The sequence below is a fragment of the Salmo salar genome, chromosome 21 (genome assembly GCF_965601325.2).
Source record: "Salmo salar chromosome 21, fSalSal1, whole genome shotgun sequence".
NCBI classification, from domain to species: Eukaryota; Metazoa; Chordata; class Actinopteri; order Salmoniformes; family Salmonidae; genus Salmo; species Salmo salar.
In genome coordinates, this window is record NC_138311.1 from 7,323,902 (window position 1) to 7,468,080 (window position 144,179).

A 144,179-nucleotide genomic window follows, 5' to 3' on the forward strand; every position below is an offset into this window, starting at 1 on the left:
CAGGACATATTGGGGGGTGCTAGTAAAACCTTACAGGCAGGCTGCAGCACAGCACATGGACCCAGACACATCATGGAGCACTCTAGAGTAGACAGACTATGAAGGTTTCCAGGCGGTTAGCATGGTCCCAGCAGGCAAAACAGATTGTAATGATCTCATGTCGTCATGGTCAGGTTTTATACTGATTGCAAATCTACGTTTTGTAAATGTCTTTTTAGCAAGCAGAAAATTACATCTTTATCGGCTTGGTAATTTGGTAACGTCCTCTCAACCAGAAAACCAGTTAACAACCAGAAAGTTACATCACGATATGTGCCTGACTTTGCCTGCTGGAGTAGGGAATTTCTTATTTTTCTTAGCTTATAGCTTGTAGAAATGTGCAGCAATGTTTAAACGAATGTGAAGAACAAATGTTAATTTAACAGTGCAGTGACAACTGGGAGAACGCCTGGGTTTTCTCATATTCAGAAACATGCTGCGGCCTCTACTTACAGCTACTCTATTAGGCTTTTTTTTTCTGTAGCCATTCTTCTCATTGGCTTAGATTTGAACATTTCGTACATTTTTGGGATGTTAGGGTGATATCATAGAATAACTTAAATTCTCATAATGCAAGTTCAGAATGAAATTAAAGCAGTTACATTATATCATGTATTTTGTATATGCACTTTTACCTTGCATGAATTATTGGCAGCCTGCATAAACTTCCCAGAATTAGAGGTTGGAATAAATTATAAAATAGTATTGGGAGTATTGCGGTCTTTTTTAAATTTGTCAAAATGGGGCCCTTGAGGTTCTGCACTGTCGTTTCAAGAAGTTGCAACAAAAACTTTACAAAGCATTATCAGGGACTTTTGCACCAGTATATGACTGTATTTTAATTAGGTCCATGGCATTGTGTGGTTGTTTTAGCAGACTTTCACTAGCAGCAGTATTGCATTTCCATCTGGTGCCAAACTATTTTATTAGTGCTCAACACTGTCTTGCACATTCCTGAAGAACATCTTGACACTAAGCAAGTGTAATCATCTTGTTTGTGGGGGCTCCAAACCAAGGTCTTGGCAGACCAACAAATCATCCATCCACATTCTGAGATGTTGTGCACAGTCAATGACCCTGGAATGATTTTCACAGCACGGGACCTGTTTATTCTCTCTTCTTCTCTCTCGCTATCCCTCTCACCCAGAACCAGCTGAACCGAGACCCAGAGGTAAACCTCTGTCCCAAGTTTCAAAGAGCCTTGTCATTCCATTTAGCATGGCTAAATGAGAGGGAATCGCCAGGGGTGCGTCACATTACCACCACATGCCAGTTACTTAAACTGCTTGCAAACTTGACTCAACTTTGACATCAAGAGCAAAAACAAAAGAGTACGGTGATAACTTAATGATGCTGTTTTTGTGTTGTTGTTTTTTTCCTTTTGAAACAAATATCCAGATCTCCAGGTTGCCAGGTTAACCAAAAGGGCCCTGCAGTGTTGGAGGAAGGGAAGGAGGGGAGAATCCTGCTCTAGGTTTGTGACATCACATCTAGATCAAACAGGGCTGTGCATCTGGTTCTTGTTTAAGACTTTTTTTCTCCCCTACCCCTCCTCAATCTTTTCATTTTTTCCCTCTTTGGAGAAAGTGGGAGGAGGAAAAGAGTGGCAGTGCTCCAGGAGGTTGGGTGTTTGTTCCATCTCAACCTTAGAGTCAGTGCCACAGTTCCTCTGCAGAGTGATCGGGAGGGTGTCAGTCTGTTTCTGAAGTGCTGAGTTTCAGTGTGTGCCGATAACCAAGACTCCTCTGCGGTCTATCAGCCCCATCTCCACCACGCTCATCCGCCTTCCTTCAGGGGAGCTGAACAAGCCAGCTGCACAGAGAGGAAATACCAGGAGGATAATGACCTAAAGGCCTTTGTCCTTTTGCAGATTTTTGTTTTTACCAAAGGCTGTGGAATACAGCTATTTCAGCTCAGGGTAAGTGATAAGTTTGAACTTGTGTTTGCCTGAAACTGGCCATGGTAGGTTGCCTCATTATAACATGTGAGCATGCAAGCACATCTTGCATAATAATAGGTTTTGTCTGACACGTTTTTATCTCTCATAAATATCAGACACCATGTGTTTGAAGGCAGAGTGATACCTACACTTAGAGTGGTTGAAGAGTGGAAGGTTTAGAGGTGAATGAGGAGTGCTTAAAGGGCAATTCCATCACTTTTCAACCTCATATTCATCACCTCCTGCACCAAACCAGTGTCTGCATATGTGGAAACAGCGCTTTTCTATGATCTATAGTTAAAAAGATAAGGTCATAACATTTTTTGAGACATCACAGGGTAGAATTAAAAGTAAAAACTGTGATTTTCAATCTTTACAGCCCAAGGGAGGGTATTTTCTTGTTCTCCACATCACCGCAAATCTCATTGGGTAGAACTTTTTAACTTTATATATTTTTTCTACAAAACTTTGAAATTCGCCATTTTCACATATGTTGACATTGGTGTTGTGCTAGATATAATGAAAATGAGGTTGAAAAGTGGTGGAGTTGCCCTTTAATGATAGGGCAAAATGTAGATTTCTGCCTAAATAGACATACCCAAAGAAATTATAATTATTGTTCATGAGCTGGCCATAAACAATAACTGCAATAACTGGTAATGTTGAATAGTTTTAGAAAAGTCTGGAATTCACCTTTCTGGTATTTAAAAATATATATTTAAATTAGGGGTGTAGTCACTTTTGAGTACACAAGCTCAAGTTTATAGTACAAATATTATGAAAATTAAAAAATCATTAGATTTTTTTTCTATTCATCAAAAGTGGAGCAATTGGTCTTGAAATGACTGAAATGCTTTCTAAATATAGTAACATTCCAATTATGTAATGTTTCACCTTTCTTATAGCTGTAAAATAAATATGATCATACTTAGTGACAGTACAATATTGGCACCATTTCATATAACTGACAGATATTTTTCTTCCAAACGCACACTGAGTGGCGCAGAGAAACATTTCAAATGTGTGCAGACTCGTTAGAACTTCAGCTTTAAGCTGAAGCTTTGTCCATCTGTGACCATGGGAAAGTTAACTTGAGTATTTTTTCATGTTGAGAGCTCTAGAACCAGATGTGAATATCCCAGGATTTGCTAGACTGACACCTTCCATATGCTGTCTCCCAAGCTGGGCTCCATCACTCACAGGAAGAGCAAAACAATTATTTGTCTGGATAGGCCAGAAAATATGGCACTCCCTATGCAAATGTGTGGTCTAAAACCTGACACTTCAAGTCTGCTCCGCTGAGAGAGTAGTAGTGGAGAGCAGCCAGATGGATCTTTCTGGCACTATAAGGCTCAGGACCCTACAATGTTCACAGATTGCTTTGTACACCAAAATGTCAGTCGGAACCAGTCCAGAACTGCTAAAACGCATAATCTCTTCAACTCGACATTGAGTGCTTGTTTGAAATTTGTTTTTTGTTGTTGTTCACTTTGGAAAAACCTTGAAATACCACCATCAAGATGAAGTCCAAGTGCAGATAATTTATCAGACCAGAGTTGTGAACATATAAGGGACTGCATTCCACAAAGTTGGGCAGTCACGCTCTCCTCCACGGACGTGTGGTGTATTTGAGAAGCGTTTGACCTAATTCCAATGTAGTGTTCATTTAAGGCTTTATTGGAGCCCTGTGTAAACAGGCATATCAAAATAGCAGCACTGAATTAAATGTGTTCTCCAAGAAGCTCATGTCAAAGTGTCCCAGAGTCACTTGTTCATTGTTTGCTTCTTTTAATATGCATATTATTTTTGCATTTGTCCATTTAGCGTAACATAAGTGTCCCCCAATAGCTGTTAGTATACATAAATATACTGTATTCCAGACGGATAGAACTGGCTTGACATAGAAACGTCAGGCTTACTGGAATAGATTGTGTCCCCACATTGGCGATTCAACACCACTGATCGGTGGCGGTTGAGTGTAGAGATGTTTTCAGCTCCAGCTCCAAACCACACCCTCTGTAACGAATGGGATAGTGGAAAGTGTGAAGAAAGAGCGTTTTCCACACTACCAGCCAGATGGACTGAGAAACCTGGGGGAGTTTGGTCCTTCCATATGAAATCTAGAGTCGGGGAAACCAGGTGTACATCATTAATCTTTACCCTCACATCCATGGCTGTCCAAGTGTAGACACTGGAATTTAGCTCTGCCTTCATCACTGTGTTTTATGACATGCAGAGGGATATGGTCAGAAAATACATTTTATTCTTTCCCCCAAGTGAATGCAGAATTGAGTTACATTGAAAATAGTCATAAATAGTTGTGTTATGCGCTACTGCACCAGGACTGTTTGATGTGACCATTTCTATGATTTAAAAAGCATGATATTGTTGAAAATGTATTTCAGCAGAGGCACAAAGAAAAAACGTAATGCTGTATTTCAAAAGTGGAGTCAGTGAAGTTAGTCATGAGTATGTTTTTGTAAGTGCTTAATCTTTTCCATTTCACTCCCGAAACTGTACTCCCTACACAGTTGTACTCCCACAGCCAGGCTTTTGGAGAAGCTCTTATCATTAAACACTGGCAGAGCAGCATAAGGAAAATATTTTTGAAGGAGTTGCTTTGTAAATCAACCTAGCTATACTTTATTGCTCCTCTGTGCTCTCCAACAAAGTCTTAGTTTTTTTCCACGCTGCAGCACAGACATTTGGGCGGGTTTGGAGCCATTTTTAAGGCACATATGAAAGAGTTTGTCCCCAAGGGTAATTTATTTTGGAGTGAACATTTTCTCCAAGTTTCATGACTTCATGATTCACTACAACTGATGCCATTACTCATCCGAATGGTTAATGTCTAGATCCATGTGTGGCAAATTAGTTGTTCCATCAACGTTTTGGAACTCTTTGAAACTATATTTAGTTATTTAACTATATTAGGATACACATCTGCTAGGTGTCAGACAGGCTAACAGGGACCATCTGTGTGAAACTCGCCTGCCTGCATGCCTGGCGCCTGTCCTCTTTTAACTTTAATTGATACATCATCTGCAGCACATACTGTATGTCATATCCTGCCAGATGGTTGGAGAGGCCTTTTGGCCAGTGTGCCCCTTCGATTGGCTCATTCACAGGGAACAGACTTCAGGTGTTCTTAGTGGGCACAGTTTAAGGGTAATGTTGAGAAATAGAATGCAGAGAAGACATTTAATATGGAAAATAGCAATGTCCATTCTAGACCCTCAATTTCTACCTGAAACTTTTCTTGTTTTTATTTTCTGTTGTGCCAGCAGAGTACACCTCAGAACTGTAGCCAAGAGGCCTGATTAAGCATGGGGCTCCCTCCTAGAGTTATAGGTTCTATACAGTAAGATCATGTTTGGATAGCTGCTGGTGTAGTGTTAATGTGTGAACCCCACATTACATTGACCTTGCAGCATGATTTGTGGGAGACAAGCAGCATGTGGGAGCTTGGCCATGTATTGCACAGATCATGGCCATTTAGTGTAATAGAGCCCAGTGGGCCGCTTAGCTCTAAAAATCTGAAACAATCATATTCTTTTGTGAAAAGCACCAAATCGTAGATGTATGAAGCCTGAAAAGATTTAGATATGGAGCCACCCCAGATTTGGCCCCAGAGGGGGTGTGGCCGCAATTTTTCAAAATGGCCGCCGACAGTAACTAGAGCTGTGTTCAAATACTCATACTAACTGCACTAACTGTACTATTTGTGATGTATATTGAGTATGTGGTATGCTTGTTGGTCATAGTATGGATATAGTTAGTATGCCAAAAGATCCCGGATGTCGTACTACATTCACCAAAATACGAAGTAAACAAGCAGTGGACACTATTGCTGTGCTTTTAGGGCCGATAATGCAATTCCTCAGAAAATGACTTCACACCATTTTCAGATTGAAGAATATGGTGGAAAATATGCAGCCGAAGTCCAATGAGAGAGTATAGAAATTCATTGCTTTAACTAATTATGACAAATGTAAAATAAATGTTGAGCAATATAATAAAGTAATGACTTCAAATAAGTTACGTTACATGTTGTGTTGGCTGACAATTGTTAGCTACGCTGGCTACATAGCATATCATTACAGCAGTTGCTAGTATGTACCGGTATTTTAGCTAGCTACCTAACGTTAGTTGGCTATTAATATATCAAACTTGCCAGTATAGTAACTACTGTATATGCTATCTAACTAACTACCCAACGTTTATTGACTTGATTATTCACGTCATTCTTAGCATAGCCAAGTGGTATATTCGTTGTGTGTTCTCAATGGACATTGTTGTTGTAAGATGTCTAGCTGGTAATTTGTTAGCTATGCTAACAAGCTAACAAGAAGTTGCATAGCAACATCATCTACTTCCGGTAAACAGGCGAAGCGCTAGTACACTCAAATGAAAGGATATTGTTTGTTTACATTATACTAAAATGATAGTATGTGGTGTATGCTCATTAAGTATTTGGTATACAGTATATTAGTATGGGTATTCGAACACAGCTACTATATTTTAGTATTCAGATGTATTGTTTAAGATAAAGGCTCCAAATTTGACCATTAGGTAGATTTATGGACCCTGAAAAGATTTAGATATGGAGCCCCCAGAGATTTGGCCCATGGGGGCCTTGGCAGTCATCTTATGAAATGGCCACAGACGGTGTTATAATTTGCAGTTCAGAAGGCATATTTTCAGATTAACACACCATATTTGGCACAGAGGAAGATATGTGGAGCCACCACAGATTGTCCCCTGAGGGCCTTATCAGCTATTTTACTAAAATACTGCAACCTGAGCAACTATTTTGCAATACCTTTAATCTACAAAAATTCATTCCTATAATTGTTTGATTTTTAAATGTAATATATTTCTGCCATATACAGTACTTCTTGCCATGAATCTCCTGAAAACCAAATGGTTTAACAATAACACACAGTATATTCAAATTAGTACAGAGTGAAATGAAACATTTCTGGGATGAGTGTAGCGGAGGGGAGTTTAAATGTTCTATTGATGAGGTAGCTCTGCCTGCGACTTAAACCACCCTCGGCCAAAGACGGAATATTTTTGGTATCTTATTGATAAGACGTTTGGTTATGGAGCAGGAGACTGGGGGGTTCACATCCTACCAGTTACATGCGTATGTAAACAAATGGCTACTAAAGCTACTTTGCAATGCCCATATAAGGAGCAAATTCGGACTAACTACAGCTGTAACTGGGAGAATATAGCAGCCATGAGGTTGGAATAGGTCACAATTGCTGTGGAAAATCCTCTCAAGCTGTTTCAGTTAGAACTCGGCCTAGCAGACAGAATGTTTTACTTTCAACCTGTTTCATGAACAAAGGTATGAGAACTTCTAATCCTGTAATTGGAACAAATTAAAGGCCATGTCACAGTTTAGTATAGAACCAACTCAGTGGCATTGTGGTGTGTCTGCCCTGAGATTGGAACGTGGGGAGTTCGAACCACAGCGGAATCATACCAAAGACTGTAAAAATGGGAAATGGTCCTTCTGAATTCCACAATAGTGTTACCGTTTTGAAAATGTCTGCCATTTTAGTCAACTAAATGGCCTTTAATTTTAGAAATTCCATGAATAGAGCCGACATTATTCCTTATTCAACATGTCAGAAAGGCATGTTTGTTCTACATAACATATGTCTATCTGAACGTTCCAAAATGTTGCATCCTGCTGAACGAGCCCCAGGTTGTTAGCTATAGCTAGCTAATGAGGTAACATGACTGAAAAAGGTGTAGCCTAACGGGCCGGTCCGCAAGTAGCCTAGTTTTAGTACGGCCCGCGATATGTTTTATGAATGTAAAATGCGACCGGTCAATGCACGATAAAAAAAAAAAAATGTAGTGCTGGTATTATGGGTAATAACTTTTTTTATGGTAATAGTTAGATTGAAGACATTTTCTCTGAGGAAAGATGGAGACTTGGCTAGTACGTTGGCTACAGAACCTGGCTACAAAATGCAATGGGGAAAGTGGAAGGGTTGAGCGAGATTACAAATTCAAAAAGGAGAGGAAAACATAGCTAGACTGTTGTTTTACTATTAAACTTGAAGCTACATTACTGTATGTAACTTTTTGGGTGACCAGACCCGATTCCCATAGAAATGTGAGTTATTGATCTTTCATTCATGTTGAAAGCAAGTCTACGAAGCAGTAGATCTGTGTGTGCGATTTTTATGCTTCCATTCAGAAGTTTCATTTTTGCGTCTTTAACTTTCGATTTTGTACACCAGCTTCAAACAGTTGAATAGACAATATTTTTGCTTGTGGTAAATATATTCCACAGCGGATTAGATGGTGCAATAACTGCTTGTTTTGTCACATAAACTGAAATTAGGCAAACTATTAGAATTTTATCAACAAGGAAATGTTGGAGCGATTTCTGCATAGAGCATCTTCAATGGTTTTCTATTTTGTAAAGCAGCTTGTGTTTCTTAAGCAGGCAAATGGTATCTTACTAGAAGGCTGGTGGTGACTGGATAGCTATGGGGAAGCAAGAGAGTTGCATGCACGATGTGTATAATCAGAGGCAGAGCCGAAACGGAGCCTGTCTGCCCACACTCATCGCTTGCTCCCCCATAGTTGACCAGCTGATGTAGGCTAGGCTGTGTGTGTCGGGTCCTTCCCTCTGCTGAACAGAACTGTACGGTGCATCTGTGCTGCTAATATTAATTGTGCTTATCACGGTAAAGCTCTCAATCTCCCCAAAGATTCTTGTCCAGTCCATTTAATGGTCAGATTTTAGTCACAGAGATAATTTAGTCTCAACTCTTTTTAATAAAATTCAAGGAAAAATAATTTTTGTTTATTTATAGTTTTTTGCTGGGTCTATTTAGCCAGTTATAGTCTAGTCAATTGCCACTGAAAAATAGGTGTGTTTGACTCATCCTGAAAAACATGAAAGATCACTTTTTGCTCTCCACAATACGGTGCACTTATCTCAAATTGAAAGCTAATTTGAGCAATCTGATTATGTCAATAAAGTGGTCATGAAGATAAAGTATGAGCCAAAAGTTGTAGCGCCCTAAACATCAGTTTTCACCTAAAAATGGGTTTCATGGCAGAATGAATCAGAGAGATGTTTGGAAACTGGTTTGTGAATAAAGGCAATAATTGTGTTTTTTTCTAGCCCACACTGTTTTATCTCTATATTTAGCTTGTTGTGTTTCTGGCTCATAATGACCTGTGCAATATGGAAATGAGTGTGCTCCATGTTTTTCTTTGTGCAGCCAGGCAGAGTGAAAGCCATAGTGATGACATGTTGGTCAGCTTAGCTGCCTCGGCAGAGACACTTCTCGGCAGAGACACTTCTCGGCACAGAAGTGGCTTTCGAGTGACCCTGAAAAGACTTCAGCACATGAATGGAGAGCACAGCCATCTAGCAGCTTATAAGCCTTTTTCTCAGTATTTTTATATGAAGTGGATAGGTAGTAGATAGGTAGTAGATGAGTAGGATAGACAGTTGGAAGGGTTTGGCCTTGTCTAGACTATGTAAACATTGTCTGCTTTGACTGGAGGCCTCAGAACACACTGTAGTTGAGTATGTATTGTAGTTGAATACTGTACTGATCACTAGTACCGGACAATAACAAATTAGACTTCTGTGAGATGGCATGTATAGCAAAAAGCATGAATCACAAAGCATTTTTTTCTGTTACCCATATTATAGTTCAGTAGAGTAAATTCCTAGATCCTGTTTAGATCGAAATGAAAAACAGCCTCCACCTCAAGGCCATCAGACTGTTAAATACTCACCACTAACCGGCCTCCGCCCAGTACCCTGCCATGAACTTTACTCACTGTTACTTACTGGCTACCACCCGGTACTCAACCTTGCACCTTAGAGGCTGCTGACTATGTACAGTGCATTCGGAAAGTATTGAGACCCCTTAACCCTTAATTCAAATTTTTGTTACGTTACAGCTTTATACTAAAATGTATTAAATAGTTGTTTCCCTCATCAACCTACACACAATACCCCATAATGACAAAGCAAAAACTAGTTTTTAGAAATGTATGCAAATGCATTAAAAATAAAAAACGGAAATATCACATTTACGTAAGTATTCAAAACCTTTACTCAGTACCTTGTTGAAGCACCTTTGGCAGTGATTACAGCCTGGAGTCTTTTGGGGTAATGTCCATGAGTGGTCCAGCCAGAGCCCTGACTTGAACCCGATCAAACATCTCTGGAGAGACCTGAAAATAGCTGTGCAGCGACACTCCCTATCCATCCTGACAGAGCTTGAGAGGATCTACAGAGAAGAATGGGAAAAACTCCCCAAATACAGGTGTGCCAAGCCTGTAGCTTCATACCCAAGAAGACTCGAGGCTGTAATCGCTGCCACAGGTGCTTCAATAAAGTACTGAGTAAAGGCTCTGAAAACTTATGTAAATGTGAAATTTCAGTTTTTATATTGTAATAAATTAGCAAAAATGTCTAAACCTGTTTTCACTTTTTTATTATGGGGTATTGTGTGTAGGCTGATTTAGAATAAAATTGTGGAAAGAGTCAAGGGGTTTGAATACTTTCAGAGTGCACTGTATGCTATTCCATAATACTATTATATGCTATTCTATATTACGTATTCTTGAGGTATATTACACCCCCTGCTATAATGTGGATAAAGAGTTACTTGTCTAACAGAATACAGAGGGTGTTCTTTAATGGAAGACTCTCAAATATAATCCAGTTAGAATCAGGAATTCCCCAGGGTAGCTGTTTAAGCCCCTTGCTTTTTTCAATTTTTACTAACGACATGCCACTGACTTTGAGTAAAGCCAAAGTGTCTATGTATGTGGATGACTCAACACTATACACGTCAGTTACTACAGTGACTGAAATGACTGCAACACTCAACAAAGAGCTGCAGTTAGTTTCAGAGTGGGTGGCAAGGAATAAGTTAGCACTAAATATTTCTAAAACTAAAAGCATTGTATTTGGAACAAAACACGCACTAAACCCTAAACCTCAAATACATCTTGTAATAAATAATGTGGAAATTGAGCAAGTTGAGATGACTAAGCTGTTTAGAGTAACCCTACATTGTAAACTGTCATGGTCAAAACATATTGATGCAGTAGTAGCTAAGATGGGGAGAAGTCTGTATATAATAAAGCAAAGACTTCATCAGTACTTTTATTTATGAGAGGTATTGACATGTTGAATGCTCAGACACCCATGCATACCCCACAAGACATGCCACAAGAGGTCTCTTCACAGTCCTCAAGTCCAGAAAAACTATGGGAGGCACACAGTACTACATAGAGCCATGACTACATGGAACTCTATTCCACATCAAGTAACTGACGCAAGCAGTAAAATTAGATTTAAAAAACAGATAAAAAAACACCTTATGGAACAGCGGGGACTGTGAAGCAACACAAACATTGCCACAGACACATGCATACACACACACACAAACACACACACACACACAAACGATAACATACGCACTATACATACACATGGATTTAGTACTGTAGATACAGTTGAAGTCGGAAGTTTACATACACTTATGTTGGAGTCATTAACCTCTTACATCTAGACGTTCCGCTAGCGGAACACCTGCTCCAATATCCAATGATAGGCGTGGCGCGAATTACAAATTCCTCAAAAATACAAAAACTTCAATTTTTCAAACATATGACTATTTCACAGCATTTTAAAGACAAGACTCTCCTTTATCTAACCACACTGTCCGATTTCAAAAAGGCTTTACAGCGAAAGCAAAACATTAGATTATGTCAGCAGAGTACCAAGCCAGAAATAATCAGACACCCATTTTTCAAGCTAGCATATAATGTCACAAAAACCCAGAAGACAGCTAAATGCAGCCCAAACCTTTGATGATCTTCATCAGATGACACACCTAGGACATTATGTTATACAATACATGCATGTTTTGTTCAATCAAGTTCATATTTATATCAAAAAACAGCTTTTTACATTAGCATGTGACGTTCAGAACTAGCATACCCCCAGCAAACTTCCGGGGAATTTGCTAACAATTTACTAAATTACTCATGATAAACGTTCACAAAAAGCATAACAATTATTTTAAGAATTATAGATACAGAACTCCTCTATGCACTCGATATGTCCGATTTTAAAATAGCTTTTTGGTGAAAGCACATTTTGCAATATTCTAAGTACATAGCCCAGCCATCACGGGCTAGCTATTTAGACACCCGGCAGGTTTAGCCTTCACCAAAATCAGATTTACTATTATAAAAGTTTGATTACCTTTTGTTGTCTTCGTCAGAATGCACTCCCAGGACTGCTACTTCAATAACAAATGTTGGTTTGGTCCAAAATAATCCATCGTTATATCCGAATAGCGGCGTTTTGTTCGTGCGTCCCAGACACTATCCGAAATGGTAAATCAGGGTCGCGCGCATGGCGCAATTCGTGACAAAAAATGTCTAAATATTCCATTACCGTACTTCGAAGCATGTCAACCGCTGTTTAAAATCAATTTTTATGTAATTTATCTCGTAAAAAAGCGATAATATTCCGACCGGGAATCTCCTTTTCGGCAAACAGAGGAAAAATCACAAAGACGGGGGCGGCCAGGGCACGCGCCTAAGCCCACAGTCCCTTGATCGGCCACTTGAGAAAGGCGATAATGTGTTTCAGCCTGGGGCTGGGATGACGACATTCAGGTTTTTCCAGGGCTCTGAGCGCCCATGGAAGACGTAGGAAGTGTCACGTTAGAGCAGAGATCCTTTGTAAAAGATAGAGATGGCAAAGAAGTTCAAGAAATGGTCAGACAGGCCACTTCCTGTAAAGGAATCTCTCAGGTTTTGACCTGCCATTTGAGTTCTGTTATACTCACAGACACCATTCAAACAGTTTTAGAAACTTTGGAGTGTTTTCTATCCAAAGCCAATAATTATATGCATATTCTAGTTACTGGGCAGGAGTAGTAACCAGATTAAATCGGGTACGTTTTTTATCCAGCCGTGAAAATACTGCCCCCTAGCCATAACAGGTTAAAACTCGTTTTTCAACCACTCTACAAATTTCTTGTTAACAAACTATAGTTTTGGCAAGTCAGATAGGACATGACACAAGACATTTTTCCAACAATTGTTCACAGACAGATTATTTCACTTATAATTCACTGTATCACAATTCCAGTGGGTCAGAAGTTTACATCCACTAAGTTTACTGTACCTTTAAACAGCTTGGAAAATTCCAGAAAATTATGTCATGGATTTAGAAGCTTCTGATAGGCTAATTGACATCATTTGTGTCAATTGGAGGTGTACCTGTGGATGTATTTCAAGGCCTACCTTCAAACTCAGTGCCTCTTGCTTGACATAATACCACTCAGGAAGGAGACGTGTTCTGTCTCCTAGAGATGAATGTACTTTTGCGAAAAGTGCAAATCAATCCCAGAACAACAGGAAAGGACCTTGTGAAGATGCTGGAGGAAACAGGTACAAAAGTATCTATATCCACAGTAAAACAAGTCCTATATCGACATAACCTGAAAGGCTGCACGCAAAAGCAAGGAAGAAGCCACTGCTCCAAAACCACCATAAAAAAGCCAGTCTACGGTTTGCAACTGCACAATGGGGACAAAGATTGTACTTTTTGGAGAAATTTCCTCTGGTCTGATGAAACAAAAATAGAACTTGTTTGGCCATAATGACCATCGTTATGTTTGGAGGAAAAGGGGGGAGGCTTGCAAGCCGAAGAACACCATCCCAACCGTGAAGCACGGGGATGGCAGCATCATGTTGTGGGGGTTCTTTGCTGCAGGAGGGACTGGTGCACTTCACAAAATAGATGGCATCATGAGGAAGTAAAATGATGTGGCTATATTGATTCAACATCTCAAGACATCAGTCAGGAAGTTAAAGCGTGGTCGCAAATGGGTCTTCCAAATGGACAGCATACTTCCAAAGTTGTGGCAAAATGGCTTAAGGACAACAAAGTCAAGGTATTGGAGTGGCCATCACAAAGCCCTGACCTCAATCCTATAGAAAATATGTGGGCAGAACTGAAGAAGTGTGTACGAGCAAGTAGGCCTACAAATCTAATTCAGTTACACCAGCTCTGTCAGGAAGAATGGGCCAAAATTCACCCAACCTATTGTGGGAAGCTTGTGGAATGCTACCCAAAACGTTTGACCCAATTGAAACAATTTAAAAGCAATTCTACCAAATACTAATTGAGTGTATCTAAACTTCTGACTCACTGGGAATGTGATGAAAGGAATTGTGAAAAACTGAGTTTAAATGTATTTGGCTAAGGTGTATGTAATTTTCTCACTTCAACTGTATATTAATTGAAATGCTAACCCTTTGCACATGAACGCTCACTCATTCGGGAATATTTGCAATCAATATATATTTACGCCCAGTGTGTCGTTGTGATCTCTGTTGGAATCGTCAGTGTGCGGAGAGTCCGATCATCAAAGCGCCTCTCTCTCTGCTTCCTTGAAGTCTTAGGTGGTTAGAATGAACACTTCAGACTACCATTCAGAAATGTTCTCATAGAATAGATGTTTCGGCGGTTGTCGGTCTTCGCATCCCAGATTGACATAATTTCTAGCTGCAGACTAGTAATTATTATCTATGATTTGTTCTTATTCGGTAGGGATCGATAGTCTCAGAGTTTAACCATTTCCAGCCGTGTAGCCAATGCTCCACGTGGTATGGTTAGGAATTTGACAACCATTACAACCTTAGCTTATACTGAAGTTTCCCCTTAGTGTCCATCGAGGTACACATGGTCTGAGGAGGATTTCCTCAGGAGGGGGTTGTATTCGTAATAGTAGAAAAGGGCTGTTCCATGACTCCAGATCATGTCTGTGCTCACGGGGGCGGGCCAATGACTTTAAAGGGATACAATTCTTTCACATTAAAGGTTTAACATCATATTATATCATTTCACAAATAGTTTAATCTTTATTCATTCATTTTAAACAAGAATTAGATGCAAACCCCATAATTGAGAAATGTACATATTCAGAGGTATAGTCATGTGTGTTTCCTGTCATCTCTGAGGTCACCAAATGAAACACACTTGTGATACCTGTCCCTTAAGTGTCCACAGACCATTCGCACCTTCTCACAAGTGGACATTTTCTATGAAATCCCTATTTTGTGGATTTAGGAGTTCACCATGTGAAATCCTTTGTTCTCTCTATGTGTCTCTTTCTGCACGGCCAGGGGGAGAGAGTCTCCTCCAGGAATTTACGACCTGAGATAACAGAACCTGGGTGTAGGAGAGAGCGAGAGAGAGGGAAGCCACTAGCTATACCCAAAAAGGGCCACGTCATGACACTACTTTGAAATATCTAAAATATAAAATATTTTTTATTTGTTTTACACTTTTTTGTTTACTAGATGATTCTATATGTGTTATTTCATAGTTTTGATGTCTTCACTATTATTCTACAAAAATAGTAAAAATAAAAACCCTTGAATGAGTAGGTGTGTCCAAACTTTTGACTGGTACTGTATATATACACATATATACACACACGTACTCCTGACTCCGACATTGGTCATCCTAATATTTCTTAATTCCATTTGTTTACTTTTTTAGATTCATATGTATTGTGCATTGTTAGATATTACTGCAATGTTGGAGCTAGGAACACAAGCTTTTCACTACACCCACAATAACATCTGCTAAATATGTGTATGCGACCACAAAATGTGATTTCATTTGAGGCCCTGACCAGATCACTAGCATTGACATTATCAACACTCAGTGTTAGACTAGACTGTCAACTGTGCAGTGGGGTCTGGGTAAACAGTAGGCAAAGTTGAGTGTAAACAAGTCGTCCAGATTCTGCCCTCAACACTCACAGTGTTGCATTTTTTTTATGAGAGGGTAGTGTTTATGCTTTCCTTATTGCTGGGTATTGTGGATGGCTTAGATTCAAAACTCTGCTGACCTAGGCTTTAGGTCTCTGTGAAAGGGAGTCTTTTAGCCTATTTTACAATTACAATTCATTTAAATGTAATTGTGGATCAGATTTTGTGGGATTGTATGGATACTGGGTCCAGAAATTAATACGGAATCTTTTTTCCATGAACAGTGAGAGCCAGAATGGAAACTGGGTTTTCCAGATTTACTTTGTGTTTCTTTAAAGTGCATTTCAGCCTTTAGCTCACCCTGATTTCAACCTTTTGAAAGAGACAGGTGCTAAATCCTGTGTTAAAAAAGGTGGCCACCCTGTAAGTCTGTCTTCGCATTACCTACTTTGAGTTTCAGGTACTTTATTTGCTCTCTTCAGAATTTCCTCCTCTTTAGCTTCATGCTTGTAGGTTTAAATTCTTACATGCCTCAGCAATGAAATGCTTAATTCAATCAAGACTGGAAACCCGAGAATTGCCATCAGCTGATATTGCACCATTTATATTAATGCCTCTGATTTAGTATGGCGTTCTATTTAGTCATTCAGGTTCTGCACACACATTATCTGATGGATGCGCTTTTGTTCCTGGTAGCATGCTATGGCTGTAACATATACACTAGGAAGCAGGTGCGTAAGGGGAGTTTAATACAGAAAATGGGCAGCTAAACAAAACAGGGGAAGAGTACTGAATGTGAACAAAACCCATAGTGCCTGAAAACGGAGGCTACTGATTTCTCAATAAAGGGAGAGTAATCAAGGTAAAGATGAAGTCCAGGTGTGCATAACAATGGGGAGCAGGTGTGCGTAATGATGGTTGCCAGGTGTGCGTTATGTGGGTTGCCAGGACCGGTGGTTAGTAGACCAGCAACGTTGAAAGCTGGAGAAAGGGAATGGGAGTAGGCATGACACTAGTAACTGGTGTCCCCACACATTGACTCTGTACCGGTACCCCCCCTGTATATAGTCTCGCTGTTGTTATTTTACTTCTACTCTTTAATTACTTGTTACTTTATTTCTTATTCTTATCTGTATTTTTTTAAACTGCATTGTTGATTAGGGGCTCGTAAGAAAGCATTTCACTGTAAGGTGAAATGCTTACAGCTTACCTGTTGTATTTGGCGAATGTGACTAATAAAATTAGATTCGATCACTGTCACCTGCTTTTACATGCAGATGTGCGCAGGTTGTCCAGGTGGAAATTGATCAACGGGGTTTATGTACTGAGGCGTGAAATCCAGGCATTTCTAACCCAAAAGAAATAAGATCTAGTTCTGCACCTGCATGCAAGATGATGAATGATTTCCGAAACTGGCATACTTCTCTGATATACTTGACCATTTCGACCATTTCAACCAACTCAACCTATCTATGCAGGGACATGCAAGTGACATTTTCCAAATAAACTATAAAATTGGCAATTTCAAGTATAAGTTGGGGAGTCTGGAGAGACCTAGTAGATAGAGGCATGTTCCCCCTATTCTCAACTCTGGCTGATGAGGGTGATGTGGACATGGATCACATGCGTAAATTGACTGGGTCACATCTGGGACAAACCTTTCCTCAAATTCGAGGATTACTTTCTATCACAATCTGACCCACACCTGAGGAAAGCAGTGCAGTACAGCAGTACAGTTGAAGTCGGATGTTTACATACACCTTAGCCAAATACATTTAAACTCAGTTTTTCACAATTCCTGACATTTAATCCTAGTAAAAATTCCCTGTCTAAAGTCAGTTTGGATCACCACTTTATTTTAAGAATGTGAAATGGCAGAATAATAGTAGAGAGAAGGATTTTTTTCAGGTTTATTTTTTTCATCACATTCCCAATGGGTCAGAAGTTTACATATACTCAATTAGTATTTGGTAGCATTGCCTTTAAATTGTTTAACTTAGGTCAAACATTTTGGGTAGCCTTCCACGAGCTTCTCACAATAAGTTGGGTGAATTTTGGCCCATTCCTTCCGACAGAGCTGGTGTAACTGAGTCAGGTTTGTAGGCCTCCTTGCTCGCACACACTTTTTCAGTTCCTTCCACAATACCTTGACTTTGTTGTCCTTAAACCATTTTGCCACAACTTTGGAAGTATGCTTGGGGTCATTGTCCATTTGGAAGACCCATTTGCGACCATGCTTTCACTCCCTGACTGATGTCTTGAGATGTTGCTTCAATATATCCACATAATTTTCCCTCGTCATGATGCCATCTATTTTGTGAAGTACACCTGCAGCAAAGCACCCCCAAAACATGATGCTGCCACCCCCGTGCTTCACAGTTGGGATGGTGTTCTTTGGCTTGCAAGCCTCCCCTTTTTCCTCCAAACATAACGATGGTCATTATGGACAAACAGTTCTATTTTTGTTTCATCAGACCAGAGGAAATTTCTCCAAAAAGTACAATCTTTGTACCCATGTGCAGTTGCAAACCGTAGTCTCCTTCTTGAGTGGTATGACGGATGCGTGGTCCCATGGTGTCTATACTTGTGTACTATTGTTTGTACTGATGAATGTGGTACCTTCAGGTGTTTGGAAATTGCTCCCAATGATGAACCAGACTTCTGGAGGTCTACAATTGTTTTCTGAGGTCTTGGCTGATTTCTTTTGATTTTTCTATGATGTCAAGCAGAGAGGCACTGAGTTTGAAGGTAGGTCTTGAAATACATCCACAGGTAAACCTCCAATTGACTGAAATTATGTAAATTAGCCTATCAGAAGCTTCTATTGCCATGACATCATTTTATGGAATTTTCCAAGCTGTTTAAAGGCACAGTCAACTTAGTGGATGTAAACTTCTGACCCACTGGAATTGTGATACAGTGAATTCATAAAAAATGATCTATCTGTAAACAATTGTTGGAAACATTTGTTGTGTCATGCACAATGTAATGTCCTATCTGATTTGCCGAAACTATAGTTTGTTGACAAGAAATTTGTAGAGTGGTTGACAAACGAGTTTTAATGACTCCAACCTAAGTGTATGTAAATCTTGTTCTTGCAACCTGGTTTCAGAGCAGTTTGAATTATTCTGTATGTTAATCTGAGACAACCATTTAGTATGATATGTTATGTTTAATGTGATATGTATTAATTTGTTGATGTTCATCACCCATTCCGTATGATCTGTTACGAATTACAATTCATATTATATGTTAAAAATTTGCAAAACTTACAATACATTACACAATTGCAAAATATTTGATATGTTACAAATTCTAGCTAGGTAGAGAACATCAGCTAGCTGGCTTACGTTAGATAGACTAGGGGTTAGGGTTAAGTTTAGGAGTTAGGTTAAAGGGTTAAGATTAGGGTTATCTAAAAGGGTTAGGGTTAGAGGAAAGGTTAGCTGAAATGGTTATGTTATGGGGAGAGTTAGCTAACATTCTAAGTTGTTGCAAAATAGCTAAAAAGTAGTTAAGGTTGCTAATGAACTAATATACTAAAGATGTCCGTGATGAGATTCAAATTCGCAACCTTTTGGTTGCTAGACGTTTGTTATAATCCAACCCCTGCACCTTGACCAACCACCCTACTTTTATTTTTGCCTTAAGTAACCATCTGTCTTATGTAACCATACCAAATGTAACATACTATATCATACTAATTTGAGTGATGCGGATTTATATTTACTATGTCACGTTTAATCTATGAGACCAGGCTGGTTCTTGAGGATTAACTATGACCATGGTCTGTGACCATGTTTTAATGAGACAAGCTTTCCACATTCTGTCTGTTCAGCATCGGAGATTACCCGCAACACCGCGAGATGGCAATGAAGTTGTTAATACCCTTTCAATCTACCTACTTACTCTATGTGAGACCAGCTTCTCCTCTCTTGCTTCAACAAAATCTAAATATTGCAGCAGACTGGCTGTTGAAAACACCTTGAGACTGTCCCTCTCCTCCTTCTGTCCGAGGTTTGACCTGATGGTGTCCAAGAGACAGGCACACCCATCTCATTGATTGTGTGAGTCAAACATGTGCTATTCCATTTTTTGAAATAATATATATATTGAAAGAATGAAAGATTATTTGTTCATAAAGATTCAGTTGTTGTTATATTTTTTTTTTAAACTGACAGACCATGAGTACAACAGATAGACAATTAAATACATAAAGTAGAAAGCAGGAGTAAATTTGTATTTTTTTAAGAAAACGTGATTGTCAGTTATTTTTTACCAAAGCGGTCCCCAGAGGATGAAGGTCATGCCTTGCTGGTCCCTGGCAAAAAAAAGTTTGAGAAAGGCTGAAGTAGAGTAAAGTAGGGTTCAATACAGTTCATTATACTGTACTATATTCTATTGTATTGTATTACAATACATTTTTCTTCACTGTAATGTACTGTACTGTGATGTACTCTATGGTCCCGAGAACTGTGATATGCCTTTCTCTGCGCTTACCACAAAAAGGAAAAGCAATTGCACAGCACTGGGTGTGAACTTGTGATGCTAAGAGCCATAGAGCGCTGCTTAGGCCACTGTGCTACAGTAGTTCACAATGCTCTAGTAACCTGCGAGAATATTGACAATACTGATGATACCTGATGGTAGTTTGGTTTTAAATAATTCGGTTTTAAGCCTTCCCCAAACCACAGACTTAAGCACTTGGAATTAATACCTAAGCGTAACCCTTTGTGTTGTTTCTTTTTTAACCCTCTAACCATGCAGAATTAATGGCGTCAAAAATAGACCATCCATAATACGTAAAATCTAATCTATGATTGGTTCAGATTTGATTAGGTCAGGACCAAATATCAACGTCCGTGGACATTGAAATCAAGCTGTTTCTGACCGCACAAAAAAAGAAAAGGGGGAAAAAATGACGGCTGGTCAGGACGGCGTCGGTCCATGCTTAGTGGGATCAGTAATGACTTGCTCAGACTTAGCCAGAAATCACATCTGATTGGGGCGAGAGTGTTTTACCTTCTAAAAGATCCGATTATTTCCTTAAAGAAAGGTGTGAATTCCCCAACTCCTGAATTTTGCCCCATTATTGCATAACTGCCCTATATACCAATACATTTCAATTGTTCTTAATATCCTCACACACACTTTTCTCACCGTAATCTGTGGATCATTCAGCTGCCGTCCGCTGTGAGTTGGCTGCAGTTGCTGCCAGAGCACTGTCTGAGGGCACTTAGGACTGTAAAAAGAACTCAACTAAGGGCATGACTGCGTTCACCTTCATCATTATGTTAACGTTGGATACCTTTCCAGTCATGGGCCATCTATGCCAGCCCGAAGCGATAGCATTTTTGGGGCCCTTCTGTTTGGTGACAACATTTATTTGTCTAGTCGAGAATTTCCTAATTACAAAACAGCTCAGTTGCCAGTTGAGATTGTAAATATGGGTTTATGGTTGGATTTTACAATGAAAGGGGCTGAGGTTGGGTGTCATGCAGAAAACAGCAAAGTCAGCATGGTGCTGCATATAGCTCTTTCTGTATGTAAATGTCTGCAGCATGAACGTGACATTATCGATAGAAATTCCAGAGTTTAGAATACCTCTTGAGTTTGCTAAGGTTCCCCGCCATACAGTATCTATGCAGGCCTTCTATTAAAAAGGAACTCTGTGGACAGTAATGGGTCGACAACACCAGCTCTGTGTGAATGGTGCTAAAATGAGACCCTTGGTGTGAATGGAAGTGCTCTGACAAGTTATCCACTGCTTGGGGGATGTGTGCGTGTGTGTGAATCTCAGGTTGGTCAGCAGCCTACAAGGCATATGATTACTGTGTTTGTAAACACATTCTCAGAGATCCAATAAATTCCTGAGCTCAGCCAATTTGGCATATGTCCTTCAGCCATGGCATTTCCATGATGGGCTACCAGAATGCAGACCTGAGTTCAAATACTATTTGAAATCATTTCAGATACTCTGTCTGTGCTTGATTGAACTTGTTTGGCTTAAGGGACCAATATAATAGTTTCAAAATGGTAAACACTGCCCATCTGGCACTGCAGGTAGGCTAGAGCAAATGCTCAAAGTATTTGAAATATGGCAAATAGTATTTAAACCCAGGTCTGCCAGAATGGTGGCTGGATGACTTATCACTGGCAAACACAAGGAGAAGCCAAGTGTGCATGAATCTTCTAAGCCCTGCGATACAGAGACATTAGCAGTCGCACCTTCTCTTCATAATGACCTAGCCTAGAGACGCATAAACTCAGAAAAAAAGGTGTTATCTAGAACCTTAAAGGGCTCTTCTGCTATCCCCATAGGAGAACCCTTTGAATACCCGTTTTGGTTCCAGGTAGAACCCTGTTGAGTTCCATGTAGAACCCTTTTCTCAGAGGGTTCGACATGGAACCCAAAAGTCCCCCAAAGTCAATGCGTTGTAGAGCCACCTTTTGCAGCAATTACAGCTGCAAGTATCTTGGGCTATGTCTCTATAAGCTTGGCACATCTAGCCACTGGGATTTTTGCCCAATCTTCAAGGCAAATCTGCTTCAGCTCCTTCAAGTTGGATGGGTTCCTCTAGTGTACAGCAATATTTAAGTCATACCACATATTCTCAATTGGATTGAGGTCTGGGCTTTGACCCCTTAAACCACTCAAGTGTTGCTTTAGCAGTATGCTTAGGGTCATTGTCCTGCTGGAAGGTGAACCTCTGTCCCAGTCTCAAATCTCTCGAAGACTGAAACAGGTTTCCCTCAAGAATTTCCCTGTATTTTGCGCCATCCACCATTTCTTCAATTCTGACCAGTTTCCCAGTCCCTGCCGATGAAAAACATCCCCACAGCATGATGCTGCCGCCACCATGCTTCACTGTGGGGATGGTGTTCTCGGGGTGATGGGAGGTGTTGGGTTTGCACCAGACATAGCATTTTCCTTGAAAACGCTCAATTTTAGTCTCATCTGACTGGAGTACCTTCTTCCATATGTTTGGGGAGTCTCCCACATGCCTTTTGGCGAACACCAAATGTGTTTGCTTATTTTTTTCTTTAAGCAATGGCTTTTTTCCTGGCCACTCTTCCATAAAGCCCAGCTCTGTGGAGTGTACGGCTTAAAGTTGTCCTATGGACAGATACTCCAATCTCCACTGTGGAGCTTTGCAGCTCCTTCAGGGTCATCTTTGGTCACTTTGTTGCCTCTCTAATTAATGCCCTCCTTGCCTGGTCCATGAGTTTTGATGGGTGGCCCTCTCTTGGCAGGTTTGTTGTGATGCCATATTCTTTAAATTTTTTAATAACGGATTTAATGGTGCTCCGTGGCATGTTCAAAGTTTTGGATACTTTTTTATAACCCAACTCTGATCTTTACTCTCCACAACTTTGTCCCTGACCTGTTTGGAGAGCTTCTTGGTCTTCATGGTGAGGCTTACTTAGTGGCGCTCCGTGCTTAGTGGTTGTTGCAGACTCTGGGGCCTTTCAGAACAGGTGTTTAAATGTGACACTTAGATTGCACACAGGTGGACTTTAACTAATTATGTGACTTCTGAAGGTAATTGGTTGCACCAGATCTTATTTAGGGGCTTCATAGCAAAGGGGGTGAATACATATGCACGCACCACTTTTCCGTTTTCCGTTTTGTCGAATTTCTTGAAACAATACATTTTTTTAATTTCACTTCACCAATTTGGACTATTTTGTGTATGTCCATTACATGAAATCCAAATAAAATTCTATTTAAATTACAGGTTGTAATGCAACAAAATAGGAACGCCAAGGGGATGAATAATTTTGCAAGGCACTGTAGCAAAGGATATGAACAAATGAACAAATGTGCACACGTCGCTACATGTAGCTCTCACTTTGATCTCAAAATAAGTGTATCTACTCACGACCAAATGTGCCGAATTGGTCAATTGATACATTTTCAAGTACATAACTATAGAGAACATACAAAAATGCTATGGTAATAAAAAATGTAAGTTTACACACTCCCAGGAATGTCATACATAATGGATAATTAGCTTCCCTACAGAAAAGACACTGACCTTCACATGTCTAGATGGCTGGGCGGGGTGGGTGTGTGGCCAGAGACAGCAGGGGTTCAAACTGTAGAACCCAGTTCCTACAGTTGAATATAAAATGGATTTTATCAAACAAAGTTGTTTGTTGTTTACAACGTCATTCTAGTCACTTTAGCAACAACCATCCCAGTTTAGGGACACCAATCCCGTTAACATCACAATAAGGGGGAAAGCTGACTAAATATAAAACACAAACCCCTAAGTGAAACTGGACTTTCCAGTCCAACAACTCTCCTATGAACACAACAGTAGATCATTACTAATGTGGACTGGCTTTTTGAACAGGTGGTTTCAATCATGCCATTCTAGGCTCTGCAAGTCAAAGTTCGAGCTCAATATCGCCCATGCTGCTACTTATTTGGACAGAGAGAAATTAGACGCCAATGACAGCACTCCGAGAGAGACATAAGCTAGTTGAAGAGTGGCTGTTGATTTGAATCCTGAAATGGAGGTATTTGCTGGCAAGTGCCTGTTGTTGATGTGGTTAAGGGAGAAAGCCATTGAAAACTCCAATGTTAGAGTCTTGGCAAGCCCTAACTGACATTGTGGTAGCAGTGGAACACATATTTCTGCACATAGCTCCATGTGATGGTGGTATGAGCAATTTTTTTTCTCCGATGGTGTGTTAAAGAGTAAAAATAACTCTAAACATGCTGTTGACATTAGGAATTTAACTTCAAACCATGTGATGACAGTGGGAAAGGGTGGAGAACGAAAACAAGGAGGAAAACAGATATTTGGAGCAACTCCAGAATTCTGGAAGATTGGATTTGCTGGTGAAATGGATTTCATCTGAAATACTACTTTACACTTAGTTTGCTTCAATTGCCCTGAGTTCTTCTTCCAAAAGTTAATATGGCAAGGACAGTGCAGACAAGCCTTAATTCTTTGGTCAAACTGATTTGGGATGGTATGTGCGTGTCAGAGTTTGTGTGTGAGTTAGTGGTCTATGCCAGACCTTAAGGTCACAACTTAATTTAGAGTATTCAAGGAGCTTTATAATGTCCATGTCAGAATTAAAATAACTCAGTCATTTGCCTTCATAAGTCCTTTCATTTTGAAATATATGCCCATTTCACAATGATGATGGATAATTATGTTGCATTGTATTTCATGAATCAATACTGATGTTATAAAGCTTTGATGATGGAAATGTTAAAGGGAAACTGACACATTTAGGACTACTTCACAAAATTGCAACATTCAAGTCTTTCATTGCTTTCCCTACTGTGATGTCATAGAAATTATTTTCTGAATTATACCTGCCATAGATACTGGTACCTGTTGTGATGCTGAAAAGAGCATAAACACTTTCTGTTCTATTTCATTTGCAGGTGTTCTTTTTGGTGCTAGGTAGAAGATGAGGAAACACCGGCTGTTACCGCTGTGCGCTCTTCTGGGTGTCCTGTTCGCAGGACTTCTGCCCAAACTTGATGCCCAGGGTCAGGAAGGTAAGCTTAACTCACTGTTTTTGTCTTCAATTCAACTTGCAGGCCCTTGTGGGAACCCTCTCTTAAGCCCTTTTCAAAAATTATGTTTTGTTAGCCATGCTCAGTATCGTTTTTTATTTCACACTTCAAATATCCATTAATCTTAGTAGCACCTGGAAGGCCTACTTATTTTTGTATTTTTGGGGGGGGGGGTACTTTTTACCGGATCATCCTTGTTGGTTTCAGCACAAATAATTAAATTATCAAAACATTTCAAGACATTTAACGAAAAGTAGGAATGACAATGCTAATATTGCTGTTAAGCTTGAGTTGTATTGATATTTATGGGTTGAGTTTCCGCCTTCCTTGAAACAATAAACGTTTGGGAACAAGTCAAAAGTGTCTAGTTCCCTGCAGGAACTCAAAGGTATTTTCATGGTATGAATGAGAAAAGGGGTCTACTCAGGAATCACTGTTGCCTTAGAGCGCAAGTCCAGTGTCATGTTGGAGCCCTGGCCTCACAGTTCCGCCTAGTTTAAGGTAGCATGTTGGCAGGTGAGCTGAACTAAGGTGTACTTCCTTAATATTTTAGCACAAGTTAATAGGCCTAGTTTCCAGCGGTAATGTTGTTCGGTACATTAACAGGGTCGTGGTTACAGCCATACCACTGGACTTGCCTCTGTCTCGGCACGGTGAGAGTCCTCAAAACCAGGTTTCTTCTTTTGAAGATTGCGCACAAGGCCTGGCTGCCGATATATACTTTCTTGTGGATTCATCCTGGAGTATGGGACAAGAGAACTTTGAGCACGTCCGACAGTTTCTGTACAGCGTGGTTAAAGCACTGCACGAGGGTGGCGGTGGCAGATTTCAGTTCGCCCTCATCCAGTACAGCGGCTCGCCCAAAACTGAGTTCCAATTGAACACATACCCATCTCCGCTGGGGGCCCTGGCCCATATTCGAGCCATGGCCTACCGGGGGGGTGGCACCCGGACGGGCCTGGGCCTGGACTTTCTCATCCGGGCCCACCTGAACGCAGCGGCTGGCAGCCGCGCTGGCATGGGTGTGGCCCAGGCAGTGGTGATCCTGACAGACGGGCGCTCCCAGGATGACGTGGCTGAGCCGGCGCAGGTGCTGCAGCTAGCAGGGGTGAGCATGTTTGCGGTGGGGGTGCAGGACGCCGTGGACTGGGAGCTCAGGGAGATGGCTAGTGTGCCACAGGATGTACACATATTCAGCGTAGAGTCTTTCCAGGCCTTGAGGGGTATTATCCAGGACTTAGTGGTGGGCTTGTGCGGCGCAGTCACTCAGGCCGGTGGCGCCCCGATGGCTGTCGAAGCCAAAGAAGTGCCTCGAGATGTGACAGGTAATAACAGGGGGCCTGTGTCACTACCATACTAATGCCCACATTATCATAAGAGAAGAATGTAACTACAAATGTGTGGCCATGTCTGGATCGAGTCCTGTATTAACACAATTAAGGGGTATTTAACACGATAACCCTCATTTATCATCCACTGTCCGGCACCCATTAACATCACTGTTTCTCATCATATTTTATTTGCCCATAACACTTTAAGATCACCACCCAGGTTTGCATGTGATTGACACTGAATGCTTCTCAGAAGAGGGCTTCTGATGGCTGCTATGCCTCTTCCAAGCCAGATTGACCAAATTTATGAAGCTTGCGCATGAACTGAGAACATGCCATCTCAGTCAATGGGAATATCCATTGCTTTTTTGATATGGTAAAGACATATCGCTCTTCGTTTGCCAGTTTAGTTTGCTACAACAACATTGACTATGTAACAGTTACAAGCAGGATATTCAAACAAGTCAACGTTCATGACAGACTGCTACAGGAGGATTATCATCTATTTACATGACACAGTAACAGGATATTAAATTATATAATCTCTTTTTTCTCTATAATCAAATGAAGACAGATATACAAAACACCTTCAGTCCATTACATTTGCCCTACAAAAATCACAAATGCTTTTGTCTGATTTTAAACAAATCTCCATGTATCAGCGCCTTATAGCTTAGATCTTTGAAAAAGCGAATGAATAGCGGTGACAAGCTGTTCCAATACGGCCTCCCGAAACACGGCGCAGCTTTTAACAATGGCTAACCACCCACCCACTGCTTGTCTGTCTTGTTTATGTTTGTTTGTGTTTAGGCTATGTTTTATAAGTAACTGTCAAATATGTGCTTACTATTCTACAACTGAAACAGTGATGAACCTGCCCTGGACTCATCCTTGACTTGCAGCAGAGCCTAGATCGAGAGATTTCAAAGATAACAGCTTAGCACAATGTATGAAACAAATGTTATAGAATAGTTATTTATTCTCTTGATTAACGGTAAGGGCTCTTAAGCATCAAGGATGGGCCACAGGGTCATGACTGGTACTCATTATCTCTGAGGTCTGTAACATGAGTCTGCATGGGGTGGCTGAACTCAATGGAGTTGGCAGGAGGTTATGTTTAAGTGCATTATCATAGAACCCAAACTGATATAAGACAGATAAAAGGAGAAATTGACATTTTACAATACATATTATACATTGTGTTATACATATGTAAAAAAAAAAACACTATGAGTATATTATGAGTACAGTGCTAAATTGGTAATGTTCTGTTGGGGTAGTTAATTTTCACACTGCTCTTCAATTTTTTTATAATCGTAAATAACACATTTAGCAGAAAAATACATTTGTGGGGTATTTTAGCAAGCTACAGGGTCATGCTCAGAATAAGTTGCATCCATCATCCTTTTAGCTCCAGATCTAATCACTCCTTGGTTCAGCCTACATGCAGTATAATGTGCTTTTGTGATGTTTTTTTAATGATTGATTGTGTTCATCATGAATGTCACATGCAATGATGTGCCAGCACGTTCTCTTTCTCCCCCTTTCTCTGTTTTAACGCTTTCACGTTGCATTTTGTTTCTGTTTTGTCTCTCTCTCTCTCTCTCTCTCCCTTTTAAGCACAAGAGTCAGCTGACCTTGTACTCTTAATTGACGGATCTGAGAACGTTGGAGCGGCCAACTTCCCCCGCGTGCGCGATTTGGCTATGAAAGTCATTGAGGGCCTCGATGTGGGCAGGGACACAATTCGGGTGGCTGTGGCTCTGTACAGCGCGGACCTAGAGATTCAGTTCTTTCTAAATAGCTATGACACCAAAGCCGCTGTCCTGGACGCTGTGAAGGCCCTTCAGTTCACAGGCGGCGATGAGGCTAACCTTGGAGCCGCCTTGGAGACAGTCCCTGGGAGCCTGTTGAATCCGGCATCAGGGGGCAGGGCAGAGGAGGGGGTGCCCCAAGCTCTGGTGGTGATCAGTGCCGGGCCGTCCAATGACGATTTCAGTGCGGGTGACAGGGCTCTTAAGGCAGCGAGCATTATCACGTTTGGCGTGGTGGTCGGCAGCGTGGCCACCGCCGAGCTGGAGACTATCGCCACAGACAAGAGCTTTGTTCTGTCGGCCCCCGATTTCAGGGCAGTGGCAAGCATGGGTGACCAGTTGCTACCATATGTTAACGCGGTGGCCCAGCGCACCATTGTCATTCAGAATGAATTTACAGAAGGTAGGTAACCTCAATGCAAGGTAGGATTGGGTGGGGGGGATCATGAAAAAAATTATTAAGTGTGTCTTCTAGCTGATTCCATACTTGAGGTAAGAATAATAAATCGCTGACACCTAATTTGAAGGGGGTATATGTGATACTTTTATAACACCTTAATTACACATTCGTCATTGTTCAAGAGACATTTTCAAAAGCTCTTTAGTTTGTTCAACTTACCGACGCAGTGCCCAACCCCCTGGCACCACACACACACAACAGACTGAGAGCAGCACAGGGTCAGCCTCAGAGCATTAGGCTGCCCGTTGATATTGCTTTGCTCAAGGCCACAAATGGCAACACAACAAATAGTAATTTAAAGGTGTAATATGTAGACATAGCTCTGCCATTTCCTCGTTGCTAAATTTCGCATGATTTCAGTTTGTGCCATAACAAGCAATATAGTATAGTGTATAAAGTGTAGGGAATCATTGTCATATCTTAACCGCTGTGAAATATATTTTCAGCTCTTTGAAGCTGGTGTATAAAACCGACAGTAAAAAGACAAAAAAAGTAAAAAATATTGCACATGGAACGGATCTATTGCTTATCAGACTTGCTTTCAATGAGAATGACAGATTAAATCACATTTCTATCTGAAATCTGTCAGGTCCTATATAAAGCTGAATAATGGATCTTTAAATATATCAAATATTTTTGTTGTGCTTGATTGAGCTATCCTGGCAGAATGGAACCAAGAGAATAGTCCCAAATGTGGCACACATAAATCTACAAACATCTGGCACACTTCCACAAGATATCCTATTAGCCATTGTATTTGAACCATCAACATTCTACTTACTGGTTTGAGGCTACCTGACACACCTTGGTTCTCATTATTGATTCATCTATTTTGATGGAAAAATATTTTTGTACTGTAATGGAAATTGACTTTTGTTTTAAAAACATATATTGCATAGATGTGTTATGAATGTTTTGGTTGTTATGAATACTGCAACACTAAAAAAGTTATCATGACTGGTTTCATAAAGGTGTATACCCTCTTCAAGTAAGGCGTTAATAAATCATTGCACTTAATCTAATTGTAAGACAGCGCGTGCTTGAAATTTGGGGGTTGAGTGTTGGATGTCAATCTAATAGTTCAATATAATATTAATATTGAATGAATAACATTGCACAAACATGTTGTGAGGACAATGCATTGTGAGGACAGTTATAACAATAGAAAGACAAGATAGCATCTTGACCTGATTTCTAACATTAACCAGCTTGTTGACGATAAATAACAGACCTAACAAGTGCACAAGCATTACAAAACGAACAAAACGAACTGAATAGTGAAAATAGTTTATTCAATTTGCTATATACACTTGTAGATCATCTGTAATTACACAGGCTGACATACAAAAAAGCAACATGATATAGTAGGTTTGGTATAGTTTTGTTCTCTTGCTGTCTTACTTATATGTAGATGTCTGTGTATACGGTTTTCTAGATTTACTATTAATCTTTTCCTGTGAAGCAGGAACGTCATTTTATTGCATCAGGTTTTCATTTCATTTTTTAAAGTAAATTACAGTTACCCCCTTCTCCTAAACAAGTAGCATAAAATGCATTTCATCTTCAACACCTCCAAATTGGCACCATTCTCTAATTCCCAGAATGCCACACAGCTGTATTTGTATAATTTGCAGCAATTCAGATGCCATTTCATACTTCTTTAGATGTTACAACTTTAAATATGAATAACTGTCCTAATAATAAGCCATTTGTTAGTGCCTTTATTAAACATGGAATGCTTTGTGAATGCATTCAGTCATGTTAAATATGGCATTAATTATTAATGAAGTACATTTGTAAGAGGCTAAGAACAGATGCAATTAATCCGATCATCAACAGAGTATCACAGCTTTAGTAGCTTTATTTAGCTAATAATAGCTAGTTTTTACATAGATTATTCTAACACGATACTGTATTTTCTCTTTCAGCCTTGGAAGTGGGAAAAAGGGATATCATTTTTCTCATTGACAGCACTATGGGTGCCACAATGATCAACTCTCTTCGTGAGTTTATCAAAAGGTTTGTTGACAGCATGCCGATCGGACCGGATCAAGTGCAAGTGGGTGTGGCCCAGTTCAGCAATACTGCCAGGCTTGAGATTGAGCTGAATGCATATGGATCCAAGGAAGACTTGAGTGCAGCCCTAGGCAGACTCAAGCCAAGACCAGGACAAGTGGTGAACATCGGGGCGGCCCTGGACTTTGTGAGGAGCAACATGCTGAGGCCTGACAAGGGGAGTCGTATTCAGCAGGGCGTGCCCCAGCTGGTTCTGTTGTTGACCAGTAAGAAGTCCAGCGACAGTGTGGAGCAGGCTGCTGAGGCACTGCAGCGCATGGGGGTTCTGACCCTGGCTGCCGGCACTAAGACTGCCGATGAGCAGGAGCTGAAGCAGATTGCCTTTGATGAGAGCTTGGTGTTCATGCTGAAGGACTTCCGCGCATTGATCCGCAACCCCAGGGTGATTGTCTCTCCCCTTTCCACTCTATCTGGGATTGTGGTGACTGAGGGACCCACAGAGCCAGGTAATGCTCCTATCCTATCGTTACTATGACTGATACTAGCTACTTAAATGTAATTTACCCCTAACATGTAAGGTGACATTTTCTTATCCCAAGACTCCATAAGGCATTTAAAAATCATTGACATCTAATATTTTACGACTTGAACATTAGAATAGATGTAATGATATTTTTTCTCTCCCCTGTTTTCCTCAGTGGTTGAAATTACAACAGTGCAGACCCAGCGAGTAGTCAGAGACATCGTCTTTATGGTGGATGGCTCTAGCTACATTGGGGGTGCCAACCTTCCGTACGTGCGGGATTTCATTGCCGGTGTGGTAAACCAGCTGGACGTGCGGCCCGACAGGGTGCGCATCGCTCTCATGCAATTCGCAGAGAACCCAAAGATTGAATTCTATCTGAACACGCACAACACAAAGCAAGATGTGCTGGCCAGCCTGGGTCAGCTCAGGCTAATGGGAGGGTCTGCTTTGAACACGGGAGCGGCAATGGATTATGCACTTACCAACATGTTCCGGGACTCGACTGGGTCACGTAAGAGGCAAGGTGTCCAACAGGTGCTTCTCCTGATCACTGGAGGCCCATCCCAGGATGAGGTTAAAAGGATAGCAGACAAAGTGGCCGTGGCGGGTGTACTGACCTTCACAGTCAGTGCTGGCCAGGCAGATGAGGCCTACTTGAAGACGGTCGCTTTTGTACCAAACTTGGCTTACCATGAAAGCAGATTTGCTGACCTGCCAAGTGTTGTTGAACAGATCATGACTCCTTTGACTACTGTGGTCGGAGATACAGACATCACAGAAACAGAAATAACCGAGGAACCTGGTGAGCTTTATGTTGTATTTTAGCTTTATTGCTACATGTTGGGTTAAACAGTGGATATGAAATATTAAAACAAACTGCATAATAATGCTATTGACTGAGAAAACTGAAGGTGGTGTTCCCTTTCCTCTTTTCTTGCAGCAGTCGTTGGAGGCGAGAGGGATGTTGCGTTCCTGATTGACGGCTCTGATAATGTCCGAGCAGATTTCCCCTACATCCGGGACTTTATCATCAAAGTCATTGAGCCTCTTGATATTGGACAAGATAGAGTCCGGATTTCAGTTGTCCAGCATAGTGAGAGGCCAGCTCCCAATTTCTACCTGAATACATATAAGGATAAGGCTGAAGTTTTAAGGGCCGTTAATGATCTAAGACTGTCTGGTGGACGGAGTCTGAACACCGGAATGGCTTTGAAATTCATGAAGGACACCATCCTGTCCCCAGTTCATGGTAGCCGTGCGGCTCAAAATGTACCCCAGTTTTTGATTGTTTTGACCGGAGGCAAGTCTAAGGATAGCGTGAAGGAGTCTGCTGGTGCTTTAAAGACCGATGGAGTGGTACCGTTTGGCGTTGGTGTCAAGGATGCAGACCCTAAGCAAATCGAGGCTATTTCTCACAACCCATCCTTTGCTTTCAACGTGAAGGAATTCAGCCAGCTCAATACGGTCCAACAAACGCTCAATAGCTATGTGAGCCTTCCCAAGGAAAAGCTGAAGGCTGTCCTGGAGGAAGGTAAGCAAAAGCTTTTCTCATGTTCTATGTTGTGTGACACGCCTGTCATTGTCTTTGCTCTTGATGATGCTCTTTGTGATGTGCTGATTGCTTCTTGTAAATGTGCCTTATTGTTGTGTCTCAGCCTCGGTTCATGCTGATGCTGTGAAAAGAGATATTGTATTCCTGCTGGATGGTTCTGATGGCACAAGGAGTGGATTCCCAGCATTGCGAGACTTTGTTCAAAGTGTAGTGGATAAACTCTCTGTGGAGGAAAACAGAGAAAGAGTTTCTCTGGTTCAGTACTCTGACAAACCAGAGGCCCATTTCTATCTGAACTCGCACAAAACAAAGGATGCCGTTATTCACGCCATAAGTAATATGAGGCACAAGGGTGGAAGGAGCCTAAACACTGGGGCAGCTCTCCAGTTTGTGAGACACTACATCTTTACTGCCTCCTCTGGCAGTAGACGACTGGAAGGTGTGCCCCAGGTCCTGATCCTTTTGACTAGCAAGAAATCCAGAGATGATGTTAAGGGCCCTGCTGTAGCTCTTAAAGATCTGGAAATTGTGTCAATAGGGGTCGGAGTTGGGGACGCCAATTTCCGTGAGTTGGAAATGATTTCCTTCCAACCTGGTTTCACATTCCAGGTCGCTGAGTTCTCTGAGTTGCCCTCAATCCATCCACAGCTTGTTGCTACGCTTAAAAGACTGTCAAAAGACACAGAAGAAGCTGTGGCTGCTGTGACTCATGGAATTCCTGATTTAGTAGGTAAGAACTTCAGCTTGGATATGAGTATGCTAAATACAAGAAACATACCATATTCTTTATCTCTGGAACAATGCTGAAATTGAAGCATAATAAATACATGGATGCCTAAGACTTTGGTAAACATAGTCTCAGTAGAGTATTTCCTACAATGTCGATACATTGTGAATTTTGGTAGAAACGTTCTGGTATTTAGTTGCATGGTTGAGAAAATCTTTGATTCAGAGCATTTATTGGCTTTTTATTCTCTTAAACCAAAATAATTTCCCCCTATTTCACTCTATTCACTCTCTTCCTCTCTTACCTCAACCATGTATGGATAAACTATGCCAAACTTCACATATTTTTGTTGAAAAAATGGTTGTTCTGCTTGTGATGATACTTTCTCAGAACGGTACTGCCAAAACCTGCCTACAGTGTTCCAGCTTCCCATTCACCCTTGCAGATATGCATGCAAATATGTATTAATACAGACAACAAACCACAACCATAATCTTGGATTAATTTATTCTGTTAGTGATATTTTTCCACTGTCTTGTGTACGTATTCAGCTTCAAACATTCTTAACAATGTTTGCTTGTTTTTTACATCTTACATTCCTTTTCTATAATATAATTGTTAGTCAATGTATCCCATTTTTATCTATCTTCACCACCTAGTGGATACAGTGAGCATCAAAAGGGATATAGTGTTTCTCCTTGATGGTTCAGACGACTCCAGAAATGGATTGCCTGCCATTAGAGAGTTTATACGAAGAATGGCCAATGAACTTGACATCGATGGGGACAATGTTCGAGTTGCTGTTGTGCAATACAGTGACGATGCTGCGGAATACTTCCACCTGAAAGCTCATAAAACAAAAAGGGCTGTCATCTACGCTGTTAGAAGCCTAAGGCATAAAGGAGGAAGACCCCGCAACACTGGGGCAGCTCTTCAGTATGTTAGGGACAATGTTTTCACTGCTTCGTCCGGGAGTCGACATCTGGAAGGGGTTCCTCAGATTTTGTTTTTGTTAATTGGTGGAGAGTCAAGTGATGACGTCACAGCTGCTGCATCTGATCTCAAACGCCTTGGGGTTCTTTCGTTTGCCATTGGGATGAAAAATGTCAGGCAAGAGGAGCTGCAGAGCATTGCCTACTCTTCCAGATTTATTTTCAACCTACCAGTCTTTGGTGAACTTTTGTCCATACAGCCAGAGATCCTTGCCTTTGTCCAGTCAAAAATGGGAATTGAGCCCCCCACTATTGTCGGTAAGAACCACCATGACTCTGAGTCAACAATTAAGTTGACTTTCCCAGATGTCATTCATTTTTCTTCTATCAAATATTGGTCTTGACTGGTTTGATTACTTATGTAACTGCACCATTCTTTGAAGAAAATCTCTGGATCAGTTTACATTCCCTCAAATTGCCTCTTTGAATGGTTACACTATATAATCCTACTTTTATGAACAAAACACCAGAGATGGTGCTGGGATGGTTACTGTTCTATTTGCATCAAATACATTTTTATTGGCATAAAAATGCCAAATCCTCTCTTTCTTGTTCCACATTCCAGAAATGTCATTCTATTCTTGATTGTTTAAAATCAGGAAACTATGCTTTTCTGGTCCTTTCAGCTTAAGCTCTTTTTTGAGCCAATGATACAGTATATCATTGTCTAGTTGTTTTAAGCTAGTTTAGATTCTCATCTGTTTTATGCATACAATCTTCCCCTTTCTTCATGGAAGGAGTGTTTGATTTCACATCTCAATTTCTTTTCTTAAAACTCAAGCTCTTTATCTACAAACTTTCTTAATTTTTTTAACATTTGAACTCACTTTATTTTCACTCACTATTTCTTTGCATGTTGCATAGAGCTATGTAATGACGTGATAGTCATCATAGTTAAAATATATTATGGAGAATATTTCAGACCATTTTGCAATGTATAAGTCTACTTTACAACATTCTATTGATATGCTGCCCTTGTGAATGCATTAATGCATATATGTAGTGGTTTTATTATTAAATAGGTCCTTCAATGTTTTCTTAGTTGAATTAGATGCTGCACAGAGAGACATAGTGTTCCTATTGGATGGGTCTGATGATACTAGGAGTGGATTTCCAGCCATGTGTGGATTTGTTCAAAGAGTGGTGAAGAACCTCAATGTTGGAGAGATCAAAGATCGAGTTTCTGTGGTTCAGTACAGCAGAAATCCAGAGGCCCATTTCTTGCTGAACACATATCCAGAAAAACAAAGTGTTCTAGGTTCTATTCGAAGCCTACAGCACAAAGGGGGTAGACCCCTCAACACCGGGGCTGCCCTCCAGTACGTAAAGGACAATGTCTTTACTGCCTCCTCAGGAAGCAGAAGCCAAGAAGGTGTCCCTCAGATACTGATACTGCTAACTGGTGGCAAATCTCAAGATGATGTTGGAGGTGCTGCTGCTGCTTTGAAACAGGACAGAATTGTACCATTCAGTATTGGTACGAGGAATTCAGACATTCTAGAGCTCCAAATGATAGCACATATTCCCTCCTATGCCCTTTCTGTCTCTCGGTTTGATGACCTTGAAAGCATTCAACAGCAGCTTTTGTCATTTGTAAAAAGGGTCCCTCGTCAGCCAAGAGTGTATCAACCAACTGTAGTAGGTAAGGAGTTATTTCCCTACCTCTCTTCATTAGCAATTGAATCTGTCACATTTCAGGTTACTACATTCTTGCTGAAAATTCAGCACATTCATGATACTGCTTTATGCATGCCTTTTGAAAAATGTTGGTATCATTTGCTAGTCACAAATATACATGATCTTTCTTGATCATTTTACCTGAGAATTTCATTTAATTCATGTGCATTTCTAGATAACACTGAATCCAAACAACGTGATGTTGTATTTTTACTGGATGGCTCTGATGAAACTCTAAATGGATTTGAGGCAATGCGTGACTTTGTTCAAAGAGTAGTGGAGAAACTCACTGTGCAGGAGACAAGAGATCGAGTCTCTGTGGTGCAGTATAGCAAAGAACCAGAGGCCCACTTCTATCTGAACACTTACACAACAAAACAAGACATTGTTGACGCTGTTAGACACCTGAGGCACAAAGGAGGGATCACCCTCAACACTGGGGCAGCTCTCCAGTATGTCAGGGATAACATCTTTACTGCCTCCTCCGGAAGTAGACGCCAAGAGGGCATCCCTCAGATTCTGGTTTTATTGAGTGGGGGAAGGTCCAATGATGATGTCAGAAATGCAGTGACAAACTTGAAAGCAATTGATGTGATGGCAATAGTGGTGGGAATGAGGAATGCTGATACACTTGAGCTTCAAACTATTTCAGGTCAACCCAGCTATGCTTTCTCAGCTCCAAATTACAATGATCTCCCAAACATTCAACAGCAAGTGTTCTCTGCTGTTCAGAGAGTTGCAATGACTACTCCTAACTTGCCAACAACACTAATAGGTAAGAATGCAATCATGGCAACAGTTATGCTGCAGTTGGTCATTTGAGTTAGCATAATATTGATGTATTTCATTTCACAAAACACAGAGGTGTTTGTTGAATTCCTTATATGTATATTTTAAAAGTTATTCTTTACCATTAACCCATTTTATGAATGGTTATAGATGCAACAACTGACGACAGGAGGGACATTGTATTTTTACTTGATGGTTCTGATGATTCCCGAAGAATATTCCCAGATATTCAAGACTTTATGCAGAGAGTAGTGGAGAAACTCAATGTAGATGGGAACAAAGATCATGTGTCTGTGGTTCAATACAGTGACACAGCAGAGGTTCATTTCAACTTGGGTATGCATTCAACAAAATATTATGTTCTTGATGCTGTTAGAGGTCTGAGGCACAAAGGAGGAAGTCCTCGAAATACTGGAGCAGCTCTCCAGTATGTGAGGGATAATGTCTTTACTGCCTCCAGTGGAAGTAGAAGCCTGCAAGGTGTTCCACAGATACTAATACTGCTGAGTGGTGGAAGATCTAGAGATGATATCAGAACCCCTGTCACAAAGCTCAAAGAAATGGGAGTCATTTCAATCGGTATTGGCACAGGAGATGCAGACACACTTGAACTGCAAACAATATCTCATGAACCCAATTATGCCCTGTCCATTACTGATTTTGAAGACCCCAGAATTCAGCAAGAATTGTTGTCATTGTTAACAGAAGCATCCCATCAACCAGAGCCAGCTGCTCCTACCATGCATTTTGGTAAGCTGTGGCCATTTGTATTTTGCTGTAGTGTCACGTGTTCTCTGCATTTAGATACATTATCTTATCTATGTTATTGCATGTCTTTTGAAGAAACCATATACTTGTTTCCAAGATATTTCACCTTTAGAGAATGAGATTATTAAGATTTCAGTTGGACAATGGTTTTATGCTAGCAATGACCTTGATATCACTGCAGTTGCTTTCTGTGCCATCTCGGAAAAAAGTGCCTTTCCTTTCCCTTTGCAACTTTTCTTTACCTTCATTTCAGAATCTGACAAAAAGGATGTTGTATTTCTTATTGATGGATCTGACAACTCTAAAACTGGTTTTGAGGGGATTCGTCGCTTTGCAGAGAAAGTAGTGGAGATTCTTAATGTGGAGGAAAATGGCGACCGGGTGGCCCTTGTTCAGTACAGTGGGAATGCCACACCCAATTTCTATCTGAATTCATACTCTTCTAAAAATGATGTGCTTAATTCAATAAGATCCATGAGGCACAAAGTTGGAAGACCTCTCAACACTGGCACAGCCCTGCAGTTTGTGAGAGACACTGTATTTACTGCTTCAGCTGGAGGAAGACGTGCTGAGGGTGTGCCTCAATACCTATTTGTCTTCAGTGGTGGGAGATCTAGTGATAATATAATGGGACCAGCACAGTCATTGAGAGGGGATGGAGTAAGAACATTTAGCATTGGAACAAGGAATGCTGATACGTTGGAGTTACAAATGATATCTTTTAAACCAGGAGACTCTTTTTCTGTTGCCAATTTTAATAACCTTGACAGCATACACTCTTCAGTGACAGCTGTAATAAATGGTGTTCAGGAAACACCTGAAATGTCAACTGTCATTGGTAAGATTATTAAGATAAAAGTTTATATCACTTCAAGCTTTTTAAAATCACAAATTCACAGTCATTCACTGAGAATCTATTCCAAATCTTCCTATTAGAGAGCAGCATTGTCATACAATTGAATACAAAATTATGTGATTGCAGTACAGATGTGCAGTATATAAGGACCTATTGGTTGTGCAATTATTATTTTTGCTCATTTCAGACAATTCCACTTTGTTGACATCAGATATCCAGAGGGTGGATGGGGTTGATGTTGTATTTCTACTTGATGGATCTGATGAGATGCAAAAAGGTGTCCAATCAATCTGTGATTTTCTTGGCCAATTTGTTGAACATCTTGACATCGGGCCAGACAAAGCACAAGTTGCTGTGATCCAGTACAGTAACAAACCTACCACTCATTTCCTATTGAACACTTACTCATCGAAGATTGATATCATGGCAGAAGTACGCAATATCAATCTTGAAGGAGGAAGGTCCCGCAACACTGGGGAAGCTCTTGATTATGTTAAAAACAATGTCTTTAATACCTCCTCAGGAAGTAGACGCCATGAGGGCATCCCTCAGATACTGATACTGCTAAGTGGGGGAAAATCACAAGATGATGTTCTGGTTCCATCTGAGAGTCTGAAGGCGGCTGGAATTGTGCTTTTGACTGTTGCGGTCAAATACGCAGATGCAGCGGAGATGCAGAGCATTGCATACAGTCCCAATCATGCATATTTGCTAAGAGAGTTTTCTGACCTTTCTCTTGTTAGACAACAGTTGCTCTCAGCAGTTGTCTCTCATAAAGACACAGTAAGACCGGGCTTAGGTGAGTGAAAAAGAGTACAATAATAAACAATTTAATTGAAAATATGTATAAAAGAGAAGTTATATTTTTCAATCATTTTCAAAATATGTAGCTTATACTGTAGCTTCAAATGTGTATAATGTACCATGCACAATTTGCTGATTTAGTTCAATTTTCATCCTAGTTCAAGGCACCAGTGTGAAAAGAGACATTGTTTTCCTCCTTGATGGATCTGATGATGTAAGGAGTAGATTCACAGATATACGAGAGTTTGTTGCGAAAGTGGTGGAAAAGTTTGATATGGACAAGGGAAAAGATCAAGTTGCTGTTCTGCAGTACAGCAACAGTGCAGCAGTGAACTTTAACCTGAATGCGTACAAGACAAGAGATGATGTGCTTACAGCAGTCAGAAATCTGAGGCCAAAGGGTGGGAGGCCTCAATATACTGGCACAGCCCTCCAGTTTGTGAAGGACAATGTCTTTACTAATAATGCTGCAAGTCGACGTCATGAGGGTGCTGAACAGATCCTAGTGCTACTGACTGGTGGCAGATCTAGAGATTCTCCTCGAGGTCCTTCCAGGGCCCTCAAGACTTTGGGGGTTGTAACATTTGCTATTGGATCAAGGATGACCGATTTGGTTGAAATGCAATCAATATCATCTCTTCCAAATTATTCTTATTCAGTCCCTGATTTTGCAAACCTTCAAAACATCCAGCAAAGTTTGGAGACAAATCTTGCCCAAGTAAGACCACAGGAGGTAACTAGAGTTGGTAAGAAAATATTAAACTTTTATACTGGAAATGTTGATTTCCGATTAGAATTATTAATAAAGAACAAAATAGTTTATTGACATAACAGGACATATGTTTTTACATATATTTATTTTTTTATTGTGTGTTGGACAGTGGAAAGTGATGGAAATAGGAGAGATATCGTGTTTCTTCTGGATGGATCAGATAACACCAGAAAAGGATTCCCAGCTATTCAGGAGTTCCTCCACAAAATCATTGAAAATCTCAATGTGGAACAAAAGAATGACAGAGTGGCTGTGGTACAGTTTAGTAACGGTGCAGTGGCAAACTTTTATTTGAATTCATTTCTGAGAAAGAAAGACATGTTGAATTCTGTGAGGGGACTCTCGCACAAAGGGGGAAGACCCCTTAATACTGGAGCAGCTCTTAAGTTTGTGAAAGAAAATGTATTCACAAGGTCCTCTGGGAGTAGACAATTGGACGGTGTGACACAAATGCTAATTCTCCTCAGTAGTGGACGGTCAAGAGACAATGTAGATAAACCAGCTTCTGCTCTCAAGGAGCTTGGTGTCTTGGTGTTTGGAATTGGAACAAGGAGCTCTGATAGCAGAGAATTACAGAAGATATCCTATGACCCCAGTTATGCTCTCTCCGTGTCTGAATTTACTGACCTCCCCAACATCCAACAGCAGCTTCTTTCTGCCATGAACACTGCCATTATACAGGACACAACCATGACACCAACACTAATACCAACAATACTTGGTAAGGAAAAGGTCTTGATCATTTCCATTTCCTCTTTTACATTAGCATGGAGTAGTTGACAGCTTTTACATTTTGGGTAGATGCCCATAAGGTCTTTCATGTTCTTTTCACTTTATAAATATGTTGCAGTTTTTGCTAGAGCTCTCCGATGCACATATAACCTTTTACTTTGAATAGCTGTTTCAGATTAGGGAAAGGAGTGGCTTGCATGTGACAGAAGCAACAGTGTCCTGTTATTTCCTTGTGTATACAACATTCAACATTACTCCGTTTTTTTATCCTCATATTCCCTAGTTAAGAGTCGGGCTCTCAAAAGGGATTTTGTGTTCTTACTGGATGGATCTGATGGCACTAGGAGAGTATTCCCAGCCATGCGTGACTTTGTTCAAAGAGTGGTGGAGACACTCAGTGTGGATGAGAACAAAGATCGCATTGCGGTGGTCCAGTACAGTAGAGATCCAGCAGCCCAATTCTATCTGAACACATACACAACAAAGGGAGAGATTCTCAACATTGTAAGAGGTCTGAGACACAAAGGCGGGAGACCTCTCAACACTGGAGCAGCTCTCCAGTACGTGAGGGACAATGTCTTTACTGCCTCCTCCGGAAGCAGACGCTTGGAAGGCGTTCCACAGCTAATGATTCTGTTGAGTGGTGGAAGGTCAGTTGACAATGTTGACACGCCAGCCTCTGCTCTGAAGGAGCTTGGGGTTTTGGTCTTTGGAATTGGAACAAGGAGCTCTGATAGTAGAGAATTGCAGAGGATATCACATGATCCCAGTTACGCTCTGTCTGTATCAGATTTTACTGACCTTCCGAGCATCCAGCAGCAACTTCTGTCCTCGGTGGAGGCAGTGGTTATTGATGTTACTCCAGAATCACCAACAGTTTTAGGTATGTGTTATCACTGTGAATTAAGAGTCAGGATGTGTTAGCAAAATGGCCGCTGAGTCTTAGAAACGACTATATAATTTGGCCAAAAACACCACATTTGATGAGTTTGATTGACATAATCTATTGATTTTCTCAGTTGATCATGACACCGCCAGAAAGGATGTGGTATTCCTTCTGGATGGTTCTGATGGCACAAGGAATGGATTCCCAGCAATGCGTGATTTTGTTCAGAGAGTAGTAGAGAAACTCAATGTGGGAGGAGACAAAGACCGCGTTTCTGTGGTCCAGTACGGTAGAGATCAAGAAGTTAATTTCTATCTGAACACATACACCACGAAGGGCGACATTCTTGACATCGTCAGAGGTCTGAGGCACAGAGGAGGTAGACCCCTCAACACTGGGGCAGCCCTCCAGTATGTAAGGGACAACGTCTTTACTGCCTCCTCAGGAAGCAGAAGCCAAGAGGGTGTCCCTCAGATGCTGATACTGCTGAGTGGCGGGAGGTCCAATGATAATGTTGAAATACCAGTTTCTGCCCTGAAAGAGAGTGGGGTCTTGATCTTTGGCATTGGAAACAGAAATTCTAGCAAAGAGGTTCAAAGGATTGCCTCTGACCCCAGTTATTCCCAGTCTGTTTCTGAATTCTCTGATCTCCCCAGCGTCCAGGATAAGTTTTTCTCCTCACTCATTACTGTACACGTTGGCGCCACACCCATTTCCCCAACAGTCATAGGTAAGACAGGATGCATTATCTAGGAAAACTAAAGCAACAAACACATATTTCAGATTTGATGAAGCAATGTTGACATACTGTTTTGTTGACATACTGTTTTGTTTCTGATACTCTTAGTGGACCTAAGCATTGCCAGAAAGGATGTAGTATTCTTGCTGGATGGTTCTGATGGCACTAGGAATGGCTTCCCAGAAATGCGGGACTTTGTTCAAAGAGTAGTGGAGAAACTCACTGTAGGGGAGAACAGAGATCGAGTCTCTGTGGTACAGTATAGCAGAGAACCAGAGGCCCACTTCTATCTGAACACTTACATGAGAAAAGAAGAGGTTGTTGACACCGTAAGAGGGCTGAAGCACAAAGGAGGGAGACCCCTCAATACTGGAGCAGCTCTCCAGTATGTCAGGGACTACGTCTTTACTGCCTCCTCTGGAAGTAGGCGCCTTGAAAGTGTTCCACAGATTCTGATACTGCTAAATGGTGGAAGGTCCTTTGACAATGTAGATAAACCAGCTTCTGCTCTCAAGGAGCTTGGTGTCTTGGTGTTTGGAATTGGAACAAGGAGCTCTGATAGCAGAGAATTACAGAAGATATCCTATGACCCCAGTTATGCTCTCTCCGTGTCTGAATTTACTGACCTCCCCAACATCCAACAGCAGCTTCTTTCTGCCATGAACACTGCCATTATACAGGACACAACCATGACACCAACACTAATACCAACAATACTAGGTAAGAAAAATATGCTTTTGATCTGTTCCATTTCCTCTTTTACATTAGGATAGAGTAGTTGATAGCTTAGAACACTTGTGTAGATACCCCTGAGGCCTTTCATGTGGTTTCATTTCATACCTCTGTACCAATGTTCCCTATGATATAACTCAAGCCAATGCACAAATTGTCACTTTCGTTGAATAGTTGTTTGTGATAAGTGAAAGGGATGACTTTCATGTGACAGAAGCAGCTTTGTCCTGTTTTCCCATAACCTATGCCACATGTAATATTACTCTTTACCTGAACCTTCAAATTCCCTAGTTGAGAGTCAGGCTCCCAGGAGGGATGTTGTGTTCTTGCTGGATGGATCTGATGGCACTAGGAGTGGATTCCCAGCCATGCGTGACTTTGTTCAAAGAGTGGTGGAGACACTCAGTGTGGATGAGAACAAAGATCGCGTTGCGGTGGTCCAGTACAGTAGAGATCCAGCCGCACAATTCTATCTGAACACATACACAACAAAGGGAGAGATTCTCAACACTGTAAGAGGTCTGAGACACAAAGGCGGGAGACCTCTCAACACTGGAGCAGCTCTCCAGTACGTGAGGGACAATGTCTTTACTGCCTCCTCCGGAAGCAGACGCTTGGAAGGCGTTCCACAGCTATTGATTCTGTTGAGTGGTGGAAGGTCGGTTGACAATGTTGACACGCCAGCCTCTGCTCTGAAGGAGCTTGGGGTTTTGGTCTTTGGAATTGGAACAAGGAGCTCTGATAGCAGAGAATTGCAGAGGATATCACATGATCCCAGTTACGCTCTGTCTGTCTCAGACTTTACTGACCTTCCGAGCATCCAGAAGCAACTTCTGTCCTCGGTGGAGGCAGTGGTTATTGATGTTACTCCAGAATCACCAACAGTTTTAGGTATGTGTTATCACTGTGAATTAAGAGTCAGGATGTGTTAACAAAATGTCCGCTGAGTCTTAGAAACGACTATATAATTGGCCAAAAACACCACAATTGATCAGTTTGAATTAACATAATCTATTGATTTTCTCAGTTGATCATGACACCGCCAGAAAGGATGTGGTATTCCTTCTGGATGGTTCTGATGGCACAAGGAATGGATTCCCAGCAATGCGTGATTTTGTTCAGAGAGTAGTAGAGAAACTCAATGTGGGAGGAGACAAAGACCGCGTTTCTGTGGTCCAGTACGGTAGAGATGAAGAAGTTAATTTCTATCTGAACACATACACCACGAAGGGCGACATTCTTGACATCGTCAGAGGTCTGAGGCACAGAGGAGGTAGACCCCTCAACACTGGGGCAGCCCTCCAGTATGTAAGGGACAACGTCTTTACTGCCTCCTCAGGAAGCAGAAGCCAAGAGGGTGTCCCTCAGATGCTGATACTGCTGAGTGGCGGGAGGTCCAATGATAATGTTGAAATACCAGTTTCTGCCCTGAAAGAGAGTGGGGTCTTGATCTTTGGCATTGGAAACAGAAATTCTAGCAAAGAGGTTCAAAGGATTGCCTCTGACCCCAGTTATTCCCAGTCTGTTTCTGAATTCTCTGATCTCCCCAGCGTCCAGGATAAGTTTTTCTCCTCACTCATTACTGTACACGTTGGCGCCACACCCATTTCCCCAACAGTCATAGGTAAGACAGGATGCATTATCTAGGAAAACTAAAGCAACAAACACATATTTCAGATTTGATGAAGCAATGTTGACATACTGTTTTGTTGACATACTGTTTTGTTTCTGATACTCTTAGTGGACCTAAGCATTGCCAGAAAGGATGTAGTATTCTTGCTGGATGGTTCTGATGGCACTAGGAATGGCTTCCCAGAAATGCGGGACTTTGTTCAAAGAGTAGTGGAGAAACTCACTGTAGGGGAGAACAGAGATCGAGTCTCTGTGGTACAGTATAGCAGAGAACCAGAGGCCCACTTCTATCTGAACACTTACATGAGAAAAGAAGAGGTTGTTGACACCGTAAGAGGGCTGAAGCACAAAGGAGGGAGACCCCTCAACACTGGAGCAGCTCTCCAGTATGTCAGGGACTACATCTTTACTGCCTCCTCTGGAAGTAGGCGCCTTGAAAGTGTTCCACAGATTCTGATACTGCTAAATGGTGGAAGGTCCTTTGACAATGTAGATAAACCAGCTTCTGCTCTCAAGGAGCTTGGTGTCTTGGTGTTTGGAATTGGAACAAGGAGCTCTGATAGCAGAGAATTACAGAAGATATCCTATGACCCCAGTTATGCTCTCTCCGTGTCTGAATTTACTGACCTCCCCAACATCCAACAGCAGCTTCTTTCTGCCATGAACACTGCCATTATACAGGACACAACCATGACACCAACACTAATACCAACAATACTAGGTAAGAAAAATATGCTTTTGATCTGTTCCATTTCCTCTTTTACATTAGGATAGAGTAGTTGATAGCTTAGAACACTTGTGTAGATACCCCTGAGGCCTTTCATGTGGTTTCATTTCATACCTCTGTACCAATGTTCCCTATGATATAACTCAAGCCAATGCACAAATTGTCACTTTCGTTGAATAGTTGTTTGTGATAAGTGAAAGGGATGACTTTCATGTGACAGAAGCAGCTTTGTCCTGTTTTCCCATAACCTATGCCACATGTAATATTACTCTTTACCTGAACCTTCAAATTCCCTAGTTGAGAGTCAGGCTCCCAGGAGGGATGTTGTGTTCTTGCTGGATGGATCTGATGGCACTAGGAGTGGATTCCCAGCCATGCGTGACTTTGTTGAAAGAGTGGTGGAGACACTCAGTGTGGATGAGAACAAAGATCGCGTTGCGGTGGTCCAGTACAGTAGAGATCCAGCCGCACAATTATATCTGAACACATACACAACAAAGGGAGAGATTCTCAACACTGTAAGAGGTCTGAGACACAAAGGCGGGAGACCTCTCAACACTGGAGCAGCTCTCCAGTACGTGAGGGACAATGTCTTTACTGCCTCCTCCGGAAGCAGACGCTTGGAAGGCGTTCCACAGCTATTGATTCTGTTGAGTGGTGGAAGGTCGGTTGACAATGTTGACACGCCAGCCTCTGCTCTGAAGGAGCTTGGGGTTTTGGTCTTTGGAATTGGAACAAGGAGCTCTGATAGCAGAGAATTGCAGAGGATATCACATGATCCCAGTTACGCTCTGTCTGTCTCAGACTTTACTGACCTTCCGAGCATCCAGCAGCAACTTCTGTCCTCGGTGGAGGCAGTGGTTATTGATGTTACTCCAGAATCACCAACAGTTTTAGGTATGTGTTATCACTGTGAATTAAGAGTCAGGATGTGTTAACAAAATGTCCGCTGAGTCTTAGAAACGACTATATAATTGGCCAAAAACACCAAAATTGATCAGTTTGAATTAACATAATCTATTGATTTTCTCAGTTGATCATGCCACCGCCAGAAAGGATGTGGTATTCCTTCTGGATGGTTCTGATGGCACAAGGAATGGATTCCCAGCAATGCGTGATTTTGTTCAGAGAGTAGTAGAGAAACTCAATGTGGGAGGAGACAAAGACCGCGTTTCTGTGGTCCAGTACGGTAGAGATCAAGAAGTTAATTTCTATCTGAACACATACACCACGAAGGGCGACATTCTTGACATCGTCAGAGGTCTGAGGCACAGAGGAGGTAGACCCCTCAACACTGGGGCAGCCCTCCAGTATGTAAGGGACAACGTCTTTACTGCCTCCTCAGGAAGCAGAAGCCAAGAGGGTGTCCCTCAGATGCTGATACTGCTGAGTGGTGGGAGGTCCAATGATAATGTTGAAATACCAGTTTCTGCCCTGAAAGAGAGTGGGGTCTTGATCTTTGGCATTGGAAACAGAAATTCTAGCAAAGAGGTTCAAAGGATTGCCTCTGACCCCAGTTATTCCCAGTCTGTTTCTGAATTCTCTGATCTCCCCAGCGTCCAGGATAAGTTTTTCTCCTCACTCATTACTGTACACGTTGGCGCCACACCCATTTCCCCAACAGTCATAGGTAAGACCGGATGCATTATCTAGGAAAACTAAAGCAACAAACACATATTTCAGATTTGATGAAGCAATGTTGACATACTGTTTTTTTGACATACTGTTTTGTTTCTGATACTCTTAGTGGACCTAAGCATTGCCAGAAAGGATGTAGTATTCTTGCTGGATGGTTCTGATGGCACTAGGAATGGCTTCCCAGAAATGCGGGACTTTGTTCAAAGAGTAGTGGAGAAACTCACTGTAGGGGAGAACAGAGATCGAGTCTCTGTGGTACAGTATAGCAGAGAACCAGAGGCCCACTTCTATCTGAACACTTACATGAGAAAAGAAGAGGTTGTTGACACCGTAAGAGGGCTGAAGCACAAAGGAGGGAGACCCCTCAACACTGGAGCAGCTCTCCAGTATGTCAGGGACTACATCTTTACTGCCTCCTCTGGAAGTAGGCGCCTTGAAAGTGTTCCACAGATTCTGATACTGCTAAATGGTGGAAGGTCCTTTGACAATGTAGATAAACCAGCTTCTGCTCTCAAGGAGCTTGGTGTCTTGGTGTTTGGAATTGGAACAAGGAGCTCTGATAGCAGAGAATTACAGAAGATATCCTATGACCCCAGTTATGCTCTCTCCGTGTCTGAATTTACTGACCTCCCCAACATCCAACAGCAGCTTCTTTCTGCCATGAACACTGCCATTATACAGGACACAACCATGACACCAACACTAATACCAACAATACTAGGTAAGAAAAATATGCTTTTGATCTGTTCCATTTCCTCTTTTACATTAGGATAGAGTAGTTGATAGCTTAGAACACTTGTGTAGATACCCCTGAGGCCTTTCATGTGGTTTCATTTCATACCTCTGTACCAATGTTCCCTATGATATAACTCAAGCCAATGCACAAATTGTCACTTTCGTTGAATAGTTGTTTGTGATAAGTGAAAGGGATGACTTTCATGTGACAGAAGCAGCTTTGTCCTGTTTTCCCATAACCTATGCCACATGTAATATTACTCTTTACCTGAACCTTCAAATTCCCTAGTTGAGAGTCAGGCTCCCAGGAGGGATGTTGTGTTCTTGCTGGATGGATCTGATGGCACTAGGAGTGGATTCCCAGCCATGCGTGACTTTGTTCAAAGAGTGGTGGAGACACTCAGTGTGGATGAGAACAAAGATCGCGTTGCGGTGGTCCAGTACAGTAGAGATCCAGCCGCACAATTATATCTGAACACATACACAACAAAGGGAGAGATTCTCAACACTGTAAGAGGTCTGAGACACAAAGGCGGGAGACCTCTCAACACTGGAGCAGCTCTCCAGTACGTGAGGGACAATGTCTTTACTGCCTCCTCCGGAAGCAGACGCTTGGAAGGCGTTCCACAGCTATTGATTCTGTTGAGTGGTGGAAGGTCGGTTGACAATGTTGACACGCCAGCCTCTGCTCTGAAGGAGCTTGGGGTTTTGGTCTTTGGAATTGGAACAAGGAGCTCTGATAGCAGAGAATTGCAGAGGATATCACATGATCCCAGTTACGCTCTGTCTGTCTCAGACTTTACTGACCTTCCGAGCATCCAGCAGCAACTTCTGTCCTCGGTGGAGGCAGTGGTTATTGATGTTACTCCAGAATCACCAACAGTTTTAGGTATGTGTTATCACTGTGAATTAAGAGTCAGGATGTGTTAACAAAATGTCCGCTGAGTCTTAGAAACGACTATATAATTGGCCAAAAACACCACAATTGATCAGTTTGAATTAACATAATCTATTGATTTTCTCAGTTGATCATGCCACCGCCAGAAAGGATGTGGTATTCCTTCTGGATGGTTCTGATGGCACAAGGAATGGATTCCCAGCAATGCGTGATTTTGTTCAGAGAGTAGTAGAGAAACTCAATGTGGGAGGAGACAAAGACCGCGTTTCTGTGGTCCAGTACGGTAGAGATCAAGAAGTTAATTTCTATCTGAACACATACACCACGAAGGGCGACATTCTTGACATCGTCAGAGGTCTGAGGCACAGAGGAGGTAGACCCCTCAACACTGGGGCAGCCCTCCAGTATGTAAGGGACAACGTCTTTACTGCCTCCTCAGGAAGCAGAAGCCAAGAGGGTGTCCCTCAGATGCTGATACTGCTGAGTGGTGGGAGGTCCAATGATAATGTTGAAATACCAGTTTCTGCCCTGAAAGAGAGTGGGGTCTTGATCTTTGGCATTGGAAACAGAAATTCTAGCAAAGAGGTTCAAAGGATTGCCTCTGACCCCAGTTATTCCCAGTCTGTTTCTGAATTCTCTGATCTCCCCAGCGTCCAGGATAAGTTTTTCTCCTCACTCATTACTGTACACGTTGGCGCCACACCCATTTCCCCAACAGTCATAGGTAAGACCGGATGCATTATCTAGGAAAACTAAAGCAACAAACACATATTTCAGATTTGATGAAGCAATGTTGACATACTGTTTTGTTGACATACTGTTTTGTTTCTGATACTCTTAGTGGACCTAAGCATTGCCAGAAAGGATGTAGTATTCTTGCTGGATGGTTCTGATGGCACTAGGAATGGCTTCCCAGAAATGCGGGACTTTGTTCAAAGAGTAGTGGAGAAACTCACTGTAGGGGAGAACAGAGATCGAGTCTCTGTGGTACAGTATAGCAGAGAACCAGAGGCCCACTTCTATCTGAACACTTACATGAGAAAAGAAGAGGTTGTTGACACCGTAAGAGGGCTGAAGCACAAAGGAGGGAGACCCCTCAACACTGGAGCAGCTCTCCAGTATGTCAGGGACTACATCTTTACTGCCTCCTCTGGAAGTAGGCGCCTTGAAAGTGTTCCACAGATTCTGATACTGCTAAATGGTGGAAGGTCCTTTGACAATGTAGATAAACCAGCTTCTGCTCTCAAGGAGCTTGGTGTCTTGGTGTTTGGAATTGGAACAAGGAGCTCTGATAGCAGAGAATTACAGAAGATATCCTATGACCCCAGTTATGCTCTCTCCGTGTCTGAATTTACTGACCTCCCCAACATCCAACAGCAGCTTCTTTCTGCCATGAACACTGCCATTATACAGGACACAACCATGACACCAACACTAATACCAACAATACTAGGTAAGAAAAATATGCTTTTGATCTGTTCCATTTCCTCTTTTACATTAGGATAGAGTAGTTGATAGCTTAGAACACTTGTGTAGATACCCCTGAGGCCTTTCATGTGGTTTCATTTCATACCTCTGTACCAATGTTCCCTATGATATAACTCAAGCCAATGCACAAATTGTCACTTTCGTTGAATAGTTGTTTGTGATAAGTGAAAGGGATGACTTTCATGTGACAGAAGCAGCTTTGTCCTGTTTTCCCATAACCTATGCCACATGTAATATGACTCTTTATCTGAACCTTCACATTCCCTAGTTGAGAGTCAGGCTCCCAGGAGGGATGTTGTGTTCTTGCTGGATGGATCTGATGGCACTAGGAGTGGATTCCCAGCCATGCGTGACTTTGTTCAAAGAGTGGTGGAGACACTCAGTGTGGATGAGAACAAAGATCGCGTTGCGGTGGTCCAGTACAGTAGAGATCCAGCCGCCCAATTCTATCTGAACACATACACAACAAAGGGAGAGATTCTCAACACTGTAAGAGGTCTGAGACACAAAGGCGGGAGACCTCTCAACACTGGAGCAGCTCTCCAGTACGTGAGGGACAATGTCTTTACTGCCTCCTCCGGAAGCAGACGCTTGGAAGGCGTTCCACAGCTACTGATTCTGTTGAGTGGTGGAAGGTCGGTTGACAATGTTGACACGCCAGCCTCTGCTCTGAAGGAGCTTGGGGTTTTGGTCTTTGGAATTGGAACAAGGAGCTCTGATAGCAGAGAATTGCAGAGGATATCACATGATCCCAGTTACGCTCTGTCTGTCTCAGACTTTACTGACCTTCCAAGCATCCAGCAGCAACTTCTGTCCTCGGTGGAGGCAGTGGTTATTGATGTTACTCCAGAATCACCAACAGTTTTAGGTATGTGTTATCACTGTGAATTAAGAGTCAGGATGTGTTAACAAAATGGCCGCTGAGTCTTAGAAACGACTATATAATTGGCCAAAAACACCACAATTGATCAGTTTGAATTAACATAATCTATTGATTTTCTCAGTTGATCATGACACCGCCAGAAAGGATGTGGTATTCCTTCTGGATGGTTCTGATGGCACAAGGAATGGATTCCCAGCAATGCGTGATTTTGTTCAGAGAGTAGTAGAGAAACTCAATGTGGGAGGAGACAAAGACCGCGTTTCTGTGGTCCAGTACGGTAGAGATCAAGAAGTTAATTTCTATCTGAACACATACACCACGAAGGGCGACATTCTTGACATCGTCAGAGGTCTGAGGCACAGAGGAGGTAGACCCCTCAACACTGGGGCAGCCCTCCATTATGTAAGGGACAACGTCTTTACTGCCTCCTCAGGAAGCAGAAGCCAAGAGGGTGTCCCTCAGATGCTGATACTGCTGAGTGGCGGGAGGTCCAATGATAATGTTGAAATACCAGTTTCTGCCCTGAAAGAGAGTGGGGTCTTGATCTTTGGCATTGGAAACAGAAATTCTAGCAAAGAGGTTCAAAGGATTGCCTCTGACCCCAGTTATTCCCAGTCTGTTTCTGAATTCTCTGATCTCCCCAGCGTCCAGGATAAGTTTTTCTCCTCACTCATTACTGTACACGTTGGCGCCACACCCATTTCCCCAACAGTCATAGGTAAGACCGGATGCATTATCTAGGAAAACTAAAGCAACAAACACATATTTCAGATTTGATGAAGCAATGTTGACATACTGTTTTGTTGACATACTGTTTTGTTTCTGATACTCTTAGTGGACCTAAGCATTGCCAGAAAGGATGTAGTATTCTTGCTGGATGGTTCTGATGGCACTAGGAATGGCTTCCCAGAAATGCGGGACTTTGTTCAAAGAGTAGTGGAGAAACTCACTGTAGGGGAGAACAGAGATCGAGTCTCTGTGGTACAGTATAGCAGAGAACCAGAGGCCCACTTCTATCTGAACACTTACATGAGAAAAGAAGAGGTTGTTGACACCGTAAGAGGGCTGAAGCACAAAGGAGGGAGACCCCTCAACACTGGAGCAGCTCTCCAGTATGTCAGGGACTACATCTTTAATGCCTCCTCTGGAAGTAGGCGCCTTGAAAGTGTTCCACAGATTCTGATACTGCTAAATGGTGGAAGGTCCTTTGACAATGTAGATAAACCAGCTTCTGCTCTCAAGGAGCTTGGTGTCTTGGTGTTTGGAATTGGAACAAGGAGCTCTGATAGCAGAGAATTACAGAAGATATCCTATGACCCCAGTTATGCTCTCTCCGTGTCTGAATTTACTGACCTCCCCAACATCCAACAGCAGCTTCTTTCTGCCATGAACACTGCCATTATACAGGACACAACCATGACACCAACACTAATACCAACAATACTAGGTAAGAAAAATATGCTTTTGATCTGTTCCATTTCCTCTTTTACATTAGGATAGAGTAGTTGATACCTTTGATCACTCTTGTAGGTTCCCCTGAGGCCTTTCATGTGGTTTCATTTCATACCTCTGTACCAATGTTCCCTATGATATAACTCAAGCCAATGCACAAATTGTCACTTTCGTTGAATAGTTGTTTGTGATAAGTGAAAGGGATGACTTTCATGTGACAGAAGCAGCTTTGTCCTGTTTTCCCATAACCTATGCCACATGTAATATGACTCTTTATCTGAACCTTCACATTCCCTAGTTGAGAGTCAGGCTCCCAGGAGGGATGTTGTGTTCTTGCTGGATGGATCTGATGGCACTAGGAGTGGATTCCCAGCCATGCGTGACTTTGTTCAAAGAGTGGTGGAGACACTCAGTGTGGATGAGAACAAAGATCGCGTTGCGGTGGTCCAGTACAGTAGAGATCCAGCCGCCCAATTCTATCTGAACACATACACAACAAAGGGAGAGATTCTCAACACTGTAAGAGGTCTGAGACACAAAGGCGGGAGACCTCTCAACACTGGAGCAGCTCTCCAGTACGTGAGGGACAATGTCTTTACTGCCTCCTCCGGAAGCAGACGCTTGGAAGGCGTTCCACAGCTACTGATTCTGTTGAGTGGTGGAAGGTCGGTTGACAATGTTGACACGCCAGCCTCTGCTCTGAAGGAGCTTGGGGTTTTGGTCTTTGGAATTGGAACAAGGAGCTCTGATAGCAGAGAATTGCAGAGGATATCACATGATCCCAGTTACGCTCTGTCTGTCTCAGACTTTACTGACCTTCCAAGCATCCAGCAGCAACTTCTGTCCTCGGTGGAGGCAGTGGTTATTGATGTTACTCCAGAATCACCAACAGTTTTAGGTATGTGTTATCACTGTGAATTAAGAGTCAGGATGTGTTAACAAAATGGCCGCTGAGTCTTAGAAACGACTATATAATTGGCCAAAAACACCACAATTGATCAGTTTGAATTAACATAATCTATTGATTTTCTCAGTTGATCATGACACCGCCAGAAAGGATGTGGTATTCCTTCTGGATGGTTCTGATGGCACAAGGAATGGATTCCCAGCAATGCGTGATTTTGTTCAGAGAGTAGTAGAGAAACTCAATGTGGGAGGAGACAAAGACCGCGTTTCTGTGGTCCAGTACGGTAGAGATCAAGAAGTTAATTTCTATCTGAACACATACACCACGAAGGGCGACATTCTTGACATCGTCAGAGGTCTGAGGCACAGAGGAGGTAGACCCCTCAACACTGGGGCAGCCCTCCATTATGTAAGGGACAACGTCTTTACTGCCTCCTCAGGAAGCAGAAGCCAAGAGGGTGTCCCTCAGATGCTGATACTGCTGAGTGGCGGGAGGTCCAATGATAATGTTGAAATACCAGTTTCTGCCCTGAAAGAGAGTGGGGTCTTGATCTTTGGCATTGGAAACAGAAATTCTAGCAAAGAGGTTCAAAGGATTGCCTCTGACCCCAGTTATTCCCAGTCTGTTTCTGAATTCTCTGATCTCCCCAGCGTCCAGGATAAGTTTTTCTCCTCACTCATTACTGTACACGTTGGCGCCACACCCATTTCCCCAACAGTCATAGGTAAGACCGGATGCATTATCTAGGAAAACTAAAGCAACAAACACATATTTCAGATTTGATGAAGCAATGTTGACATACTGTTTTGTTGACATACTGTTTTGTTTCTGATACTCTTAGTGGACCTAAGCATTGCCAGAAAGGATGTAGTATTCTTGCTGGATGGTTCTGATGGCACTAGGAATGGCTTCCCAGAAATGCGGGACTTTGTTCAAAGAGTAGTGGAGAAACTCACTGTAGGGGAGAACAGAGATCGAGTCTCTGTGGTACAGTATAGCAGAGAACCAGAGGCCCACTTCTATCTGAACACTTACATGAGAAAAGAAGAGGTTGTTGACACCGTAAGAGGGCTGAAGCACAAAGGAGGGAGACCCCTCAACACTGGAGCAGCTCTCCAGTATGTCAGGGACTACATCTTTAATGCCTCCTCTGGAAGTAGGCGCCTTGAAAGTGTTCCACAGATTCTGATACTGCTAAATGGTGGAAGGTCCTTTGACAATGTAGATAAACCAGCTTCTGCTCTCAAGGAGCTTGGTGTCTTGGTGTTTGGAATTGGAACAAGGAGCTCTGATAGCAGAGAATTACAGAAGATATCCTATGACCCCAGTTATGCTCTCTCCGTGTCTGAATTTACTGACCTCCCCAACATCCAACAGCAGCTTCTTTCTGCCATGAACACTGCCATTATACAGGACACAACCATGACACCAACACTAATACCAACAATACTAGGTAAGAAAAATATGCTTTTGATCTGTTCCATTTCCTCTTTTACATTAGGATAGAGTAGTTGATACCTTTGATCACTCTTGTAGGTTCCCCTGAGGCCTTTCATGTGGTTTCATTTCATACCTCTGTACCAATGTTCCCTATGATATAACTCAAGCCAATGCACAAATTGTCACTTTCGTTGAATAGTTGTTTGTGATAAGTGAAAGGGATGACTTTCATGTGACAGAAGCAGCTTTGTCCTGTTTTCCCATAACCTATGCCACATGTAATATGACTCTTTATCTGAACCTTCACATTCCCTAGTTGAGAGTCAGGCTCCCAGGAGGGATGTTGTGTTCTTGCTGGATGGATCTGATGGCACTAGGAGTGGATTCCCAGCCATGCGTGACTTTGTTCAAAGAGTGGTGGAGACACTCAGTGTGGATGAGAACAAAGATCGCGTTGCGGTGGTCCAGTACAGTAGAGATCCAGCCGCCCAATTCTATCTGAACACATACACAACAAAGGGAGAGATTCTCAACACTGTAAGAGGTCTGAGACACAAAGGCGGGAGACCTCTCAACACTGGAGCAGCTCTCCAGTACGTGAGGGACAATGTCTTTACTGCCTCCTCCGGAAGCAGACGCTTGGAAGGCGTTCCACAGCTACTGATTCTGTTGAGTGGTGGAAGGTCGGTTGACAATGTTGACACGCCAGCCTCTGCTCTGAAGGAGCTTGGGGTTTTGGTCTTTGGAATTGGAACAAGGAGCTCTGATAGCAGAGAATTGCAGAGGATATCACATGATCCCAGTTACGCTCTGTCTGTCTCAGACTTTACTGACCTTCCAAGCATCCAGCAGCAACTTCTGTCCTCGGTGGAGGCAGTGGTTATTGATGTTACTCCAGAATCACCAACAGTTTTAGGTATGTGTTATCACTGTGAATTAAGAGTCAGGATGTGTTAACAAAATGGCCGCTGAGTCTTAGAAACGACTATATAATTGGCCAAAAACACCACAATTGATGAGTTTGAATTAACATAATCTATTGATTTTCTCAGTTGATCATGACACCGCCAGAAAGGATGTGGTATTCCTTCTGGATGGTTCTGATGGCACAAGGAATGGATTCCCAGCAATGCGTGATTTTGTTCAGAGAGTAGTAGAGAAACTCAATGTGGGAGGAGACAAAGACCGCGTTTCTGTGGTCCAGTACGGTAGAGATCAAGAAGTTAATTTCTATCTGAACACATACACCACGAAGGGCGACATTCTTGACATCGTCAGAGGTCTGAGGCACAGAGGAGGTAGACCCCTCAACACTGGGGCAGCCCTCCAGTATGTAAGGGACAACGTCTTTACTGCCTCCTCAGGAAGCAGAAGCCAAGAGGGTGTCCCTCAGATGCTGATACTGCTGAGTGGCGGGAGGTCCAATGATAATGTTGAAATACCAGTTTCTGCCCTGAAAGAGAGTGGGGTCTTGATCTTTGGCATTGGAAACAGAAATTCTAGCAAAGAGGTTCAAAGGATTGCCTCTGACCCCAGTTATTCCCAGTCTGTTTCTGAATTCTCTGATCTCCCCAGCGTCCAGGATAAGTTTTTCTCCTCACTCATTACTGTACACGTTGGCGCCACACCCATTTCCCCAACAGTCATAGGTAAGACCGGATGCATTATCTAGGAAAACTAAAGCAACAAACACATATTTCAGATTTGATGAAGCAATGTTGACATACTGTTTTGTTGACATACTGTTTTGTTTCTGATACTCTTAGTGGACCTAAGCATTGCCAGAAAGGATGTAGTATTCTTGCTGGATGGTTCTGATGGCACTAGGAATGGCTTCCCAGAAATGCGGGACTTTGTTCAAAGAGTAGTGGAGAAACTCACTGTAGGGGAGAACAGAGATCGAGTCTCTGTGGTACAGTATAGCAGAGAACCAGAGGCCCACTTCTATCTGAACACTTACATGAGAAAAGAAGAGGTTGTTGACACCGTAAGAGGGCTGAAGCACAAAGGAGGGAGACCCCTCAACACTGGAGCAGCTCTCCAGTATGTCAGGGACTACGTCTTTAATGCCTCCTCTGGAAGTAGGCGCCTTGAAAGTGTTCCACAGATTCTGATACTGCTAAATGGTGGAAGGTCCTTTGACAATGTAGATAAACCAGCTTCTGCTCTCAAGGAGCTTGGTGTCTTGGTGTTTGGAATTGGAACAAGGAGCTCTGATAGCAGAGAATTACAGAAGATATCCTATGACCCCAGTTATGCTCTCTCCGTGTCTGAATTTACTGACCTCCCCAACATCCAACAGCAGCTTCTTTCTGCCATGAACACTGCCATTATACAGGACACAACCATGACACCAACACTAATACCAACAATACTAGGTAAGAAAAATATGCTTTTGATCTTTTCATTTCCTCTTTTACATTAGGATAGAGTAGTTGATACCTTTGATCACTCTTGTAGGTTCCCCTGAGGCCTTTCATGTGGTTTCATTTCATACCTCTGTACCAATGTTCCCTATGATATAACTCAAGCCAATGCACAAATTGTCACTTTCGTTGAATAGTTGTTTGTGATAAGTGAAAGGGATGACTTTCATGTGACAGAAGCAGCTTTGTCCTGTTTTCCCATAACCTATGCCACATGTAATATGACTCTTTATCTGAACCTTCACATTCCCTAGTTGAAAGTCAGGCTCCCAGGAGGGATGTTGTGTTCTTGCTGGATGGATCTGATGGCACTAGGAGTGGATTCCCAGCCATAAGTGACTTTGTTCAAAGAGTGGTGGAGACACTCAGTGTGGATGAGAACAAAGATCGCGTTGCGGTGGTCCAGTACAGTAGAGATCCAGCCGCCCAATTCTATCTGAACACATACACAACAAAGGGAGAGATTCTCAACACTGTAAGAGGTCTGAGACACAAAGGCGGGAGACCTCTCAACACTGGAGCAGCTCTCCAGTACGTGAGGGACAATGTCTTTACTGCCTCCTCCGGAAGCAGACGCTTGGAAGGCGTTCCACAGCTACTGATTCTGTTGAGTGGTGGAAGGTCGGTTGACAATGTTGACACGCCAGCCTCTGCTCTGAAGGAGCTTGGGGTTTTGGTCTTTGGAATTGGAACAAGGAGCTCTGATAGCAGAGAATTGCAGAGGATATCACATGATCCCAGTTACGCTCTGTCTGTCTCAGACTTTACTGACCTTCCAAGCATCCAGCAGCAACTTCTGTCCTCGGTGGAGGCAGTGGTTATTGATGTTACTCCAGAATCACCAACAGTTTTAGGTATGTGTTATCACTGTGAATTAAGAGTCAGGATGTGTTAACAAAATGGCCGCTGAGTCTTAGAAACGACTATATAATTGGCCAAAAACACCACAATTGATGAGTTTGAATTAACATAATCTATTGATTTTCTCAGTTGATCATGACACCGCCAGAAAGGATGTGGTATTCCTTCTGGATGGTTCTGATGGCACAAGGAATGGATTCCCAGCAATGCGTGATTTTGTTCAGAGAGTAGTAGAGAAACTCAATGTGGGAGGAGACAAAGACCGCGTTTCTGTGGTCCAGTACGGTAGAGATCAAGAAGTTAATTTCTATCTGAACACATACACCACGAAGGGCGACATTCTTGACATCGTCAGAGGTCTGAGGCACAGAGGAGGTAGACCCCTCAACACTGGGGCAGCCCTCCAGTATGTAAGGGACAACGTCTTTACTGCCTCCTCAGGAAGCAGAAGGCAAGAGGGTGTCCCTCAGATGCTGATACTGCTGAGTGGCGGGAGGTCCAATGATAATGTTGAAATACCAGTTTCTGCCCTGAAAGAGAGTGGGGTCTTGATCTTTGGCATTGGAAACAGAAATTCTAGCAAAGAGGTTCAAAGGATTGCCTCTGACCCCAGTTATTCCCAGTCTGTTTCTGAATTCTCTGATCTCCCCAGCGTCCAGGATAAGTTTTTCTCCTCACTCATTACTGTACACGTTGGCGCCACACCCATTTCCCCAACAGTCATAGGTAAGACCGGATGCATTATCTAGGAAAACTAAAGCAACAAACACATATTTCAGATTTGATGAAGCAATGTTGACATACTGTTTTGTTGACATACTGTTTTGTTTCTGATACTCTTAGTGGACCTAAGCATTGCCATAAAGGATGTAGTATTCTTGCTGGATGGTTCTGATGGCACTAGGAATGGCTTCCCAGAAATGCGGGACTTTGTTCAAAGAGTAGTGGAGAAACTCACTGTAGGGGAGAACAGAGATCGAGTCTCTGTGGTACAGTATAGCAGAGAACCAGAGGCCCACTTCTATCTGAACACTTACATGAGAAAAGAAGAGGTTGTTGACACCGTAAGAGGGCTGAAGCACAAAGGAGGGAGACCCCTCAACACTGGAGCAGCTCTCCAGTATGTCAGGGACTACGTCTTTACTGCCTCCTCTGGAAGTAGGCGCCTTGAAAGTGTTCCACAGATTCTGATACTGCTAAATGGTGGAAGGTCCTTTGACAATGTAGATAAACCAGCTTCTGCTCTCAAGGAGCTTGGTGTCTTGGTGTTTGGAATTGGAACAAGGAGCTCTGATAGCAGAGAATTACAGAAGATATCCTATGACCCCAGTTATGCTCTCTCCGTGTCTGAATTTACTGACCTCCCCAACATCCAACAGCAGCTTCTTTCTGCCATGAACACTGCCATTATACAGGACACAACCATGACACCAACACTAATACCAACAATACTAGGTAAGAAAAATATGCTTTTGATCTGTTCCATTTCCTCTTTTACATTAGGATAGAGTAGTTGATACCTTTGATCACTCTTGTAGGTTCCCCTGAGGCCTTTCATGTGGTTTCATTTCATACCTCTGTACCAATGTTCCCTATGATATAACTCAAGCCAATGCACAAATTGTCACTTTCGTTGAATAGTTGTTTGTGATAAGTGAAAGGGATGACTTTCATGTGACAGAAGCAGCTTTGTCCTGTTTTCCCATAACCTATGCCACATGTAATATGACTCTTTATCTGAACCTTCACATTCCCTAGTTGAGAGTCAGGCTCCCAGGAGGGATGTTGTGTTCTTGCTGGATGGATCTGATGGCACTAGGAGTGGATTCCCAGCCATGCGTGACTTTGTTCAAAGAGTGGTGGAGACACTCAGTGTGGATGAGAACAAAGATCGCGTTGCGGTGGTCCAGTACAGTAGAGATCCAGCCGCCCAATTCTATCTGAACACATACACAACAAAGGGAGAGATTCTCAACACTGTAAGAGGTCTGAGACACAAAGGCGGGAGACCTCTCAACACTGGAGCAGCTCTCCAGTACGTGAGGGACAATGTCTTTACTGCCTCCTCCGGAAGCAGACGCTTGGAAGGCGTTCCACAGCTACTGATTCTGTTGAGTGGTGGAAGGTCGGTTGACAATGTTGACACGCCAGCCTCTGCTCTGAAGGAGCTTGGGGTTTTGGTCTTTGGAATTGGAACAAGGAGCTCTGATAGCAGAGAATTGCAGAGGATATCACATGATCCCAGTTACGCTCTGTCTGTCTCAGACTTTACTGACCTTCCAAGCATCCAGCAGCAACTTCTGTCCTCGGTGGAGGCAGTGGTTATTGATGTTACTCCAGAATCACCAACAGTTTTAGGTATGTGTTATCACTGTGAATTAAGAGTCAGGATGTGTTAACAAAATGGCCGCTGAGTCTTAGAAACGACTATATAATTGGCCAAAAACACCACAATTGATCAGTTTGAATTAACATAATCTATTGATTTTCTCAGTTGATCATGACACCGCCAGAAAGGATGTGGTATTCCTTCTGGATGGTTCTGATGGCACAAGGAATGGATTCCCAGCAATGCGTGATTTTGTTCAGAGAGTAGTAGAGAAACTCAATGTGGGAGGAGACAAAGACCGCGTTTCTGTGGTCCAGTACGGTAGAGATCAAGAAGTTAATTTCTATCTGAACACATACACCACGAAGGGCGACATTCTTGACATCGTCAGAGGTCTGAGGCACAGAGGAGGTAGACCCCTCAACACTGGGGCAGCCCTCCAGTATGTAAGGGACAACGTCTTTACTGCCTCCTCAGGAAGCAGAAGCCAAGAGGGTGTCCCTCAGATGCTGATACTGCTGAGTGGCGGGAGGTCCAATGATAATGTTGAAATACCAGTTTCTGCCCTGAAAGAGAGTGGGGTCTTGATCTTTGGCATTGGAAACAGAAATTCTAGCAAAGAGGTTCAAAGGATTGCCTCTGACCCCAGTTATTCCCAGTCTGTTTCTGAATTCTCTGATCTCCCCAGCGTCCAGGATAAGTTTTTCTCCTCACTCATTACTGTACACGTTGGCGCCACACCCATTTCCCCAACAGTCATAGGTAAGACCGGATGCATTATCTAGGAAAACTAAAGCAACAAACACATATTTCAGATTTGATGAAGCAATGTTGACATACTGTTTTGTTGACATACTGTTTTGTTTCTGATACTCTTAGTGGACCTAAGCATTGCCAGAAAGGATGTAGTATTCTTGCTGGATGGTTCTGATGGCACTAGGAATGGCTTCCCAGAAATGCGGGACTTTGTTCAAAGAGTAGTGGAGAAACTCACTGTAGGGGAGAACAGAGATCGAGTCTCTGTGGTACAGTATAGCAGAGAACCAGAGGCCCACTTCTATCTGAACACTTACATGAGAAAAGAAGAGGTTGTTGACACCGTAAGAGGGCTGAAGCACAAAGGAGGGAGACCCCTCAACACTGGAGCAGCTCTCCAGTATGTCAGGGACTACATCTTTAATGCCTCCTCTGGAAGTAGGCGCCTTGAAAGTGTTCCACAGATTCTGATACTGCTAAATGGTGGAAGGTCCTTTGACAATGTAGATAAACCAGCTTCTGCTCTCAAGGAGCTTGGTGTCTTGGTGTTTGGAATTGGAACAAGGAGCTCTGATAGCAGAGAATTACAGAAGATATCCTATGACCCCAGTTATGCTCTCTCCGTGTCTGAATTTACTGACCTCCCCAACATCCAACAGCAGCTTCTTTCTGCCATGAACACTGCCATTATACAGGACACAACCATGACACCAACACTAATACCAACAATACTAGGTAAGAAAAATATGCTTTTGATCTGTTCCATTTCCTCTTTTACATTAGGATAGAGTAGTTGATACCTTTGATCACTCTTGTAGGTTCCCCTGAGGCCTTTCATGTGGTTTCATTTCATACCTCTGTACCAATGTTCCCTATGATATAACTCAAGCCAATGCACAAATTGTCACTTTCGTTGAATAGTTGTTTGTGATAAGTGAAAGGGATGACTTTCATGTGACAGAAGCAGCTTTGTCCTGTTTTCCCATAACCTATGCCACATGTAATATGACTCTTTATCTGAACCTTCACATTCCCTAGTTGAGAGTCAGGCTCCCAGGAGGGATGTTGTGTTCTTGCTGGATGGATCTGATGGCACTAGGAGTGGATTCCCAGCCATGCGTGACTTTGTTCAAAGAGTGGTGGAGACACTCAGTGTGGATGAGAACAAAGATCGCGTTGCGGTGGTCCAGTACAGTAGAGATCCAGCCGCCCAATTCTATCTGAACACATACACAACAAAGGGAGAGATTCTCAACACTGTAAGAGGTCTGAGACACAAAGGCGGGAGACCTCTCAACACTGGAGCAGCTCTCCAGTACGTGAGGGACAATGTCTTTACTGCCTCCTCCGGAAGCAGACGCTTGGAAGGCGTTCCACAGCTACTGATTCTGTTGAGTGGTGGAAGGTCGGTTGACAATGTTGACACGCCAGCCTCTGCTCTGAAGGAGCTTGGGGTTTTGGTCTTTGGAATTGGAACAAGGAGCTCTGATAGCAGAGAATTGCAGAGGATATCACATGATCCCAGTTACGCTCTGTCTGTCTCAGACTTTACTGACCTTCCAAGCATCCAGCAGCAACTTCTGTCCTCGGTGGAGGCAGTGGTTATTGATGTTACTCCAGAATCACCAACAGTTTTAGGTATGTGTTATCACTGTGAATTAAGAGTCAGGATGTGTTAACAAAATGGCCGCTGAGTCTTAGCAACGACTATATAATTGGCCAAAAACACCACAATTGATGAGTTTGAATTAACATAATCTATTGATTTTCTCAGTTGATCATGACACCGCCAGAAAGGATGTGGTATTCCTTCTGGATGGTTCTGATGGCACAAGGAATGGATTCCCAGCAATGCGTGATTTTGTTCAGAGAGTAGTAGAGAAACTCAATGTGGGAGGAGACAAAGACCGCGTTTCTGTGGTCCAGTACGGTAGAGATCAAGAAGTTAATTTCTATCTGAACACATACACCACGAAGGGCGACATTCTTGACATCGTCAGAGGTCTGAGGCACAGAGGAGGTAGACCCCTCAACACTGGGGCAGCCCTCCATTATGTAAGGGACAACGTCTTTACTGCCTCCTCAGGAAGCAGAAGCCAAGAGGGTGTCCCTCAGATGCTGATACTGCTGAGTGGCGGGAGGTCCAATGATAATGTTGAAATACCAGTTTCTGCCCTGAAAGAGATTGGGGTCTTGATCTTTGGCATTGGAAACAGAAATTCTAGCAAAGAGGTTCAAAGGATTGCCTCTGACCCCAGTTATTCCCAGTCTGTTTCTGAATTCTCTGATCTCCCCAGCGTCCAGGATAAGTTTTTCTCCTCACTCATTACTGTACACGTTGGCGCCACACCCATTTCCCCAACAGTCATAGGTAAGACCGGATGCATTATCTAGGAAAACTAAAGCAACAAACACATATTTCAGATTTGATGAAGCAATGTTGACATACTGTTTTGTTGACATACTGTTTTGTTTCTGATACTCTTAGTGGACCTAAGCATTGCCAGAAAGGATGTAGTATTCTTGCTGGATGGTTCTGATGGCACTAGGAATGGCTTCCCAGAAATGCGGGACTTTGTTCAAAGAGTAGTGGAGAAACTCACTGTAGGGGAGAACAGAGATCGAGTCTCTGTGGTACAGTATAGCAGAGAACCAGAGGCCCACTTCTATCTGAACACTTACATGAGAAAAGAAGAGGTTGTTGACACCGTAAGAGGGCTGAAGCACAAAGGAGGGAGACCCCTCAACACTGGAGCAGCTCTCCAGTATGTCAGGGACTACATCTTTACTGCCTCCTCTGGAAGTAGGAGCCTTGAAAGTGTTCCACAGATTCTGATACTGCTAAATGGTGGAAGGTCCTTTGACAATGTAGATAAACCAGCTTCTGCTCTCAAGGAGCTTGGTGTCTTGGTGTTTGGAATTGGAACAAGGAGCTCTGATAGCAGAGAATTACAGAAGATATCCTATGACCCCAGTTATGCTCTCTCCGTGTCTGAATTTACTGACCTCCCCAACATCCAACAGCAGCTTCTTTCTGCCATGAACACTGCCATTATACAGGACACAACCATGACACCAACACTAATACCAACAATGCTAGGTAAGAAAAATATGCTTTTGATCTGTTCCATTTCCTCTTTTACATTAGGATAGAGTAGTTGATACCTTTGATCACTCTTGTAGGTTCCCCTGAGGCCTTTCATGTGGTTTCATTTCATACCTCTGTACCAATGTTCCCTATGATATAACTCAAGCCAATGCACAAATTGTCAATTTCGTTGAATAGTTGTTTGTGATAAGTGAAAGGGATGACTTTCATGTGACAGAAGCAGCTTTGTCCTGTTTTCCCATAACCTATGCCACATGTAATATGACTCTTTATCTGAACCTTCACATTCCCTAGTTGAGAGTCAGGCTCCCAGGAGGGATGTTGTGTTCTTGCTGGATGGATCTGATGGCACTAGGAGTGGATTCCCAGCCATGCGTGACTTTGTTCAAAGAGTGGTGGAGACACTCAGTGTGGATGAGAACAAAGATCGCGTTGCGGTGGTCCAGTACAGTAGAGATCCAGCCGCCCAATTCTATCTGAACACATACACAACAAAGGGAGAGATTCTCAACACTGTAAGAGGTCTGAGACACAAAGGCGGGAGACCTCTCAACACTGGAGCAGCTCTCCAGTACGTGAGGGACAATGTCTTTACTGCCTCCTCCGGAAGCAGACGCTTGGAAGGCGTTCCACAGCTACTGATTCTGTTGAGTGGTGGAAGGTCGGTTGACAATGTTGACACGCCAGCCTCTGCTCTGAAGGAGCTTGGGGTTTTGGTCTTTGGAATTGGAACAAGGAGCTCTGATAGCAGAGAATTGCAGAGGATATCACATGATCCCAGTTACGCTCTGTCTGTCTCAGACTTTACTGACCTTCCGAGCATCCAGCAGCAACTTCTGTCCTCGGTGGAGGCAGTGGTTATTGATGTTACTCCAGAATCACCAACAGTTTTAGGTATGTGTTATCACTGTGAATTAAGAGTCAGGATGTGTTAACAAAATGTCCGCTGAGTCTTAGAAACGACTATATAATTGGCCAAAAACACCACAATTGATCAGTTTGAATTAACATAATCTATTGATTTTCCCAGTTGATCATGACACCGCCAGAAAGGATGTGGTATTCCTTCTGGATGGTTCTGATGGCACAAGGAATGGATTCCCAGCAATGCGTGATTTTGTTCAGAGAGTAGTAGAGAAACTCAATGTGGGAGGAGACAAAGACCGCGTTTCTGTGGTCCAGTACGGTAGAGATCAAGAAGTTAATTTCTATCTGAACACATACACCACGAAGGGCGACATTCTTGACATCGTCAGAGGTCTGAGGCACAGAGGAGGTAGACCCCTCAACACTGGGGCAGCCCTCCAGTATGTAAGGGACAACGTCTTTACTGCCTCCTCAGGAAGCAGAAGCCAAGAGGGTGTCCCTCAGATGCTGATACTGCTGAGTGGCGGGAGGTCCAATGATAATGTTGAAATACCAGTTTCTGCCCTGAAAGAGAGTGGGGTCTTGATCTTTGGCATTGGAAACAGAAATTCTAGCAAAGAGGTTCAAAGGATTGCCTCTGACCCCAGTTATTCCCAGTCTGTTTCTGAATTCTCTGATCTCCCCAGCGTCCAGGATAAGTTTTTCTCCTCACTCATTACTGTACACGTTGGCGCCACACCCATTTCCCCAACAGTCATAGGTAAGACCGGATGCATTATCTAGGAAAACTAAAGCAACAAACACATATTTCAGATTTGATGAAGCAATGTTGACATACTGTTTTGTTGACATACTGTTTTGTTTCTGATACTCTTAGTGGACCTAAGCATTGCCAGAAAGGATGTAGTATTCTTGCTGGATGGTTCTGATGGCACTAGGAATGGCTTCCCAGAAATGCGGGACTTTGTTCAAAGAGTAGTGGAGAAACTCACTGTAGGGGAGAACAGAGATCGAGTCTCTGTGGTACAGTATAGCAGAGAACCAGAGGCCCACTTCTATCTGAACACTTACATGAGAAAAGAAGAGGTTGTTGACACCGTAAGAGGGCTGAAGCACAAAGGAGGGAGACCCCTCAACACTGGAGCAGCTCTCCAGTATGTCAGGGACTACATCTTTACTGCCTCCTCTGGAAGTAGGCGCCTTGAAAGTGTTCCACAGATTCTGATACTGCTAAATGGTGGAAGGTCCTTTGACAATGTAGATAAACCAGCTTCTGCTCTCAAGGAGCTTGGTGTCTTGGTGTTTGGAATTGGAACAAGGAGCTCTGATAGCAGAGAATTACAGAAGATATCCTATGACCCCAGTTATGCTCTCTCCGTGTCTGAATTTACTGACCTCCCCAACATCCAACAGCAGCTTCTTTCTGCCATGAACACTGCCATTATACAGGACACAACCATGACACCAACACTAATACCAACAATACTAGGTAAGAAAAATATGCTTTTGATCTGTTCCATTTCCTCTTTTACATTAGGATAGAGTAGTTGATACCTTTGATCACTCTTGTAGGTTCCCCTGAGGCCTTTCATGTGGTTTCATTTCATACCTCTGTACCAATGTTCCCTATGATATAACTCAAGCCAATGCACAAATTGTCACTTTCGTTGAATAGTTGTTTGTGATAAGTGAAAGGGAAGACTTTCATGTGACAGAAGCAGCTTTGTCCTGTTTTCCCATAACCTATGCCACATGTAATATGACTCTTTATCTGAACCTTCACATTCCCTAGTTGAGAGTCAGGCTCCCAGGAGGGATGTTGTGTTCTTGCTGGATGGATCTGATGGCACTAGGAGTGGATTCCCAGCCATGCGTGACTTTGTTCAAAGAGTGGTGGAGACACTCAGTGTGGATGAGAACAAAGATCGCGTTGCGGTGGTCCAGTACAGTAGAGATCCAGCCGCCCAATTCTATCTGAACACATACACAACAAAGGGAGAGATTCTCAACACTGTAAGAGGTCTGAGACACAAAGGCGGGAGACCTCTCAACACTGGAGCAGCTCTCCAGTACGTGAGGGACAATGTCTTTACTGCCTCCTCCGGAAGCAGACGCTTGGAAGGCGTTCCACAGCTACTGATTCTGTTGAGTGGTGGAAGGTCGGTTGACAATGTTGACACGCCAGCCTCTGCTCTGAAGGAGCTTGGGGTTTTGGTCTTTGGAATTGGAACAAGGAGCTCTGATAGCAGAGAATTGCAGAGGATATCACATGATCCCAGTTACGCTCTGTCTGTCTCAGACTTTACTGACCTTCCAAGCATCCAGCAGCAACTTCTGTCCTCGGTGGAGGCAGTGGTTATTGATGTTACTCCAGAATCACCAACAGTTTTAGGTATGTGTTATCACTGTGAATTAAGAGTCAGGATGTGTTAACAAAATGTCCGCTGAGTCTTAGAAACGACTATATAATTGGCCAAAAACACCACAATTGATCAGTTTGAATTAACATAATCTATTGATTTTCCCAGTTGATCATGACACCGCCAGAAAGGATGTGGTATTCCTTCTGGATGGTTCTGATGGCACAAGGAATGGATTCCCAGCAATGCGTGATTTTGTTCAGAGAGTAGTAGAGAAACTCAATGTGGGAGGAGACAAAGACCGCGTTTCTGTGGTCCAGTACGGTAGAGATCAAGAAGTTAATTTCTATCTGAACACATACACCACGAAGGGCGACATTCTTGACATCGTCAGAGGTCTGAGGCACAGAGGAGGTAGACCCCTCAACACTGGGGCAGCCCTCCAGTATGTAAGGGACAACGTCTTTACTGCCTCCTCAGGAAGCAGAAGCCAAGAGGGTGTCCCTCAGATGCTGATACTGCTGAGTGGCGGGAGGTCCAATGATAATGTTGAAATACCAGTTTCTGCCCTGAAAGAGAGTGGGGTCTTGATCTTTGGCATTGGAAACAGAAATTCTAGCAAAGAGGTTCAAAGGATTGCCTCTGACCCCAGTTATTCCCAGTCTGTTTCTGAATTCTCTGATCTCCCCAGCGTCCAGGATAAGTTTTTCTCCTCACTCATTACTGTACACGTTGGCACCACACCCATTTCCCCAACAGTCATAGGTAAGACCGGATGCATTATCTAGGAAAACTAAAGCAACAAACACATATTTCAGATTTGATGAAGCAATGTTGACATACTGTTTTGTTGACATACTGTTTTGTTTCTGATACTCTTAGTGGACCTAAGCATTGCCAGAAAGGATGTAGTATTCTTGCTGGATGGTTCTGATGGCACTAGGAATGGCTTCCCAGAAATGCGGGACTTTGTTCAAAGAGTAGTGGAGAAACTCACTGTAGGGGAGAACAGAGATCGAGTCTCTGTGGTACAGTATAGCAGAGAACCAGAGGCCCACTTCTATCTGAACACTTACATGAGAAAAGAAGAGGTTGTTGACACCGTAAGAGGGCTGAAGCACAAAGGAGGGAGACCCCTCAACACTGGAGCAGCTCTCCAGTATGTCAGGGACTACGTCTTTACTGCGTCCTCTGGAAGTAGGCGCCTTGAAAGTGTTCCACAGATTCTGATACTGCTAAATGGTGGAAGGTCCTTTGACAATGTAGATAAACCAGCTTCTGCTCTCAAGGAGCTTGGTGTCTTGGTGTTTGGAATTGGAACAAGGAGCTCTGATAGCAGAGAATTACAGAAGATATCCTATGACCCCAGTTATGCTCTCTCCGTGTCTGAATTTACTGACCTCCCCAACATCCAACAGCAGCTTCTTTCTGCCATGAACACTGCCATTATACAGGACACAACCATGACACCAACACTAATACCAACAATACTAGGTAAGAAAAATATGCTTTTGATCTGTTCCATTTCCTCTTTTACATTAGGATAGAGTAGTTGATAGCTTAGAACACTTGTGTAGATACCCCTGAGGCCTTTCATGTGGTTTCATTTCATACCTCTGTACCAATGTTCCCTATGATATAACTCAAGCCAATGCACAAATTGTCACTTTCGTTGAATAGTTGCTTGTGATAAGTGAAAGGGATGACTTTCATGTGACAGAAGCAGCTTTGTCCTGTTTTCCCATAACCTATGCCACATGTAATATGACTCTTTATCTGAACCTTCACATTCCCTAGTTGAGAGTCAGGCTCCCAGGAGGGATGTTGTGTTCTTGCTGGATGGATCTGATGGCACTAGGAGTGGATTCCCAGCCATGCGTGACTTTGTTCAAAGAGTGGTGGAGACACTCAGTGTGGATGAGAACAAACATCGCGTTGCGGTGGTCCAGTACAGTAGAGATCCAGCCGCCCAATTCTATCTGAACACATACACAACAAAGGGAGAGATTCTCAACACTGTAAGAGGTCTGAGACACAAAGGCGGGAGACCTCTCAACACTGGAGCAGCTCTCCAGTACGTGAGGGACAATGTCTTTACTGCCTCCTCCGGAAGCAGACGCTTGGAAGGCGTTCCACAGCTACTGATTCTGTTGAGTGGTGGAAGGTCGGTTGACAATGTTGACACGCCAGCCTCTGCTCTGAAGGAGCTTGGGGTTTTGGTCTTTGGAATTGGAACAAGGAGCTCTGATAGCAGAGAATTGCAGAGGATATCACATGATCCCAGTTACGTTCTGTCTGTCTCAGACTTTACTGACCTTCCGAGCATCCAGCAGCAACTTCTGTCCTCGGTGGAGGCAGTGGTTATTGATGTTACTCCAGAATCACCAACAGTTTTAGGTATGTGTTATCACTGTGAATTAAGAGTCAGGATGTGTTAACAAAATGGCCACTGAGTCTTAGAAACAACTATATCATTTGGCCAAAAACACCACATTTGATCAGTTTGATTGACATAATCTATTTATTTTCTCAGTTGATCATGACACCGCCAGAAAGGATGTGGTATTCCTTCTGGATGGTTCTGATGGCACAAGGAATGGATTCTCAGCAATGCGTGTTTTTGTACTGAAAGTAGTGGAGAATCTCAATGTGGGAGGAAACAAAGACCGCATTTCCGTGGTTCAGTATAGTAGAAATCAAGAGGTACATTTCTATCTGAACACATACACCAAAAAGGAGGACATTCTTGACAGCATAAGACGGCTGAGGCACAAAGGTGGTAGACCCCTCAACACAGGGGCAGCACTCCAGTTCGTTAAAGACAACATCTTTAGAGACACCTCTGGAAGCAGACGTTATGAAGGTGTCCCTCAGATATTGATTTTGCTGAGTGGTGGACAGTCAAATGACGCTGTTAGCCAAGCTGCCTTTGATATGAAAGGTCAAGGAATTCAGAGTGTTGGCATTGCCATCAGACATGCCGACACTAGAGAAATGCAGTCAATTACGTCCGATCCACAGCTCATCCTTGTGGCACAAGACTTTTCAGACCTGTCAGCACTGCATCTGGAGCTTTTATCATCAATTGCTCAATTTTCCAGTCCTGGTTTGATAGGTAAAACATTTTTTTGTTCTCTCAGTCTCATTACCAGTTGATTGCTCTGTGATGTTAAAAATCTGTTAGATCTACTGGTATAGTCATCTACTCTTTCCTAGCAAGATTTTTGATACATTCTACAAAATAATGTATTGAAATATTTTAACAGTTTTAGAAGTATTAAAGCTGCTCATTCATTAAAGTGTCATCAATGAAAATGGGTGACCATGGACTGTTTAATAGCATCCTCACCTCATTTGTCAAATCCTACAACATCTTGATTAACCCTTTTTTCATATTGCTCTCTCATTCATTTTTGCTTCTAAATTTTTCTTTCAAAGATTTTTCTTGAATATTCAAAGTGAATCCTTCCACTTTGCATTCATGTTTATGCTTGGTATTATTACCACCTTTTTTTGTAGAAAACTTTTTCATTCTTTATTTCATTGTTCTCTTCAAATTCTTTCAGCATAGTCTTACTAAGGGTCTCTTCTTTGCAGCAATGGAATTTACTTCAACTCTCTGGAATGCATTCGCTTCAATCAGCTGCAGTTGCTTACCAGAGATATAGTATATTAATGTATTATCTTATAAAATCATTATTCCTTCGTAAGTTATATTTACATTAATTGAATATCTGTTCCCCACCTGAAATAAAGTACCAAAGAGAGACATTGTATTCCTTCTGGATGGTTCTGATGGCACCAGGAGTGGATTCCTAGCGATGCGTGATTTTGTACAAAAAGTTGTGGACAAACTCAATGTGGAGGAAACCAAAGATCAAGTTTCGGTGGTCCAGTACAGCAGAGATCCAGAGGTCCACTTCTATCTGAACACTTATAGAACAAAGAAGGAAATTCTAGACACTGTTAGAAGTCTGAAGCACAAAGGAGGGGCAATTCTCAACACCGGGGCCGCCCTCCAGTACATCAAGGACAATGTTTTCATTGCTTCAGCTGGAAGTAGACGCTTGCTTGGTGTTCCACAGGTTTTAGTCATTTTAAGTGGAGCAAGATCCAGAGACCCAATTAGCCATGCTGCTCATGCTCTGAAACAACAGGGTATCATGGTCATCGCCATCGGTTCAAAAGCTACAGACATTGAAGAGCTGCAAACTCTTTCTTTCAATCCTTCTTTGGCATTTACATTTTCAGAATACTTTGATCTTTATAGATTGGAGAATCAACTTTTATCTTCAATGAGAATCACTACTTTGAAATATTCTGGCATTTTGGGTAAGGGATGTCAGAAACACTTTTCAGATAATGACTAATTGAAACTCGTGAATCCCATGTGAATAATGTAATTGTCAAGCAGTTGATTGGCATTGTTCTCCAACGTAAGAACAATGAGTAATTTTCTTCTCCTTAGGAAAAGCAGGCTCATAACCGTAAATTGTATTTTTTCTTTTAATGATATCACTTTTCCTAAGAAAAGACAAGATTGTAGAATCTTGGTGGTGTATTTAGAGACTTAATTTGCCACTGTCCTCAACACAGAGGACAATGTGCTCTGTTCGCCTGCAATATATAGCATGTGATGGTAATTCATCTGTGCTCCTTTCTTATTTGCTTGAATTTTTGCTGCATTTTAAAACAAAATGCTGCGTATTTTAAGATTCGTGCATCACATCTTTTAAAGTGTCAAACCTCGATTGAGTCTCACCACTCTATGCTGGAAATGTTTTTTTTTCTTCATTTGTTTCACTGGTTCTTTTTTTGCTATGCCAAATGGTTATAGCATGTCAACCCCCTGTCCCCCTTTAGTACTGATATGACGAGTTGCATCTTGTTAAATCCACATGTACTATTCTCCCTAGTGGAATCGCGGATTGGACGACGTGATGTTGTGTTCCTCATCGACGGCTCAGACAGCAGTCGAAGTGGGTTTCCTGCTATGCGAGACTTTGTACGAAGAGTTGTGGAAAACCTTAATGTTGCTGAAGACAGAGACAGGGTAGCAGTGATCCAGTTCAGCAGTGACGCTGTAGTGTACATCTACTTGAGTTCCTTTTCATCCAAGGACACTGTCATCAGCAAGATACGAACATTAAGACATAAGGGAGGAAGATCACGCAACACTGAGACAGCTCTACAGTATGTTAAGGACAATGTCTTTAGCACAATCTCTGGAAGCCGACATCTTGAAGGTGTTCCACAAGTACTGATACTGCTCACAGGAGGACCCTCCAGCGATAGTGCTAGGCAGCCGGCTTCAACACTTAAAGATCTTGGCATTTTGAGCTTTAGTATTGGCACAGACTCAGTTGGTCTTCCCAACACTGCTCATAATTTTGTTTTTCCAATCAATGACTTTGGAGAGCTTCCAGACATCTTATTAGATGTACTGTTCACTTTAAAGCGTACCACTCGTATTGGTAAGTAACCTTATTTTTCTAAGTGTCACTTGTCTATTCTTTTCATATTGGAAAGACAATTTGGTGACATCCAAAGAACTATGGAATAATCGAAAGTTAGTCAATGAGTTAATTTGAAAATAAAACATGACTAAATGTCTAAATGCTTTCATGAGTCGTTATACAAAACACAGCCTATATTTATTGTAATTTCTAGCTCAACCTGAAGAAACCAAGAAGGATGTTGTCTTCTTGTTTGATGGATCTGATGACATTATAAATGAGTTCCCAGTTATACAAGACTTTATACTGAGAGCTGTTGAGAAGCTCAATGTGAATGAGAACAAAGACCGCATTTCTGTGGTCCAGTACAGCAAGGATGCCATGGTCAATTTCTATTTCAACACTTATGCATCCAAAAACAAGGTTATACATGCAATCAGAGGCATCACACTTAAAGGAGGGAGACCCCTCAACACTGGAGCAGCTCTTCAGTATGTCAGGGACAACGTCTTTACCGCTTCCTCTGGCAGCAGGCACATGGAGGGTGTTCCACAAATACTCATTTTGATTAGTGGTGGGAAGTCTAGTGATAGTGTTGAACTCTCAGCGATTGCGCTAAAGCGTATTGGTGTGGTCCCTGTCAGTATTGGCCTTAGAAATGCTGACTACAGGGAGATGCAGTCAATCTCAAATTCCCCTAATGAAACATTTTCTGTCCGTGACATGCGGAACCTCCAAAACATCCAGACAGAGCTCTTGTCTGCTTTGTCAAGACTTGTCAAAGCCAGGTATCCTGATCCTACCATATTCATTAGCTCGGGAGGTAAGACACTTAGAAGCAAAGTCCTTCAGCTGAAGTGTTCAATCATTGTTTGCAAAAGGATATTGAACATTGTTGTAAAACATGCTTTTGAAATGTATTAGCCCACCTACTACAAAAGGAGCAGTGGTTTATTAAAAATGTTTGTTCTCCCTTCCTTTTAGCTGAGTCTCAGGGTCCCAAGAAGGATATCGTCTTCCTTGTTGATGGCTCAGATGGCGTCGGAAGGGAGTTCCCCATCATCCAGGAGTTCATCCGCTCAATCGTGAAGAACCTCAACGTGGGCGAGAACAAGATCAGGATTGGTGTGGTGCAGTATGGCGACTCCCCCAATGCAGATATCTACCTGAACTCCCACACAACCAAGGAGGGGGTTATGAATGCTGTCAAGGGACTGAGGCAGAGAGGCGGCCGGGAACGTAACCTGGGTCAGGCAGTGGAGTTTGTCAGTAGTGAAGTGCTGAATGTTCGACGTGGCGGCAGGAAGGAGGAGGGTGTCCCACAGTTCCTGATTGTCGTCTCCGGCGGAAGGTCCACAGATGATATCAGTCGACCTGCGACATCACTGAAGCAGTCAGGCGTTTTGCCCTTCAGCATCGGGACCAGAGATGTAAACCCTCAGGAGCTTCAGGTTGTTTCCTATGTTCCCAACTTTGCGTACAGTGTGGATGACCTCCCTGGCCTGTACACAGTCCAGGACACACTGATCTCCAAGCTCACAGAGTTGTCCGATGACGACATTGCCAGGCTACGCCCTGTTTTCCCAACTGTGGATGGTAATGCCCTCTCTTGCTGTCATTAATGTGTTTTATTAATGTCTGTTTGAATTAGCACATTTTATGGAATATTTGGACAACACTTCACAGTAGTGGCCAGTGGTTGGCTAATTACCTGGTCGCGTATGTGTCAAATTGTCAAAAAAGCATCATGATTGATTGTTGCTCTCAAGAACCCAAGGCAATCTGCCTTATCCCAAGGGTTCTCAGCTATAAGCACCTCTTACCGGTGGGACCATGTGAGCTACAATCCCGACACTCATTTAGAAACGTCAATAATCATCACTTGCGATAGTTTTTAAAACATATGTAACTTATCTTTCATATCAGTGAGAAATAATCTTTAAAATAAAAAAGATACACTTACTTTAGCAGGTTTGCACAGATCCATACGGCTGTGTCTCTCCATCCGACGAACTACACTTCCGCTACACTTCCTCCCCAGTTACACTTACACACAGGTGTTTGAGCATTCTAGATAACTAATTAGCACAGGTGGTTGTCTCTGTCTTCCATCTGTCTTCCGTAAACAAACGCTGTAACATGGCAGTGTGGGAACACTAAACCTATAAAAGTGTAATTTAGTATTTTGTTTTTTGAAGATTATTTCTCGATGATATGAAAGATATGTTCCTTATGTTTCCAAAACCGTACTGCAAGCGATGCGGTCAGAAGATGTCTTCATGAATAGTCGCTAAAGGAAGTTAGCTTCCATGAATAGGCTAGATGGATTGTAAATAATCAAAATGTTTTATGCCAAGTTTTCAAACTTTCTTGAGAAGAGGCCTATTTAAAACCTCATGAGTAAACATATGACTGTAAAGTCCACAGGTGTTGTATTCGGGTTGTATTCGGTGCATGTGACCAATACAATTTCATTTGACTTGACTGAATTGACTAGTGCCCAATTTCAGGGACTAAGCTGTATAATATATATATCTATATATATATATATCTATATATATATATATATATATATATATATATATCTATATATATATATATATATATATATATATATATATATATATATAGTATATTAGATTTTTTACCAATTAAAACAAACACTTTACATCTGAGTGTATAAGGTATCATTGGAAATGCCTGTGTCTTGTGCTTCGAATGAATACAATTTAGCTGCCCTCCAGGGGATAGTAGTGGCACTACACCCCAAAATGATGTCACCATCCTTGCTACATTTTAACTGGTTTAAATGGACCTACACTGACTTTAGCATTATTTATGTATTTTGCTGTATTGTTTTTCCATGTCTGACAGAGGCGGCCAATGCCACACTGAAATTCATGCATGGAGTAGTACATAAATTGTACCATTTGGTGATTCTTTTTTTTTACCACCACTCATAACTTCATAATACATACTATTGACTTCTATCCCGGTATAGCAAATATAGGCGAATAATTGCTTCAAGGTGGTCAGCTGAGGAGGTTTTACATTTTTGAATGGGAAACCCTAATCCACTAATTACAGCACGTGGTGCCACTTTGTTCTGAACAGGATAACCATCCGTTTAGAACGGGCTCATGGGTGTACCTATGAGGTATGGGCAGGGGCACAAAAATAATTATCTCTTAGCTAACACACAAGTACAACCAAACAAAGTGCTGGTACAATACTATTTCTTGAAGGCATTACAGTCTCCAGAGACCCAAAACAACAATTCTGCTAAATGTGCTCATGTGGTAGAGTGCTTACAGCTTTGATTGATGTTAGCTACCAGTGGGTTAAAAAGGAAAAGAACAGGTTATTTTACTGGGGAGTTTGTCAAAGCAGCACTACAGAGCTAGCTGTTTTTCATTCGGATTCACTGTTAACTGGGTTTCAGTCATCGGCATCACCACCTGTGATACTGTAGTCTAGTTGAATATCAATTAAAACTGTTTCTCAAATGTTCATCACTAATAATGTATTATTAATAATAATGATAGATTAAAACTAGATTACATATTTTGACTCATACAAACAGATCAGTAGTCAAAAGGGTCGATGCAAGGTGAAAACATAGCTATAACATAGCTACAATTAGAACATAAAATATCACCATAACGAATTTGGTTAATATCTATGCCCTAATGTAGCTCAATTTGTGTTGCTAACAAACACATTTGATGTGCTTGTCTTCTCCCACAGTCACCACAACCATAGTATCCACTGGCGGAGAAAAGAGGGATGTGGTTTTCCTCATTGATGGCACAACAGCTGTGCGCAGCGAGTTCCCCGCCATCCGTGACATGATCGGGAGGGTTGTGGAAAAGTTGGACGTGGGTCTGGATCGGGTCAGGGTGTCAGTGGTGCAGTACAGTGACGATGCCAATATGGAGTTCCTCCTGAACGAGCACTCCACCAAAGACGAGGTCCGCCAGGCCACGAGGAAGATTCAGAGCAGGGGTGGAAACCGTCTAAACACTGGCCGTGCCCTCGATTGGGTCTCCAAGAACATCTATCAGAGATCAGCCGGTAGCCGCATCGAGGAGGGTGTGCCTCAGTTCCTCATTCTAGTCACGGGGGGAAAGTCCAACGACGACGTCTCTGGACCAGCCAACCAGCTGAAGACCAACCTGGTTGCCCCTCTTGCCATCGGGGCAAAGAATGCCAACCTCAATGAACTGAGGCAGATCTCCCTGAAGCCAGAGTTCGCCTACTCCATTAACAACTTTGGGCAGCTTGCAACAGTGGAGCGGCAGCTTATTGCTTCAGTCAACACCATGACCACCCCTGTTCCTCCTGGTAAGAGATTCTACATTATTTAACCCAATGCTGTTTCTAAATAGTGCTGACCCATCAAATATATTTTTCAATGTAGCTAAGTTTCCATCCAATTGGTGACAGATTTGAATTTTCTAAAATCTGCATAAAACAATATGAATATTTTCACACCCGAGTGTGGTGCAGCGATCTAAGGCACTGCATCTCAGTGTTAGAGGCGTCACTACAGACCCTGGTTCGATCCTGAGCTGTATTGTTTTGTAACAAAACAAAATGCGTTATATAGTGAATGTGCCCACTTTGGTCTTGGCACGTGCGCTCTAGCCAAAAGCTCCCAGATACAGTGCGGGTATGGCCTACATGATGAGATTATTTATTTTTCAAACGGCAGCCAAGCCTCGATCATCATGTCACCAGAATAAGACTCTCAATATTTATTGGAAGGGAGCATCAAGCTCATCACTGTGTACTTTCACCACCATGTGAAGTTCATCATAATTTATTTAATCTGTAGCCTAATAAACTACATGCTTTCCCGAGTCGTAGTGGAAGGACTACACAACATATCATCGCGTGACTCCAAGTTTACTTTTGGTATGATGGTTATTATATCAATACTTGTGCGTAAAGGTCAACTTCCACCTCCTTTTCTCACTAAATTCATTTTACAGACACAAAAAGATCCCACCTTGACTAGCGTATTTTGTTTTGTCAACATTTGGAAAGTCTACCGACAAAATAGCTGTTTCCATCAGGCCTGTTGTGACATGTTTTATCCAACATGTACTTTTCCCTGAATAAAAAGGTTGGATGGAAACCTGTTTTTGTATGATATCGCCTCAACTGTTACAATCCCCTTTGTTTCCATTTTTAAATACACTGCTCAAAAAAATAAAGGGAACACTTAAACAACACAATGTAACTCCAAGTCAATCACACTTCTGTGAAATCAAACTGTCCACTTAGGAAGCAACACTGATTGACAATACATTTCACATGCTGTTGTTCAAATGGAATAGACAACAGATGGAAATTATAGGCAATTAGCAAGACACCCCCAATAAAGTAGTGGTTCTGCAGGTGGGGACCACAGACCACTTCTCAGTTCCTATGCTTCCTGGCTGATGTTTTGGTCACTTTTGAATGCTGGCGGTGCTTTCACTCTAGTGGTAGCATGAGACGGAGTCTACAACCCACACAAGTGGCTCAGGTAGTGCAGCTCATCCAGGATGGCACATCAATGTGAGCTGTGGCAAGAAGGTTTGCTGTGTCTGTCAGCGTAGTGTCCAGAGCATGGAGGCGCTACCAGGAGACAGGCCAGTACATCAGGAGACGTGGAGGAGGCCGTAGGAGGGCAACAACCCAGCAGCAGGACCACTACCTCCGCCTTTGTGCAAGGAGGAGCAGGAGGAGCACTGCCAGAGCCCTGCAAAATGACCTCCAGCAGGCCACAAATGTGCATGTGTCTGCTCAAACGGTCAGAAACAGACTCCATGAGGGTGGTATGAGGGCCCGACGTCCACAGGTGGGGGTTGTGCTTACAGCCCAACACCGTGCAGGACGTTTGACATTTGCCAGAGAACACCAAGATTGGCAAATTCACCACTGGCGCCCTGTGCTCTTCACAGATGAAAGCAGGTTCACACTGAGCACGTGACAGACGTGACAGAGTCTGGAGACGCCGTGGAGAACATTCTGCTGCCTGCAACATCCTCCAGCATGACCGGTTTGGCGGTGGGTCAGTCATGGTGTGGGGTGGCATTTCTTTGGGGGGCCGCACAGCCCTCCATGTGCTCGCCAGAGGTAGCCTGACTGCCATTAGGTACCGAGATGAGATCCTCAGACCCCTTGTGAGACCATATGCTGGTGCGGTTGGCCCTGGGTTCCTCCTAATGCAAGACAATGCTAGACCTCATGTGGCTGGAGTGTGTCAGCAGTTCCTGCAAGAGGAAGGCATTGATGCTATGGACTGGCCCGCCCGTTCCCCAGACCTGAATCCAATTGAGCACATCTGGGACATCATGTCTCGCTCCATCCACCAACGCCACGTTGCACCACAGACTGTCCAGGAGTTGGCGGATGCTTTAGTCCAGGTCTGGGAGGAGATCCCTCAGGAGACCATCCGCCACCTCATCAGGAGCATGCCCAGGCGTTGTAGGGAGGTCATACAGGCACGTGGAGGCCACACACACTACTGAGCCTCATTTTGACTTGTTTTAAGAACATTACATCAAAGTTGGATCAGCCTGTAGTGTGGTTTTCCACTTTAATTTTGAGTGTGACTCCAAATCCAGACCTCCATGGGTTGATAAATTGGATTTCCATTGATCATTTTTGTGTGATTTTGTTGTCAGCACATTCAACTATGTAAAGAAAAAAGTATTTAATAAGATTATTTATTTCATTCAGATCTAGGATGTGTTGTTTAAGTGTTCCGTTTATTTTTTTGAGCAGTATACATTTTTGCCAACATGAAAAGTAAAACCCCACTTGCTTGACTTGTTTTTCTGTTCTACTTCTCAGCTAACCTCAACATGGGGAGGAAGGACATCATCTTCCTCATAGATGGCTCGGACACCACAGGGTCCAATGGCATCGCCCACATCCGTGACTTCATCCTCAACATCGTTCAGCAGCTGGATGTGCAACCTGACCAGGTTCGGGTCGCTGTCGTCCAATACTCTGACAAGGTCAAGACGGATTTCTCTCTCAATTCCCACAACAATAAGCCAGCTGTGCTCTCTGCCATTAAAAGACTACGCCAGCAGGGTGGCAGATCGTCCGATCTGGCCAAAGCCATCGAGTATGTGATCAGGAACGAGCTGAAATCCTCGGCAGGTGTCCGGCTTGCGGAGGCCTCCCAGCATCTGGTGGTCCTCACCGGCGGAAGGTCCCCCACTGACGTGTCTGTGTATGGCCCTCTGCTCAAAGGCTCCCGGGTTAACTGCATTGGCATTGGGGCTGGTGGAGCAGACTCCAGGCAGCTCAACCAGATTGCCACCAGCTCTGCCGATGTTCTTCAGGTACCTACTTTCCCCGGCTTGCCTACCATTAAGGAGAGGTTCATTGCCAGGCTCAATGGGACAATCCCCGAGGAGACCCCTACAGAAATTGTTGACCCAAGTAAGTGAAACCACAAACCAATGCATTCTCGCCTTATTCTGCATAAGAAATGTACTGATAAATATTGAATAATAGCCAAATAAATACTGTGAATAGGATTCAACATGGCACCTCCCTTTCTCTCTATCCCTCTCCGTCGCTCTCTCTCTCTGTTTTCTCTCTTTCTCTCAGCTTCAGGACTCCCTAAAGCCAAGGCTGCTGACATCGTGTTCTTGGTGGATGGCTCCATCAACCTTGGCAAGGACAACTTCAAGGAAGTGATGGAGTTTATCCTGAACCTTATAGACCTCTTCTTCACCGAGCGTGACAACCTGCAGATTGGCCTTGCCCACTATGCCACCGACGTCACTGACGTCTTCTACCTCAACACCTACAAGACCAAGGACGACATCATCAGCGCCCTCAGTCGCACGGAGTACAAGGGTGGCCGCAGGATCAACACGGGTGCTGCCATTCGCCACGTGCAGGAGAACCACTTCATCAAAGATAAAGGCAGCAGGAAGGATGAGGGCATCCCCCAGATCCTGATGATTGTCACTGGCGGAAGGTCATCCGACGATGGCAAGACTGCCGCTCTGGGGTTGAAGGCCACCGGTGTGCGCATCTACGCCGTTGGCGTGGGCGACATTGAGGATGAGTTGAACAACCTGGCGAGCGAGGCCTCCACGGTGGCCAGGGCGAGCACGTTCATGGAGCTCTCTGAGCTCAACGAGCAGATCCTGGAAACATTGGACGACGAGGTGAAGGGAATCAAGCTGTGCACTGGCGTGAGCCAGGAACCCTCAAAAGGTGAGGATCACAGATATTTTACCCTATCTTTCCCATAGTGTTGGTGTTAGGAGGACATATCTTGGCAGATCTACGTCACTTCCTCATGCTTGTTTAACTTATATCCTTTACTTTCATATAGAACATTGATAAAAAATTGCTACGCTTTAGAATGACTCAGGTAATAGCAGACCGCATATGGATTGTAAACATCTGGTAAACATTTACATTACAAGTCATAGTACAGAGAAGCTCCAAACACCAACCACCAATCAACCTCCCCGTATATTCTCTCTCTCTCTCTCTCTCTCTCTCTCTCTCTCTCTCTCTCTCAGCTTGCAGTCTGGAGGTGTTGGTGGGCTTTGACGTGTCCTCACAGAACATCTTCCAGGCCCAGAGGATCCTGGAGTCCAAGATGGGTGCCATCCTCCAGAGGATCACCAAGATGACGGGCATCAGTTGCTCGTCGGGACAGATCCCCTCGATCCAGGTGGGCATTCTGGCCATGGATACCGCCTCGGAACCTGTCCACCTGGAGTTCACGGACAACGCCGACATGCTGTTTGAGTCATTCCGGGCCCTGCGCAATCGCGGCCCCTATGTCCTCAATGCCAAGACCATTGCCGCATACGGTTCGAGGTTCAAAAGCCGAGCCGCGGACGCAGTCAAGGTGTGTCTGCCTGTCTCTTTTTTTTATAAATGTAATTAATATCTTCACACACAGGGAACAGTGTGAGTAGAGTAGATTGAAGTCTGTCATCTTTTTTGGTTAAGTTCGACTTGAGAGTGAGGCAAACCTATTGAAATAAATGCCATTCATTATTAGTAAAATTAAATTATATGATTGCCTCCCCCCCAACCACGCACAGGTTGTGATCCATCTGACTGATGGTCTGGATGGCCAGTATAACGAAATGAAGAGACGGGTCGAAGAACTTAAAATTTCAGGTGAGGATGAGTCTATGGCTGGATTATTGGATTGCTATGGCTGTTGAAACTACTGAGAAAGATCCTGGACAAAGATAATTAAATATGTGTTTTGTGCCATGCTAGGTGTGAACAGCTTCATCCTGGTGGGTCTGGAGCAGGTACCCAGGTTTGAGGAGGCTGTGCTGCTGGAGTTTGGCCGAGGCTTCAGGTACACCAGACCCCTCCGAGTCAATGTCATGGATCTGGACTACGAGCTTCTGGAGGAACTGGTGAGTGCTGTCACTGTCACTCACTACAGAAACGTTACATGTTCTCGTACTTGTATCTGTACCATACAGTCCAACTCAGCCATGTAACCCAACTTTGCCACACAAATGCTTTTAGGAAAGAACCTGGAGAAAGTCTAAGGACTAATCTACTGTACAGTATGACCACATTGAGCATTAGGAAGATACTTGAAGTCGTAGTCAAGTCACAGATATGCAGTTTTGGATTGAGTGGATAATCAACCAATTTTGGCTGTACACAGAAAATGTTTTGTCCCATCTTAAATTCCAACTTTATATTTGCTCCAATTTACAGGACAACATTGCTGAGAGGGAGTGCTGTGCAGTGCCATGTAAATGCACTGGCACAAGGGGAGACCGAGGAGCAGTCGGGCTTGGAGGACCCAAGGTTACTAATGTGCTTTGTTATTATTACTTGAACTTAAGTACTGTATACTAATGTACAATCTTAGGAAAAAGGGTTCCAAAAGGGGTCTTCAGCTGACCCCAGGATAACTATTTTTGGTTCCAGGTTGAACTCTTTTGAGTTCCATGTAGAACCCTCTGTGGAAAGGGTTCTACATTCAACCCAAAAGGGTTCTACCTGGAACCAAAAATAGTTATTCAAAGGGTTCTCCTATGGGGACAGCAGAAGAACCCTTATTGGTTTTAAATGTACCTTTTTTCTAAGAGTGTACTTAAGTGTGTAAAAATGCCTAGGAAATATAAATGCCTTGTGAAAGACTATTGTGATGAGTTAGGTATACAGTGCAGATTTATGCATAATATGCTTCTTAACTTGCAGGGCAGTCCAGGTGGAGCAGGCGGAGCAGGACATCCCGGAGATGAGGGAGGACCCGTAAGTCAGATTTCTGTTCATATCTGAAACAACTTTAACCTCACAAATATCTGCTCAGCTTTCTTCCTGTCTTCTTTAGTAAGACTGTACCCTCAGGCCATACTATGCACCTGCTCTGAAGTTTACAAATAATAATAGTTGGATTTACAGTATATAGAGCCTTTCCGGTGCTCAAAGTGCTGTAACACATTGCTACACATTGCACCACCAATGTGTAGCACCTTAGGGTGAACGGCAACCATCATCAACCTCAATGCTATTCAATATAGTGTAAATGTTGTGTAACAGGACATCTCTCTCTCTTCTCATCCTGTGACAGGGAGACAGAGGTCCTCCTGGTGTCAATGGAACGCAAGGTTTCCAGGGCTGTCCTGGACAGAGGGGCATCAAGGTAAGTACCCACTTAGCACTACTGTATCAATCAAAAGGTTAACTTATGTGAAAGCAAAACAGAATGTAATATCTTTTTGCATAAAATATGTAAGAATGTATCTCCTTTTTCTCAATTGATCAGGGTGGTCGTGGATACTCTGGAGAAAAGGTGAGGTTTTTTTAAATAGAAAAATCAATACTATACTTCAAATGGCTTGTTTAAATGTTAGTGATGAGCATTACCCTCAATAACCCTTGTCTTCTGTCAGGGGGAATATGGAGAGATCGGCCTGGATGGCATAAATGGAGAAGAGGTAAGAAAAACGTAATTTATTTTACAATAAGATTTATTTTTCTATGGCATGTGCTGAAAATGTATCCTAAAATTGGAAGGTCATACAGAACTTTACGTGAACAGTTACAGCTTTTGACATATTGGCCTCATGTCAGAAGTGCTTTGAAATTCTCACTTTAATCCACGACTTTACAAAGCAAAATGTACAGTAAATCTAGCTTTGAATGCTTACAAGACAGACCCACAGTAGTAAAGGCGAATATAATGACTTATGATGAACTTTTAGACCACGCTTGAATGTGTGGCTGACTGATTTATTGCTTTCCACCAGGGCAAGAGCGGAGTCGCTGGACCCCCAGGAGACAGAGGGAACCCTGGGAGAAGGGTGAGTTCTCATGTGGTCATTGCTACCTCATAAACATAAATTTTTTGGGCTACTTTTCCATGCATTCATTCATTTGAATTATTCTGATGTGCTTACCACTCACTAATGTTTGTTTCTGTGTTCAGGGACCCAAAGGAACTAAAGGACATGCAGGAGACATCGGGGATACAGGAATCAGAGGCGATCCTGTAAGTATCTGTTAACATCTGAAATGCAGTACAGCCTTATTCCAGATTACATTTTACATTTCAGTAATTTAGCGATTTACAGGAGCAATTAGGTTTAAGTGCCTTGCTCAACAGATCAGTGCTTGTTTTCATTACAGAATTATTTAGTTCAGGGCCAGGGATGGGAAAAATGATACTGGTTCAGTCTTCAGTTGGTATTACCTCAAAATGATAGCAGGAATCCCAATCATTGGGATTCTTATGGTAGATATAACTGAGAAACCAACCAAACTAGTCAACAAAGTATTTTGTACTACATCATTAACAGCCAAACTGATTCTGAATCTGATTCCATTTGCTTTCTGTTTGCTAGGGAACCACAGGTCAAGATAACAATGTGGCTGGACCTAAAGGAGACCCAGGCGATGTCGGCCCAGTGGTAATGTCTTCCTCTCACCAAGCTAGTGTGTTATCTGCCTGTGGGGATTGCAGTGTTTGTATAGGAAATTAACTATAAAGTATCCTTGTATTCTTAATGTTTTGTGTGCTGATTTGCAATTGCACAGTGAGTAGGAGTGAGCATCTTCACACCTCATTTCCTGTTTAAGCCGTCACTATGTTTCTTTCACTGGTGTCACTTCCTGTTATTGTCATTGATGTACTTTGTTTTGAATCCTAGGGAGAGCCAGGGGAGGATGGTAAGAAGGGAGGCCCCGGTGAACCAGGCAGGACGGTATGACTACTCTCTCACTTCTTATCTATTACTAAAAAAGGTGTTATCTGATATTTGGCTTAATATTTCTTTATACCGAATAGTTCACTTATCTATGCACCACCACATTATGAGGTAACTCAGTAATAACTGTGTCTGTATAATTTATTTATTCCCTGTTGGATTGAATTAGGGTTCTGATGGTAGAAGAGGCCCACCTGGTCAAGCTGTAAGTGAACTCTGAACCTTACCTCTGAACATATCCAGTCTTGATGCCTTGCATTAGCAGGCCTAATGTTGCATAACCAGGCTACATTACTGTGCCTGATATCAGGGTAACCAGCCCTTCCACACCAAATTACCCATTGCTATCTGCATATTGACAGCACTTCCCATGCAGTCATCAGACTTAAATCAAGGCCACTGTTAGGGTTCGTTCCTTTCGTCCTTGTCAATCATTATTGGCTCATTGGTGAAATTAGCATTATGACAATATCTTTAATTAAATCATTCAAAAACCTTTATTAATGCAATTGCAGACAGAAGTTAAAAATCAGGAACATAGCACGCATGTTTCCGAGTAAGTTCTGCATCAAACAAAAGGTCTCAAGTTGTTTTATTAAACCCTCAGTCTAGCCTGGTGATGCCACTACCTACGTCATTACCTTTTTACTCCTGAGACCAAAACCCTGCCTACCAAGCTATATAAACAATGGCTTTTAGTGTTATCTAAAAACTTAGCAGTAAAATCCACTCCCCAAAGTTGATTTATTGTGGAATGTTTGACTAGTCTTATCTCCTTCACTCCCCTGCAGAGCTCCTTCTTCACAGTCACACATTTCTCAGAGGTACCTCTTTATAATGAGGCAGAAAGAGAGAATTAGAAAACAACTGTGGAAAAATATTAAAGCCTCATAATGTATATATATTGTTAATCTGTAGTCTAGGACCCTATAAATGTAAGGAGGGAGGGGTTTTATAACCCCTCCCCTTCTATTAATACAACATAAGTATAATCAATTATTCTAATACATCAAACATTTTGGTACAACCCTTATCATGAGCCCTAGGTGAACCCGACACCACCATAATACACATACATGTACTGTAGTGTAGGGCCATCATAATTAGCAGACTTAGCATCCCCCTCTCCATTACTTTCTATGATCAAACTTAGCATATCTAGCTAGCGACTGTCCTTTACATACGCTACTCAATTATCTACAGTAAACTCACTTCATCGAATCTCAACAAACTGATCATGTTTACTGAGGTCTAATCATATACCGTATTTAACCGAGACATGGGTTTCTCCTATGTCATAGGGAAACCCTGGCAAACCCGGAGGTGATGGTGTGCAGGGAGAGCCTGGTATCGGAGGATCCAGAGTAAGTGCCTCCATACACTGTGTTTCTAGATTTGTTGACAGAACATTGTGTAGTTTGTGTTGTGCATGTTTATCGTCCCTTGCCAAAAAATCTATTACTGTCATTACACTTTTATTGGTATCAGTCATTACATGGGCTTTCATAGTAGCCATGTTTATACTGAAGCTAAGGAGCTGAACTAAGGCCAACAGGCAGTTGAACTTCAGATTCAAATCACACTCACTTTGTAACTAAACACAATTTTTTTATCCACCAAATCTATTGGTCACTTTGATTCTACAGGAGACCAGTCTCTGATGTAGACGTGTGTTTGTGATGCTTTGTCCTATTCAGGGCCAAGCTGGACCAATCGGTGCACCTGGAACTAGAGGTGAGGATGGGAACCCTGGACCAAGGGTAAGTGAACTACCAGCGCCATTTTAAATGTGGCACACTTCTGATATTTCTGTAATGGCAGGTTCTGCAGCATGTTAAGATCTCAGTCTCTTCTTTGTATCAAGACATACAGATAGATGTAGGATCTTAATTTGAGTCAGTTTGCTACAGCAGAAAAATAATCCTTTAGCAACAGGAAATGTGAATTATTATGTGGATTATAATTAATGGACATTTTTTTGTAGGGGATGATACATTTGTCGTTAGGGCAAATTAAGTCTGACATGTTAAAGTGGAAATTACGAACTTAAAAATTCTCAACAACAAAAGATTCGACACATGTAGGCTTCTCAAAGGAACAGTTCCAATATTACCCCCTAAAACTTTGGTCCTAGTTATAGTAGATCTATCTAAACATTCATCTTTAACCTAATTGTTTGTGCCACAGAGTGATGAATTACCATAGGGTTTTGTGTCCTCTTTGATATTGGACGTTTTTTTGTATGTTGACATTTAAGTTTGGACTTTGAGATGTACTGCACAGCGCCATATAACTTGATGAAAAGGCATCTAATTGGGAATCCCAGTAAACACAAGCAATGTGCGGTTGGAAAGAAGTAACACATGTTCTGTAGGAAACGCAGACAAAATGAATGCATGTGCCTCCCCGCTGACTTACAGGAAAAAAATGCTGACACTGTTAGCGCACATTTCACATGCAGTGTCTGTAGGAGTGAATGTGCTTTGTAATCATGACACACGACAACATGCGTTGCTTCAGCATCGATGTAACCTGACAGTGCCATGGGTGTCAATGGTGAGAAGATTTCTCTGATTTGTTTATGTTTTATTCCAGGGTCCAGGAGGAGCCCAGGGACCCCCCGGAGACAAGGGCAGGAGAGGAGCTCTGGGTCGCAAGGTACAGAACTGATAATCATTGGCATCGCTCTACTCTAGCCTATGCCTCACAGTCATCGCAGCCTTGTTTAGGTTACAGTATATTCACAATGGCCTAAGCCTCCCACTCTCCCGTTACTGGACACACATACACAGCCTATTAGAGTCAACACAGAATGATCCCTAACAAAACTTCCAGGCCCTGTGTCACATTTACTTCAAGTAACGGGGGTGAATGCAATTAAATCTGGAGGAAATCTCTGCGCGACTCAGAAGGAATGTTTTTTCGAAGTGTGCTTTCTCTCTCTTTCTCTAACTCTCTCTCTCCTCTCTCTCTTTCCCTCTCTCTGCTTCTCATTCTTTGTATATCTGTATCGTTATAGGGTGAACCAGGAGAGCCCGGACCAAAAGGCATCGTGGGACCTCTGGGACCTCGTGGTGAGCCTGTAAGTCATTACATCACATTCTGTCAGCTCAACACAATTGACATCTAGGGAAGATTAACAAACAGACTGACTATTAATCAGATCGTAGACTACATGAGGTCTACATACATTGAGATGATACAATAAAAATACACAAGTGCAATATATCAACATTTGCAGTATGTTATTGGAGTTCGAATCATCTTTTCCCCTTCTTATCCTATTTAGTGGATACATTTCTGAGATTAATTGTTTCTATTATAGCCCTATGACATTTCGTTAATATGAGCCCAGGCTTGTGACAGTGTGAGACACAGATACTCTACTCTTCTCCAGAAGTGTGCACTTGCACACTCCCCACCACAGATTTGAGCATAGTGTAAGTATGGAATAAACATTGGTTGTAGGGAGTTTCCATCAATGTTAAAGGGATAGTTCACCCAAATTACAAATGTATATATTGGTTTATTTACCCTGTAAGCAGTCTATGGACTAGGTAAGAGAGAAATCCAGGCTTTTGTTTTGTTAACCTGGTCACAGTCCAGTGTTAAAACCATGAGGGAATGTGCAAGTAGTCAACTTTAGACATGCACCAGTCTCTTGGGCCTTCTGATGGCAATCTGGACGTCATAGTCACGGCCAGTTCAAAGAGCAGCAAGATTTATGTCTGTCTCTGAACTCCTCTCACTTCTTAAAACCTGGAGCATGTGTCTTTAATCTCTTAACTGGTATCATTTTACTGAAGGGCTCGTACGTTCTGTCTCGTTTCATTAGCTTCTTACTTGATCTGTCCCAATGCAGTTACTTAGTACACGGTCCTAGTGCATAGTGTCCTGGTACTGTAATGATCAGTGTATATCAGTGCATACAGTTCTACTTCTCAACTATTATCTCAGTCTGTACATTAGACCTGGGTTCAAATAGTATTTCACAGCTTTCAAATACATTGAGTGTTTGCTTGTGTCTGCCTGGAGTGCCAGATGGGTGGGGTTTGAACTTTTGGAACGATACCATTGGACCGTTCCTTTGTGCCAGGCAAGCTCAATCAAGCACAGCTAAAGAACTTTAATACTATTTGAACCCCGGTCAGCTGTACATAGTGACATTGTTCATTGTTTAGCATTGTTGTACTGTTAACTAAGATTGGGTCATTCGCTTTGCGGTAAGCTCAGTATTCTCTTCTTACAGGGCGAAGATGGTCGAGATGGATTTGGTATCGCAGGGCCCAAAGGAAGAAAGGTAAATAATCATACATTTGACAAAATACAATATGTCTGTTTGTCCCTCATATTCATCTGTACTAGTCCAATCTGCACCTACATAATTAATGCAATCACTAATATCCAATAACAAATTCAACCAATCAATCAATACATCAATGTTCTATGTTATAATGAGCTTGCATGATGTTATCTTAAATTGCCATTATCAACCCATGCTCAAATGAACTGACAAGTGTCTTCCTTACAGGGTGATGAGGGCTTCCCAGGATTCCCAGGACCAAAGGTAATGTCAAGTACATCATCACTGTCACAGCTTACTCAGTTCAATTCAAGGATTGCTGAAATGAAGAAAAGTGCAGTTTCACTCAAATGATCTCAGATGGAAATATGATCTCTCTGTAGAGAGTAGCCTCTCTAATTTGTTTTGCAACAAAAACAAAAATTAGCATTTCATATTGGTCAAATTCAGATAGGTGTCTGTCTTATTGTTCCATGTGACAGTTCCCACACTGATGTTTCTGTCACCATGTAGGGAGCGGCAGGTGATGGAGGAAACAATGGCGGACCAGGACCCATAGGAAACCGTGGCCAGAGGGTGAGTGCTTTAGCTGGGATGGGAGACTGGGATGAGGGGTGCTGTGTGCTATGGGTGTTTCTTAACTGATAATATAACTAAAACAACCACTGTGATGTGTGTTTGTTTTACCTACCTTAGTTGAATGCACTGACTGTAAGTCACTCTGGCTAAGAGTGTCTGCTAAATTACCAAATAGAAATGTAAAAATATCAAGGTAGAGTGTACCATACAGTATGGGTAAATTGATGCATGCATTTGGAATAAAATCATTTTTTAAATCTGACTTTTAATGCTGTTGTATTGCTGTTGTAGGGTGTTTCAGGTGAAATCGGTACTCCGGGTCAAAAGGGAGAGGTTGGATACCCCGGGCCTTATGTAAGCACTGACTTTTACAGTGGGTCCCTTTCTCAGACCCATATTTAATCATGGTCCTGGACTAAAAAGCACTTTCAATTGAGATTCTCCACTTATAATGTGTTTTAGTCCAGGCTTAATCTGGATCCAGGAAACCAGCCGCATGTGTTCACAACACTTTATAAACCTTATATTCTCTTCTTGGCACTGCATAATAATCCATAACTGTATAGATATTCATAGTCATGACTTTATAGTCTAAGACATTGTTAGCAGTTTAATTCAGCTCTGGGAAGAGGCTATCTATATTTACCCATAAAATGAAATATCATGACCTCCCACGTAATGTCACATTTTAAAATCACCATACGAAATTTTGTAGCATTCACAGTCTTTGGAGGTTTGCCAAGTAGAATATGTGTTGTCATTACAAACCATTCATTGTTTATATAATGGACACAAATAATGGTGTTGTTATCTGGAGCGGTGCCAGGCCTGAGAAAGTAGCCTAGTGCTTTGTCTCCTTCCAGCTGTGTCCATCTGTTCAACTCTTCTGTTTGTCTTCCCACAGGGCCAGAAAGGACCGAGAGGACCTGGCGTTGTGGTAGGAATCCATTTATCAAACAGAAGACATTTTGTATAGGAAAATTTACCAAAGTTTACATGGGTGGAATATGTACAGTACAATGTCTTAACATCGGTTTGAAATTGTCCTTTTTCTCCTTAGCAATGTGACCTTGTGAAGAAAATCAGAGACAACTGTCGTAAGTATAAAATGCTTACACTGATCACCATGTAATATACCATATTTAATGTAGTAATTGGCACTAGGGGCAGTCGGGGCACCCACAACCGTATGTCGTGTAAAACCACCTCAGATACACACTGCATAACCGACCTCCCTCCCTAGCCCCAAAACGTCAACATTTATTGACATGAGTACGAAAGCCCCTAAACTTGTTTTCTTTTTCATTTTATTCTCAGCTTGCTGCTATGGTCAACAGGAGTGCCCTCTCTACCCCACTGAGCTAGCCTTTGCCCTGGACGCCTCAGACGGCGTGGGTCGGCCCGCCTTCAACAACATGCGTGACGCCGTTCTCCGCCTGGTCGGCAACATCACCATCTCCGAGAGCAATTGCCCACGCGGTGCCCGCGTGGCCCTCACCCTCTACAACAACGAGGTGACCACCGAGATCCGCTTTGCCGATGCGCTGAAGCGCCGCTCCCTGGTGCAGCGCGTGGAAGGCTTGCAGGCATTACAGACGCGCAAACAGCGCAGCCTGGAGACGGCCATGAACTTCCTGGCGCAGAACACCTTCAAGAGGGTGCGCAGCGGCTTCCTCATGAGGAAGGTGGCCATATTCTTTGTCAACGGGCCAGTGAAGGATCAGCGGGCGGTCAGCGCCGCGGCCCTCCGTCTCTATGACTCCGGCATCGCCTCGGTGTTCCTGGTCAACAAAGAGGATGGCCAGCTTACCAGAGCCCTGAAGGTAGTGTAAACGATGCAGAAATAGACCCCTCTTTCATAGGGTAACGTTTTGCTCTGATACCATAACACAAAGTAGGGAATAATTTTGGCTTTGCTCCATTATCTACACTACCAGGGTATTTAGAAGAAAGTAATATATTGGCATGCAATGTGGAAGTATAGATATTGGAATGTAGCTATTGCTCTCGTACCTGAAAGCAGTGTACAACACTTAAAAATGAATTTACCGAGATGTCTTATTGTCAGATACCTGGCCATGTTTTTGAATTGTCATTGCCTCCTCCCTGTGTGTCAGATGAACAACACTGGGTCAGCACTGGGTCAGGTGATCGTACTGCCTAATCCCGGAAGTGCACAGTACAACTCGGCTATCCAAAAGGTCATGAGCTGCCACATCTGCCTGGGTAAGAGCTTTTCTCATATCCTCAGAGATTGACTTCACACAAATGCTGCATCGAATTGTTATTTACATTTATATTCAACACCCAAGACATTGTGCGTTCTTGTGTTCTACATTTTGAATTTATTTATGATGGTGTAACTGATTTGTCCACACTTTCTTTCTGATCATAGTTCTTCTATTGTAAGCTTATTGGGTGCACATTGCTTCTTGGTGCCATTGACAGTTGCATACAAAACGAAAATAGCTTTCCAAACAAATCCAGTAAGACATAATGAAAACCATAACAAGCCAAAACGCTTGAGACAATTTTTGTGTTCATTTATTCTCCAGACTCCTGCGCTCCAGACCAAATGTGTGACTACGTCCCCCCTCAGCAGTCGAGAGACAGGAGGTCCTCCACCACCGACGTAGACATTGACATGGCCTTCGTCATGGACAGCTCCGAGACCACCTACCCCACTGTCTTCACCGAGATTAAACGCTACGTTGCGCACATTGTGGAGCAGCTTGAAGTCTCGTCAGACCCTATGGCATCCATCCACCATGCCCGTGTGGCTGTGATCCAGCAGGCACCCTACGAGTTCCTGCGCAACAGTAGCGGCTCGCCAATCCGCGTGGACGTGGGCCTGACCGACCACCTCTCGGCCCAAGACATCCATAACTTCCTCCTGGACAAAACGCCCCAACTGGAGGGTGGGCGGGCGCTGGCGGCAGCCATCGAGCACACGGTGGAGCAGGTGTTTGAAAGGGCGCCCCACCAGCGTGACCTCAAGGTGCTGACATTGTTCGTGACAGGCCCAGTGGAGGAGGATGAGGAGCGGCTGGTTGCCGTGGCCACCGAGGCCAAGTGCAAGGGCTATTTCTTGGTCATCCTGGGCGTTGGCGAGAAGCTGAGTGCTGGGGATGCCCGCGTGATGATGCGCATGGCCAGTGAGCCCTCCGACGTCTTCTTCAAGAGGCTGACCAGCACCTCGCACTTTTACGACAAGCACATTCAGAACTTTGGCCGACTGCTGCCCAAGTATCTCAGCAGTAAGTGCTTTATTTCACACTGTTGCTGTCTTTTGAGTACCTGTTAGACTTATGTCCACCTTTTATTCACTGATAACAGGTTTTTCATAGAAAACGCTAATTCAATAATTAGTTTGAATCAACATACTTGTTGACACAATGACAGTCATTCAGGTTGACATTGTGGAAACCACTAACAAATACTTTGTAATGGCCTTTTAGTCAGGTTGACACTATAGGTGAAGATTGTCCTTTTCCTCTTGTGTCTGCAGTTGAGAACGCTTTTTACATGTCCCCTGAAGTCTCCAAAAACTGTCATTGGTACCAGAGTGACCAGCCATTCCCCAAGTTCCCCTTCCCCAAATCACACCACAGCCAAGAGTGAGTATTCAGATCATGTTACATGATACATTTGTATCATATTATGACATTGTTCATCATGATTGTCATGTAAATCACTATAGTTTATGTATTGGTAGAATTCAGAGGCTGGAGACCCACGGCATAGGCGCGGACCACACGGAGACAACAAAGCGTGTTTCAAAAATCGTCAAAGACCAATTATTTTAACCTAAAACATTTAATAAAGACATTTGTAGTAAAATATAATGGGGAAAGGGAATTAGAAGGCTCCTTACAGTGTTGGGAAGGAATCACAGGGGTGATTGAATGAGGGTATGAGGCATGAGCTGAGGTGTTCAGAGCCATGACTTCAGTGTAGGACAGTGGTTGAGGTGTTCAGAGGCTTCAGTGCAGGACAGGTTCATCATGAATGGGTGGTGTTGGAGAAGAGCTCAACTCTTCCACTGAGGGCAGGACAGGATTTGACTGAGAAGACAAACAACAATAACACAACACAGTTAGACAAAAGAGCTAAGAATGAGTTCGTCCAAGCAAGGAGTAAAATCATTGATGTGTATGTCAGGAATCATGACGGTGTGGAAATGCTGGATACAAGGATTAGGTGAACAAATTCTACGTTTTAAAATGTTTAATAGACAAACATACAGACAGACAGACAGGTGCACCAGGAGACAAACACGATCCTCCGAAGTGTCTCGCATTGATGTGTAATAATGTGAATGTGTTTGTCTATGTGATTGACTCTACATACAGTAATGAGAGAAAAATGACAGGGCTACTCACAGGGCTTGGAAAGGAAACATTCAATGTGCCAGTGGATGAGAGGGCATATGAGACATGGCTTCTGTTCATATCAAAGAGTTGACACTGGTAGTGGAGTGGTCATGCCCTCTTAATCAGGGAACAGGAGGAACTTAGAAGTAAATACAAATAGAAGATTCATTCCATTACAGTAGTGCCATCATAGGTTTGGGCAACAAGTTTCTCCATGAAGTTAAACGCAGACATCTAAGAATAACAAAGTCAAACATTTCACCCACTTGACACTTGAAGGTAGCCCAACAAACGTTCCTGAATGAAGAACCGATCATCCACATACTTGATGATAACTAACTGTGAGCGACAGCTGATGTCTGTGGTCTCATCCATTTGCCACTTTCAATTGTTGATGCGATGGAAGCTTTCAAATCATTCTGAATTGATTTTGACAATCCAGAGAAGACAATAGAAACGTCCATATGTTCACCAAGTAAAGCATCGTACTGTGCAATTATCTTTGCAAGCTCCTTATCGTTGCCCTTATTAGCAGAACTTTCCCTCTCATTGTGCCCCCTTGCTTCATCCCGCAACGAGCCATTGTTTACAATGGCCAACTCTTACATGCCCCAAAATTCAGTATCCCTGTTTCTTCTTACCTTCTTGTTGTGTTGCGCAGTTTGAATATGCAGACCTTCATCCATTACATGATCGATGCAGGTTTTTTTCAGAAGCTTGAAACTAATCTGGGCACGAAAGGCGTTCTTCAATAAGAAATCCACTTCATTGTCATTAGCGTTAGCCATTCTGGCAGAGAAAACTGCACTCTGGTAGCTAGCTAGCTAACTACTTGCTACTAAAGTTACAAAAATAAAGTTCTAAAACCAAGAAAACAATGTATAATCTACCTCCTCAATCTCCTAATTTGAATTGAATAATATCCCCCCAAAAATCAACTCTCAATCTGTCCTACAATGTCACCAACTCACCAAGCTTCTAAACCACACATGCATAGTACTAAGTTCATTCTCTGATCCTTTGATTGGATGGCCAACATGTCAGTTCATACTACAAAGGCTTTGATTGGTTGGAGGACGTCATCTGGAAGTCGTCCTAATTACCATAGGTCTGTGGAAGGGGGTGAGCAGCATGCGCAATATATGTTTTGTATTGAAGTCAATGTAGCCAGAGAAGAATGGAAAATAGCTGTCCTCCTGGTACAACATGGTGCTACCCTACAGAGTTCTGTTGAGACTACTGTAGACATTCATTGCAAAACAGTGTGTTTTAATCAGGTATTTGGTGACATATATTTCGTATAGTTTTATCTAAAAAGGATAACTTTTTCAAGGTTTCATTATATTACATTTTTCTGAAATTCACTGAGTAGGACGGTCCTCCCCTTCCTCCTCTGAGGAGCCTCCACTGGTAGAATCTTATATATTCTGTGTCAATAATTCACTCTATGTGTAGGAAACATCAAAAACACCACGAAAATCACCAGGCAGTCCATCCAAGAAAGCACAAAGGTAAGACATGAAATATAAAATGAAATAGCAGGGTTTACATCCAGTTCAACAAATCAATCCCAGTCATTTCCCGTGGTGGTTCAAAGACTAATCAATTGTCAATGTGTTTTGTTTTTTGACTGTGATTTTATTGTCTGCTTGTTTGTTATTTTTGCGTGTGTGTTAATACCACCCGGTTTGACCACTAGACCAAGAGGAGTTGCACGTAGCCAATGCCACTTCCAGTGGCCTGACCCTGCGTTGGGCCAGCCCGGACCCCAAGCTCATAGCCTACTTCGAGGTGGTGGTGACGCGCCTGCGCGACCACACACTGGTGCTGAGGAGGAATGTGACAGGCACGGAGATCACTGTAGGCGGCCTGGAAAGCGCCCAGACCTACCACGCCGTGGTGACCACACACACCGCCCAGGGCCACGTTGCGGCCACACACAAAGGCATTATTACTACCAGTAAGTCCATGAACACACCACAGTGATTGTCTGGTGTGCTTAGGTTACCTGTTTTACTCTGCAATGGTGATGTCAACCTGAAATCCATAGTCAATGATCACAGTTTTGCCAGAGCGATTGATAGTTATGTGTATACTGTACAGTAGGCCTATATTATTCGGAAAAATACGATTGCAAATTGATTGTCATTATGCTAATTAAATGACTATTGGTTTATTGTTGTGGAACATCCAAGCAATGATTAAAGGGGCTTTTCCTGTTTCGTCAATATCTTTTTGGCGTTCATATATTTCATTGGAATTTGTTCCTTTTTGTAATGCAAGACAAAACAAAACAAGTCACCTGTTGTCAGCCACACAACATCCATAAATATTGTTTTAACTGAATCCACTGACCATTATTATGTAATGTCTGATTGGACAGAAGCAGCAGCAGAGCATAAGGTCGCTGCCCCCATGGAGGTGACTGGTATCATAGCCACTACACCACTGGACAAACCAGAGATTGGTGAGTAACATCTGTCGTGTGTGTGTGTGTGGAAATTGCAATTCAAACTCAAAAAGAGCCAGCCTCTACTTTTGAGAAGCTTTCCCCTTTGTTTCTATCTAATGGTCTCTAATGAGAATTCATTGGGTTTGGATTTTCATTGGCAGCATTGTTGTTACTACAATTAATCCAACAGTATGGAGCAGCATCACTCTTCAAAGCACATTAAGCTTTATCACACATGATGCTTCATCATTTTCAAGTTAAAAGCACACTCATATATAATTACTTTAAAATATGAAATACGTCTGTAAATATCACAGAGTGGACCTTAAAGAAAATAAGAAATGTGCTTTTAATATACACGGAACGTACAAAACATTAGGAACACCCAGCAGCGTTGTAGTTCTTGACAGGTGACATCGATAAGGGATCATAGATTTCACCTGGTCAGTCTATATCAGGGAAAGAGCAGGTTTTCCTAATATTTTGTAAACTCAGTGTGGAGCCAAGAAGTCCAGAGGAGAATATTACTTAATAAACAACAGAACTGTTCACTGACAGACAATATCTTCAGTATTATTTTAGTGCCTGTAGCTTTTACAGTGAGAGACCGAAAACTGTCTTAAAATAAGTAGGTTGCAGGGCCATCAGAGCTGCTAAACCTGCAATATCTGCAGGCTATTTTTCATTGCAAAACCTACAAAGTCTAAAATGTCTTGTGGAAAATAACTCCATTGATGAAGCTGTATTGCTCACATGTTGAGCCTTGGAGTGAGGCCACTGCAAGCTCTCCCTTATGGTAGAAACATAAGGTAGTAATAGCTAAGTGGTGAGGTCATCTACAATAGTTGTCATAGTGACTGCTGATGTTTTATTTATAGACATACTGTATATATTCATGATCTATGTACATGTCATATGATATATACTGTATATATTATATAAATACACTACCATTCAAAAGTTTGGGCTCACTGAGAAATGTCCTTGTTTTGTAAAGAAAAGCAAATTTTCTATCCATTAAAATAACATCAAACTGATCAGAAATACAGTGTAGACATTATAAATGGTGTAAATGACTATTGTAGCTGGAAACAGGTGATGTAATATCTACATTGGCGTACAGAGGCCCATTATCAGCAACCATCACTCCTGTGTTACAATGGCACATTGTGTTAGCTAATCCATGTTTATCATTTTAAAAGGCTAATTGATCATTAGAAAAACCCTTTTGCAATTATGTTAGCACAGCTGAAAACGGTTGTGCTGATTGTCAATAGGAACATGCTATACTAGCACTATGTAATGTGCAAAGCAGAAAGGACTTTATCGTAGGGTGGTTTTGACAGGTACGCTTGAGTCCAAGACTGTCGATCAATTCATGTACTTTGTCAGCATTACCCGAGAGGTACTTGTGGAGTTGGCTCAACAGGATTAGGTACAGAAGGTGGTTTCGCTGCATATCATGGAGATCACACAGCCACAGACCTAATAAATTCCTAAAATGTACTAACATTAACATATATTAACTCTGATAGCAACATCATTAATTGAAGAGCAGTTTATTGAATATGGCTATTATTCTTTCATCTCAACAATTCACCAATAGAAACCTATGCTACTGTACAACTCCTACCTTTTCCACTCGACTCACAATGAACAATTTACTGTTCAAAACTACTCACAATATTAATTGCAGATGTTCAACCACTGTAATGTGCAATAGTCCTACTAATTGATTGTCACGAGTTTAATTTACCAGCAATGAGATACATTTAATTTCCTAACAAATGTTCTGCTTTCACTTTTCAAACACTTCTAGCAATTAACAATTTCATTACATATTAATTACTTACTGTTTAGTGATGGCTGACAACTAGCTCACAGTAACTCACATATGCTTTTAGATGGGTGATGTTCATCTTAACCATACTAATACCTCTCTCCTCTCTCTTACCCCTCTTGTGACTGGTCTTGTTTTTGCATGTTCTAGCTAACGAGCTCACAGACCCATGCTCTCTTGACTTTGACCCTGGATTGGCGTGCAAAAACCATCAGGCTAAGTGGTTCTTTGACAGAAAGAATGGGATCTGTACCCAGTTCTGGTACGGTGGTTGTGAAGGCAATGGCAATAGGTTCGAGACTGAAGCCCAGTGCTTGAAACGCTGCATGAGGTCAGGTGAGTGGTCCTTGTTGCCAGGTTTTCTGAAAGCTTGTAGAGGCTCTTTGAACCTGACTTGTCTAATTTGACAAACTAACTAAGTAGCCAATTGTAGACTGTCTTTTGCTTGATAACAGCTGTTTTAAGCAGTCCTGATAGCTAATGTCATACTTTTGAAAGTAAATGTACATTATGTTACCTGGTTAGCTAGTTGATAAGCTATGCTACCTGGTTAGCTAGCTGATAAGCTAACCATGGTAAGTTTGTATATTGTTACTTGAGTGTTATTTCATGTGACATACACCAAAGTCACCGATCATGACTGTACACAACATCTATTATATCATGCTATCACAGTGTAAAAACAGCTCTATGACTGATCGTTCAATTAAAGTGTTATGGGTTGTTGTAGATCAGTTGGTAAAAGGTTGACTTCAGAAACTCTTGTTTTTTTCCTATTCTACATCACCAGAACCTCAGCAACAAGTGGAGCAGCAGCTCGAGACTGAGATCCTTCCCGCTCCCGGTAAGTAAAGCTATTAATATACACTGAAAAAATATATAAATGCAACAATTTCATAGATTTTACTGAGTTAGGGTTCATATATGGAAATCAGTCAATTTAAATAAATGAATTAGGCCCTAATCTATGGATTTCACATGACTGGGAATACAGATATGCTTCTGTTGGTCACAGATACCTTAAAAAAAACAGGTATGGGTGTGGATCAGAAAACCAATCTTCTTCGCATAGAGTTGATCAAGCTGTTGAGTGTGGTCTGTGGAATGTTGTCCCACTCCTATTAAGTGGCTGTGCAAACTTTCTGGACATTGGCGGGAACTGGAACACACTGTCATACACATTGATCCAGAGCATCCCACACATGCTCAATGGGTGACATGTCTGGTGAGTATGCAGGCTATGGAAGAACTGGGAGATTTACAGCTTCCAGGAATTGTGTACAGATCCTTGCGACATGGGGCTGTGCATTATCATGATGAAACATAAGATGATGGCGGTGGATCAATGGGTCTCAGGATCTCGTCACGGTATCTCTGTGCATTGAAATTGCAATCGAAAAAATGCAATTGTGTTCGTTGTCCGTAGCTTATGACTGTCCATACCATAACTCAACTGCCACCATGGGGCACAAATCACTCGCCCACATGACACCATACACGCTGTCTGCCATCTGCCCGGTACAGTTGAAACTGGAATTCATCTGTGAAGAGCACACTTCACCAGCATGCCAGTGGCCATCGAAGGTGAGCATATGCCCTCTGAAGATGGTTACAACGCCGAACTGCAGTCAGGTAAAGACCCTAGTGAGGACTACGAGCATGCAGATGATGGTTTCTGACAGTTCGTGCAGAAATTCTTTGGTTGTGCAAAGCCACAGATTCATCAGCTGTCCGGGTGGCTGGTCTCAAACATTCTGCAGGTTAAAAAGCTGGATGTGGAGGTCCTGGACTGGCGTAGTTACACATGGTCTGCGGTTGTGTGGTCTGTTGGATGTACTGCCAAATTCTCTAAAACGATGTTGGCTTATAGTAGAGAAATTAAAATCACATTATTTGGCAACAGCTCTGGTGGACATTCTTGAGTCGTCATGCCAATTGCATGCTCTGTCAAAAATTGAGACATCTGTGGCATTGTCTTGTGTGACAAAACTGCACATTTTAGAGTGGCCTTTTATTGTCCCCTGCTCCTGTGTAACGATCATGCTGTTTAACCTGTTGAGAACAGACGTTCCGCTAGCGGAACCCCGTTCCGCCTGCGGAACCCCTAGCCAACAGCCAATGGCATCGCACGGCGCGAAATACAAAACCAACTAAAATACCACAATTAAATTTTCTCAAACAATCAAGTATTTTACACCATTTTAAAGATAAGACTCTCGTTAATCTAACCACATTGTCCGATTTCAAAAAGGCTTTACCGCGAAAGCAAAACATTAGATTACGTTAGGAGAGTACATAGACACAAATAATCACAAAGCCATTTTCCAAGCAAACATATAGAGTGCCTTGCGAAAGTATTCGGCCCCCTTGAACTTTTCGATCTTTTGCCACATTTCAGGCTTCAAACATAAAGATATAAAACTGTAATTTTTTGTGAAGAATCAACAACAAGTGGGACACAATCATGAAGTGGAACGAAATTTATTGGATATTTCAAACTTTTTTAACAAATAAAAAACTGAAAAATTGGCCGTGCAAAATTATTCAGTCCCTTTACTTTCAGTGCAGCAAACTCTCTCCAGAAGTTCAGTGAGGATCTCTGAATGATCCAATGTTGACCTAAATGACTAATGATGATAAATAGAATCCACCTGTGTGTAATCATGTCTCCGTATAAATGCACCTGCATCATGAAGAACAAGGAACACACCAGGCAGGTCCGAGATACTGTTGTGGAGAAGTTTAAAAACGGATTTGGATACAAAAAGATTTCCCAAGCTTTAAACATCCCAAGGAGCACTGTGCAAGCGATAATATTGAAATGGAAGGAGTATCAGACCACTGCAAATCTACGAAGACCCAGCCGTCCCTCTAAACTTTCAGCTCATACAAGGAGAAGACTGATCAGAGATGCAGCCAAGAGGCCCATGATCACTCTGGATGAACTGCAGAGATCTACAGCTGAGGTGGGAGACTCTGTCCATAGGACAACAATTAGTCGTATACTGCACAAATCTGGCCTTTATGGAAGAGTGGCAAGAAGAAAGCCATTTCTTAAAGATGTCCATAAAAAGTGTCGTTTAAAGTTTGCCACTAGCCACCTGGGAGACACACCAAACATGTGGAAGAAGGTGCTCTGGTCAGATGAAACCAAAATCGAACTTTTTGGCAACAATGCAAAACGTTATGTTTGGCGTAAAAGCAACACAGCTCATCACCCTGAACACACCATCCCCACTGTCAAACATGGTGGTGGCAGCATCATGGTTTGGGCCTGCTTTTCTTCAGCAGGGGCAGGGAAGATGGTTAAAATTGAAGGGAAGATGGATGGAGCCAAATACAGGACCATTCTGGAAGAAACCCTGATGGAGTCTGCAAAAGACCTGAGACTGGGACGGAGATTTGTCTTCCAACAAGACAATGATCCAAAACATAAAGCAAAATCTACAATGGAATGGTTCACAAATAAACATATCCAGGTGTTAGAATGGCCAAGTCAAAGTCCAGACCTGAATCCAATCGAGAATCTGTGGAAAGAACTGAAAACTGCTGTTCACAAACGCTCTCCATCCAACCTCACTGAGCTCGAGCTGTTTTTCAAGGAGGAATGGGCCAAAATTTCAGTCTCTCGATGTGCAAAACTGATAGAGACATACCCCAAGCGACTTACAGCTGTAATCGCAGCAAAAGGTGGCGCTACAAAGTATTAACTTAAGGGGGCTGAATAATTTTGCACGGCCAATTTTTCAGTTTTTTATTTGTTAAAAAAGTTTGAAATATCCAATAAATTTCGTTCCACTTCATGATTGTGTCCCACTTGTTGATTCTTCACAAAAAAGTACAGTTTTATATCTTTATGTTTGAAGACTGAAATGTGGCAAAAGGTCGAAAAGTTCAAGGGGGCCGAATACTTTCGCAAGGCACTGTATGTCACATAAACCCAAAGCACAGCTAAATGCAGCACTAACCTTTGATGATCTTCATCAGATGACAATCCTAGGACATGATGTTATACAATACATGCATGTTTTGTTCAATCAAGTTCATATTTATGTCAAAAACCAGCTTTTTACATTAGCATGTGATGTTCAGAACTAGCATACCCACCGAAAACTTCCGGTGAATTTACTAAATTACTCATGATAAACGTTCACAAAATACATAACAATTATTTTAAGAATTATAGATACAGAACTCTTTTATGCAATCGCGGTGTCAGATTTTAAAATAGCTTTTAGGAGAAAGCACATTTTGCAATATTCTGAGTACATAGCTCGGCCATCACGGCTAGCTATTTTGACACCCACCAAGTTTGGGACAACCTAAACTCAGAATTAGTATTAGAAAAATTGGATTACCTTTCCTGTTCTTCGTCAGAATCCATTCCCAGGACTTCTACTTCAACAACAAATGTTGTTTTGGTTCCAAATAATCCATAGTTAGATTCAAATAGCTCCGTTTTGTTCGTGCGTTCAGGTCACTATCCGAAGGGTGATGCGTGAGCACATTTCGTGACCCAATTTTTTTTGAAATATTCCATTACCGTACTTAGAAGCATGTCAAACGCTGTTTAAAATCAATTTTTATGCTATTTTTCTCGTCAAATAGCGATAATATTCCAACCGTGCAACGTTGTATTCATTCAAAGGCTGAAAGAAAAAATTGAGTAGTCTCGTGAATGCGCATCTCCAGTGTCACTGTCCCCAGGCTGACCACTTTCAAATTCTCCTGCTGTTCTTTGGCCAGAGACAGCAGACACCCCATTCCACTTTCTGGCGGCTTTAGAGAGCCAATGGAAGCCTTAGAAAATGTCACGTTACAGCACAGATGCTGTATTTTCGATAGAGATGCAACAGAAGGACAACAAATTGTCAGACAGGGCACTTCCTGTATGGAATCTTCTCAGGTTTTGGCCTGCCATATGAGTTCTGTTATACTCACAGACACCATTCAAACAGTTTTAGAAACTTTAGAGTCTTTTCTATCCAAATCTACTAATTATATGCATATTCTCATTTCTGGGCAAGAGTAGTAACCAGATTAAATCGGGTATGTTTTTTATCCGGCCATGAAAATACTGCCACCTATCCCAAAGAAATTAATCAACTTTAAGATATGCCACACCTGTCAGGTGGATACATTATCTTGGCAAAGATAACACTAACAGGGATGTAAACAAAACACATTTGTGCACAAGATTGGTGAGAAATAAGCTTTTTGTGTGAACAGTAGGGAACATTTCTGGGATCTTTTGTTTCAGCTCATGGGACCAACACTTTACATGTTGCATTTATATTTTCGTTCAGTATATAATATTCACTGAGTGTACAAAACATTAGTAACATCAGCTCTTTCCATGACATAGACTGACCAGGTAAATCCAGGGGAAAGCTATGATCCCTTGATGGTGATGTCATCTATTAAATCCACTTCAATCAGTGTAGATGAAGGGGAGGAGACAGGTTAAAGAAGGATTTGTAAGCCTTCAGACAATTCAGACATGGAATTGTGTGTGTGCTATTCAGAGGGTGAATGGGCAAGACAAAATATTTAAGTGCCTTTGAACAGGGTATGGTAGTAGGTGCCAGGCGCACTGGTTTGATTGTGTCAAGAACTGCAACTCTGCTGGGTTTTTCATGCTCAACAGTTCCCCATCTGCTATCAAGAATGGTCCTCCACCCAAAGGACACAGCTAACGGCAGGCCGGTAGTCGAAGAGGGTCATTGATGAAAGAGGACAAAAGAGGCTGACAAAGCAACAGACCGGCTACACTTAGTCAACTGACAGTCCAGTACAACATTGGTGCCCAAAGACCCATAAAAAAATGCACAACTCATCGTACCTTGACAAAAAAGCGGTATGGCAGCCCACGACCTTACATAGTTCCACTTTTTTCAGCAAAAAACAAGGAATTGCAGTTGCAGTGGGCTAAGGAACGAAAACACTGGACACTGGAGTTTTGTAAAACCATTGCCTGGTCTGATGAATCCCGGTTCCTGCTGTTTCATGCTGATGGGAGGACTAGGGTATGGCGAAAACCACATGAGTACATGCATCCATCATGCCGCATGTCAACATTGCAGGCTGGTGGTGTGATGGTGTGGGGTATGTTTCCATGGCACACATTGGGCCCCTTGATAAAAGTGGAGCAACGTTTGAATGCCACAGGATATCTGAACATCATTGCCAGGGGCATCCCTTCATGGCAGCAGTGTATCCATTTACAAATAGATTTTTTCAGCAGGATAATGCCCCATGCCACAACGCTAGGATTGTCCAGGAATGGTTCCACGAAAATGACAGTGACTTCAGGTTACTGCAGTGGCCTTCCCAGTCACCAGATCTCAATCTAATTGAGCATCTGTGGAATGAGATGGAACAAGCTATTCGGAGTAGAGATCCATAACCAGCCAACTTGACACAACTGTGGGAAGCATTGGAGTCAACATGGGCCAGCATCCCTTTGGAATGCTTTTGACACCTTGTAGAGTCCATGCCACAACAAATTGAGGCTGTTCTGAGGGCAAAAGGGGGTGAAACTCAATATTCAGAAGGGGTTCCTAATGTGTTGTACATTCAGTGTATATGCCATATAGTAGATGCTTTTATCAAATGCAACTTAGTTATAAGTGCATACAATTTACACATGGGTGGTCCCAGGAATCAAACCCACTACCCTGGCATTACAAGTGCCAAGCTCTACCAACTGAGCTACAAAGGACCACTATTCTCAGACTATGGTGGAAAAAATCTGCCTCATATTTAGTTGTGGTCTCTCATCTTAATAGATTACAGCCTGATCCATTCCAACTACCTCTGTAGAACATATGACCGTCTTTGATCGCTGTTTAGTGCGTCATCCGATGCTTTGCGGTTCAGCTGACGTAAACATGAAAGCATTTCCTCCTAAACCAACATGTCTAGGTTTCAGGCAGGCAACCCTGACTCTCAACTGAAACATGATTTAAATTCGGTCCTTTTGCCCAGATCCGTGGAAAACACTGATATATAATCTCTACTGTAGCAGGTTATATACATTGCGTAACACAATTTCCTCGGTCTGTGTTCACTTTGCAAATAAAGATCCCCTTTGTGTCTGGCTATAAACCCTCCATTGCCTCTGAATGAAGTATGGAATGAGTGAAAAGCCAAGCATGGAAAAAGGGAAAGTTATACTTTAGTCTTCCCTGAGACCGGACCACGTCATAAGTGTGGAGCAAATTAATGAAGAGGGATATTCTTTGCATGGTTCATTGTGTTTTGGACTAGTGAACTTTGCAAAAATGAGCCTGATTAAGTGGTTCACTGTCAGACTTAGTTTTCCTAGGTCTTGGCCTAAATGGGCAGCAGAGAGTTCTTATTATGATCTGTAGTACTGTAAACTATATTCGAGATCTTGAGTTTGAAGAAGGAATGGCTTTTACATTTACATTTTAAGTCATTTAGCAGACGCTCGTACCCAGAGCGACTTACAGTAGTGAGGGCATACATTTCATACATTTTTATTTATTTATTTTTTATTTTTTCTCCGTACTGGTCCCCCGTGGGAATCGAACCCACAACCCTGGCGTTGCTAACACCATGCTCTACCAACTGAGCCACACGGGACCGGGCTTGTGGTGGGGAATGCTTTCTCTCAAGTTGTATATCATATTCACCTCTATTATGTTACAATTAATTTCCTATTGGATCATACAGTTACAGGCATCCCCAAAAACACGTGGACAAATATTCAACATAAACAGATGTCATGTCAATGGATAACAGATGTCACTGTTTTGTGTTATCCTGAAAGGAATTCCAACATGGCTCCACAAACAAAAACTGACAACATGTTTATTGACGTTGGATGTCATTCGATTTTCATTCTCACTGCATGAAGCATGTTCTGTACACACTACACCTGCAAAAACATGTCCTTAGCTACACCATTGTATTATATCCTAACAGTGTACCTTTTCAGAGCACGTGTTCTGCGGTGTCCTTGCTTTGCTATGTGCACAATGCATAGGCTTTGGCTAAAGGGCTTAACCCTGGTTTTCGAACCCTGTCGGACACATATTCATTGGCCTGTCTATTCTTGCCTCCCTCACAGCGGTCTTGACAAGAGTGGAAATCTGTCAGCTCCCCAAAGAGGAAGGCGCCTGCGCAAAGTTTGTTCTCAAGTGGCACTACGATGCACTCAGCAAGAGCTGCACACGCTTCTGGTACGGAGGCTGTGGCGGCAACCAGAATCGCTTCGAAACTCAAGAGGAGTGTGAGAAGGCCTGTGGAAAAGCAGGTGGGTCTAGCTAGTCATCATATCTGTGTGTGTCTTTGTCTGTCTCTGCTAGTGCCTGTCCATCTATTTTTCCATTCATTCATCTAGTCTGTCTATTTGTACAATAATTATATTTAGTTGCTGGTGTCTGTCGAACTGTCAATATTTCCATTTATTTAGTCATCGGTCTGTATACACTGAGTATACAAAACATTAAGAACTTGTTAAATCCACTTCAATCAGTATAGATGAAGGGGAGGAGACAGGTTAAAGAAGGATTTTTAAGCCTTGAAACAAGTGAGATATGGATTGCGTATGTGTGCCATTCAGAGGGTGAATGGGCAAGACAAAATATGTAAGTGCCTTTGAACGGGGTATGGCAGTAGGTGCCAGGTGCAACGGTTTGTGTCAAGAACTGCAACGCTGCTGGGTTTTTCACACAACAGTTTCACGTGTGTATCAAGACTGGTCCACCACCCAAAATGCAACTCCATTTTAGGAAAGTGTTCCTAATGTTTCGTATACTCTGTGTATTTATCTAGTAAACTAAGCGTCGGCTGTCTACTCACCTCCTTGTAGTTAGATATACACTATATATAAAAAAGTATGTGGACACCACTTAAAATTTGTGGATTCGGCTATTTCAGCCATACCCGTTGCTGACAGGTGTATAAAATTGAGCACATAGCCATGCAATCTCCATAGACAAACATTGGCAGTAGAATAGCCTTACTGAAAACCTGTTCCATCTGTCAATCCACCTAAAACCAATTTCTCAGGGACAGACATGCTATTGCAAATATTCTGTATGTGTAAATAAATGCTCAGTGGAGTTTTCCTTCAATCTTGTCCTGAGGGCAGCTCTGCCTCGAGGGCAAAAGGCATGGGATTGGTTGGATGAAAGCCGTGCAAACCCCGAGCGGCACTCACAGCGACGAGTGAGAATGAAAGGAAAGAGAAGAAAAGGCTCGCTAGGTGGTAGGTTGGTGGTAGAATGGGGGCGTAACAACATTTTACATATGCAAAGTTGCTCTTTCGAATCTTACCACAACCCATAACCTTTACCAATAACATTTATTTTATAAACTTAACCCAACACCTAACCCTAACCTTAGCCAATTGGGATTGCGTGTCTAAACTTAACCAGTCACATTTCATGACTAACGTTAACCAATCAATATTTGTTTCTGCCCTCGAGGTAGACCTGCCCTCAGAACAAGATCAAATAAGGGAAACTCCAAAATGCAGGGAGAATTGGTTTTGTTTTAAAATCATGTTTGTCTTCTTTCCTGCTTTTCACCGACAGCACCTGTCAACCAAGGAGTCATTGCCGCAATAAGAACATAGGAGGACATTGATTCATTGTCAACGTATTCCTCTTCTGAGATTTGGAAGAAAACCAACTAAAATGGCCAAAGAAAAGCTATACCAAAGGAAAGGTGGCTGCACTGGATTCCATGAACAGGATTTGATCAAAAACAATCTTGAAGTAGTCTTTTTCACAAAATGAAAGCAACACAATTTGCTGCATGATTTTTCCTACTGGTGCTACATAGTGTTTTTTAGTTTTCTCTGATGGAGTTGCAGAGTACATCCAGTGTTTGTAATATAAAATTCTGTAACAGTTACACCATATGTTTTTCATAAAATAATCAACTCTTGAGAATAAGGTTTTATAATTAAAATGTATGTGTATGAACATCTTGGGACAGAGATTATCAATAAAGCGTTATTTACACATGCACACACACACACAGGTCCACATACACACACAGGTCCACAATGACTTTGAAAGGGTCATCATAGGTTATTTTACTTCACTATATAAGTAAGTAAGCATTTCACTGTTAATCTACACATGTTGTTTACGAAGCATGTGATGAATAACATTTGATTTGATTTGATATATCCCCCAATTTACTTTCCCTCACCATGCCAAATACTCTCCTAGTTGCAGAGTTCACGCTGATGTTAACACAAGTCCTACCTGGCAGTGTGTATATAATGAGTTAAACCAATTTCTCAGCGTCAACAGGAATTCATCATGTAACGTAAATGCACTTCTGGAACCACTGCCTCAAACACATGTTCCACTTTTTGAATATGGAATGTACTTGTCAAGCTGTTTTTTGTTTTGTTTTACTGAACGTTGTGTTTCATCTGGGAACGGGGGAAATAAAAATGAATTAGACTTTCTAATAAACTCGAGCATTGAATTTCTTCTTTTTGATCTCTTGAATCACCAACTATGCAACACGCTGTGTATCTAACATCAAAACAGAGAATCAAAGAGCAAAAGACTGGAGAAAATGCAGAGGGAAGGAATTAAACCAATGAAACTATTTTTGAACATGGGAATTAAATGGACAGTACTGTGTAAAAGAGGAAATTCAGGGTCTGGGCTGTAAGGCTGAAGGAAATCTGGTACATGACTCAGTTTGAGAGCAAAGCCCTTGTAAAGTACTGACTGTTCCTTAGGGCCTGTGAAATGTCAGAGTGACCAAGAAAGAGACAAAGGCCAAAGCGAAAAAGGAAGAACTTAAGCACAACAAATTCGTAACATATTGCATGAATTGGATTCGTAACATATCACACAAATTGCAAAATGTGTATGACATCTTTCAAATTGTTACATTCGTAACATATCACACCAAATGAAAGGTGTAGTACACAATTGGATGACTTCGTAAACAAATAAAGGGGGCCAGTTTTGGCTCGTGAGCACCACTTTCAAAACGACTGTCTGAAATTATACAAAAGTTTGAGAGTGCATCTTTAACAGTGAGAGATCCTGTACTGACAGTATGTGTGTGTGTGCATCTGATACTGACACAATATAGGGTAATTTTTGATAATTTGTGAGAGGAGTAGGAAAAGATCCAGCAAGCACTTACCGGCGAACAGAAGTCCCTTGAGTTTAGGGATTGATCATCTAACCACTAAAGAAGTTGAGATGGGCCTACTAGCACCGTTTAAGTATTATATTCCACTGTTGAAAATAGAATTTTCATGGTATGATTGGCTTACTACTGTACTCATTAAGTTGATGCGTTCATCTTCTAAGAGATCAAATTCATGTTCATTGTGTTGAGAAAGTATTTATCTGTGGTCTATTATCAATCTTCATCACAACATCAACTTGTCTTGACTTGTCTCGCTAAGTAGGACTGGTACACCATACTTTTTATGTCTCTGTGTCCAGTATGAAGGAAGTCAGAGGTAGTTTCGCAAGCTAATGCTAACTAGCATTAGCGCAATGAGCAGATACCCATAGACTTCCAGTCACTGCGCAAATGCTAGTTAGTAAACCGCACGCAGAGACACAAAAGTGGTATCCATGACTTCATCTGACTCCTGGAAAATAGATAAAAACTGCCAAAATCCCGAAGTATCCCTTTATGTGGATGAAAGTGACACTGACCCTTTCATGTCATCGGCAGGGATAATGGTGGCCTTGTCCAAATAGTTTACAGTGAGCCTCTCACCTTTGAAACACTAAGTCTGCACATTTGGTCTTGCACTTTCATGCTGGCTACAAAGATTACCCTGAACATTCACAGGTCACGTCCAAGGAGCTCAAACTGTTCTGGGGACTGTGGAGGAAGAGGTGAATTATGAATTTGGGCTTAGTACTGTTAGGGGGTCACTGGCCCCCTTCTCCAACTCAGCACAGTAACTCCAGATGTCCTGCCTCTGCAGTAGTTTTGATGGCCAAGACAGGACTGTACCCTTCACAAAAACGTTCCTAAAGTCATATGCAAATTAGACATTTGGATCAGGGAGGGAGGGAAAAGCATTTAACTACCCCAATCTATTTAATGTTGATCGCCATGCTAATTCGAATCAACAAGCAACAGTGTCCCAACTTTTTGACTGAACTTTCCTTGAACCCCTTTGGGAGTATTTGCTGTATAAAAAGATAACCGCTTTTTTGATTGGGCCATGCAAGACTGTCAAGACAAGCCCATGTTTGATTATGATTTTTGCCTAGGATGACCACATTTAAACTACCCGAATGTGGGACAACAGGATGATTTTGTGGGACAGTGAGTGAATACATTTTTTGGGGAAGCGTCCCATAACTTTAGAGAACATAGCCTTAAGAGTTTCATTACAGTAGGTCATTTAATAACGCTATCTTAGGAATGTTTCCATTATGTGCAAGGAATGTTTCCAAGAGACCATCCCCTTAATGTCAAATAAATCTTATCCAGAACACAGATACCATGTTCTCAGAATTTAAGATATTAATGTTCTAGACACGTTTCATGGGAACGTTGCAAGAACATTCATGTGTCCAGTTTTCTGTGGGTTGGGAGAATATTCCATGGACGCCCCACCAAACATACACAGAACATAGTTGCCATGTTCTCAGAACATATAGTCAATATTAATATTCTAGACACATTTCATTGGAATGTTGCAAGAACATTCACGTGTCCAGTTTTCTGAGGGTTAGGAGATTATTCCACCAAAAATAAGCAGAAGATAAAATACGAATGTTCACACGTTTTCTGTGTATCAGTTGTCAGGACATCGCCTAATGGTCCCAAAGACACTTTCTCCCCCCAAGAAGTGTTTCATTACACCTTGTAACTGTTGTTAAGCCAATCAAGGCCCCAATTGGTGAACCAGTGACATCTCTTTGTCTGTTGGCAAGGTTAGGGATACTCTCACACACATTGATGTACATGTTTACATGGTGCATGTATACAGTAATTATTATTCAACATCCTCACCTGGGATTTGAACATCAAAACCACTTGGTTCAAGGTACTCCGATCTTCCCGCTACACCACAATGTCTGTCAGGTATTGGTTAATCTGATTATTCTCACAATTGATTTGATTGACTTATTTCAGCAATTTAAGGGCTTTCTGTATAGTTGTCTAATGTTGGTGGGAAATGGTAACCTGTTTTAATTATACTCCTAATTCACTATGATCAATAACAGAGCTTTTCTTCAGTGTACGTTTATCAGAGCAGAGATTTACCTCAAAGTGCACTCACCCTATTGCCTACACCCATCAAGTAGTTTTTGTACATAAGTGACTAGCGCGTGGCGCGAAATACAAATACCTAAAAAATGCTACAACTTCAATTTCTCAAACATATGACTATTTTACACCATTTTAAAGACAAGACTCTCGTTAATCTAACCACATTGTCCGATTTCAAAAAGGCTTTACAGCGAAAGCAAAACATTAGATTATGTCAGGAGAGTACCCTGCCAAAAATAATCACTCAGCCATTTTCAAAGCAAGCATATATGTCACAAAAACCAAAACCACAGCTAAATGCAGCACTAACCTTTGATGATCTTCATCAGATGACACTCCTAGGACATTATGTTATACAATACATGCATGTTTTGTTCAATCAAGATCATATTTATATAAAAAAACAGCTTTTTTACATTAGCATGTGATGTTCAGAACTAGCATACCCACCGCAAACTTCCGGTGAATTTACTAAATTACTCACGATTAACGTTCACAAAATACATAACAATTATTTTAAGAATTATAGATACAGAACTCCTTTATTGTCACGTCCTGGCCAGTATATAAAGTTAATTGTTTTGTAGTTTGGTCAGGGCGTGGCAGAGGGTATTTGTTTTATGTGGTTCGGGGTGGTGTGTTTGTTAAAAGGGTGTTTGGTTTAGTATTTCCGGGTTTTGGTTTATGTCTAGGTAGTTCTATGTGGAGTCTAGTGAGTGTATGTCTATGTTTGGTTAATTGGGGTTGGGACTCTCAGTTGAAGGCAGGTGTTGTCTATCTGCCTTTGATTGAGAGTCCCATATATTAGGGTGTGTTTGTGTTTGTGATTGGTGGGTGATTGTTCTGTGTTGAGCCTATGCTAGCCAGACTGTTTGCAGTTGTTCGTTCGTTCTTTTGTTTTGTGATTTTGTACGTTCATTTTTTGAAGTAAATAAATTCTCAAGATGAGCATACACGTACCTGCTGCGTATTGGTCCACATTTTCCAACGATGATTTCGTTATATCATCAGAGGACGAAGACAACCGTGACATTTATGCAATCGCGGTGTCAGATTTTAAAATAGCTTTTCGGCGAAAGCACATTTTGCAATATTCTGAGTACATAGCCTGGCCATCACGGCTAGCTAATTTGACACCCACCAAGTTTGGCCCTCACCAAACTCAGATTTACTATAAGAAAAATTGGATTACCTTTGCTGTTCTTTGTCAGAATGCACTCCCAGGACTTCTACTTCAACAACAAATGTTGTTTTGGTTCCAAATAATCCATAGTTATATTCAAATACCTTCGTTTTGTTCGTGCGTTCAGGTCAGTATCCGAAGGGTGATGCACGAGCGCATTTCGTGACAAAAAATGTCAAAATATTCCATTACCATACTTCGAAGCATGTCAAACGCTGTTTAAAATACATTTTTATGCTATTTTTCTTGTAAAATAGCGATAATATTCCAACCGGGCAACGTTGTATTCATTCAAAGGCTGAAAGAAAAAAATTGAGAATTCACATGAATGCGCATCTCCAGTGTCACTGTTCTCAGCCTGACCACTCACAAAATCTCCTGCTGTTTTTCGCCCAGAGACTGGAGAGACGTCATTCCACTTTCTGGCGCCTTCTGAGAGCCAATGGAAGCCTTAGAAAATGTCACGTTACAGCAGAGATGCTGTATTTTTGATAGAGATGCCACAGAAGGAGAACACATTGTCAGACAGGGCACTTCCTGTATGGAATCTTCTCAGGTTTTGGCCTGCCATATGAGTTCTGTTATACTCACAGACACCATTCAAACAGTTTTAGAAACTTTAGAGTTTTTCTATCCAAATCTACTAATTATATGCATATTCTCGTTTCTGGGCAAGAGTAGTAACCAGTTTAAATCGGGTACGTTTTTTATCCGGCTGTGCAAATACTGCCACCTAGCCCCAACAGGTTAAACAGCTTGGAAAATTCCAGAAATGTATGTCTTGGCTTTAGAAGCTTGTGACAGGCTAATTGACATCATTTGAGTCAATTGGAGGTGTACATGTGGATGTATTTCAATGCCTACCTTCAAACTCAGTGCAGCTTTGCTTGACATCATGGGAAAATCAAAAGAAAATCCTCAGAAAAATAATTGTAGACCTCCACAAGTCTGGTTCATCCTTGGGAGCAATTTCCAAATGCCAGAAGGTACCACATTCATCTGTACGAACAATAGTACGCACGTATAAACACCATGGGACCACGCAGCCGTCACACGGCTCAGGAAGGAGACGCGTTCTGTCTCCTAGAGATGAACGTACTTTGGTGCGAAAAGTGCAAATCAATCCCAGAACACCAGCAAAGGACCTTGTGAAGATGCTGTAGGAAACAGGTACAAAAGTATCTATATCCACAGTAAAACGAGTCCTATATCAACATAACCTGAAAGACCACTCAGCAAGGAAGAAGCCACTGCTCCAAAACCGCCATAAAAAAGCCAGACTACGGTTTGCAACTGCATATGGGGAGAAAGATCGTACTTTTTGGAGAAATGTCCTCTGGTCTGATGAAACAAATATAGAACTGTTTGGCCATAATGACCATCGTTATGTTTGGAGGAAAAAGGGGGAGGCTTGCAAGCCGAAGAACACCATCCCAACGGTGAATCACGGGGGTGTCAGCATCATGTTGTGGGGGTTCTTTGCTGCAGGAGGGACTGGTGCACTTCACAAAATAGATGGCATCATGAGGAGGAAAAGTATGTGGATATATTGAAGCAACATCTCAAGACATCAGTCAGGAAGTTAAAGCTTGGTCGCAAATGGGTCTTCCAAATGGACAATGACCCCTAGCATACTTCCAAAGTTGTGGCAAAATGGCTTAAGGACAACAAAATCAAGGTATTGGAGTGGCCATCACAAAGCCCTGACCTCAATTCCATAGAAAGGTTGTGGGCAGAACTGAAAAACGTTGTGCTAGCGAGGAGGCCTACAAACCTGAGTCAGTTACACCAGGTCTGTCAGGAGGAATGGGCTAAAATTCACTTATTGTGGGAAGCTTGTGGAAGGCTACCCAAAACGTTTGACCCAAGTTAAACAATTTAAAGGTAATGCTACCAAATACTAATTGAGTGTATGTAAACTTCTGACTCAATGGGAATGTGATGAAAGAAATTAAAGCTGAAATAAATCATTCTCTCTACTATTATTCTGACATTTCACATTATTAAAATAAAGTGGTGATCCAAACTGACCTAAGACAGGGAATTTTTACTAGGATTAAATGTCAGGAATTGTGAAAAACTGAGTTTAAATGTATTTGGCTGAGGTGTATGTAAACTTCCGAGTTCAACTGTATTTTAACGTCATTATTTGGCAACAGTTACAACACATCTATCTTATCTAATTGAGTTTCTCACTGACTACATTTACATGCACACCAATATCCCGTTATTATTACTCAAGTATTCTGTTTTTGAGTTGACGCATGTAAACATCCTATAACACATTACACGCACTTTTGCATTTCCTCAAGAGACGCTGAAAGAAAGTAATCATATTTCTCCACAAGACGAACATATTTGAATAATTTTACTGCAAGAAATGCATAATTCTGCAGGAGTTAATATTACATTAGGCTACATGTGAGAGGTTTATAGCCCTTCAGTCAGTGTCCATATTTCAGTTACTCTTCCACTTCACCCATATGAACTTAAATTAGGAATATAATTTGGTATATCACTAGGACATATGTTTATTTAGCCAGTATAGTTAGGCCCCGTTCTGTCCAGAATAAACTCTACCCCCTCCTCCCTAGGCAATTGTGTAGATGTGAAACAACTTGATAGGTGTAAGGCTGTAAGCAATAAGGTGAATGCACTTTGAAGTAAGCCTCAGCAAAAAAAAACATTTATTGATCATAATGATTCAGGAGTATCATTAAAACAGGTTAACGTGCCCCACCAACATCAGACATCTACTGAAAGCCCTTAAATGCTGAAATAGACATGGTGGCGTAGCAGGAAGATCAGAGTACTGTGAACAAAGAGGTTATGAATTCCAATCCCAGGTGAGGACATGTTTAATAATTCCTGTTTAAATGAACATGCACAATGTATGTCAAATATGTAAGTTAAAAGCACTGTGTTTATGTGTGAGTATCCCTAACCGTGCCAATAGACAAAGAATTTCTCTGATCTCTGGAACTGTTTCAATGAGTGGTGTATTCTTCAGAATGTTTAGGTTTGATTTGTAAAATTAACTGTTAAACTGTTCTAAACAGCTGTGTTATGTGTGCATTTAGTGTCTGTAAGTGTGTAAGTCTAATGGCATGGAATCAGACTTGCACAAATACACGAACACACACAAAAACCGTTATGCACTCTGACACATACACACATACTGGATATAAGCCCCATTCTGTTTTACAGTTGGATATATCATGCAAGCTTTTCGTGCTTGCTCGGCATGCTCTTTGTTTGTAAAACGATCACAACATCTCCATCCCCGTCACAATTACAACCCATTAACCTGCAATCCACTGTTTGCATTGATTAACACTTTAAGCTGTGATAAATAACCAGCACACATTCCAAGTGTCACCTCTTATCACTCATCTAAGAGGGGCTCACACAGCTTAACAAGCACATGGCTCCCAGTGCGGCTATGTGAACTTGATAAGCGGCGTGTGGATTTTAACATCTTCTCCTGTGCTGCCACAGCCGAGTTAGGTAGCTTCTCCATGATTCTCCAAGAGGTGTGGTTCATCCTGGGAGAGAAGAACTCTGGCAGTGCAAACTTCTAAGTTGTCAGCCATCCATGTACAACAGAAACGAGGGCCAAGCCAGACTGCCACCAACTGTGTCAGAGTTTCCTCTGGGCATGAAGAGTGACTTAGTGGCGTACTGCAGGGCATTCAGCATGGGCCAAAGAAAACGTCCCTTTCCTTGCCACTATGACACCACCGTCTGCCGAATTAATTAACTCCATTTACCGCACAAATCATGGTATTGGTTTCCATTTAACAATAAAAGTGACAGGCATCACAAGAACCCTGTCTAAAACCAGACATTTAGTTTAAAAAATTATGTCTAAAAACATGTTATACTACTGTTAACCTTATTTTGAAAGGTAGGTGTGGTGAGTTTGTGTCATCATGCTGTCACAGAGCTCCACATTTTGGTAATTTGGTAAATGCTGTGATTAACGTTGGTAGGGGACAAATGACACTAGGCTACTCAGTAGTTACCAACCTATTGGTTAATCAACAGAGGCAGTAGCTAGGCAAGTCTTGTAATGATACAAACCTGGCATGAACAGACTCAAGTCACGTGAAGAGAGCACTGATCAGTGGAACAACATTTCTGGGCTTGTGAACCACTTGTATTTGCCTCATTACTATGTTGTGTTTGAAGGCTTGTGGCTCAGCTGTGATGTAACATGACTGAGACTAGGAAAGGACAGGGCTTTCTCACAAATTGAACCAAAGAAATTACATTGGTCATTCAGTTGAAGCAAGGGAATTATTTTATGTATAATTATGGTTCCAAGTTTTTCCTGACCATGTGACCTGACCAGGAAAAACTATGGCACCTAAATATAAGTATGCTCAATGCTCAAGTTTTCTGTCGACACGTGTCGTTTTCCCTTTGTTCACCGTGACAGATTAATGTGTTCTTTATTGAAACCATTTAGACTGAGTATAAGAGAGATCTCATCGAGTCTGCTTTAACAAACTGACTCTGTTGGCTCTGCAGTATGCTGGCTATGCCAACACAGTGGTCTGTTCCCCTCTGTTCAGCCTGATGAGTCATAGAGTGTCATGAGACTGCGTAGACGTAGACATTGTTAGAGGGAGGGTCAATGATATTTCAGTTATAGGCCAAGAACTAACAGTACTGAAGCAGATCTCTAAGGTTGCGTGACTTTTGAAAACCTAAGGTTCGATCAAACAGTGTCTTTCCTCAACTTTTTGATTAAGGTTGGATCATCCACATAACACTCCTCTAGGGCGCAGATGTGGAATGAAGCAATGTCTGCACTGAAGGAACTTGCGTCAAAGGCCATTAAGCAGTACTGTGCAGCATCAAGGTAAAAGTCCTTGTGCACTTGTGTCAGTCCGTGCTCCAGTTGATGAATTTGTCAAGGTTAAACTGAGAGTGTGGGAAGAGATATTCTGCCTGGGTAGTAATGTCTGTGGTTGAGTGGGAGTGGGAAAGAGAGAAATAAAGAAAGGAGGAGATAGCTCTCCACGACTGTGCTCAGCAGCACCACACATGCCAAAGCTACAACGGTCGGTGGTGATTCATTCCTCTGGCTCGCCGTCTTTCCAAAGGAGCCATAAAAGCCTGGACCCTTAATGGGTTTCACATTGAGCAGCCTAGCTGTAAATACACTTAATTTATCTGCAGGGCTGAGTCACAGTGGAAACTCTTTCTAGACCCCAAACTGTTTCTTTCTCTCATCGATCCCCTTGAGACCAGGCATCCTGTGGCACAACCGAAAACAGTCGGTCAGCCTCCATTCTCCTCCTGGACTTCCCCAATGCTGAGTGTGCAAGTCGGCAAATCTCCCAGGACTGGCCACTGCCATAACTCTGCCAAGTAAAACAGTAAGATGTGGGGAAGGCTTGGAGATCTGAGGCAAAAGAGGCAGCGAGGGCCACTGTACTGTTAAAAGTCAAGTGATTGAAAATTCTGACTAGAAACTTCATACAGAGAAAAGGAATGCTATATTCCTTTGTGAACGTACAACTTTGTAATAGTAATAATATATGCATAAACACAATGCAATCATACACCTGGAATGATATGTAACCGTGACACTTTTTGAAATTGTGTCAAAATATAGTAACATTTTTGTAATTTTGCTCACCCCCGATTTTGGGGCAGTACACTGTTTCAAAAACGTAATCTCAGGCTGAATAAAATGAAGAACAGATGTTTTGTCTGTTCTTCATTATATTCACCCTGAGATTTTCACCATAGCAGGTTAAGTATTCACTTAAGTTTTTGAAACAGTGTACTGCCCCAGTGTACTGCCCCCCTACCTGTTGAGTATAGCTCAGCGAGAGAGAGAAAGAGAGAAAATTGTATCAACCATAGCAAGTATTATCCTTGAAGAACCTCGAGCTTCAACTAAGGTATCGTATCTTGTCATCTAGGGAAGAATCCTGCTGAATCTCTAGAGCCAGGGAAAGCAATTAAAAACACATTCTGATAGGAGGAAGTCATTGCTCATTACGTTCTGCAGTGTCTCCTGAGAGAAGCTCAAATGTTTCCACTCAGATGTTATTCTTATCAGCAGACCACCTGAAATATTACCTAAAGCGTGGAATTATTTTGGAGCCTTTGTTTATTTTGAAAAAATTCACAAACTCTACAGCCTATTTAATGACAATGGATGTTGGCTGGTTTTGAAGAATTTGTTAATAAAGGGTCCTTTCAACGCATATACAATGCTTATTTTCAGCTGAATCCATTCCACGTACATGTTCTGGCCCTAATAATCAGAAATGTTGATCCAGGCGCATCCCAAAGCTATAAACCCACATCATAGGTCTGTGTTTTTACCCCAAAGCCTAGGTTCTGTAAGGGAACGAGACCTACTTCGCATTCTTTCCAGACTGAGTCACCCAAGGGTTTTACAAGCATCCTCAGACCTGATTTGAATCAAATTGAAGACCTAACCAGACACAGATAATCTGATATATTCGTATCTCCTCTCATCAGAGGGACAATATTGGAAGAATTGCGGTTAATATAACAATACTAAAAAACAGCCATGTTAGCTCATAGGGTATTCATAGTGCAATGTGTATTATGAGATATACACTATATATACACAAAAGTATGTGGACACCCCTTCAAATTACTGGATTTGGCTATTTCAGTCACACCCATTCCTGACAGTATACAAAATCGATCACACAGACATGTAATCTCTATAGACAAACATTGACAGTAGAATGGCCTTACTGAAGAGCTCAGTGACTTTCAATGTGGCACCATCATAGGATGCCACCTTTCCAACAAGTCAGTTCATCAAATTTCTGCCCTGCTAGTGCTGCCCCAGTCAACTGTAAGTGCTGTTATTGTGAAGTGGAAAAATCGTCTATCCTCGGTTGCAACACTCACTACCAAGTTCCAAAATGCCTCTGGAAGCAATGTCAGCACAAGAACAGTCTGTCGGGAGCTTCATGAAATTAGTTTCCATGACCGAACAGCCATGTGCAATGTCGAGCAGCCATGTGCAATGCCAAGCATTGGCTGGAGTGGTGTAAAGCTTGCCGCCATTGGACTCTGGAGCAGTGGAAACGCTTTCTCTGGAGTGATGAATCACACTTCACCATCTGGCAGTCCAACAGACTAATCTGTGTTTGGCGGATGCCAGGAGAACGCTACCTGCCCCAATGCATAGTGCCAACTGTAAAGTTTGGTGGAGGTGGAATAATAATCTGTGGCTGTTTTTCATGGTTTGGGCTAGGCCCCTTAGTTCCAGTGAAGGAAAATATTTGCGTTACAGCATGCAATGACATTCTAGACGATACTGTGCTTCCAACATTGTGGAAATTGTTTGGGCAGGCCCTTTCGTGTTTCAGCATGACAATGCCCCCCCGTGCACGAAGTGAGGTCCATACAGAAATGGTTTGTCGACATCAGTGTGGAAGGACTTGACTGGCTTGCACACAGCCCCTGACCTCAACCCCATCGAACACCTTTGGAATGAATTGGAACGCCGACTGTGAGACAGGCATAATCGCCAAACATCAGTGCCCAATCTCACTAACGCTCGTGGCTGAATGGAAGCAAGTCCCGGCAGCAATGTTCCAACATCTAGTGGAAAGACTTCCCAGAAGAGTGGAGGCTGTTATAGCAGCAAAGGGTCCATAGTAATGCCCATGATTTTGAAATGAGATGTTCAATGGACAAGTGTCCACATACATTTGGTCATGTAGTGTAATAAAGAACATTGTGAGACCACTAGAGAATGGTTCCTGCACAGAATACTGAGCTACCTTGCGTTTCATGCTTGTATGAGATGTTTCACAACATAATATAACTATGGATAGCATTTTTAAAATAGTGATACCTGAAGAGGGGGGACCTGAAAGAAGTGCTTATGAAAGGTGGAAGGAACAATTGAAAAAAGACAAGGTTTTTAGTTCAACTCCGGCTCGAAGGACAACGAAAAAGAGCCACTACAAGGCGGCACTCTTCACTATAGTATGAAGGAAAAAAAGGAAACCGCACACTGTTCTTGATAGTATCACTGATATTTAATAAGCTTACGTATCGGCCTAACGGCCTTCGTCAGAGCTTTTGTGAATTTTCTGAAAACAGCACCTCTATGTAGACCTAGCCCCACCCACATCCGTTCCACGTATGGAAAGGAGTTGGAGGCAAAGGAAAAATAAATAAGTGCTGTTCACAACCACATATACTTTGAATTCGCGAAAAGTGGGAGGTGTGGTTAAGAAACATTGGCATATTTTATCATCGGACCCAGCTTTGCCGGCTGAATTTAAGAATCCACCACTCATTGTGTATAGGAGAGGTCGCAATTTATGCGATAAATTGGTTCATGCCAACTGCCAGCCACGAAAGAAAATCAGCCAGGCTCTTTTACGCCCTCTACCAAATGGTAGCTATAAATGTAGAGGATGCGCACAGTGCAACAATATGATGAAGTGTGAATATTTCTGCCACCCACACACAGGAAAACGGTTTCAAATTAACGATATCATCACGTGCACCACCACCCATGTTATTTACATTATTAAATGTCCATGTGGGCCCTGCTATGTCGGTAAAACCTCCTGCTCTCTCAAACAGAGAATTAGTGAACATAAAAGTTAAATCAGGAGAAACGACAGGGATTATCCACTCTTAGTACATTTTAATGACCGAAAGCATGACATTTCTACCTTTAGATTTTGTGGTATAGAGAAAGTCAAGATATCAGACAGGGGAGGTGATATTAATAATACTCTGAGCAAAAGAGAATGTTTTTGGATTTTCACCCTCCAGACATTATTTCCTAAAGGACTTAATGATGAAATGCCTTTGTATGTTATGTTGTGAATTTAAAATATGTTCCTATTTAAGATTACTTTGTTTTTTCGTATGATGTACCCAATGATTAATTGCTATGTCCTCGTTGTGATTTTATGGACGTGTTCGGTGCGTCTTGTCTATACACTTATGTAATATTTGTGAAATGCATATTGTTATGTTTGGTAGCACTTATTTATTTTTCCTTTGCCTCCAACTCCTTTCCATACGTGGAACGGATGTGGGTGGGGCTAGGTCTACATAGAGGTGCTGTTTTCAGAAAATTCACAAAAGCTCTGACGAAGGCCGTTAGGCCGATATGTAAGCTTATTAAATATCAGTGATACTATCAAGAACAGTGTGCGGTTTCCTTTTTTTCCTTCATCTTGTTTCAACTGTTGCCATGCACCTGCAATAAGATTGCTCAGATGTGCGAGTGCCTTTTGAATTTTGACTCTTCACTATAGTAACAGCACTGGGTAACATCTTTAAGCACTATAGTAACAGTACTGGGTGACATCTTTAAGCATAGGTGGTACCACTGGTTCAAAAGGGGTTTGGCAAAATGTGTACGTCTTTTCTGCAGAGTTTTTCCTGATCTCATGACCTGGTCAGGCAGAACTCTGGGCCCTATTCGTAGGCTATGACAAAATATTATTATAATAGTAGATAGCCTCCCTTATCATCTGTGCTATGAGTATACGGCTGAGGTTTTTCCTGTCAGGTCATGTGAATTGGAAACACTCCTGGCCTAAGGTGGATCAAACCATTCCTGAATCGGATATTGAAAGAGCCAGAGAAAACAACTTCAATGGAAAACATACTCTGTAGTATAGTGAACTACTATTGCAGGGCTGAGCATGATGCAAAGAATGGTTACAATGTCTTTAAAGGCTCAGTGCAATCAAAAACATGATTTTCCATTTTTTATATATATATTTCCACACTATGGATTTGAAATAATACATTCTGATAATGCCCTTTTAGTGTAAGAGCTGTTTGAAAAGACCGCCTAAAATTCCAACCTGTTTTGGTGAGATGTAGTTTTGACCTGCCTGGTGACATCACCAGTTAATAGGACAATAAGAAAGAGAGTTCCAAACATAGGATTAGGATCTCTATGGTTCAAAACCTCTCGCTACTAACAGCTAGTTTTATGTTTTCCCCTCCCCACAGACCACTCCCAGACCGTCCTAGCAAAATTATTGCATGAGAAATTGCTCTTTGTTAAGAAGCAATTCATGTTTCTTATTGACCATTTAATTGAAAACAATCACAGTAAGGAACTTCCTTAATTGTTACCCAGAAATGATTTGATATTGAGATAAAAACGACTGCATTGGACCTTTAAATATTAATTTCACTCTATACATACACAATGTTAAGTAGTGGACTTTGAAAAATAAGAAAGATGATAGGTTTTGAATGTAGAAAAGTATTTAAATTGTTTGTCATAAAACCTATTATTTGTTCATCTGATTACAGTGTACAACAGGGTTACATTTAATACTATACACAGTACACTTTGTAACAAGGCAGGGTTACATTTAGCACTATACACAGTAGACTTTATTACAAGGCAGGGTTACATTTAACACTATACACAGTAGACTTTGTAACAAGGCAGGGTTTAGGGATAGGGGGCAGCATTGGGAAGTTTGGATGAAAAGCATGCCCAGAGTAAACTGCCTGTTACTCAGGCCCAAAAGCTAGAATATGCAAATAATTAGTAGATATGGATAGAAAACACGCTAAAGTTTCCAAAACGGTTAAAATAATGTCTGTGAGTATAACAGAACTCATATGGCAGGTGAAAACCTGAGAAAAATCCAACCAGGAAGTGGGAATTCTGAGGTTTGTAGTTTTCAAGTGAATGCCTATCAAATATCCAGTGTCTGTGGGGTCAGATTGCACTTCCTAAGGCTTCCACTAGATGCCAACAGTCTTTAGAACGTTGTTTCAGGCTTCTATTGTAAAAGGGGAGCGAATAAGAGCTGTTGGTACCAGTGGTCTGGCTGAAAGCCTTTAGTTTAGTCACGCGCGCAGCCGTGAACACGAGCTCCGTTCCCTTTCATTTCTAAAGACAAAGGAATTGTCCGGTTGGAATATTATTGAAGATTTATGATAAAAACATCCTAAAGATTGATTCTATACATCGTTTGACATGTTTCTACAAACTGTAATGGAACTTTTTTGACTTTTCATCTGGACTTAGTGCCCGCGTCTTGTGCATTTGGAATAGTGAACTAAACACACGAACAAAAAGGAGGTATTTGGACATAAAGATTAACTTTATCGAACAAAACAAACATTTATTGTCTAACATGGAGACCTGGGAGTGCCATCAGATGAAGATCATCAAAGGTAAGTGATTAATTTTAATGCTATTTCTGACTTTTGTGACACCTCTCCTTGGTTGGAAAATGGCTGTATGGTTTTTGTGGCTAGGCACTGACCTAACATAATCGCATGGTGTGCTTTAGCTGTAAAGCCTTTTTGAAATTGGACACAGCAGCTGGATTAACAAGAAGTGTATCTTGAATCGTATGTATAACACTTGTATCTTATATCAATGTTTATGATGAGTATTTCTGTAATTTGATGTGGCTCTCTGCATTTTCACCGGATGTTTGTTTGAGACAATGCATTTCCGAACATAACACGCAAATTTCAAATGAGGTTTTTGGACATAAAGATTAACTTCATCGAACAAAACAAACATTTATTGTCTAACATGGAGTCCTGGGAGTGCCACCAGATGAAGATCATCAAAGATTAGTGATTAATTTTAACTCTATTTCTGACTTTTGTGACACCTCTCCTTGGTTGGAAAATGGCTGTATGTTTTTTTGTGGCTAGGCGCTGACCTAACATAATCGCATGGTGTGCTTTCACCGTAAAGCCTTTTTGAAATCGGACACTGTGGTTGGATTAACGAGAAGTTTATCTTTAAAATGGTGTATAATACTTGTATGTTTGAGGAATTTTAATTATGAGATTTCTGTTGTTTGAATTTGGCGCCCTGCAATTTCACTGGCTGTAGGCCAGGTGTTCCGCTAGCGGAACCCCCTTCCCAGAAAGGTTAACACTAAACACAGTGGACTTGTAACAAAATGTTTTATATGGGTAAGTTATAAAACCTCTAACCTTGTGTTGTTAGGGTTAGTACAGCTGGCTGACCCTAAGCAGGACATTTCCTACAGCACAGTGAGTCACACTAGAGGAACAGCCCAACAGGGCCTGAACCCTGAAACCCACGGTGACTTGTACAGCACCCATTTCCTGATGATGCAGCGACATACAGCACCGTGGTCACCAAGAACAAGACACAACTAAATGCAGCAGAACCAGATTATGTGATCTACAGCACAGTGGCCCCATGCCAGAGATAGCAGGGGGTAGCAGCAGAGCAATGACTAAATAAAGTCCTTGGTCCCAAAGATCTCAGTGTACTAGGGAATCAGAACAAAAGTGTCAAGAAATGTTATTTTATTCTCCAACCTTTGTTATTATTATTTTTCTCATTTGCTTGTTAATATTTATCTTGTACTTATAGTAAACTGTCCCAATTATGCCCACATTGACACAACTGTACATGTGTGTTTCTTCAATAAAGAATACAAAAATATATATAAACAGAATAAAATAAAGAAATTAAACCTTGTGTTGTTCTGGTCTCCATCTGGCCCACCAGAAGTTGGTTCCCTGGCGCTCAATGTAGGAACTGATTGCCTGTAAAATCCATATACTCAATCGTTAAATCAACTACATATTGTTAAATGTTCATTGAAAATAATACCCCCCTTTTCATGAAGTAGATTTTGTTGAGTGTCACTCATTATATTACACTCTATTCCAACCAAACCTTCATTACCAGTTCATATCAGTAGGTGTCACTATGCATTAGCTAGTCGAAAAAGACTCCATGATGGCTGCTTATCTCTGTATTTGTGAAAGTTATTGTGGGGATAGAATTAATAAATTCTCTCTTTCTGCATTAGCCATCCATCTTACGGTTACACAAATGTGTTAATATTGTCTGTGTTGATGGCTCTGTGGCGGAATTTGCATCACAAACATTTATGAATAATCACCAGCAGCGGAAATAAAATAATAATGTGTCAACATTACTGGACAACTAACCTTTTTTGTTTGTATTAATTTTATTTTACCTTTATTTAACTAGGCAAGTCAGTTAAGAACAAATTCTTATTTTCAATGACGGCCTCGGAACAGTGGGTTAACTGCCTTGTTCAGGGGCAGAATGACAGATTTGTACCTTGTCAGCTCGGGGATTCAATCGTGCAACCTTTCAGTTACTAGTCCAACACTAACCACTAGGCTACGCTGCCGCCCCTTTTCAGGAACTTCCATAGCCCTTGGCCTTGGGTAGCAGCAGCACGTCATTAAATATTCTGCCAAACACATTTATTCAGTGATTGCAAATTATTAACGTTAGCTGTTGGCTGCATGATTGCATCAACCTAACTAGCTAGCTAATGTTAGCTAGCTATCTAGCTAGGTAACTAAAGCTAATGATAGTAGTTTTGTTAGCTAGCTATAGATTGAATCATTCTAGCTAGTTTTAGAGGATGACTAAGCTGCTTTTATTAACTGCTTTGATTTACACATACCTTGTTTTCCATTAACATTTGTGTTGCACTCTCAACAGGCAGGCAGTAGAGGAGCGTGAGCGAAGAAAGAAACCAAGTGCAGAGTGCAGAGTCAAACAACGAGGTATTGGTGCAACCAAACATAGTTGTTGATAGGCATTATTGATGAGGTTTTGTAGGCTGTAGCTAGGAGACAACTGTGACTGACAAGTTTCACTGAGTCACCTGTTTCACTGAGTGTGGGCGTTACCACGTGAAATCCCAGGAACAGGGTTGTATTCATTAGACAAAACAGAAGAAAACGGGCTGAAAATTGGGGGAGGTACTATAATAACTTGTCCAATAAGAAATGCCTGCTTTCTTTTCCAATGCAATACGTGAACAAATGAATATGTCTGGTAAACACATTCTGTGCTGCTGCTTTGAAAGTGGTGCAGCGGCGGCACACCAGATTGAAATGTACAAGGGCAAATGTTGTCTCTTCACACATTTTCCAGCGGCTCTGTCTTTAAATGTTAACTTGGATAAGTGCAAGGTCATGTTGCCTCAAGGCTCTTAGTAGATCATCAAGACACTATTATTTATTCATGTGGGTAGAAATGCCCTTGATCAGAGAGGAACCATAGCAGAGAAATAAAATAAATAACACTGCTCTTTTTCCCCACAGCCTCTATTTGATGTTTCTGGGGGGATCTCACATAGTCTTATAAGTTTCCGATTCTTACACGACCAGCAAGCACAGTTAGATTTGTTTTGTGATTATTTCTTTATTCACTCAGAATTCCTCATCTATAGTATTTCTTTCTGATGCAGGGACATAGATCTTGCATCGGTTGTGAGTAGGAACCTATTGTATTTGATGACACATTGAAAGAGTTATGGAAAAGAAAGATATTCAACAAAAGTCTGCAAAAGATGACAAGAATATGTCCAGTTGGCCATAATTGAAAAACCTTTTAATTTCATATGACTGGACACATGGCGGTGCAGGACTACAACCAAAAACAAATGTATGGTTACTAAAAGAATCATGGAATGAAAATTAAATCAAAACAAAGCATTCAAAGCTGAAGGTGTGCCATTGCTTCTTTCATGTGTTGGACAGAATCAGATAAGCTCAGCAGGATGCAGTTAAGTAAATATGTTACAGATACAGCACATAATAAATTACACACTCAAACCACCTTATAAATGACTCACCACCTCTCCTTTAGACTTCCACAGGGTGCCGACTAACAGACGCTTCAGCCTTGAAATACATGAGATTGGGTTAGGTCAGAGTTTCCCAATTCAGTTCCTGGGGGACCCCCAACATGGGCCTTAGCACTACACACCTGATTCAAATAATGAAAAATATTTTGTTGATAGGCGGTGTGGCAGTGTGCCGCCGCTGAGTTGTTCATTTGAATCAGGTGTAACGTTATAATGCTGGGGGAAAAAACTAAAATGTGCACCCCTTGGGGTCCCCAGGACTAGGATTGAGAAACGTTGCATTAGGTGATCAATGGAGATAGAGCATGGGGGGTGATGGGGATTGAAAACCTTCACAAGCCCTGAAAATATTTTCCACTCCTCTTCCTCCCTACTACAGAGCTATTCCCCACCAAAATAGGGAGCTGGTTTGCATGTGCTGGATGTATTTTCAGTAGTTGTTTCACAGGGCCTCAAATCCTGTCAAAATCATCCAGCTCGACAGTACTGTTTAATCTGATACATATTAGTGTTCTCTCAGCTAATCTCCATGAGACTCTTTACCGCCAAAACTGTACACCACTAGAGATGGGAAGTATACTGTATTTTACTATATACTGGTATTGATGCACAGACCGGTTTGGGATTTTACTTGACCTTCTATAACTGTATTTCAATATGTGGTTAGTTAAATGTGATAAGCAACTCCAGCACGTGTAATGTCAGTGTTTATAGTTTAATCCGTTTGCTATTTGAGTCATTTTTTCCCGCTCCTGCTGCTGCATGCTGCTTCCCAAACCAAGCCCTGCCCCCTGTCACTCACGGAGAGCAGTTGCTCAACAATGGAGTCACCATGGAGCACTTTCTTGCCGTTTACTCTGCAGTCTGCATTGTCAGATCAAATCAAATTTTAATGGTCACATACACGTGTTTAGCAGATGTTATCGCGGGTGTAGCGAAATGCTTGAGCTTCTAGTTCCGACAGTGAAGCAATATCTAACAAGTAATATCTAACAATTTCACAACAAATACCTAATACACACAAATCTAAGTAAAGGAATGGAATTAAGAATATATAAATATATGGACGAGCAATGTCAGAGCGGCATAGACTAAGATACAGTAGATAGAATAGAATACAGTATATACATATGCGATGAGTAATGCAAGGTATGTAAACATTATTAAAGTGACATTATTAAAGTGACTATTGTTCCATTTGTTAAATTGGCCAACGATTTCAAGTCTGTATGTAGGCAGCCGCCTCTCTGTGCTAGTGATGGCTATTTAACAGTCTGATGGCCTTTAGATCGAAGCAGTTTTTCAGTCTCTTGGTCCCAGCTTTGATGCATCTGTACTGACTTCGCCTTCTGTAGGTAGATAGATGCAACAAGATGTTGGTGACATGCTGGTTTCCACAAGCATTCTATAATTACACTATTTGTCTATTTGAATGTCTGTATACTGTAAATCAGAGAGAAACAGGCGAAGCATGAATATGTTAGCTACAGGGAGCTGGAGCGAAGCTGGAGCAGAGCGAGGAGCGTGCCCAATTTGACAAGAGTGTGGAGTGAGATTCCCAAAGGCTGGAGCCTCGGCCTTCTTGCCTGCTCCAATTTCGCTCCAGCAGGGCTCCAGTAGTGCTGTCTTTAGGAGCTCAGGGCATGCCCGCCCCTTGCTTTAACTACTGTAATGGAGTTTGTTAAATATTTTCATATAGAAACTGAATAAAAACCCAGGTGCTAAATCAAGGTATTTGTATGTATTATGGATGCCCATTAGCTGCTGCCAAGGCAACAGCTAATCTTCCTGGGGTCCAGCAAAATTAGGCAGTTACACATTTTTAAAAACATTACAATACATTCACAACAGATTTCATAACATATTAAGTGGGTGCCCTCAGGCCCCTACTCTACTACCACATATCTACAACACAAAATCCATGTGTACATTTGTGTGTATAGTGTGTATGTTATCGTGTGATTGTTTGCATGTGTCTGTGCTTATGTTTGTGTTGCTTCACAGTCCCCACTGTTCCATAGGATGTATTTGTATCTGTTTTTTAAATCAAATTTTACTTGATGTGGAATCGAGTTCCATGTAGTCATAGCTCTATGTAGTACTGTGCAACCCCCATAGTCTGTTCTGGACTTGGGGACTGTGAAGAGACCTCTAGTGGCATGTCTTGTGGGGTATGCATGGGTGTCTGAGCTGTGTGCCAGTAGTTCAAACAGACAGGTCGGTGCATTCAACATGTCAATATCTCTCACAAAAACAAGTAGTGATGAAGTCAATCTCTCCTCCACTTTGAGACAGCATATTATTAATGTTAGCTCTCTGTGTCGGCTCTTAACCATCCATGCAATTTTTTTTTGTCTTTTCGCGTTGTTCATAATTTGTTTTCTACATAATGTTGCTGCTACCGTCACTTATAACCGAAAAGAGCTTCTGGACATCAGAACTGGGATTACTCACCTCAAGTTGGACTAGGAGTTCTTCTTCAATGAGTCGGACGCGAGGGATATAGTACGGACGCCCGACCAGGCCCAGATCCCCGTGATTTGCTGGAAAGGAAATGTAGGTTTTGCGGAAAGACATCAGGATGCCTTGTGAGGATCAGGCGACGAGTGGCTAATCTGCCCTTGCCTTCCGTTCTGCTAGCTAATGTTCAATCATTGGAAAATAAATGGGACGAACTGAAAGCAAGTATATCCTACCAACGGGACATTAAAAACTGTAATATCTTATGTTTCACAAGGTCGTGGCTGAAAGACGACATTAAGAACATACAGCTGGTGGGTTATACACTCTATCAGAAGGACAGAACAGCAGCCTCTGGTAAGACACGGGGCGGGGGCCTATGCATTTATGTAAACAACAGCTGGTGCGCGATATCTATGGAAGTCACAAGGTTTTGCTCGCCTGAGGTAGAGTATCTCATGATAAGCTGTAGACTAGAGGTCGACCAATTAATCGGAATGGCCGATTAATTAGGGCCGATTTCACGTTTTCATAACAATCGGTAATCGGTATTTTTGGCCACCGATTTGCCGATTTTTTAAATAATATTTTTTCATTAACTAGGCAAGTCAGTTAAGAACACATTCTTATTTTCAATGACGGCCTAGGAACGGTGGGTGAACTGCCATGTTCAGGGGCAGAAAGACAGATTTTTACCTTGTCAGCTTGTTACGGTTAACTAGTCCAACGCTCTAACCACCTGCTTTACATTGTACTCCATGAGGAGCCTGCCTGTAACGCGAATGCAGTAAGAAGCCAAGGTAAGTTGCTAGCTAGCATTAAACTTATCTTATAAAAACAATCAATCAATCAATCATAATCACTAGTTAACTACACATGGTTGATGATATTACTAGTTTATCTAGCCTGTCCTACGTTGCATATAATCGATGCGGTGCGCATTCGCGAAAAAGGTTGCTCCAACTTGTACCTAACCATAAACATCAATGTCTTTCTTAAAATCAATACACAAGTATATATTTTTAAACCTGCATATTTAGTTAATATTGCCTGCTAACATGAATTTCTTTTAACTAGGGAAAATGTGTCACCTCTGCAACAGAGTCAGGGTATATGCAGCAGTATGGGCAGCCTGGCTCGTTGCGAACTGTGTGAATACTATTTCTTCCTAACAAAGACAGCCAACTTCGCCAAACGGGGGATGATTTAACAAAAGCGCATTTGCGAAAAAAAGCACAATTGTTGCACGACTGTACCTGACCATAAACATCAATGCCTTTCTTAAAATCAATACACAGATGTATATATGCATATTTAGCTAAAATAAATCCAGGTCAGTAGGCAATATTAACCAGGTGAAATTGTGTCAGTTCTCTTGCGTTCATTGCACGCAGTGTCAGGGTATATGCAACAGTTTGGGCCGCCTGGCTCGTTGCAAACTAATTTGCCAGAATTTTACGTAATTATGACATAACATTGAAGGTTGTGCAATGTAACAGGAATATTTAGACTTAGGGATGCCACCCGTTAGATAAAATAGGGAACGGTTCTGTATTTCACTGAAAAAATAAACGTTTTGTTTTCGAGATGATAGTTTCCGGATTCGACCATATTAATGACCTAAGGCTCGTATTTCTGTGTGTTTATTATATTATAATTAAGTCTATGATTTGATATTTGATAGAGCAGTCAGACTGAGCGGTGGTAGGCACCAGCAGGCTCGTAAGCATTCATTCAAACAGCCCCTTCGTGCGTTTTGCCAGCAGCCCTTTGCAATTCTGCAAGCATTGAGCTGTTTATGACTTCAAGCCTATCAACTCCCAAGATTAGGCTGGTGTAACCGATGTGAAATGGCTAGCTAGTTAGCCGGGTGCGCGCTAATAGCATTTCAAACGTCACTCGCTCTGAGACTTGGAGTAGTTGTTCCCCTTGCTCTGCATGGGTAACGCTGCTTTGAGGGTGGCTGTTGTCGATGTGTTTCCTGGTTTGAGCCCAGGTAGGAGTGAGGAGAGGGACGGAAGCTATAGTGTTACACTGGCAATACTAAAGTGCCTATAAGAACATCCAATAGTCAAAGGTATATGAAATACAAATCGTATAGAGAGAAATAGTCCTATAATTCTGATAATAACTACAACCTAAAACTTCTTACCTGGGAATATTGAAGACTCATGTTAAAAGGAACCACCAGCTTTCATATGTTCTCATGTTCTGAGCAAGGAACTTAAACGTTTGCTTTTATACATGGCACATATTGCACTTTTACTTTCTTCTCCAACACTTTGTTTTTGCATTATTTAAACCAAATTGAACATGTTTTATTATTTATTTGAGGCTAAATTGATAGTATTTATGTATTATATTAAGTTAAAATAAGTGTTCACTCAGTATTGTTGTAATTGTCATTATTACAAATTATTGGTCCTCCAATAATTGGTATCGGCGTTGAATAATCATAATCAGTCGACCTCTACTGTAGACCACACTATCTACCTAGAGAGGATTCATCTGTATTTTTCGTAGCTCTGTACATACTATCACAGACCGAGGCAGGCACTAAAACCGCACTCAATGAGCTGTATTCAAAAGCAAACAGGAAAACACTCATCCACAGGCGGCGCTCCTAGTGGCCGGGGACTTTAATGCAGGGAAACTTAAATCAGACCACCATGGCGGACTGAGGATGGCAGACTGAACGTAGTTATGTAGAGCACCTCAAGATTGAAACGTAATATTCAATATCGGTAAGTTAGACTAAATATTAGCACTACACAATCTGGTGGGTGATAACCTTCAATATGGATAACAACACAAAACAAATCTTAAGACTAGAGAAATTTATCGACAAATATTACAAAAACAAGCAACACCCAAACATGACGGATAGTAAGACAGGGGAACCTATTTCAGAACGAAAACGTGACTCTTCTACAGACACAGACGATTTAATATTTTCACCACCGGGAATGGTAAAGGTCAAAACCTATCTGTTAAAATTAATAAAGGACAAACTGGGTATACTGGAATTAGTCAGTAAGGATATAAAAGAATTGAAGGCAAGCCTCGAGATGAGTGATGAAAAAGCTGCGACATTGGAGAAAGATGCAAACAGCTAAAAGGGACAGTCAATAAGATTCAAACCAAAGTGAATTAACTTAAAAAGGAGAACAGTGTTCTGAGAGAAGCCTTACTTAACATACAGACTAGATCCATGACAGAGAATCTGGTACTTACATGTATCCAAGAGAAAGAAGGAGAAGTTCCTGAATCTGTCGTTAGAGAGTTCCTCCTTACAGCGCTTCAGATTCCATGTGAAGCTATCAAGAAAATCCAACTCAAATGTGTACACAGCTTCGGACAGAGAGGGCAGAGGTATGAATGCCCAATCGTTGCCAAATTTGCTTCCTTTAAAAATAAAATAATGGTTAAAAGCCTGGGTAAAATACTTGCTGGGACCCAAATTGGCATGAATGACCAGTTCCCGAAGGAAATTGCGGATGTGCCTTTAGAGGCCATGCAATTCAGTACTCATCTATAAAACAAAAGCAATTTAGATCCAAAGAGTCCATATTAACAAAGGAAATTGAAGGACTAACAGTACAGTTAGATAGCAATAAAAACTGTACCATAGAGGCACAGAATAAGTTAGAGGAAAAACAAAAAGAAATGGAGGAACTTATTCAAGAAAGATGCAGTGTAATATATTACAAAAATAACGTGAACTGGATGGAATATGGGGAAAAATGCACCAAATTATTTTTCAATCTACAATTTTTTTTATTGAAACGTGTTACAAATTATGGAGTCACGCATGATTCACCGAATGATATTTGAAAGAGGAAGTAAAGTAATTTAAGGATATGTTTTCGTTTCAGTCTCCTACATCTCCACTAACCGAAGCTAATTGTATGGATCTTTTTCCTAATTATAATGTAAAATTAACATCTGTACAGAAAGACTCATGTGAAGGCCAAATTACAGATGAGGAACTTCTTGATGCCATTAAAGCCTTTAAAGCTGGGAAATCTCCAGGGCTGGATGGCATACCAGTGGAAGCATACCAAACTTTTTTTTGATATAGTCAGAGGACCATTATTAGTATGTTTTTAACCACTCCTATATAAATGGTAGATTATCGGACACACAACAAGAAGGTCTGATGTCATTATTACTAAAACAGAACCCAAGTGGTATATATAAAGATCCAGTCCATTTAAAAAATTGGAAGCCTCTTACACTTCAGTGTTGTGATGCAAAAATCCTAGCAAAATGCTTGGCGCATAGAATTAAAAAAGTATTGTCAGATATTGTTGATCCTAATCAGACAGGTTTTTAACATGGACGATACATTGGAGATAATATAAGACAAGTACTGAAAACAATAGAATACTATGAAATATCGGGGACACGAGCCCTGGTTTTCATAGCTGATTTTGAAAAGGCTTTTGACGACTGGAGTTTATATATAAATGCCTAGAATATTTAAATTTTGGGGAATCTCTTATAAAATGGGTTAAAGTTATGTATAGTAACCCTAGGTGTAAAATAGTAAATAATGGCTACATCTCAGAAAGTTTTAAACTATCTAAAGGAGTAAAACAAGGTTGTCCACTATAGGCACATCTATTTATTATTGCCATTGAAATGTTAGCTGTTAAAATTAGATCCAACAATAATATTAAGGGATTAGAAATCCGTGGCTTAAAAACTAAGGTGTCATTGTACGCTGATGATTCATGTTTTCTTTTAAAAACACAATTAGAATCTCTGCATGGCCTCATAGAGGATCTAGATACTTTTGCTATCCTCTCTGGATTAAAACCAAATTACGATCAGTGTATTATATTATGTATTGGATCACTAAAAAATGCAAATTTAACATTACTGTGTAGTTTACCAATTAAATGTGGACATACTCGGTATACAAACCCCAAAAGAAAGAAATGATCTCACTTCAGTACATTTTTATAGAACGTTACCTGTCTATTTGTGGAAAAATCACCCTGATTAACTATTTAGTCATTTCACAGTTTACCTATTTGCTTATGGTTTTGCCTACACCTAGTGACCTGCTTTTTAAATTATATGAACAAAAAATATTCAATTTTATTTGGAATGGCAAGCCAGACAAAATTAAAAGGGCTCATTAATATAGGAATATGAATTCGGAGGGCAGAAATGATTAAACATTAAAGCATTAGACCTCTCTCTAAAGGCATCAGTCATACAAAAGTTATACTTAAATCCAAACTGGTTCTCTAGTAAATTGGTAGGAATGTCTCATCCCATGTTCGAGAATGCTCTTTTTCCCTTTATTCAAATTACAACTGCTCACTTTCGGTTGTTTGAAAAGGAAATAATCTCCAAAATATCATTATTTTTTAAACAAGCCTTAGAAAGTTGTTGCAATTTCAGTTTAATCCACCTGAAAAGACAGACCAAATAATACAACAGATATTGTGGTAAAACTAAAATATAGTAATTGATTAAAAAAAAAATGTGAATGATATCATAAATAGGACTGGTGGAGTATGTCACACATGCAGCTAACACAGACATATGGAAATGTCTGCTCTACCCAAAATTACAACCAATTAATTGCAGCATTACCACAAAAATGGAAGAGGCAAGTAGAAGGGGAAAAAGTAAGGAACTTGTATGTCGGCCCTGCATTAAAGAACATAAATGGTTAAAGAAAAGTGCGATAAATAAAAACATATGCCGATTTCATTTAAGGACCAAAAAACTGACAGCTGTGCCATATAAACTGCAAGATAGTTGGGAAGAGATGCTCGATATACCCATTCCATGGCACATGGTTTATGAATTGATGCGCAAAACAACGCCGGATTCAAAACTTTTTAAAACAATTGAAATTACTATACAAAATTCTTGCAACCAATAGAATGGTATATATACGGGGGATACAATCTTCCCAGCTCTGCAGATTTTGCTGTGAGGAGGTAGAGTTATTAGATCATTTATTTTGGTATTGTCATTGCGTAGCTAGTTTTTGTTCACAGGTCCAGGAATGGCTGAAGAATTGCAACATTTGCCTAGAACTAACACTGCAGATAGCAATACTGGGTGATTTGAAAAGCCATAGTCAATCAATCAATAATATAATAATTATTTTAGCAAAACATTTTTTTTTTATTTACAATCTCTAGAAGCTATGGGAATAGAAAGGTTCAGTACTTTTGTGAAGCATCACAGCACAGTTGAAAAATATATGGCAAATAGAAATCCAAAATGGATGGTGTTAAGAGATAGATGGGAGTGGTTGAATGGAGCTGAAGGGTGGGACTAATAACAAGATAACCAAGGTAAAACTTCCGGGGTCTGTAAAATATATATAGGTTCAGATACTTTGTGAAATAGCACAGTTACATAGGTATGTGTATGTATATATGTGTATATGTATGCATATATATATATATATATATGGATAAATATATTTACCAAAAAAAGATATGGGGGATGGGAAATGATGCAGACAATTACATTGATGGAAGCAATGATCTTTCCGCAATATTAAGCTGATCCACCCCTACAAAAATAAATAAATAAATAAATCAGTTTTACCTCATTTCTATCTGTGTGTTAAATGTGCAACCTAAGGGAAAAAATGCTAGACCACCTTTACACCACACACAGAGAAGCGTACAAAGCTCGCCCTCGCCCTCCACTTGGCAAATCTGACCATAACTCTATCCTCCTGATTCCTGCTTACAAGCAAACATTTAAGCAGGAAGCACCAGTGACTCGGGCTATAAAAAATTGGTCAGATGAAGCAGATGCTAAACTACAGGACTGTTTTGCTAACACAGACTGGAATATGTTCTGGGATTCTTCCAATAGCATTGACGAGTACACCACATCAGTCACTGGCTTTGTCAATAAGTGCATTGAGGACGTTGTCCACACAGTGACTGTACATACATACACCCAACCAGAAGCCATGGATTACAGGGAACATTCGCACTGAGCTAAAGGGTAGAGCTGCCACTTTCAAGGAGCGGGACTCTAACCCGGAAGCTTATAAGAAATCCCGCTATGCCCTCCGGTGAACCATCAAACAGGCAAAGAAAGCATCAATACAGGAATAAGATAGAATTGTACTACACCGGCTCTGACGCTCGTCGGATATGGCAGGGCTTACAAACTATTACAGACTACAAAGGGAAGCACAGCCGAGAGCTTCCCAGTGACACGAGACTACCAGACAAGCTAAATAACTTCTACACTCGCTTCGAGGCAAGTAACACTGAAACATGCATGAGAGCATCTGCTGTTCGGGATGACTGTGTATTCACGCTCTTCGCAGCCGATTTGAGTAAGACCTTTAAACAGGTCAACATTCACAAGGCCGCTGGGCCAGACGGATTACCAGGACGTGTACTCCAAGCACGCGCTGACCAACTGGCAAGTGTCTTCACTGACATTTTCCTGACTCTCCCTGTCTGAGTCTGTAATACCAACATGTTTCAACCAGACCACCACAGTCCCTGTGCCCAACAACGCAAAGGTAACCTGCCTAAATGACTACCGACCCCTAGTACTCACGTATGTCGTCTTGAAATGCCTTGAAAGGCTGGTCATGGCTCGCATCAACACCATTATCCCAGAAACCCTAGACCCACTCCAATTTGCATACAATTCAAATCAAATTTTATTTGTCACATACACATGGTTAGCAGATGTTAATGTGAGTGTAGCGACATGCTTGTGCTTCTCGTTCCGACCATGCAGTAATATCTAACAAGTAATCTAACAATTCCCCAACAACTACCTTATACACACAAGTGTAAAGGAATGAATAAGAATATGTACATAACAATATATGGATGAGAGATGGCCGAACGGCATAGACAAGATGCAGTAGATGGTATAGAGTACAGTATATACATATGAGATAAGTAATGTTTGGTACGTAAACATTATATAAAGTGGCATTGTTTAAAGTGGCTAGTGATACATTTATTACATCCAAATTTTAATTATTGTAGTGGCTAGAGATTTGAGTCAGTATGTTGGCAGCAGCCACTCAATGTTAGTGATGGCTGTTTAACAGTCTGATGGCCTTGAGATAGAAGCTGTTTTTCAGTCTCTCGGTCCCAGCTTTGATGCACCTGTACTGACCTTGCCTTCCGGATGATACCGGGGTGAACAGGCAGTGGCTCGGGTGGTTGTTGTCCTTGATGATCTTCTTGGCCTTCCTGTGACATCGGGTGGTGTAGATGTCCTGGAGGGTAGGTAGTTTGCCCCCGGTGATGCGTTGTGCAGACCTCACGACCCTCTGGAGAACCTTACGGTTGTGGGCGTAGCAGTTGCCGTACCAGGCAGTGATACAGCCCGACAGGATGCTCTCGATTATGCATCTGTAAAAGTGTTTTTGGTGACAAGCCAAATTTCTTCAGCCCACCTGAAGTTGAAGAGACGCTGCTGCACCTTCTTCACCATGCTGTCTGTGTGAGTGGACCATTTCAGTTTGTCCGTGATGTGTACGCCGAAGAACTTAAAACGTTCCACCTTCTCCACTACTGTCCCGTCGATGTTGATAGGGGAGTGTTCCCTCTGCTGTTTCCTGAGGTCCACAATCATCTCCTTTGTTATGTTGACATTGTGTGTGAGGTTACAGTGAGGGGGAAAAAATGTATCCCCTGCTGATTTTGTACATTTTCCCACTGACAAAAACATTATCAGTCTATAATTTTAATGGTAGGTTTATTTGAGCAGTGAGAGACAGAATAACAACAAAAAAATCCAGAAAACGCACGTCAAAAATGTTATAAATTGATTTGCATTTTAATGAGGGAAATAAGTAGTTGACCCCCTCTCAATCAGAAAGATTTCTGGCTCCCAGGTGTCTTTTATACAGGTAACGAGCTGAGATTAGGAGCACACTCTTAAAGGGACTGCTCCTAATCTCAGTTTTGTTACCTGTATAAAAGACACCTGTCCACAGAAGCAATCAATCAATCAGATTCCAAACTCTCCACCATGGCCAAGACCAAAGAGCTCTCCAAGGATGTCAGGGACAAGATTGTAGACCTACACAAGGCTGGAATGGGCTACAAGACCATCGCCAAGCAGCTTGGGGAGAAGGTGACAACATTTGGTGCGATTATTCGCAAATGGAAGAAACACAAAAGAACTGTCAATCTCCCTCGGCATGGGGTTCCATGCAAGATCTCACCTCGTGGAGTTGCAATAATCATGAGAACGGTGAGGAATCAGCCCAGAACTACACGGGAGGATCTTATCAATGATCTCAAGGCAGCTGGGACCATAGTCACCAAGAAAACAATTGGTAACACACTATGCCGTGAAGGACTGAATTCCTGCAGAGCCCGCAAGGTCCCCCTGCTCAAGAAAGCACATATACAGTGGAGGAAAAAAGTATTTGATCCCCTGCTGATTTTGTACGCTTGCCCACTGACAAAGAAAGGATCAGTCGATAATTTCAATGGTAGGTTTATTTGAACAGTGAGAGACAGAATAACAACAAAAATCTCGAGAAAAATGCATGTCAAAAATGGTATAAATTGATTTGCATTTTAATGAGGGAAATAAGTATTTGACCCCCTCTCAATCAGAAAGATTTCTGGCTCCCAGGTGTCTTTTATACAGGTAACGAGCTGAGATAAGGAGCACACTCTTAACCTCTTGGGGCTAGGTGGGACGCTAGCGTGCCACCCGTGGTGCACTCCATCAACAGCAGGTGCATTTCAAGAGCGGCAAATTTGAATCCAAATAAATGTCAAAATTCAAATTTTTCAAAAATACAACTATTTTACACCTTTTGAAAGATAAACATCTCCTTAATCTAACCACGTTTTACGATTTCAAAAAGGTTTTACGGCGAAAGCATAAATTTAGAGTATGTTAGGACAGTACATTTACAAGAGTTGTGTGTAATGTTTTGTCAAGTCAAAGACAGGGTCACCAAAACCATAAAACCAGCTAAAATGATGCACTAACCTTTTACAATCTCCATCAGATGACACTCCTAGGACATTATGTTAGACAATGCATGCATTTTTAGTTCTATCAAGTTCATATTTATATCCAAAAACAGCGTTTTACTATGGCATTGATGTTGAGGAAATCGTTTCCCTCCAATAACCGGCAGTCAAGTCAGCGTCACAAATTAAATAATTAAAATTAGAAAACATTGGTAAAATATTATATTGTCATTTAAAGAATTATAGATTTACATCTCTTGAACGCAATCAACTTGCCAGATTTAAAAATAACCTTACTGGGAAATCACACTTTGCAATAATCTGAGCACTGCGCCCAGAAAAATACGCGTTGCGATACAGACTAGACGTCATGTTGGGGAGATCTAAAATCGAAAATACTATGTAAATAATCCATTACCTTTGATTCTCTTCATCAGATGTCACTTCCAGGTATCACAGGTCCATAACGAATGTAGTTTTGTTCAAAAAAGCTCATCATTTATGTCCAAAAATCTCCGTCTCGTTAGCACATGATGTAAGCCAGCCGGACTTCTCGTCATGAACGAGGGGAAAAAATATATTTCCGTTCGTTCAAACATGTCAAACGTTGTATAGCATAAATCATTAGGGCCTTTTTTAACCAGAACATGAATAATATTCAAGGTGGACGAATGCATACTCTTTTATAACGTATTGGAACGAGGGTACCCAACATGAACTCGCGCGCCAGGTGTCTAATGGGACATCATCGTTCCATGGCTCTTGTTCGGTCAGATCTCCCTCCAGAAGACTCAAAACACTTTGTAAAGGCTGGTGACATCTAGTGGAAGCAATAGGAAGTGCCAAAATATTCCTAAGCCCCTGTGTTTTTCAATGGGATAGGTTTAAAGTCAATACAACACATCAGGTATCCACTTCCTGTCAGAAAATGTCTCAGGGTTTTGCCTGCCAAATGAGTTCTGTTATACTCACAGACACCATTCAAACAGTTTTAGAAACTTTAGAGTGTTTTCTATCCATATCTACTAATTACATGCATATTCTCGTTTCTGGGCAAGAGTAGTATCCAGTTTAAATTGGGTACGTTTTTTATCCGGCCGTGAAAATACTGCCCCCTAGCCCCAACAGGCTAAAGGGATTGCTCCTAACTGCAGCTTGTTACCTGGAAAAAAGACACCTGTCCACAGAAGCAATCAATCAGATTCCAAACTCTCCACCATGGCCAAGGCCAAAGAGCTTTCCAAGGATGTCAGGGACAAGATTGTAGACCTACACAAGGCTGGAATGGGCTACAAGACCATCGCCAAGCAGCTTGGTGAGAAGGTGACAACATTTGGTGCAATTATTCGCAAATGGAAGAAACACAAAAGAACTGTCAATCTCCCTCGGCCTGGGGCTCCATGCAAGATCTCACCTCGTGGAGTTGCAATGATCATGAGAACGGTGAGGAATCAGCCCAGAACTACACGGGAGGAAGGACGCCGTGAAGGACTGAAATCCTGCAGCGCCCGCAAGGTCCCCCTGCTCAAGAATACATATACATGCCCATCTGAAGTTTGCCAATGAACATCTGAACGACTCAGAGGACAACTGGTGAAAGTGTTGTGGTCAGATGAGACCAAAATGGAGCTCTTTGACATCAACTCAACTCGCCGTGTTTGGAGGAGGAGGAATGCTGCCTATGACCCCAAGACCGCCATCTCCACCGTCAAACATGGAGGTGGAAGCATTATACTTTGGGGGTGTTTTTAGGGGACAGGACAACTTCACCGCATCAAAGGGACGATGGATGGGGCCATGTACCGTCAAATCTTGGGTGAGAACCCCTTTCCCTCAGCCACGGCATTGAAAATGGGTTGTGGATGGGTATTCCAGCATGACAATGACCCAAAACACACGGCCAAGGCAACAAAGGAGTGACTCAAGAAGAAGCACATTAAGGTCCTTGAGTGGCCTAGCCAGTCTCCAGACCTTAATCCCATATAAAATCTGTTGCGGGAGCTGAAGATTCGAGTTGCCAAATGTCAGCCTCGAAACCTTAATGACTTGGAGAAGATCTGCAAAGAGGAGTGGGACAAAATCCTTCCTGAGATGTGTGCAAACCTGGTGGCCAACTACAAGAAACATCTGACCTCTGTGATTGCCAACAAGGGATTTGCCACCAAGTACTAAGTAAGTACTAATTCTGTCTCTCACTGTTCAAATAAACCTACCATTAAAATTATAGACTGATCATTTCTTTGTCAGTGGGTAAATGTACAAAATCAGCACGGGATTAAATACTTTTTTCCCTCACTGTATTTTTCTGACACCACACTCCGAGTGCCCTCACCTCCTTCCTGTAGGCCGTCTCTTCATTGTTGGTAATCAAGCCTACCACTGTAGTGTCTGGTACTATGGTGTTAAATGCTGAGCTGTAGTCGATGAACAGCATTCTTATATCGGTATTACACTTGCCCTGATGGGTTATGGCAGTGTGCAATGTGATTGCGATTGCGTCGTCTGTGGACCTATTGGGGCGGTAAACAAATTGGAGTGGGTCTAGGGTTTCAGGTAGGGTGGAGGTGATATGGTCCTTGACTAGTCTCTCAAAGCACTTCATGATGACGGAAGTGAGTGCTATGGGGCGATAGTCGTTTAGCTCAGTTACCTTAGCTTTCTTGGGAACAGGAACAATGGTGGCCCTCTTGAAGCATGTAGGAACAGCAGACTGGGATAAGGATTGATTGAATATGTCCGTAAACACACCAGCCAGCTGGTCGGCGCATGCTCCTAGGACGCAGCTAGGGATGCCGTCTGGGCCGGCAGCCTTGCGAGGGTTAACATGTTTAAATGTTTTACTCACGTTGGCTGCAGTGAAGGAGAGCCCACAGGTTTTGGTAGCGGGCCGTGTCGGTGGCACTGTATTGTCCTCAAAGCAAGCAAAGAAGTTGTTTAGTTTGTCTGGGAGCAAGACATCGTGGCCCGCGACGGGGCTGGTTTTCTTTTTGTAGTCTGTGATTGACTGTAGACCTTGCCACATACCTCTTGCGTCTGAGCCGTTGAATTGCGACTCTACTTTGTCTCTATACTGACGTTTAGCTTGTTTGATTGCCTTGCGGGGGGAATAGCTACACTGTTTGTATTCGGTCATGTTTTCGGTCACCTTGCCCTGATTAAAAGCACTGGTTCGCGCTTTCAGTTTTACGCGAATGCTGCCATCAATCCACGGTTTCTGGTTGGGGAAGGTTTTAATAATAATAAAATAACGATATCACCGATGCACTTGAAATGAACTCGCTGACTGAATCAGCGTATTCATCAATGTTATTGTCAGACGCAATGCGGAACATATCCCAGTCCACGTAATCGAAGCAATCTTGAAGCGTGGAATCCGATTGGTCAGACCAGCGTTGAACAGACCTGAGCACGGGTG

At 41.9% G+C, this 144,179-nt stretch overlaps 4 protein-coding genes, 1 long non-coding RNA gene and 1 other non-coding gene across 13 annotated transcripts; 4 read left to right on the top strand and 2 right to left on the bottom strand.

Moving 5' to 3' along the window:
- The first annotated feature begins 1,664 nt into the window (after nt 1-1,664).
- On the top strand, nt 1,665-109,702 carry LOC106581666 (collagen alpha-3(VI) chain). 6 transcript variants are annotated; one of them, XM_082966936.1, is made up of 47 exons: nt 65,105-65,679; nt 65,816-66,412; nt 66,530-67,141; nt 67,445-68,044; nt 68,181-68,777; nt 68,895-69,506; nt 69,810-70,409; nt 70,546-71,127; nt 74,453-75,064; nt 77,216-77,812; nt 80,315-80,914; nt 81,086-81,703; nt 82,018-82,352; nt 82,552-82,630; nt 82,736-82,881; nt 83,195-83,287; nt 83,684-83,737; nt 84,057-84,128; nt 84,252-84,278; nt 84,379-84,423; nt 84,736-84,789; nt 84,915-84,977; nt 85,330-85,395; nt 85,636-85,689; nt 85,862-85,897; nt 86,994-87,056; nt 87,390-87,452; nt 88,288-88,350; nt 88,712-88,774; nt 89,942-89,992; nt 90,224-90,259; nt 90,509-90,571; nt 90,866-90,928; nt 91,479-91,511; nt 91,635-91,671; nt 91,892-92,397; nt 92,692-92,800; nt 93,130-93,831; nt 94,083-94,191; nt 96,403-96,458; nt 96,647-96,907; nt 97,331-97,414; nt 99,390-99,575; nt 100,030-100,083; nt 107,335-107,520; nt 108,361-108,477; nt 108,806-109,702. In XM_082966936.1, the coding sequence occupies exons 1-47, from the start codon at nt 65,157-65,159 to the stop codon at nt 108,844-108,846; spliced, it is 11,220 nt and encodes a 3,739-aa protein (XP_082823062.1). In that variant the 5' UTR covers nt 65,105-65,156; the 3' UTR covers nt 108,847-109,702. The 6 variants fall into 6 exon arrangements, with proteins under 6 accessions (XP_014019346.3, XP_014019347.3, XP_082823062.1 ...); XM_082966937.1 differs by lacking the exon at nt 108,361-108,477 and having other exon boundaries at nt 65,106-65,679; XM_082966938.1 differs by lacking the exon at nt 99,390-99,575 and having other exon boundaries at nt 65,106-65,679.
- LOC106599138 (collagen alpha-3(VI) chain-like) lies at nt 36,679-46,866 on the top strand. Its single transcript, XM_082967287.1, has 7 exons — nt 36,679-36,916; nt 41,431-42,030; nt 42,167-42,763; nt 42,881-43,492; nt 43,796-44,395; nt 44,532-45,128; nt 45,246-46,866. Exons 1-7 carry the CDS (start codon nt 36,679-36,681, stop codon nt 45,908-45,910), a joined length of 3,909 nt encoding a protein of 1,302 aa, XP_082823413.1. The 3' UTR covers nt 45,911-46,866.
- LOC123729524 (collagen alpha-3(VI) chain-like) lies at nt 46,878-59,453 on the top strand. 3 transcript variants are annotated; one of them, XR_014381989.1, is made up of 14 exons: nt 46,878-47,493; nt 47,611-48,222; nt 48,526-49,858; nt 49,976-50,587; nt 50,891-51,490; nt 51,627-52,223; nt 52,341-52,952; nt 53,256-53,855; nt 53,992-54,588; nt 54,706-55,317; nt 55,621-56,220; nt 56,357-56,953; nt 57,071-58,584; nt 58,721-59,453. XR_014381989.1 is itself a non-coding variant. In XM_082966941.1 (12 exons), exons 2-12 carry the CDS (start codon nt 49,339-49,341, stop codon nt 57,727-57,729), a joined length of 6,606 nt encoding a protein of 2,201 aa, XP_082823067.1. In that variant the 5' UTR covers nt 46,878-47,493; nt 47,611-49,338; the 3' UTR covers nt 57,730-59,453. The 3 variants fall into 3 exon arrangements, 1 of the variants encoding a protein (XP_082823067.1); XR_014381988.1 differs by having other exon boundaries at nt 47,611-49,858; XM_082966941.1 differs by having other exon boundaries at nt 47,611-49,858; nt 57,071-59,453.
- LOC123729525 (collagen alpha-3(VI) chain) lies at nt 59,827-64,933 on the top strand. The gene is made up of 6 exons (XM_082966942.1): nt 59,827-60,949; nt 61,086-61,682; nt 61,800-62,411; nt 62,715-63,314; nt 63,451-64,047; nt 64,165-64,933. Exons 1-6 carry the CDS (start codon nt 60,427-60,429, stop codon nt 64,827-64,829), a joined length of 3,594 nt encoding a protein of 1,197 aa, XP_082823068.1. The 5' UTR covers nt 59,827-60,426; the 3' UTR covers nt 64,830-64,933.
- On the bottom strand, nt 94,372-95,932 carry LOC106581672 (uncharacterized). Its single transcript, XR_014381990.1, has 3 exons — nt 95,589-95,932; nt 94,957-95,086; nt 94,372-94,638 (listed from the first exon to the last, which is right to left on the bottom strand). It is a non-coding gene; the product is annotated as an uncharacterized LOC106581672 (long non-coding RNA).
- On the bottom strand, nt 106,774-106,849 carry trnaa-agc (transfer RNA alanine (anticodon AGC)). Its single transcript has one exon. It is a non-coding gene; the product is annotated as a tRNA-Ala (tRNA).
- Nucleotides 109,703-144,179: the final 34,477 nt, after the last annotated feature.

Coding starts and splice junctions, on each gene's coding strand:
- LOC123729524 (XM_082966941.1), top strand. CDS start 49,339: ATGCGTGATTTTGTTCAGAGAGTAGTAGAGAAACTCAATGTGGGAGGA. Junction 50,588..50,890: donor ACTAATACCAACAATACTAG/GTAAGAAAAATA, acceptor CACATTCCCTAG/TTGAGAGTCAGGCTCCCAGG. Junction 55,318..55,620: donor ACTAATACCAACAATACTAG/GTAAGAAAAATA, acceptor CACATTCCCTAG/TTGAGAGTCAGGCTCCCAGG.
- LOC106599138 (XM_082967287.1), top strand. CDS start 36,679: ATGCGTGACTTTGTTCAAAGAGTAGTGGAGAAACTCACTGTGCAGGAG. Junction 42,764..42,880: donor CATTTCCCCAACAGTCATAG/GTAAGACAGGAT, acceptor TGATACTCTTAG/TGGACCTAAGCATTGCCAGA. Junction 44,396..44,531: donor AGAATCACCAACAGTTTTAG/GTATGTGTTATC, acceptor TGATTTTCTCAG/TTGATCATGACACCGCCAGA.
- LOC123729525 (XM_082966942.1), top strand. CDS start 60,427: ATGCGTGACTTTGTTCAAAGAGTGGTGGAGACACTCAGTGTGGATGAG. Junction 60,950..61,085: donor AGAATCACCAACAGTTTTAG/GTATGTGTTATC, acceptor TGATTTTCTCAG/TTGATCATGACACCGCCAGA. Junction 64,048..64,164: donor CATTTCCCCAACAGTCATAG/GTAAGACCGGAT, acceptor TGATACTCTTAG/TGGACCTAAGCATTGCCAGA.
- LOC106581666 (XM_082966936.1), top strand. CDS start 65,157: ATGCGTGACTTTGTTCAAAGAGTGGTGGAGACACTCAGTGTGGATGAG. Junction 77,813..80,314: donor GACCACCCCTGTTCCTCCTG/GTAAGAGATTCT, acceptor TCTACTTCTCAG/CTAACCTCAACATGGGGAGG. Junction 100,084..107,334: donor TGAGATCCTTCCCGCTCCCG/GTAAGTAAAGCT, acceptor CCTCCCTCACAG/CGGTCTTGACAAGAGTGGAA.